Raw genomic sequence first — 121,917 nt, forward strand, 5'->3', positions numbered from 1 at the left:
CATTCCTAGGTTCACGTGCTTGCAACCCCTTCCACGCTCTTCTCATCCCCATTCCAAATTTTTTTTGCCATTCATTTACTAAAACAAAACAAAAACATTCCAATTCAGAGTCCTATATTGTAGATAAAAAAATGTAGTTGCCTACCAAGTGGTGCAGAACCTGTAGAAAGAGGGCAATCCTAAGGGTCAGCCTATTTCTTCTGTGTGCTTCCAGGTCTCATTTTAGAAATTGATTTCAGCCCAGGTCTATCTGTAATGCAAATGCGTATGAAGTGGCTTTAACAGTTAGAAGAAGTCTGGATGTACACATTCCTCTAGACAGCCTGCACTGAAGAAAATCTCTTGGAGAATAATGGCTATTATTATGGAATCATTTTTAGTATTATTAAATGCTACTTGGTGTGTTTAGAGTGCAAGGCATAAGAATAAAACAAAATACACAATAGCAAAACATGCTACAGCACAACAAAATCAGAACCCAGTTCCCAGACTCCCAGCTGGAGTGATGCTCAGAATTTTGCGTGCCATCCCAGCCATTGGCGGGACTCTGCTGCCCTCAGGTGGCTGAAGTTATTCTTGGACAAAGCCACTAGTGCTCTTGTGTTAGGAAGTGCTATGATGATTTTTAGAATGGTGGAATGGCTGGATAGGTAGAGAGAAGGGTAGATTCATTCACTTAGAAAATATTGAATTTCAACTATTTTCCCAGGCACTGTGCCAAAAGCTGTTAGGAAGTGACATTTGAGATCTGAGATCTGAAAATTGCACTGGCATTAAGTAAAGCAAGGACTATGGTCAGAGCTGCCCTGTGCATTGGTTCCAGGAGAACAGTGACAAGGATTGAAGAAATGATCTGTGGTGATGGGGACAGAACTTCACAAATATGCTTCATTCTTCAGGGAGAAAACATAACTCTAGCTAACCTTAGCCTATTAATTCAAATCCATTGGGTTAACAAGAGAAAGAATACAGAACAGGTAAATGTGGGCTTTAGATACACCCAAGGGGTATAAGGAAAGTTCTAGGTGGGGACAGAGAGGGAGAGTAAGAAGAGCTCTTTGCCTCACTGAAAAACAAAGTGAAACAGGTAAGAGGACAAGATACCATATTTAACATGGTTGGTCCTCAAAGATGATGACACCCAGTATTAATAAGTCTTTATAATTATGTAACTTTTTATTTTAGAGAGAGAGAGAGGGAAAGCATGCACGAGCAGGTGGGTCTGAGAGGGGCGGAGGGAGAGGATCTTAAGCAGGCTCCACATCCAGCAAGGAGCCTGATACAAGGCTTGATCTCATGACCCTGAGATCATGGCTTGAACCAAAATGGAACTGGGTGCTCAACCAACTGAGCCATACAGGCGCCCCTTAAGTCATTATATTATTGATGAGTATGGAAATTGATGCATTCCATTTGACAGCAATCTACAATTAGAAATTTATTGTCCAAGATTACTTGTAGGGATATATAGAGAAAAGAGTAGATGAGACCAGTGCCATTCCTTCATCTGGGCTTAAATAATGGCATCAGAGACACTTAAGAGCTGAGTTTCTTGAAATTGAAATTTGTGCTGGGACTTCTCTGCAGCTGAGAGACTTAGCTCCTTTTAGGATTCTGTAAAAGCCTACGTAAAAAATCCCAACCTTTTAATTTCCTTTGAACTCAAACATGCATTTATTGAACAACCTGTGAATGCAATGCTGGGCTGGGGAGGGTGCCCAGAGATAACTTAGATCTGCTTTTCTGACCTCAAAGATTTTGGTCTAGAGAGGACTGACTTGTAAAAATAAAACACAGTAATTAAATGGGAGGAAAGGCTATAATATAGCTTTGTGGAAATATGGGATAGGGAAAATAAAATATATTCTAATTGGAGGGATGAGGAAGGGGTAGGCTTCTAGCAGATGTGGCATTTGGGCCTTGAAACACAAGTGGATTTTAATAGGTCTGGGAGGCTCAGAGGAAGGACGGGTTGGTGTCTCTTCCTTTAGGTTGAAGAGCATGAACTGTTATGTTAGGCTTTATTGAGCACCAATAAGGTGCTGTGTGAAATGGAGAAGCATAAGAACCACCATTAAGGGATGATACAATATATCCCTGAGGAAAAAAATCATATAATATTAAATGATACTGTGTGATCAAGTATCAGAACAGTTACAGAGTCCAGAAGTGAAGCACAGATAAGGGCCAAATACAATTTTTTGGGTAGAAATTACTCGCTTTAAAAATATTTCAGTGGCTTAGTTGGTTAAATATCTGACTCTTGGACTTCAGCTCAGGTCATGATCTCAGAGTTGAGATTGAGCCTGGCATTGAGCTCCACACTGGGCATGGAACCTGCTCAAGATTCTCTCTCTCTTTCCATCTCTCCCTCCTTCACCCTCTCTAAAAAAAATTTTTTTTCAATGAAATCAGCAGGAGAAAGCATGAAGGCATAAGATGCATATTACTTTTACCATTACTTCTCCAAGCTTCTAGATTTTGTAAAAAGTTTTTATTTTTCATTACATGAAAAATGCATAATACATAATACAATTTTGTTTGAAAAAATTCAAGGGATAAGAAAAAAATTAAGAGTAAAAAAGAAAAATTCTTCCTTCAAAATCTCCCCTTTTCCACCCAATCTCATTTCTTTCCTTAAGGTGACCACTGATACCTCAGTGATGGAATGAAAGGTAGTGGGACAAGGAAGCCCAGGGAGGGTAAGACCTCAGGTAATACCTCAAATATAACCCACTACGGTGGAAAGACCTCCACACAAACTGAATATACCTCATGAACACCATTTTAATACTTGCCCAGTATTCTTTTTCTTTTTTAAATTTTTTTTAATTTTACTTTTTTATTTGAGAGAGAGCACAAGCAGGGGGAGCAGCAGAGGGAGAAGCAGACTCCCTGCTGAGCAGGAAGCCTGATCTGGGGCTTGATCCCAGGACTCCAGGATAATGACCTGAGCTGAAGGTAGATGCTTAACCAAGCCACCCAGGCGCCTCTAGTTGCCCAATATTCTGACAATATTTTGGAACATTTATTTAGAAAAAAACTTTATACCATTCTCTTTTTTTTTTTTTTTTTTTTAATTATAGACGATGATCCATTCTGGCTATTTTCGGACATATACCCCACTACATTTATGTTATATCATTTACATCATAGTATGTATATTATGTTAAGGCTTTTGGCATATATTCCAAATTGCTTTTCAAATAGTTGTAAGTATTTATTCTAGACGGCTGCTAGCGCACTGGGAGGGCACACCCAAGACTCCTGCATCAACCTTGAAAAAACTGTCTGTACTAGCTGACACCATATCCTCAGCTCTTAATCATTCCTTGACTCATGTGGTCTGGCTTCTGCCCAAACCAGTCCACTGAAACTGCTTCTGTCAAGGATCCTGTTGCTAATGGAAGTTCTCTTGTTTGACTTCTCAGAGGCATGGGACAGCCTTAAACTCCTCTCCCACAAAGCTTCCATTCTCTCCTGCTTTTCCTCTCCCCACTTTACATCTCCTTTGCAAGTCCATCCTCCTCCTTCTGGCCTGCCATGTTTTCCAGGCATCTGACTAGGCCCAAGGGACTTCACCTCTCAAAGCTCTGCCCGGGCAATCCCACACATTCCCCCCTTCTAGATGCTGATGCCTCCTACATCTTCCTCTTCATCTCAGCTGTCTCTAGAGCCCCACATCTTTGGGCTCACTGGATAGGCTCCCTCAGTAGGAGGCCCCAAGCCCGTCTCAACAGAACTATGTTAAAAATAAACTTCTCCGGCAGCCCAGGCGGCTCAGCGGTTTAGCACCTGCCTTCAGCCCAGGGCCTGATCCTGGAGACCCGGGGTCGAGCCCCACATCAGGCTCCCTGCATGGAGCCTGCTTCTCCCTCTCTCTCTCTCTATGTCTCTCATGAATAAATAAATAAAATCTAAAAAAAACCAAAAAACTAAAAAACTAAACTCTTCCTCCATCACCCACAACTCCTGTATTCCCCGTCTCACACCACATGCAAGGCGCTCAAGCCAGAAAAATGAGCATGATCTCCTTCTCCCTCGGGGCTCACATTCAGACAATTTCCCAGTCTCTCAATCTCTTTTCCGCTGGCCCCATGTGCCCAGTCTCCGTCGTCAATTCCCGCCTGGAATCCTGGAACAATCTTCTCCCCTGGCTCCCCGCCTCTTCCTCCCGCTTCCTTCCCTCCCACCCATCCTCGACCCAGCAAGGAGACCCTTCTGAAATGCAAATCTCATCACACCTTTCCCCCAGCTTTAGACCTTGCAGGATCTCCCCCTTGCCGCAGCATAGAACCTATGCCCTTTTGCCTCCTGAAGCAGAGATACGGGTGCGCACGAACTTTCGGATATTCTCCTCTCGTGAAATTTATTCTCGGTGGTGTCGTTCTGTGCACTTTAACACCTGCGAAGAGTCTGAGGCCACAACTCTCTGCCGCTCCAAACCACACCCTCATCCTATCCTTTTATAGCCACGTTCTCCCCCATCCCTAAGCCCAGACAACCGCAGACCTATTCACCATAGCTTGTCTCCAGACTTTGTCTTTTAAAAAAGGAGGAGGGAGTAGGGAGGGGGGAGAACTTTGGAAAAAGCAAAACAAACCCAAGCCCCTGAACGCGGCTTTAATGCCTACGCAGCTCTCCTCCCTCCCCTCCAACACCTGCACCACCACCACCACCACCACTTCCCCCCGCCTTTGGCTGCAATTAGGCGGGACTATTTCCGGTTGTTGCGGGGAGCGTCCAGCTCTCCCCCGTGCGGGGAGCCTCCTCCCCGCGGTCTTTGGGGCGCGGGCGCCTCCTCCGTGCTCCCCAGCGCATCCCGGACCCCGCAGCTGCAGGACTCGCTCCCGCAGCTGGACGTTCGCAGCCGCGCGCGCCGCCGAGGTCGAGCGCGCATGCGCACCGCGGCGTGGGCGGAGCGTCGTGGCCCCGCCCCCCGCGCGCCGCTCGCGCTCCCCTCCCCCACCCTGGCTGCGCCTGCGCGCTGGGGGCAACCGTTGCAGGGCGCCGACGGCCCCGAGGCGGCGACGGTCGCCGCAGACGCCCCCTCGTTTCGGTGCTGAGGTACCCGGCCCGGCGGCCCAGGACGTTCCCGTCGCATGGCGGAGTGCTGCGGACGATGCCCATGAAGTCCTTGGTCCTCGTAGCAGCGCTGTTGCTCTGGCCTTCGTCCGTGCCGGCCTATCCGAGTGAGTGAGCGCCCGGCGGCGGCGGCGGCGGCGGCACAGGGGACGCCTCTGAGGGAAGCCCCGCCGCCCCCCGGGGCCCTACAAGGGGCGGGGCCCGGGCCTGACACGCGGGGTACCTGGAGCTGTGACCCCCCGTGACCCCTGCGGTTGACCTCTCGCCCCCTTTGGCCAGAGTCTCTGCACGTGGGACAAAACGGGGGGGCGGGGGGCTCTGCACGCTGCGAGCCGAGTGGTGGGTTTTTTTCTTTCTTTCTTTCTTTTTTTTTTTTTTTTTTACATTTTTAAAGGTGCACACAAAAATGTAATGCCTCCAGACACGTGGGAAACTTATGACATTTCCAGTTGACAGATAAAGTTTTATTGGGACACAGCCACGCTCGTTCCCTTCAGGACTTGCCCACGGCTGCTTTCCCGCGTGAACAGCCGCAGAATTAGGTCGCTGGCCCAGAGACAGACGGGGTGGCCTGCAAAGCCTCAAGAACTTGACCCTGTCTGACCTTTTACAGGAAAAAAAAAAAAAAAGAGGAGAAAAGAAAAAAACAAAAACAAAAACGGTCTGTCCTTACCCGCTGTGGTAAAACGTGGAGAGCGTGTGGATCGTGGTGCCTGTCGAGGGCACCCACCGACCCCGTTACCCCATTAGGCGCTCCTGCGGCTCCTCCTCCAGTGCACGCGGCATTCACAGCCTCATTCATTTAAGCGGAAGTGAAACTTTAATAAGAGGACTTGTTCCCGAAAACCAGTAAAGGTCAGAAATCAAAGCCGGCCGCGGCTACTCCGTTAACGTGCGGACGTGAGGCGGTGTTTTACGTGGAGTGTCCCGTACCTGTTGTTTCACGTAGGACTGACCCTGAGCCCAGAGGCTCGTCCGTCTAGTCCATGGTGACAATTTAGTAGCGTTGGGGTTGGTTTAACCGGAAAAAAGGTTTGACAGGTAGGTGTGAAAAAAGTACCAAGGAGCGTGCCGGTTAGGAAGCGCTGCGTTTCAGAATTTGTGAAAAGGTCTTGGTTAAAACTTAGATTTAAAAAATGAAAATAAAAAATAATAATAATAAAATAAAATAAATAAATAAATAAATAAATAAATAAATAAATAATGAAAATATGGGGGACCTGGGATCGAGTCCCACGTCGGGCTCCTTGCATGGATGGAGCCTGCTTCTCCCTCTGCCTGTGCCTCTGCCTCTCTCTCTCTCTCTCTCTGTGTCTCTCATGAATAAATAAATAAAATCTTTTATTAAAAATGAAAATGCAACACAACCTGCATCATTCCTGGTAGTGAGAAAAATTCTGGATAAAGTGTCCTAGAGAACCAAAGTTAGCCCTTTAAACACCAGCACTTAACGACTGTTAGATTGTTTTAGAGATGGCTTTGTAAAATGTTTCTTCTTTACCGTAAAGAAACAGACACCCCGAAGATGACACCTTTCTTGATGTCTGATGGTCGTTATTACTAACCTCAGTTATTGCATTTTTGGTAGCTGTAGATCAGTGAGTCACAACTGACTGACATGTATGGAGACTTTAGTTGAAGTGACATTGATACGGTCACAAGGGGCACCTGGGTGGTTCGGCCGTTGAGCATCTGCCTTTGGCTCAGGTGGTGATCCCGGGGTCCTGGGGTCCTGGGATCGAGTCTCGCATGGTCCCGCATCGGGCCCCCTGCATGGAGCCTGCTTTTCTGTCTGCCTGTTCTCTCTGCCTTTCTTTCTGCATCTCTCATGAATAAATAAATCTTTTTAAAAAAATTACTGTCACATAGTACACTCTGGGATTGCTGGATCCTCACTTGAGTCAGTGCAGTCTCCTGCCTAAGTGCATCATTTCATGGCCAATTCTTTTCTTTGTGCCCTCTTCCTTAAGCTTTCTTAAGGCTTGCAGGAAATTAAAAGATACTTCTCAGAAAAAAGGGCAGTTTTGTGTTAAATATGTAGATGACCCAAGACAGAAGGAAAATATATATACAGTTCATAGAACACATCTTGAAAATGTAATTTACTTCTTTTCCACAGAAGTGTATTAAGAGATATGTAGGGCAATGTTAGTATGGGTACTTTCTCTAATTCTTTTTTCTAAGTAATTTTATTTATTTATTGGAATAAGTACACCAAGAGAAACCAGGCTTATCCTTATGTTTGATTTAAATGAGATTTTTCTTGGGACGCCTGGGTGGCTCAGCAGTTGAGTGTCTGCCTTTAACCCAGGGTGTGATCCTGGAGACCTAAGATCGAGTCCCACGTAGGGCTCCCTGCATGGAGCCTGCTTCTCCCTCTGCCTGTGTCTCTGGCTGTCTCTCTTTGTGTCTCTCATGAATAATAAATAGAATCTTTTTCAAAAAAAGAGATTTTCCTTATGTTACATGGCCACTATTCCAACATTTGTTGGCAAAAGAATCATATAAAAAATGCTCCACATAGCTTTTTATAATGAAAACTGCAGCTTTGACTTTTTTTTCTAGCATGCTAAGCTTTAAGGTTATCTTATACAGAGATCATGGGTATTAAGTAATTATATTTGTTGAAAACCTCGGTACTTCTTTTAATTGTCCATACCTTTCTAATAAGCTCAACCCAAGTTTAGCTAGTACTGGCTTAATCTAAATTCAGTTGGATATGAATAAGGCTTGGGTATACAGCAGTCTACATTCCTGTACATGCATACACAGCCTGATGGTGCTGGATAAACACTCTTTTACTATATACTTAAGTTTATATACATTCAGTTAATTTTCTTATATCTGATTTTTCCATAGTTTTGGTTTTAAATATTTTCCAAATTTAAAAATGATACCTCTTTAATGTATATGCAGTGTATGACTTGCTTTACTTCTTTTTTTTTAAAGATTTTATTTATTTATTTGAGAGAGAGAGCAAATGCAAGTGGGGATAGGGGCAGAAGAAGAGGGAGAAGCAGACTCCCCACTGAGCAGGGAGCCCAATTCAGGCTTGATCCCAGGACTCTGAGATCATGACCCAAGCTGAAGGCAGATGCCACCCAGGTGCCTCTGCTTTACTTCTTAATGAGAATTCTTGTTGCTTTAAAAAAAAAAAAAAAAACCTCCTAAAGTATCATTTACATAATAGTTATATATTTGGATACTATTATGTAATTTGCCTTTTATAATTTTAATTCACCAAATATTCATGAGCCTGAAGCTACAAACACAAGAATGTGAAATATTAGCTTTTGGGCTCTTTTTTAATATTTCATGAATAAATTGTTTTTTCCTGATTATCTCTTTGAATCAGTCAGCAAAAGTAGAGTTAATGATACAGGATTGTTTTAAGCTCATATAAGAAAACCTCTTAACTTGCTTCTCCAGATTGGTGTTTAAAGAAGACTCAATTATGTGTGTTTATTGGCATATATTTGTCCTTAGGAAGGCCTTTGTCCTGATAGACCACAAAAGGCAAGGGAGTAGTAACACAGCAAACAGCAATAATTGTTGAAATGTGTTGGTAAATACATTCAAAAGAAAAGCAGATACCTTTTGTCTCCAGTTCAAAAATAAAATTCACTACTAAGGTTGCAATTTCCCTTTACACTGTTTCAAGGCCCAAGGCTATAGCACTGGGAGGGTCTCTCAGATCTGTAGATGGAAGGCCATAACACACTTCATTAATGTTTTAGATAATGAGGAGCATGTTACCTAATAGGTGAATGTCCAGAGGGTTGCTTTTGGGGGGCATCGTAGTAGTTGCACTAGTCCGTCCTTAAAATGTTTTATCGGAAAAAAGTACTGTCTTTCTGTTCCTTTGATAAGATTTCATTTGTTTTTTTAAAGACTTCTTTTTTTCTGGTATTAGCTGGTTATCCCATTACCACTTTGTATCTTCCCTATTCTGAATGGGTTTGGCCATCCTTCCAAGGAGACAGTAGATAGAACGTAGTATTAGAGACCAAAATACCTGGGATACATACCAGATATTGTTATTTAGGTCATTTTATTGAACAGAACTAAAAGAGCTCTATTTCAAAGTCATGAGTTTGATTCTAATTAAATTTTAACATTACTCCTGGAATAATTTGTTTTTAACTTTTTATTGGAACAAAATTTGTATCCCTTTTTGTAAAGAAAATTTGGAGTGTGTGGCTGGCTTGGTTGGTGGAGCATGTGACTTGATCTGGGGTTGTGAATTCAAGCCCCATATTGGGGGTATAGAGATTACTTAAAAATAAAATCTCAGGGACACCTGGGTGGCTCAGCGGTGGAGTGCCTGCCTTCGGCCCAGGGCATGACCCTGGAGTCCCAGGATTGAGTCCCGCATTGGGCTCCCTGCTTCTCTCTACCTGTGTCTCTGCCTCTGTGTGTGTGTGTGTGTCTTATAAATAAATAAATAAATAAAAATCTTTAAAATAAAATAAAATCTTAAAATAAATAAATAAAAATACAGTTTAATGAAGCTGTTTTGGTTATGTGTTGCAGGGTACAGATCACCTCCCAGATTTATTATTTCACATGATTCTATGGGATGATTGACTCAGTAAGGCATTTCTGCCCCAAATGGTGGATTTGAGGTCACTTATTCAGCTGTATTCAGCTGGAAGCTCAACTAGGATGAGAATATCCAAAATGGCCTCTTATCTTCCAAGGTCTTTCTCTACATGACTTATCTTTCAGTAGTCTCACCCAAATGTCATTCTACCGTGGCAGCTTGCTTCTAAGTGGGAGCTGTATAAACCACCAGTATGTATGCAAGCTCTTATCAGGCCTATGCTGTGTCAGACTTGCTGATGTCTCCATAGGCCAAGACAGTCACATTGGGCAGGACCATATACACTATGGGAATACACTAACCAAGAACATAAATACCAAGAAGTGCAAAGCCATGAACTTAAATTCCTTCCCCCCACCAAGCTTTATTGAGGTTTAATTGACAAAATTCTACTATATTTAAAGTATACAATGTGATAATTTGATATATGTCTACATTGTGAAAGGATTCCCACCACTGAGTTAATTAGTATGTCACCTCACTTAATTATAATTACCTTTGTGTGTATCATCAATCATATTCACAATGTTGTACATTAGATCCTCAGGCCTTATAACTTATCTTATAACTCAAAGTTTGTACCCTTTTACTAGACTATTTCTTCTACCCCCAAACCTAAAGTTGTATTTCTTTAACTGGAACACTTAATTAATATGAACAAAATTACTTGTTTTGTCTGTCAGCAAAAATTTAAATCAACAAATTATAGGAAAACTCCTAGATGAATAATGTAATGTTTCCCTTTGTGACCATTCTTTAATCTCCGTGGTTTCTCCTGAGAATTCAAACTGCTATCAGATATTTTTCCCACTACAGAGAAGGTGTTATTTCTTTCTTCATTCAAGATTTTTTTCTTTGTCTTTAGTATTCAGAAGTTTGACCATATGTCTTGGCATGGATTTCTTTTGGTTTGTTCTGTTTGAGGTTCACTTAGCTTTTTGAATCTGTAAGCTCATGTGGTTTTGTTTTGTTTTGCGAAACTTGGGATTATTTTCAGCTGTTTTATGTCTTTGAGTACTTTTTCAGACTCACCCACTTTCTTCTTTACTTCCAAGATATGGATGACATGAATGTTAGGTCCTTTTGTTATACCCTCACACATCTCTGAGGGTCTGTCCATTTCTTTTTCAGTCCATTTTCTGTTTTTCATGTCAAGTATTTGCCATTGTTCTGTCTTCCAGTTCATAGATTCTTTCCTCTGTCCCCTACATTCTGTTGTTGAGCCTATCAAGTTTTTTTCATTTCAGTCTTTGTGTTTTTCAGTTTATAATTTCAGTTTGGTTCTTCTTTATACTATTTCTTTTGCTGAGATTTTCTAGTTATTTGCTGAGAGTTTCTATTTTTCTTTCTTTTAAAAAATGTATTTATTTTAGAGAGAGAGAGGGTGCAAGCAAGGGGTGGGGGGGGAGAGGGAGAGGGAGAGAAGCATACTCCTCACTTAGCATAGACCCTGATGCAAGGCTTGATCCCAGGACCCTTAGATCATGATCTGGGCTGAAATCAAGAGTTGGATGTCCACTCTACTGAGCCACCCAGGTGCCCCAAGACTTTCTATTTTTCAGTTGTGTCAAGCATGTCTATAATTACTTGTTCAAGCATTTTTATGATGACTGCTTTTAAATGCCTGTCAGATGATTCTAACATTTGTGTCATCTTTGTGTTGGTATCTGTTGACTGCTTTTTCTCATTCAAATAGAGATTTTATTAGTTCTTATTGTGATCATTGGCTTTTGATTAAAACCTGGACAATTTGGGTTTTATATTGTAAGACTCTGGATCTTATTTAAATCTTCTGTTACAGGGCAGCCCGGGTGGCTCAGCGGTTTAGCGCTGCCTTCAGTCCAGGGCGTGATCCTGGAGACCCAGGATCAAGTCCCACATCAGGCTCCCTGCGTGGAGCCTGCTTCTCCCTCTGCCTGTATCATTGCCTCTTTCTCTCTCTCACTATCTCTGTGTCTCAAATGAATGAATGAATGAATGATTTTTTTTAATTAAAATAAAATAAAAATTATATTCCCCCTCCTTTTTTTTTTTAACCAAAGAAGAGGTGGGAGTGGTTTAGTTCTCGTTTTTAATTCAGCTTAGAAACTATTGAATCTTTGCCCAAGATTTAAGGTGACATGTTTTTCCTTTCTTAAAAACTTTAGAGTCAGAGAAACTAGGTATATTATTGTATAAGATTTTTAATATTAGCATTTTATTACTATCATATTTTATTGTAATTTTTGGCATGCTGTCACTTTTTAGGAGCATAGAGTCTTTTATTTTTTTTTTTTTTCATTTTTGAGTAAAGTTTTTCTGGGAAAAAAATTGTTAAAACAGGTAATGCATAATACATTTTAGTTTTACCAATTAGGAAATCCCTCCAGAAACAAATAAGGGTGTAGCCTTTTGGATTTTTACAAAAAAACACATTTATATATATCCATTCTTTTAAATAGACATTGTAGAAGAAATTATTAGCTTTTTTACACCCGTTACCAATTGAAGTTTTAAGTATGCAATTAGATATTTTAATTTATGCTTGATAATATATTTTTTAAGAACATGAGACTTCCAAACATCATTTTTAAAGCTCAATTTGTTTGTAATACATTTGCATAGATAATAGAGCATTAGGTTTTCTTGGGGTGGTTTATGATGTAGTTTCACTAAAAAAGAAAAGCCACATAATTTACATGTGTTAAAAACCAATATTTATTGTTTAAAATGACTGACTAGAGCTAAAAATCATACTTTTTATTTTAAAAATTTGTAATATCTCTAGCCACAGAAATCATAATTCCTCAGCTGAGATGGGGAAATCAAACCACTCCTAACTCTTTGGTAGAAGAAAAAAATCTTATGAGGTCTACTGTCATCCATAATCTTAAATTTAAGATATTTTATATTAATTTTGTCATAGTTCAAAATAATAAAGTTATGGCATAATGAAACTGGGAAATATAGCTCAGTTTATAGAATATCTTCAATTAGTTCTACTAACTGAAATGAAAATAACATCTATTGATAAAAATCAATTTTTTGATAAAATCAAATTTTTATAAACTAGTTATTTAAAAATGATTTTTTTGTTTTATCTTTATGTTAATATCCAGTAACTCTAATTCAAAACAGAGTGATAAGCATGACATATTTTAAATTTTATTTATTTATTCATGAGAGAAGTGAGAGAGAGAGAGAGGCAGAGACACAGGCAGAGGGAGAAGCAGGCTCCATGCAGGGAGCCTGATGTGGGACTTGATCCCAGGTCTCCAGGATCACGCCCTGGGCTGAAGGCAGGTGCTCAACCGCTGAGCCACCGGGCTGCCCATAAGCATGACATTTTAAGTATATATGTACAATAAAGTACGCAAGTCACAGGCTTAATAAATTTTTATGGTTAATGTCCCTGTATAACCAATGCCTGAACCAAGTGACAAAATATTACTAGCCTAGACTAGTTTACAAGTATTGTATTTTAATGCATGCAGCTATTTAAAATCTTGCATAGAGGAGTGTTTGGGTGGCTCAGTTGGTTAAGCTATAGACTCTTGATTTTGGCTCAGGTCATGATCTTGGGGTCGTGAGATCGAGCCCCTTGTCTGGCTGAGCCCAGAGTCTGCTTAAGATTCTCTCTCTTCCTCTACATCTCCCACCACTCACTTGCTCTCACTTGCATGCTTGCTCTCTCTAATAAATAAATTCTTAAAAAATAAAGTAAGTAAATAAATAAAAATAAAATCTTTCATACAAATTTAAGTAACTGAAATTTCCTAAATTTCTTACATTTCCAAAACTAAGTTTCTCCAGAGAGAACTTACATAGAGAGAAAGACTATTCATATAACCACATGAATCATTAGGTTAACCAAATAAGATTCTTGAATATGACAGATCAAATGACTTGTATTTTTCATCTATCTCGAAGTGTACTAAAAAAAGAACAGGCTTCTTTTAAACCCTAGTACTGTAATGCTGCTACCAAAAAAGAATTGTCAATTAAAACATTAACAATCTCAAATGAAAATTAAGCAATTAGAATAGAGAATATATCAGACTGTAGTGTGTTTAACAACAAAACAGTTTTAAAAATTACACACAACCCCAAACAAGATAATTTGACTGTTCACTAGTTGGAGTGGAATGTAGTCAAATTATCCAAAAGCAGTTTCAATGTTCAAGCTTGTTATTCAGTCAGTATTTTTGTAGTAAGTTTTAATATTAATAAATTGTTATTGACAGAACCAATAATTATGTCAGTTTTAATCAAGATTTCCAACTAAAGTAATAGTTGTATGGCTTATTATAAAAGGGAATGCAATTATAATTTAGAGGAGGGTTTAAAACTCAGGTAGATGTGCTTTAAATTAATGTTAAAAGTCAATTGGTAAAGATCAGTTAAAATTAATGTCTGTACATATATATTTTTTACTTCTGTTAACCGAAATGGCCTAATAACAATGTCGCTCTGTAATGTTGTTTTTTTTTTTTTTTTTTTTCATATATTTATGGTAGTCACACAGAGAGAGAGAGAGAGAGAGAGGCAGAGACATAGGCAGAGGGAGAAGCAGGCTCCATGCACCGGGAGCCTGACGTGGGATTCGATCCCGGGTCTCCAGGACCACACCCTGGGCCAAAGGCAGGCGCCAAACCGCTGCGCCACCCAGGGATCCCCTGTAATGTTGTTTTTGATATGTGCTTCCAGCCCTCAGATTTTTGTCTTTAATATTTTCCATAAAAAGAAACTAAGACTCCTTGAATAGATAGCTGATTTCTGTCTTTTGGGAAATAAAGTACAGATTGAAGGGGTAAGGATGAGAGTGGAGCAGGAGATGGCAGGGAGTCAAGCAGCAGTAACTACCGGAGAACAAGCAAGGATCCTTTAAAAATTCAGAGGTTCTCTCAAAAGGATACAGGAGACAGCTTTCAGTGGCTCCAGCTGGCTAAGTTGTGACCATTTGAACATAAAAAAAGAAATTTATGATAACTGTTAAAAAGTATATGAGTCATAATGAAACTCAAAAGTGTAATAACTACTTTTCAAATACTTAATACTTGGGTAAATTTTACTTATATGTTTAAAAATAGTTTACATTTAATTTTATTTATGTGACCCAAATAGGCATGGTATTTCCTTACACAAAAACTAATACAAATCAGTGCTTACAAGAAGATCTTACTTTCTCCCTGTAAAATATTTATGGACATGCCCATGATTCTTTTGTCAACCTCCCCTAACCCAGAGGCTACCCCCCACACACACACAGGATTCACATATTAGAAGATATGCTGCATATTATTTCAGACGTTAATGAAATGTGTCAAGATGGTCTGTTTACACTAAGGTGCTCTCCCAACCGGTCCTGATAGCTATACCACAACAGGATGAAGAGAACTTGATGCCAAAGCCAAGTGACCTCTTAAATGTGCTTGAAACATAGAAAATTATGCTTTTTATTTTCATTTGTTTGCTTGTTGATGTGTTTGTTAGTTGTTGCTGGTGGCTATTTTAACTTTTCTTCTTGCCTTTTGTGGTTCTTAAAAAGAATGGAGTAGATGAATACATCCCTACAATGTTAGAAGCCAGGAACTTACACGCTAGGCCTTCTGCTTTCCTGGTCCAAAATAATCTTGCCCTGAGAATTTCATTTGTACCATTTGGTCCTAGGTGATAAAATGAGAAATAATTTGTGTTGCTTACTCTTCAATGAAAAATACCTAATTTTTTAGATTCTTGACTTTGTGGTTTCAAGGCCAGGAACACTTAATGACTTAAAAATGCCTAAGAGGCATATTTCAATAAAAAGTTTAATTTTTTTTAAAGATTTCATTTATTTATTCATAAGAGACACAGAGAGAGAGGCAGAGACATAGGCAGAGGCAGAAGCAGGCTCCCCGTGGGGGGAGCCCAATGCAGAACTTGATCCCAGGACCCTGGGATTACAACCTGAGCCAAAGGCTCAATCGCTGAGCCACCCAGGTGTCCCTTAGTAAAAAATTTAAATGTTGATCAAATGTAATAGCTGTTAGAGAAATACAAGTCAAAAACTCAATGTGTTACGACTTAACCCCACCAAGGGTGGCTAGTCAAAAGGACAGATAATAAGTATTGAAATGATAGGGAGAAATTGGAACCCTCATGCATTGTTACAGGTGGGAATGCAGCTGCTTTGGCAGTTCCTCAAGGGTTAAACATAGTATTACCATATAATTTAGTAACTCCACTCCCAGACATGTGTTCAAGAGAAGTAAAAACACACATCCACATAAAAACTTGTACATGAACATGACAGCATTACCCATTATCACTAAAAAGTAGAAACAAGCCAAATGTGTAGCAACTGATGAATTCATCAACAAAATGTGGTATGTCCATACAATGGAATATTATTTGACCATAAAAAGGAATGAAATACTGACATCTACTACAATATGGATGAGTTATAAAAATATTATACTAAGTAAAAGAAGCCAGTTACAAAAGAACTCATTGTTTGATTTAATTTCTTTGAAACATCAAGAATAGGCAAATCCATAGACAGAAAGTAGATTAGTGTTTGTCTAAGGCTGAGGGAAATGGGGAATGGGTTTATTTGGGGGATGATGAAACTGTTTTAAACTTAGAGTGTGGTGATGGTTGCACAACTGTGAATATACTAGACACCATTGAATTGTATACTTTACAATATATAAAAGATAAGTTATGAAGATATTTTTTTTATTTTTTTAAGATTTTATTTATTCATAGATACAGAGAGAGAGAGGCAGAGACACAGACAGAGGGAGAAGCAGGCATCATACAGAGAGCCTGACGTGGGACTCGATCCAGGGTCTCCAGGATCACACCCTGGGCTGCAGGCGGCGCTAAACCGCTGCACCACCAGGGCTGCCCAAAGATATTTTAATCATAGTAACCCTTAGAGATTTTTAATCCCCAAGGTTGTAATTTACTTAAAGTTATGTTAATGAAGTGTTACCTTAGAGATTAAAAAAAATCTAATAAAAGAAAATTAACAGAACTTAAATTTAGTTAAATTTATGTAATCTAATTTTGTATTAGGCCATTTAGTAAAGGCCAGTTAGAAGAAGTGTAGGGGGGCAGCCCCGGTGGCTCAGTGGTTTAGCGCTGCCTGCAGCCAAGGGTGTGATCCTGGAGACCCCTGATCGAGTCCCATGTCGGGCTCCCTACATGGAACCTGCTTCCCTCTCTGCCTCTCTCTTTCTCTCTGTGTCTCTGATAAATAAATAAAATCTTAAAAAAAAAAAAGTGTAGGGACTTTCTGAAAATTGGGGCTATTTAACTACAATATTTATAATGTTGATAAACCTCAGACTTAGAAATTTAGAAAAATATAAAAACTGCTACCTTTGCCTAAAATAAGAGAACTTTTTTTTTAAGTCCAGATTTTCTCTCTAATAATTATTGGACAATTAGCTAAGAAACGAAACCAAACAAACAAAACTCCAAACCAAAACAAAAGACCATCTTTAGACCAGCAGATTTATTTTATTTATTTATTTATTTATTTTTTTAAAGATTTTATTTATTTATTCATGAGAGATACAGAGAGAGAGAGAGAGGCAGAGACACAGGCAGAGGGAGAAGCAGGCTCCATGCAGGGAGCCCGATGCGGGACTCGATCCCAGGACTCCGGGATCATGCCCCGGGCCAAAGGCAGATGCTCAACCACTGAGCCACCCAGGCGTCCCCCAGCAGATTTATTTTAAACATAACGTGGCATTTAGTTTTCTTCTACAGCATTCTTATAGAATTTTATGAAATTTTTCTTTTACCTGTGATTATTTCCTTAAGATAAATTAGTGGAGGTACAATTAATTTACATACTTGCCAGCATTTGGTTCATCCATTCAGTCATTCATTTAACCAGTACTTTTTGACTGTCTGCTATGAGTGTAGGCACTGGGTAGATCGGGGGATATAGAGAACAAAGCAGACATGGTCACAGCTTGCAAAGAGCTCACAATATGTAGTAGTTAAAAAACATTAAACACATATAGCTAAGATTATCTTAAATTCTGTAAAGAAAAGATCAATTTGCTAGTGAGAAACTACTGAAGGATCTGGGGATCATAAAAGAAGTAAAGTTACTTTTTTTTTTTTTAAAGTAGGCTCCACACCCAACCCAGAGCTCAGTGTGGGGCTTGAACTCATGACCCTGAGATTGAGACCTAGGCTTGATCAAGAGTCAGATGCTTAATTGACTTCCAGGTGCCCCAGGAAGTTACTTCTTTTACTAAGAAAATAACTATACATATGCCAATTCTAGGTTTTATTGTTTTTAAAATATTTTACCTACTTGACTGACAAAGTTTGTTTTTAACTTGCATTTCTTTTATGAACAATGAACTTTAGCAACTTTTCATGCTAACTGGCTTTTATTTCTTAGACTCTCTTCTGTCTTTAATTGGCCATTCTATGAGAAGGAAGTACTTATTTTGAACAGAAGTTTTGTATTGATTGTTGATTGAAGTTTTATATTGCATTGCTCATTTTAAATCAGATTTTATTACTTTCCTCAAAATAAACTCAAAACTAACTTACTTTTTGCTTCTGTGTGAAGTGAATATATTATATATCATTGACTGTCAGTTTCTGCCCACACTTTGTAGTAACAAAAATGTATCAAATTTGGATCAGTTTTAGATATTTTTCCAAAGAAGACATAAGACGGCCAACAGACACATGAAAAGATGCTCATCATCACTGATCATCAAGAAAATGCAATTCAAAACTACAATGACATACCACTTCACAACTCTCAGAATGACTAAAATCAGCAAAGAAACAGGTGTTTGCAAGAATGTGGGGAAGGCAATCCTCTTGCACTGTTGGTGGGGTTGCAAACTGGTGTAGCCACTGTGGGAAATAGTATGGAGTTTCCTCAAAAAGTTAAAAATAGAACTACCCTACAATCCAGCAATTGCACTACTAGGTATATACCCAAGGGATACAAAAATACAAATTTGAAGAGGTACATGCACCCCGATGTTTATAAAGCAGCATTATCTACAATAGCCAAATTATGTAAACAGCCTAAGTGTCCCATCAACAGATGAATGGGTAAAGGTGGTATTTATATACAATGGAATATAACTCAGCTATAAAAAAAAAAAATGAAATCTTGCCATTTGCAATGATATCGATGGAGCTATAGAGCATTATGCTGAATGAAGTAAACCTGTCAGAAAGACAAATACCATATGATTTCATTTGTATGTGGAATTTAAGGAATAAACAAGCAAAGGGAAGAGAGAGAGATGCAAACCAAGAAACAGACCATAGAGAACAAACTGATGGTTACCAGAGGGGAGGTGGGTGGGGGATTGGTGATATAGGTGTTGGGGATTAAGGAGTGCACTTGTCATGATGAGCACCAGGTACTGTATGGAAGTGTTGAATCACTATATTGTATACTTGAAACTAATATTACACTGGAATTTAAATAAAAATGTTTAAAAAGTGAAAAAAGTTTTTGGATCAGTTTTTTAAAAATTCTAAATACATCTTAAAATATGAAAGGGATTTTCATCCAGTTGACAGAGCAAAATTTCACATTTTATTTACATATTGATTGATTGTATTTTAATATTTACATGTATTTTAAAAGAGGGTTGTATTCCTTCAGGACATTTTTTTTTTTTTTTGGTGGTTCTATTTTGCCAGAATCCTTGTGTCATCTTTTTATGACAATATTGTGTAATTGTTATGTGTACCTGCTTTGAAATAAGCCTCTGTCTGAATGCCATTATTACCACCTACAAATCAAATATAATCTTAGGCAAATTACTTATCCTTTCTAAGTGTCCTCATTTTCCTCTTTATAAAAACCCTCCACATTCAAAGCCCGTAGTGCAATGGCTGGCACATAGTAATTGCTCAGAGCTATTATGGTCTTTTCAATCACTGTCTTCCAATTTTCCCCTTCAGATTTCATGCCACTTTTTTCCCTACATTTGTTTTACCAATTTGTTAACTTTCTTATTAGTCCTGTCATGTGACTAATTATCCCTGTATTGTTTCAAGAAGAGAAGTGCAGACAGTCTCAAACACATCTATGACATCCATATCTGTGATTCTTGTTAAACCTTAAGCCTACTTATGAAGGAGCCATCCTGCTTACTAGAGGCACTGAAAAGCAACATTACAGTTCCTTAAGGCGGAAGGGGTTCTTGTCTTACCCACATTCTGAGACATTGGCTGTGTTTGGTTGGATCAATAGCTGGTAAAGATAGGGATATTATAAAGCACACCAATGTAAACTACACATATCCAAAGTATAGAAACAACTTCTAGCAGAGTAGTCTGGTCTTTGTAAGAATTTGAATTTTGTTCATCTTTCTAGTAACTTCTAAAGAATGGGAAAAAGCAGGTTTTCATACTGGCCAAGGCTATTTGTCAGGACATTTGAGGCTTGACTATCTTTTACAACCTTCCCTGCAAACATTTGTAGAAAGATCAAATTGATTGGCAAGAACAGTCCTGATTAGTGGAACTGAGAAGTCAGTATGAACTATGTAGAGGTACATAAGTAGGAGGTGGGAAGTGTGTGAGGAGAGAATAAATTCAACATTAGAACAATATGGACGGGATCTCTGGGTGGCTCAACGGTTTAGCACCTGCCTTCAGCACCGGGCGTGATCCTAGAGATCGAGGATCGAGTCCTGCATTGGGCTCCCTGCATGGAGCCTGCTTCTCTCTCTGCCTCTCTCTCTCTGTGTGTATGTGTGTCATGAATAAATAATTTTTTTTAAAAAAAAAGAACAATATGGAGACAGAGTCCACGAAGAAGAGAAGAAAAACAAGGTAGAAGATAGGGTGCTGTATTGTTCCACAGCCATGAACAGGCTTTTTAATGTTGCCTAAGTAACAGTATAAAGGGATAATGAGTACTTCAAATTTTTTTAGGAATCAGCCAACAGAAAGGATCTCCTTTTTCTGTCCTTTGACAATCTAATTTACCTAATAGTAACCTGGGTGTCCTCTTTACTGCTCTGAGAGGGATGAAGCTAAATGATTAAAAATGGAATGTTTAGCAGCCTGTAATCTAATGGCAATGCCTTTTTGAAAGCATTTAAGACTTTGTCGACTATAGATTTTAGATGTGCATGTGAAAAGTGACCCGGAATTAAAATTTCTCCAAAACAGACATAAAAAAATTTTATTACGGAAAAACTTAAAATATATACCCAAGTAGGAAGAGTGGTATAATCTGCATGTATCTATAACCAGCTTCAACTACTAACCCATAATTTTGTTTCATTGATATGACCACTCATGGTCCTTTCCCCTTCACATTCCTGGTCCCCCTTCCCAACTTCTCAGACTTGAATTTTTTTAGAAACAAATTCTATACATTGCATAATTTCATCAGTAAATATTTTAATATGAAGCACTGAAATATAAGTAAACACAATAACACCGAGAATTTCTCCTAAAAAGATAATAATTCCTTAGTATTATCAAATATCTGGCCAATGTTCAAACTGCCCTGATTCTCCCTCTTCTAGTTTGTTTGGTTGAAGTGGGACTCAAATAAGATTCATACGTGTAATTCATTGATATATCTTTTAATTCCATTTTAATTATTTTCCTCCTTAATTTCTATTTTTGTCCTTGCAGTATAATTGTTGAAATTGGGCCAGATGTCTTATAGTTTCCCACAGTCTAGATTTTGCTGATTATATCCCTGTGGTCTAGTATATATCTTCCTTTGCTGTCCCAGGCATTTTCAGCATATTGTTTGTTAGATCTAGAGAGACCTGTTAGAATCAGGTTTTGACCATTTTTGCAAGACTGCTTCATAGGTGGTATTGTGTTCTTTTATCAGGAAATACATAATGTCTGATATATATCTTTTTGTGATATAAATAATCATTGATATTGATAATCATTGCAAATGTCACATAATTATAGGTGACTTCTTCATTTCTTAGAATAAGTTTATAAATTGAAACTTCCCTCAGAGCTATTTTTCCATATGCAGTTGGGTCTGTTTCTGTATTTCCTATTTTGTTCTATTCTTCTGTATATTCATGTGCAATGCTATACTATTTTTATAACAGAGGCACTATAATAGATATTTTAATATCTATTGGGGCTAGTCCCTATTTTTTTGGCTATTCTTACTCATTTTTCCTTCCAGATGAACTTTTCTCTAATTCCAGAAAACAATGATATTTTGTTAGAAGCATATTAACTGTACACATTAACAGGGAAAATATGACATCTAAGCATCTTTATGATATTGAATCCTCTTGTCTAAGAACAAGGTATATCTTTCCATTTACTGAAGATTACATTCCTTTATCATTTTTCTGTGGCTGCTATAACAAATTACCATAGACCTGGTGACTCAAAATAACAGAAATTTATTTTCTCATAGTTTTAGAGGCTATAAGTCTAAAATCAGTTTCACTGTAGCCAAAATCAAGGTAAAACAGAGCTGTGTTCCTTCTGCAAACTCTAAGAGACAATATTTTGAGTGACTCGTCTAGCTTCTGGTAGTTGCCAGCATTCCATGTTTTATGACCCCTTCGCTCTGATCTTTGCCTCCTCATCCATATTACCCCCACCTCTTCTGTGTGTCCAACCTCTGTCTGTCTCTCTCTTATAAAAATGTTCATGATTGGATTTACAGTCTAATGAGATAATCTAGGATAATCTCCTGTCAAGATCCTTAATTTAATCACATCTGCAAAAACCCTTTTTTCTTATAAGACAACATTTACAGGTTCCAGGGATTAGAACCTGATTTCTGGATGCCTATATTTAGCCTAATGTAATTACTCCTATAGATTTTGGACATGTATTTTTAAACTTATGATTAGATACTTTCTCTCATTATTTGTTATCAAAATATCATCTTTTAACTGGTTTATGTTTGTATATTGATTTTTGTATGTTGATTTTATAACTTGCTACTTTACTAAATTAAATTCTCTTACTCCTTATAGTAGCTTTTCAAAGGATTCTTTTGTGTTGTCTAGATATCTATTTGTATCATCTATACATAAACATAGTTTAACCTCTTTCTTACCAATTCTCATGCTTCCAGTTATTTTCTATTGTCTAATTACATTGACTAATACCTTCAACACAATGTTAAATAGTAATGGAGATATTAGTATCCTGATCTTATTCTATGTTTTTACATATATATATAAAGATTTTATCTATTTACCCATGAATGACAGAGGGGGGTGGGCAGAGACACAGGCAGAGGGAGAAGCAGGCTCCATGCAGGGAACCCAACGTGGGACTCAATCTCGGGTCTCCAGGATCACACCCTGGACTGAAGGCAGCGCTAAACCACTGAGCCACCCGGGCTGCCCTTATTCTATCTTTATCAGGAAAGCTTCTAGTGTTTTTTATAGAGAGGATCCAAGGCATATTTTTAATATGTATATTTTTTAATTTGAGGGATTTAACTTTATATTTTAAGATGAGGAATTTCAGCAATTATCTTTAAAGAGCTTTTATTTATTTATTTTTCTTTCAAGGGCTTTTAAAGAGTTTTTCAAGATCTAATTTATTTGGTTCTAGGAGATTAAAGGGCAGATGTAGTATCTTAATTTCATAGTTAAGTAAATGTTGAGAGAAATTAAGTAATTCCCAAGGTTATGATGCTAGAAAGTGATACAGGCAGGACCAGGATCAAAAAAATTTTTTCACTGCTACATATTTATTTTACTTAATATTTTCCTCCAGGAAAACCTGGAGGAAGGACAATGCATTAGATAGATTCAAGACAATGTGTTACAGACCTATGAGATAGATTCAGGACAATGCGTTACATACCTATGAAAATACATACATAAGCTATTTTCCTTTCTAAAATGTGAGTTTTAATCGCTTTACTATAGTAAGCGATTGGGTGTGTGTGCTTGTGTATTTTTAGAGTAAAATATATATAAGTAAGTGTCAAGTTCCCTTTAATGATCAACTTTAATCTCATTTCCTCTCCTCAGAGGCAATGTAGTATAAACTCTGAGGGTTGTGGGGTTTTTGGTTTTTGTTTTGTTTGTTTGTTTTGTAATGCTAGTGCCAAACTTAAGCTTTGATCGTAGAGGCATTCATTTAAAAGAGCTGTCCATGTCAAAGACCCTTAGCTTAAACACGTTGCCAGCCACTTGCCTAGATAAAGAGCCGCGCCACCTCTCCCTACTGAGGCTCCTTTGTTTTGGAGACTTATTAATTGATTTTGATAACTGACTTTTTGGGCCAGGTGTTTTTTCCTCTTCCTGAGCTTCAAATTCATGCTCTTATGTTTTAAATTCATCAATAAAGAGTGAACCCTAGGGCCCCCACATTTGACCCTAACAAAAGGAGAACCCTTGGCCCATATGCACCCTCTACCTCCCACCACCCTCTCTCTGTCACTGTCTCTGGCTCCTCTGCTTTCCCGGCGCCTGCGTGGGTGCGCTCTCTCTCTCTCTCTCTCTCTCTCTTCTCCTCTCTGTTTTTCTTCCTCCATCTCCCTCCACCTCCTGCTGTGTGGCCACAGGTGTGCTATGGAATTTCCAGGTCTTATAAGTAATAAACCTTTATTTTTCAAAGTTTCTTGAGAGTTGTTGCTGAAGGGTGTCTTGCAATCATAGTAAGAACCACGTGGGTCAGCCCAGTTGTAACATTGATTTGAAAAGGGGGAATATCTGTGAGTAGCTCACTCCAGGGCCCAGGTGAGTGCCACCAGGCATTTCTAGCCTTAGGCCTTACTAAGGGATAGGCAGAGACTGGCACAAAATAAGCAATAACTTACAAGGGTTACGTATGTTAGCCTTCTAGTCCATGTTTACAATTCCACAATTCATAGACAAAATGCATGATAATGTGAAGGTGATTTTAAGAAAATTATTACAATAATAATAATATATCAAAATCTACCTCCTTTTTTCGCCTATCATCATCGTATGGATCTTGACGTATGCAAGGCTTTTCTAAGCATAACAACATAAAATGCAGAATCTATTTTTTTTTTTCAGAATCTATTTTTAGAATCTAGCTCTCCAAACAAGTCTGGTGTCTTTCCACTATCACTTTGCCTCACAGTTTAGTTCTCATTAAGAAATTTTTTTTTTTTAATTTTTGTTTATTTATGATAGTCACAGAGAGAGAGAGAGAGAGAGAGAGAGAGAGAGAGGCAGAGACACAGGCAGAGGGAGAAGCAGGCTCCATGCACCGGGAGCCCGATGTGGGATTCGATCCCGGGTCTCCAGGATTACGCCCTGGGCCAAAGGCAGGCGCCAAACCGCTGCGCCACCCAGGGATCCCCCATTAAGAAATTTTTAAATTAAAAAAATACTTTCAATTTTGCCTGGAGAGGGAGGATTTAGGTAGGAGTTATGCATTAGAGTTTGGTAAAATGGGACTTATTTTCTTGAATTAAGTCAATTTATATCCTTGATAGTGGCAAAATTATTTCAAAATGACATGTAATACAAAAGAACAGCAATTAAAATTAAAAACTATCTTAGGAGAGGGGAGTTGAGCAGAGTTTCAGAATATATTATTCAAAAATCTTTTTTTGTTTTCCATGTTGGCTTCACCAACCACTCAGATGCAGCAAAATACCAGTATAAGTAGAACTGCCATTTTGTTTTTAAGAGTTAAATGTTGATGATTTAGACCAGGAATTTGGCAAACTTTTTCTGTAAAGGGCCAGATAGTATTTTCAGGTTTGTACACCCTATGGTCTCTGTTGCAACTACTCAATTCTATTGTTACAACCCAAAGCAGTCATAAATAATACATGAACAAATGGGCAAGACTGGCTGGGTTCCAATAAAACTTTATTTACAAAACAACTAGGTGGGAAATAAAGGAAAAAGAAAAAAATTAAATTTCCTTACAACTTACAGCCCATTCACAAGTCCTTGAGACTGGCAGAGTGACTTCCCTCCAGGAACTCAATTCCCTTGATATTGATAGTTTGCTAAGGGCAAAAGGCAATCTTAGCTTAACATTATCCCTGCCTCCTCTAAGTCTCCTTTAACATATAATAATAGTTCCTTTGGAAACTTACTTTTTCTCTCCCCTCCCCCGCCCTCCTCAAGATATATGTTAGCCATCATCCTTCATGTGTATAGCCCACTGATAATACATCTGAAGGGTCTCATGGCTAAGGTTTTACTAGATAGTAATAAATGACCTTTTCCTAACAATAGCTAGCCCCTTCAAAGTCCTGGAAACCTTCCTACCAAATTCCTTAAAGACTTATACTATCCCTAACCCCCTCCCAACTTGAAACTATATAATCAGCCACCCCTCAAAATCCCAGTGCAGCAATTTGTGCCCATGGGTGCTGTCCCTGTGCTTTAATTAAACCACCTTTTTGCACCAAATATGTCTCAAGAATTCTTTCTTGACTGTTTGCTCTGAACCCTAACATTTCCACATCAGATATGACCCACAGGCCATAGTTAGATCTGTTTTGTTTTGTTTTGTTTTAAGATTTTATTTATTTATTCCTGAAAGACACACAGAGGCAGAGACACAGGCAAAGGGAGAAACAAGCTCCTTGCAGGGAGCCTAATGTGGGACTTGATCCCCAGATCTTGTGATCATACCTTGAGCCAAAGGCAGATGCTCAACCACTGAGCCACCCAGGCATCCCCCATAGTTAGATCTTTGCTGGGTTGAAGGCAGTAGTATACTGGTAAATGATCAACAACTGGCTTTTTGGAGGGACTGGTAAGCCCAGATTTATAGCATTTGTCTATTCACATGACGTAAATACTCCCACCATAGTTGATTTCAGGGTATGTATTTGGTGTTACTGAACAGGGACATAGAAAGAGATAAAGAGTGGTACACTATTACATAGCATCTCTACCATACATCTACACTAGATGTAAATAACCTCAAGGCCATAGGTAATAGTAAAATGACAAAAGAATAAGAAGTGATGAATTTTGGATATTTTTGTTACCTTTATTTTGAATACAGTGTATTTTAATTATAAATTAAAATTATTTTAAATAATGTCTATGTTTAACATTTGGCTCACAAAATTCCTTAAAAATTTAATGACTGGTTTTGGTGAGCCAGTATGAACCAATTCTAGCACACCACTGTGGTGAAGGATATAATAAAGAATTTTGTTTTAATAATCTGCCTACTGAATCATATGGAAGAGTAAAAGCAAAAAAATACAGAGAATTGTGTTAACATGCAACTTTTGCACTAATCTTGTTCATCTGTTAATCTGAAAAAAATTTTTTTTTTACTTAAGTGGGAATCAACTGAGTCAAAGGCAAGGTACTTTCTTTTTTTAATCTTAACTTTTAAGTGATAGCATATGAAGTCAATTTGGGTCAGTAATTCTGTCAATATGTTATATATTATATTAAGTGTTATTTACTGTTTGATTTTTTTTTCCTTAAGGCATAACCGTGACACCTGACGAAGAACAAAACTTAAATCATTATGTAGAAGTTTTACAGAACCTAATACTAAGTGTTCCTACGAAGGAGCCAGGTCATGAGAAAAAATTAAAGTCTCCAAATAATGTTTATTCTATAGGACCGAAGGTATCAAAATTAAAGGAGATAATCACACATGGAGACTCTTCAACTGAAAATGATGTTTTAATCAATGCTGCTGGTGAAGAAACCACAGCTTCCCCTACTGGAGGCTTCACACTGGAAGTAAGCAAGAGAAAACCTACTGAAGTTACAGCATTCTGGTCAATTAAACCAAATAATGTTTCTGTTGTTTTACGCACAGACGAACCTTATATTATAAAAGAGCCAGAGCCAGAGCCAGAAACAAAACCAACTGAGGGACCAAAGCCATTGCCTACTATTACCAAAGACTACATAAGTCCAGATGCCACCTCAGCCCATCCATCTGTCACCTCTTTAAATAGGTACACTGACATGGATACCATCACAGAACCAGAAGACGTTCCTCAGCTCTCAGGTGAATACGAAGTGGACAAGCCTGAGTTACAAACATTTGTAAGACAGCCACAGCTTTTGAGTAATGATGACATTTTGAAAAAAATTTCAGATATTAAGTCACAGGTACAACGGGTACCTCTTGCTGAAAGCCTCAAGCCAGAATACAGAGAGGATATTCGAGCCTCTAGAGAGCATCTAAAACGAAGCCTTGCGTTAGCAGAAGCAGCAGAACATAAACTACAAAAAATGTACAGATCCCAGCTATTACCAGTAGGACAAAGCAGTAGTGGAATTGAGGACATTGAAAGTTTTATTAACATGCTGTACAATTCCAGATCTAAATTACCTGAATATTTAGATATTAGATATGTTCCACCAGAGATGAGAGGAAAAGCAACTACAATATACAATGCATTGAGAAAAATATTATGTGTAAGTCGACTAGAAACTCAAAACCTTATTAGGGAGTTATTAAACAATAATATAAAAATGTTAAACCTACTTGATATTCCATGACAAAGTTGATTTAAGGGAACTGTGCATTTGTTTCATTGGAGAAATAAACATATTAGTGATTCACAAGTTGGATGAAAATATTTTCTATCGTTGTTGAATGTGCTAACATCTTTACATGTCATATATTATAAAATTTTCGTATGCCCTAAAGCTGAATAATTTAAAATAAAATTTTGGTTCAGGAGTTTGTAGTTTTTTTTCTCATTAATTAAAAATTGTGAAGATCTAATCTTTAAAATGTTTAAGCTTTGATTTTACTTGATTAGTTAAATTCACCCATTTTATGAGTTAAGAGACTGTGTGCAATCTGTAGACTGTTTTAAATAATTGAATATAAATATAAAATTTTAGTACATATGGTCTTTATTACTCTTCCAGAGAATCTGAGTTTTCTGCTTGAATAGCAAAGTTGGAACTTGAATCAGCACTTTTATTTGTATATCTGTCTGTCTCCTTTGAAAGGTGGATGATATATGAAGGTACATCCCTGTTTCTTTATTAAGTACTTTGGAGTATCAGTGAGTGACTGTAACTTGGATTTGAAATGTAGCCATTCTCACTCATTTCCTGTTGTTTGTTTTGATACCTATACAGTGAAGCACTGCAAATCTTTTATAGGAGTATGACTAACATGATTAAGGTTAACTGGGTAATATTGTGATTATGGCGCATATAATTTCTCTTTCATGATTTGACCAGCATTATATTTAAATTCATTTATCTATTCCTTCATCAAACCAGTCATTTATAGTTCAGTGGAGATTTATTGACTTTATACTATGTGCAGAACAAAATGCTAAGCTTTGGGGATATAGTAAGACCTATTTCCTTCTCTCTTGGAGATTGTATTATAGGAGGAAAGACAAGACATTAAATAAATAACTTCGATAATTTTAAATTCTCAGTTGTGACAAGTTGTTACGAATCTGTGAGAAATTTGACCTCACCTAGACCAAAAAAATGCTACCTAGAAAGTAGCATTTAAGGTGTGATCTGAAAGGTAAGAGTGTGTACACAGGGAAGCAGCATTCCAGGCAGAGGGAGCAGCAAGTGTGATGCTCTGAGTTGGGAATGAGTATGGCAAGTTCAAGAAGTAGCTGGAGTGTAGAAAGGTAAGGCCCTTCCACAGAACACCTCAAGGTGAGCTGGTGAGGTACATGGGATTGGAACAGACTCTGCAGGACTTAAACTGTATACGTATTGACAATGCTGGCTGTTCTCCTACGATCAGTGAGAAGCATTTGTGGATTTTAAGCAAAGGATGGGTATGATTAAATTTGTGTTTTTAAAAAACCACTCTGGCAGTGGTTTTGGAGGTAGATTGAAGTAGAAGTGCACTAGGTAAAGGGCAAATTTAGTTTGGACTTGTTTGAAAGAAGTGTTCATTTAGGGACGCCTGGGTGGCTCAGCGGTTTGGCGCCTGCCCTACCGCCCTGGAGTCCCGGGATTGCGTCCCACATCGAACTCCCTGCATGGAGCCTGCTTCTCCCTCTGCCTGTGTCTCTGCCTCTCTCTCTGTCTTTCATGAATAAAAAAAAAAAAAAGTGTTCATTTAGAAGTAGATTCAGCAGTGTTTGGTGATTGCATGGGCATGGAGACAGAGTAGCAGGGTTCAAAAATAATTCCTCTACAGTTAGCTATATCATTAAAAAGCCCACATAGGTTTTGTTTCACAGTAATACTCTACTGTTTCCTGTTGCTTGTTTTTTGTTTTTTTTTTTAACTGTGTGTATTGCTTGTTTATAAAATTAATTTTACCATGGAAGATTTCAAGCATGTGAAAAAGTAAACAGATTAATGTAATAGACGTATGTACCTAATGTCCAGTACAACAGTGACCTACTAATGACCAGTCTTGTTTCACTGAAACCCTCACCCTTCCCCCTTTCTCCTATTTTATGTTGAATTAAATCCCAGATACTTTTTCATTTCGTTTGTAAATATTACAGTGTGAAGCTCTTTAACTCTTTTTTAAAAAATGACCACAATATCACCACACATACAAATTTAAAAATTCTTTAGTTTATCATCAGATATCCAGTCATTGTTCAAATTTCCAACTGTCTAATAATTTTTTTAAATTTAGAGTTTGTATGAATCAAAGATCCAAATAAAGTTCACACATTGAGATTGGTTGATTTGACTCATAAGTCTTTTAATCTGAAGAGTTTTCTTCCACTTCTCTCCCCACCCCGAAGCTTATTTATCAAAGAAATTGGTCATATGACCTATAGTTTTACACCTATGGATTTTGCTGACTGTATCCTCATAATGTCACTTAGTATGTTTTCCTGCCCTCTGTATTTCCTGTATATTGATAGATGAATCTAGAGAGGCTTTATTAGACTCATGTTTGTCTCTCTTTTTTTGGTCAAGATAGTATAGATCACCTAGTTGTGTTTACTTTTGTATTTATAGAGCAGTCTGTGATGTTCATTACCTAGATAGAATGTTGATCAGGTGTTGCAAAATGAACATAACATGCCTTCCTGATTAGCGGGAATATCTCTATAATGAGACCCTTCCCCCTCTATTATTTGATTCCTAGGGGTCCAGTGTGTATTGGAAAGACATCAAATCTTTCTCTAACAGTTTTCAAAATAATTAGTTCATAAAAATCCTTCAATGGTGACCTGCTTTTTTCAATTAGATCTTTATTCTTTTGGAACAGTTGGAGGCTTACAGAGAAATTGATCAGAAAATAGAGAGTTCTCACATGCCTCTCTCTAGTCTACCATAGTTTCCCCAATTATTTACATCTTATATTAGTGTGGTACATCTCTTACAATTGATGAACCGACACTGATACAGAACTATTAACTGTAGGTCCATAGTTTACATTAAGGTTCACTCTTCCTGTTGTACATTTTATGGGTTTTGACAAATGTATAATAACATATATACACCATTACAATAGTAATTGTAAACCATACACAATAGTTTCACTGCCCTAAAAATACCCTGTGCTTTACCTATTCATCCCGCACTCTTCCTCTTCCATCCCTCCAATCCCTGGCAAAACTGATACCTATTTTTTTTTTTGAAGATTTTATTTATTTGAGACAAAGAGAGCATGAACATGAGCAGGGAGAGGAGCAAGCAGGGGGAGAGGGAGAAGCAGGCTCCCCACTGAGCAGGGAGCTTGACCTGAGGCTCCATCCCAGGACCCTGAGATCATGACCTGAGCTGAAGGCAGACACTTAACTGACTGAGCCACCCAGTCGCCCCAAACTGATAGTTTTACTGTCTCCATACTTTTCCTTTTCTATGACGTCATGTAGTTAGAATCATTTAGCCTTTTAAGTTTGGCTTCACTTAATATGTGTTTAAGATTCCTCCATGTCTTTTTGTGGCTTGACAGCTCATTTCTTTTAGTGTTAAGCGATATTACAGTGTATGGATGTACCATACTTTATATACTCAGCCTTTGAAGGACATCTTGATTACTCCCAAGTTTTGGCAATTGTCAATAAAACTGCTATAGACATCTATGTGCAGGTTTTTGAACACAAATTTCAGTTGTGCCAGTTTTTTTCACACCTTTGAACATATAAAAATTAGCAAACCTTTATATTTTGGCCAATCTGATAGATGAAAAGTGTTATCTAGTTATTGTTTTAATTTTTTTTAAATTTTATTTATTTATGATAGTCACACAGAGAGAGAGAGAGGCAGAGACACACAGGAAGAGGGAAAAGCAGGCTCCATGCACCGGGAGCCCGATGTGGGATTCGATCCCGGGTCTCCAGGATCGCGCCCTGGGCCAAAGGCAGGCGCCAAACCGCTGCGCCACCCAGGGATCCCTAGTTATTGTTTTAATGTATATTTCTTTAATTATGAGTGAGGTTGGACATCTTTTTATATTTATATTTTTATTTCTGAAAATGGCTCATTCGTGTTTATTTCTCTACCATTTGCTTTTCCGTAGCAATACATACAACCTTTTAATGTAACAAGGAAATTGGAATTTTGTGTCATAATTTTGCAAATATTTTGCCTGCGTATTATTTGTATTTTGAACTTTCCATGCAGAAATTGAAAACATTTATAAATCAAATTTATACCTTTTTCTTTGGGTGCCTTCATGTTTTTTGTCTTACCTTTCCCACTCAGATTTTACAAAATTCTTCTTTTTTATTCTCGTGTTTTAATGGTTTTACCTTTTTAAAAATAAACATTTTTAGAGCAGTTTTAGGCAAAATTAAGCAGGAGGTGCAGAGAATTTCCATATATATACACACATGCATGGCCTCCCCCATTATTGCTTTCCCCCACCAAAGTGGCACACTTGTTAAAATTGATAAACTTACATTGATGCATCATTATCACCTTTAAGTCTGCAGTGTACATTAGGGTTCACTCTTGGTAGTATACATCCTGTAGGTTTGGACAAGTGTATAGAGACATGTTTTCATTGATACTATTATAGTATCATAAAGAGTAGTTTCACTGCCCTAAAAATCATCTATGCTTTGCCTACTCATCCCTCTCTCCCCTCAACCTCTAGCAACCACTGATCTTTTTACTGTCTCCATAGTTTTGTCTTTCCTAGAATGTCCTATAGTTGGAATTATATAGTATGTAGCTTTTTTTAGATTGGCTTCTGTCACTTAATAATGCACATTTAAGTTCCTCCATGTCTCTTCATGGCTTCATAGCTCATTTAGTTTTAGCTCTGAATAATGTTCCATTGTCTGAATGTACCACAGTTTATCCATTCGCCAAAAAAGGACATTTTTGGTTTCTTCCAAATTTTGGCAGTTATGAATAAAGCTGCTATAAACATCCATGTACAAGTGTTTGTATGGACATAAGTTTTCAATTCCTTTGGGTAAATACCAAGGAGCACAATCGCTGGGCTGTACAGTAAGTATTTTTAATTTTCTAGAAACCAACTGTCTTCCAAAATGGCTGTACCATTTTGCATTCTCTCCAGCCATGAATGAGAGTTCCTGTTCCTCTACATCCTCACCAGCACTTGGTGTTGTCAATGTTCTGGATTTTTACCATTCTGATAGGTGTGCAGTGGTCTCATTGTCATGACTTATTACCTTCTAATTAATTTTTTAAATTTCTTGATAATTATAAACATGCAGTTTTAAATAATGTGATGAGATCTAGTTAATGTACTCTTTACTCATTTCATGCAATGTTTATATCTTTGAAAACTATAGTACAATATCACAAGCAAGATAAATATGTTGATATAAGATACAGAACAATGAGATCCCTGGGTGGCGCAGCGGTTTGGTGCCCGCCTTTGGCCCAGGGCGCGATCCTGGAGACCCGGGATCGAATCCCACGTCCGGCTCCCGGTGCATGGGGCCTGCTTCTCCTTCTGCCTATGTCTCTGCCTCTCTCTCTCTCTCTCTCTGTGACTATCATAAATAAATAAAAATTAAAAAAAAGATACAGAACATTAACAATACCACAAGGATCCCTCTTATAGCTACATCTACTTTCCTCCTGCTTTCACATCTCCTTAACCTCTACTAACCACCATTCTCTTCTCCATTTCTGTAATTTTATCATTTCAAGAATGCTCTATAAGCAGAATCATATAGTACACAATCTTTGGGGATAGTCTTCTTTCCCTGAAGCTCAATTCTCTGGAGCTTGAGCAAGGTGGTTAACAACCTCTGGGTCATTTCCAGGTTTTGGCTATTACAAAACTCCTATCAACATTCATTTACAAGTTTTTGTGTGAACATAACTTTTCATTTCTCTGGGATAAATGCCCCCAAGTGAAATTGCTGTGATGTATGGTAGTTACATATTCAGTAATATAAGAAGCTGCCCACAATTTTCCAGAGTGGCTAGACCATATCCACTAGCAACATAAGAGTTTCTCTGATAGCTCCCCAGCATTTGGTGTCATCACTATTTAACACTTACTTATTTTAAAGTGTACTATTTGATAGTTTTGGTGTATTTATAAAGTTTTACAATGATAATAACGATCTATTTCCAGAATATTTCAACATCCCCAAAAGAAAACTCCATATTTATTAGCAGTCCTTTCCCCATTCCTCTCTCTCCCACCCTGGCAACTGTGTTCTGTTTCTGTGGATTTGCCTATTCGGGACACTTCATATGATGTAATCATACAATATGTGTTCTTTTGTGACTGGCTTCTTTCACTTAACAGTGTTTTCAAAGTTTAACCATATTCTAGCATGTATTCAAACCTCATTACTTATGGTTGAAGAATATTCCATATATGGATATATTGGATTTTGTTTTTGCATTTCTCAGTAGATAGACTTTGGGTTGTTTCCACTTTTTAGCTATTAGGAATAATGCTGCTACAGATGTACACATTTTTTTGTGTACACATTTTTTTGTGTGCACATAAGTTTTAAACTCTCTTGGTTGTGTACCTAAGAGCAGAATTGTTGGATAACTTTACATATAACTTTGGGAGACTGCCAAACTGTTTTTGAAAGGGACTTAACCATTTTTTACATTCCCCCAGCAACATATGAGGATTTCAGTTTCTTCACATTCTCCCCAATACTTACCAATGTCTTTTTTTTATTACAGCCACCCTTGTGGGAGTGAAGTGGTATCTCATTGTGGTTTTGACCTGTATTTGTCTGATGGCTAATGCTGTTGCACACCTTTTCATGTGTCTATTTGCTATTTGTATATATTCTTTGGAGAAAAGTCTATTCAGACCCTTTGCCATTTTTAACTTGGGTTCTTTTTATTGTTGAGTTGTAATTCCTTATATATTTTGGATACCGGTCCCTCATTAGATATACAATTTGAAAATATTTTCTCCCATTCTGTCAGTTGTCTTTTTACTTTCTTAATGGTATTGCCTTCAGCACAAAAGTTTCTAATTTCAATATAGTCCAATGTATATTTCCTTTTGCTACTTGTGCTTTTGTGTCATGTCTAAGAAACAGTTTCCGAATGCAAAGTCCCTTATCCAGTATGGCTAGCCTCCTCAAAAGAAGATTAAAAAGCCACATAAAGACTGAGACCCACAGAGAGAACACAGTGTGATGACAGAGACGCAGATTGGAAGCGCAAGGATCAACGGCCATCACGAAAAGCAAAGAAGAGGAAAGGCAAGATTCTGCCCAGAGTCTCAGAGGGAGAATGACCTTACTGACATCTTGATTAATGCTAGCCTCCAAAACCACGAGAAAGTAAATTTCTGTTGTTTATTTTATTTTATATTTTTAAAGATTTTATTTATTTATTCATAAGAAACACACAAGAGAGAGGCAGAGACACAGGCAGAGGGAGAAGCAGGCTCCATGCAGGGAGCCCGACGTGGGACTCAATCCTGGGTCTCCAGGATCATGCCCTGGGCCGAAGGTGGCACTAAACCACTGAGCCACCCGTGCTGCCCAATTTCTGTTGTTTAAAGCCATCTAGTTTATGGTACTTTGTTATGACACTCCTAGGAAATTAGAATAGTCTTTGGCATTTAATTCTTTCATATATATGGCTTAATTCCATCTACTAGTATTATTAAGGATTTTTGCACCTATATTAGTGAACAATATTGATCCATAGCTTTCCATTTTTTGTCTAGTTTTGGCATCAGAGCAATATTAGCTTCATCAAATGAATTGGGCAGTGTTCCTCCTTCTTCCATTTTCTGAAAAAGATTATGTAAATTGGTTTTATTTATTTTTTAACCCCCCCCCTTTTTTTTAAAGGTTTTATTTATTTATTAGAGAAACACACAGAGAGACAGACAGACAGGCAGACAGGCAGAGGGAGAAGCAGGCTCCATGCAGGGAGTCCCACTCGATCCCTGGTCTCCAGGATCGTGCCCTGGGCCAAAGGCAGGCGCTAAACCACTGCGCTACCCAGGGATCCCCAAATTTCAGATATTTAACTATATGTCTTGGTGTAGATTATTTTAGATTTATCCTATTTGGTATTTGTTCAGCTTCTTAAGCCTATAGGTTTAGGGTTTTCGCCAAATTTGGAAAATTTTTGTCCATTATTTCTTTGAGCACTTTGCAACCTCACCTTCTTCTTTCTTTCTGGGATTCCAGTCACATGAACACTAAATCTTTCATTATAGTCACGTGGATCCTGGGCATCTGTTCATTTTTTTTCAGTCCACTTTCTTTTTATTGTTCAGATTGGGTAATTTCTATTATTCCGTTTTCAAGTTTACTTATTATTTCCTCTGTTTCCTCCATTGTTCTGTTAAGCCCATCCACTGAGCTTTTTGTTTCATTTTGTTTTATTTTCCAGTTCTAAAACTTCCACTTAGTACTTCTTTATATCTTATAGTTCTTTGCTAAGACACTATTTCTTTGGGAGGAGATTTTATACTTTTTTTCATTTATATCAAGCATGTTTTTAATGTTCATTGAAGCACTTTTATGATGGCTGCTTTAACAACTTTGTCATATAGTTCTAAAATTGCTGTTATCTTGATGTTGACATCTATTGATTATTGTTATCTACTGGGTAGTGGTGAAAGTTCTGACTCTCCACTAGGTCTCCTCTGACACTACTCTAGTGGTGAGGAGGAGGGATGCTTCATTACTGCTGGATAGGGGTGGAATTCATGCTACTCATATACTCTTCACTAATATGAAGTGAGGGGTTAAGTACACCACTGGAGATGAAAGTCCTGGCTTTCTACTGAGCCTTATCTGAAACCACACTGGTGAGAGGACGGTCTTTATTTGGCTTTTGCCTTTGGGAATGGGGATTGAGTTGGAGGTTACAATTTTTCTGTAATGTTTGGCTGTAATAGAGTGGCTACTATCTAAAAGTTTTGTGTGTTGCTAGCCTGCCCCTTTCCAATCCTTTTGTTAGGAAGAATGGCTTTTTTTTTTGGAGTTTTTATCTCAGTGCCTGCTATGTTTCTGGTTTGTCAGCTTTTTTTTGCTCTAAGTCTGGGATATATGAGGGGAAAAAACAAAGTGTGGAGAATGCACCACCATGTCATTTCTTGGATTCAGAGTTCTGTGGCCAGGATGCCTTCTTTTTTCCCACTATTTAGAGTGTTCTTAGGTTTATTTTATATATAGTGTCCAGGGTTTTTAATAGTGTTTAGGAGTACTTTATCCTAAAGACAGTGAAAATATATTGCAATATTTTAAGCATTTTTAACAAGTCATTCTAATTGGTTGCAGTGTAGTTAAAGGATAAGACAGAGCAAGACTGGAAGTAGAAGCCAGTTAAAAGCCTGCTACAGGAATCTTAAAGACAATGATGTCTTGCACTTGGATGGTAACAGAGGAAGTAGAAATCAGTAGTTGAATGTGAGAGATATTTAGGAATTAAGAATCAATAGAACTTGGTGATTGTTTGATATCCAAGATAAATAAAGGAGACAGGAGTAACTTCTATGTTTCTGACTTGCACACTGGGTGGGTAGTAGTTTGTTTTTTTAACAGCATTTATCATAATTATGATTTTATAGTTATTGGTATATTTATTTGTTTAATGTTTGTCTCCCATGGAAGGGCCATGAAAGTTTTGTTCACTGCTATAATCCCAGTCCCTAGTACAATGTTTGGCCTGTAATTATATGCTCAATAAATATTAATACATTACAGTATATTTAGAAGAGTGAACATGATTGGGACTCCTTGGTAGCTCAGTTGGTTAAGTGGCCAGCTTTATTTCACCTCAGGTCATGATGGTTTTGAGATCAAGCCTGGTGGCAGGCTCCATGCTCACTGGGTAGTCTGGTTGAGGATTCTTTCTCTCTCGCATTTTCCCTCTGCCCTTTCCCCTGCTTGTGCATTTTCTCTCTCGCCTTTTCCCTCTGCCCTTTCCCCTGCTTGTGCATTATCTCTCTCTCTCTCTCTCTCTCTCTAAAATAAATAAATAAATCTTTAAAAAAATAAAAGAGAGATCATGATTGTGGGGAAGATTATTTTGGAAATGTTATTTTGAATGTATTAAATTTAAAGTGTCTATGAGACATGTCTCAGTTACACATTGGTCTAGAGCTTAAGAGATAGCAGTAAATAAGGATTTGGTAACTATCTGCTTATAAATGGAAATCTAAGACATTGATATAGAGAGATTGTTCATGGAATATATAGAGGAGCAAAGAAAACCAAGAACTAAGTCTTAAGGAACTCTACATTAAAGTGACAACAATAGGAGCTTTTTAAGCAGCAGGGTAAGAGTAGTCAGAGTAGTAGGGGATATATAGGAAAAGTGTAGTTAAATAGAAGGCAAAGGGAAAGTGTTTAAAGAAAGAGGGAGGAGTTATCTCTGTTGCAACTGAGAAATCAAACAAGATAAAGACTGAAAAGCATCCACAAATTAGTTTAAAAATGGTTTTGGTAGAGACACTGGTGAAGAAGGCATATTGGAAGAATACTTTGAAATAACACGGGGCAGCCAGGGTGGCTCAGCAGTTTAGCGACACCTTCAGCCCAGGGCGTGATCCTGGAGACCTGGGGTCAAGTCCCATGTCGGGCTCCCTGCATGAAGCCTGCTTCTCCCTCTGCCTGTGTCTCTGCCATTCTCTCTCTCTCTCTGTGGGTCTCACATACATACATACATACATACATACATACATAAAATCTTTTAAAAAAATAAGAACATGGAAGCAGAAAATATAGAAAATTATTGAAATGCTTCACTGAATAAGAGAAAAAGATGAGAGCTGGAGGGCAAAGTAAAGCCCAAGGAAAATATTAGTTTCTTTATTATTTTCAGATAGACTAGACTAGACCATGTTTATCAACGGATGAAAAGGAGCCAGTAGAAAAGAGATTCAAGACAGGGTAGGAGGGTGGAATAATCAGTAGAGGAAATTAGATCCAGAACACTGGTAAAGGATTTTTACTTCATTTTTTTAAAGCTTTTATTTAAATTCCAATTAGTTAATGTATGGTATACTATAATTTCAGGTGTATAAATTCAGTGATCCAGCACTGCCATACAACACCCAGTGCTCAACACAACAAGTGTGCTTCTTACTCCCCATCACCTATTTCACCCATTCCCCCCACCCATCTCTCCTCTGTTAACCATCAGTTTGTTCTCTGTAGTTAAGAGCCTGTTTCTTGGTTTGCCTCCCTTGTTTTTCCCTTTGCTTGTTTATTTTGTTTCTTAAATTCCACATGAGTGAAATCATATGGTGTTTGTCTTTCTCTGACTGACTTATTTCTCTTAATGTAATACTCTAGTTCCACCCACATCATTGCAAATGGGAAATTTACATGCATTTTGATGGCTGAGTAATATTCCATTGTGTATATACACCACATCTTCTCTATCCATTCATCGGTTGATGGACACTTGGACTGTTTACATAATTTGGCTATTGTAGATAACACTGCAGTAAACATCAGGGTGTATGTATCCCTTTTCCTTTACAGTCAAGAACAAGACAGGGATGTCCTCTCTCACCACTGTTATTTAGCATAGTATCAGTAGTCCTAGCTACAACAATCAGGCAACAAAAAAATAAAGACATGCAAATCAGCAAGAAAGAAATAAAACTTTCATTATTTGTAGAAGACTTAATGCTCTGTATGGATAACCCTAAAGACTCCACCAGAAAACTACTAGAACTGATTAATCAATTCAGGAAAGTCACAGGATACAAAATCAATGTGGAGAAATCTATTCCAGTTCTATACACTAGTAATGAAGCAGCAAAAGAGAAATTAAGAAAATGATCTCATTTATAATTGCGCAAAAAGTAGTAAGATACCTAGGAATAAAACTAACCAACCTGTGAAAGATCCGTACTCTGAAAACTATAAAATATTGAGGAAAGAAATTGAAGGTGATGAAAGACCTTCCATGCTCAGGGATCAGAAGAACAAATAGTGTTAAAATATCTATACAACCCGAAGCAATCTACACATTTAATGCAACCCCTATCAAAATACCAACAGCATTTTTATTTTAGATGGAAAGATGAACATTTCCTTTATTGCAAAGGGGGCAGAGAAATAAAACAAAGAAGGAGAAAGAATGGATTCAAATAAAGATAGGTTTATAGGTTTGGTAGCAAAAATTGAAGTAATTCTAGATTGTAGGTGCTGATGCTTCTCTTTCTTCTCCTTCTCCTCCTTCTCCTCTCTCTTGCTCTTTGTCCTCCTTCTCTTCATCCTCCTCCTTCTTCCTCTTCTTCTTTTCTTCTTTTTTTAGTGATGTAGAAATTGAAGAGATCTGCTGAGGTTGAGTGAGTTAGAAGGTTTAAAAGGGATAGCATATGTTAAGGGCAGGTGTTAAGGAATGGTAGTTTTGTGTTACTTATAGCTTTAGAAAGTATGATTATATAGAAACTGCAGTATAATGTGATTTGAGAACATTCAAATATCTTCTAACAATGTGCTTGAACTTCTATTTTAAGAAAATGTTTACATTGGATTAAAGCATTGTGAGAGGGGACACCTGGGTGGCTCAGCGGTTGAGCGTCTGCCTTCAGCTAAGGATGTGCCTTCAGCTAAGGATGTGATCCCAGGATCCGGGATCAAGTTCCACATCGGGCTCCCTGCATGGAGCCTGCTTCTCCCTCTGCCTCTGTGTCTCTGCCCCTCTCTCTCTGTGTGTGTCTCTCATGAATAAATAAATAAAAATATTGTTTAAAAAATAAAGCATTGTGAGATACTGCTCTGTTTTATATGTTTAGGTTTTGATAGGAAATATTACTTCTTTTTAAGATTTTATTTATTCATGAGAAGCACAGAAAGATAGAGGGGCAGAGACACAGGCAGAGGGAGAAGCAGGCTCCCTGCAGGGAGCCAGATGTGGGATTCCATCCCAGGACCTAGGATCACGCCCTGAGCCAAAGGCAGACACTCAACCGCTGAGCCACCCAGGCATCCCAGGAAATATTATTTTAAATTGAAGCCAATTTCTACTTGATTTCAAACTTATTAGTTCCTACTACAATCCCTTTTAAATTCTTTTTAAAGTAATCTATATACCCAACATGGGGTTCAAACTCACAACCCTGAGATCAAGAGTCACATGCTCACTGACTGAGCCTACCAGGCACCCCTCTACTAAATCCCCTTTTGATGTTTTCTGCAGATTGAGATTTGACCCTCAGAATGACTGGTTTTGACTTTAAGCAGGAATGATATAACTCAACACTTATGGACTTAGCATCAACTCAACTTGAGTATTAAACTAGCCTTGATCTTGTGCACGGTTCTAAGTTTCCTATTGCTTCCTTATTCCTGAGACTTCATCCCCACCTCACACCCCAGGTTTAGTAATCAGAACCTTGTACCTGAATCCCAAATTTAGTGATCTGTCGTCCCTTTAGTACTGCCTTAGACTAATTCAATCCCTGGTCAGGGTCAGATCCTAGCCCACTGGGTTGGCACTAACTAACAGGCCTAGCTGACGCTTCTTGCCTTCATGAGTATTCTCTTCTTCTACTTACTAGGTTGCTTCTCAAACCAGCAGCATGAGCATTGTCTAGGAACTTGTTAGAAATGCACATTATTGGGCCACACACCCACCGTCTCTAATTCAGTGGTTCTGGGAGTGAAGCTCAGCAATCTGTGTTGCAACAAGCCCTCCAAATGATTCTGATGTGTGCTAACGTTTGAAAACCACTGTATCATAAACCTGCTGCTTTCTAGGGCATCCACCCTCCTGTGTTAATGACCGAGAGCACATCAATATTCTATATTCTCATCTACATGCTCTGTCTGATAGACTATATGCTCAGTGTGGATAACTGATCCTCATTGCCTTCCACATCTTGTGAATTGTTCCTGTCAGCCTGTTCAATCCTATTTGCCTTCGTGTAGAATTAGGAAAGCTGTAATATGTAGTCAGAATTTTGAGAGACAAAAAGTCTACATTATGTATTAATTCTTAAAGCAGAGTCACAAATTAGCATATGTAAGTGTCATTAAATTAGTAATACTAATTGTATTTATTAGTAATAAATACAATATGTATTGTTTTGTAAGGAATAGCATCTAGTGGACAGCTATTGGACAGTACTTTGTATTTTGCTTTGCAATGGACACTGGATAAAGATGATAATTTCTGATTCAAACATGATATAAAAACAATGAAATGGAGACACCTGGGTGGCTCAGCAGTTGAGCGTCTGCGTTTAGCTCAGGGTATGATCCTGGATTCCCGGGATCGAGTCCCACATCGGGCTCCCTGCGTGGAGCCTGCTTCTCCCTCTGCCTGTGTCTCTGCCTCTCTTTCTGTGCCTCTCACAAATAAATAAATAAAATATTTTTTTAAAAAATGTGTTCTGCCGAAAAAATATACTAGTGACTTTGCTAGAATTTCCTACGAGAGTTTATTAGCATTTCCTTTATAAAATGGGAGGTGTTTTCTATAAATTATTTTATACTTATTTTTTGCTGTTGTCATATTTCTTTTTTTTTAAAGATTTTATTTATTTATTTGACAGAGAGAGAGAGAGTAGAAGCCAGGGGGAGAAGCAGGGGGAGAGGGAGAAGCAGTCTCCCCGCTGAATAGGGAGCCCGATGTGGGGCTCGATCCCAGGACCCCAGGATCATGACCTGACCTGAAGGCAGATGTTTAACCGACTAAGCCATCTAGGCACCCTGTTGTCATATTTCTTATTTAAAAATTTTCCAACTTTATTAAGGTATAACTGACAAAACTGTAATGTATTTGAAGTGTACAATTGATAATTTGTTGTATGTCTACATTGAGAAAGGATTTCCACAATCAAGTTAATTAACACATCCACCATCTCACACAGTTACCTTGTTTTGTTTTGTTTTGTTTTGTTTTGGTGAGAACATTTAATTAAAATCTACTTTCTTCACAAATTTCAGTTATACAATACTGTATTATCAATTAGAGTCAGCATGCTATACTTTAGATCCTCAGACTTTATTCATCTTATAATGGAAAGTTGTGTATCTTTTTAACAAACTCTCCCCATCTCCTCCATCCCCTATCCCCTGGCAACCACCATTCTACTCAGTTCCTTTTAGATACTATATATAAGAGATACCAGGTGGTATTTGTCACTGTCTGTCTGGCTTACTTAATTAGCATCATGCCCTCAAGATTCATTCGTATTGTCATAAATGGCAAAGTTTCCTTCTTTTTTAAGGCTGAATAATATTCCATCACCTCTCTCTCTCTCTCTGTCTCTCTCTCTCTCTCTGTCTCTCTGTGTGTGTGTGTCTCTCTCTCACACACAACACACACACACACACACACACACACACACACACCATTTTCTTTATTCATGCATCCAATGACAGACATTTACGTTGTTTCATATTTTGGCTGCAATAAGTATGAAAGTACAGATAACTCTTTGAGATCATGATTTCATTTCCTTTGGAAATATACCCAGGAATGGGATTGTTGAATCATATGGTAGCTCTATTTTTAATCTCTTAGGGAAACTCCATACTTTTTTTTTTTTTTATAAGGGCTGTATCTATTTACATTTACCAATGGAGTATAGGGATTCCTATTTTTCCACATCCTCACCAGTATTTGTTATCTTCTTTCATCTTGTTAATAGACATATAACAGGTGTGAAGTGGATATTTCACTGTGGTTTTGATTTGCATTTCCTTGATGATTAGTGGTGTTGAGCACCTTTTCATATACCTATTAGCCATTTGTATGTCTTCTTTGGAAAAGTATCTATTCAGGCCCATTGCCCGTTCTTAAATTGGGTTATTTGTTTTTGCTATTGAGGTATATGACTTTATCATGTACTTTAGATATTAACCACTTTTCAGGTATATGGTTTGTAATTTTTTTCTCTTATTCCATGGATTGTCTTCAATTTGTTGATTTCTTTTGCTGTGCAGAGGTTTTTAGTTTGATGTAGTCTCCACTGTTTATTTTTATTTTGTGGCCTTTGCTTTCGGTGTCAAATCAAAAATCATTGCCAAGATGTCAAGGAGCTTTTCCTCTGTGTTTTTTTTTTTTTTCTTTTTTCCAGGAGTCTTACATTTTCGGGTCTTACATTCAGATCTTTAATCATTGCGAGTTGATTTTTTATGTATGGTGTAAGATAGGGATCAAATTCCATTCTTTTGTATGTGGATGTTCCCAGTTTTCCCAACACTATACTTTTCCCCATTGTGTATTTTTTGGCACATGTGTTGAAAATTAATTGACCATATATGAATGGGTTTATTTCTGGGCTCTTTATTCTGTTCCATTGACCTATATGTCTGATTTTATGCCAATAACATACTATTTTGATCACTATAGCTTTATTTTTAAAAAATATTTTATTTATTTATTCATGAAATACCCAGAGAGAGAGAGAGAGAGAGGCAGAGACACAGGCAGAGGGAGAAGCAGGCTCCATGCAAGGAGCCCAACGTGGGACTCAATCCCTGGACTCCAGGATCATGCCCTGGGCCAAAGGCAGGCGCTAAACCACGGAGCCACCCAGAGATCCCTGATTAGTATAGCTTTAAAATGTAGTTTGAAATCAGGAAGTGTGACACCTACAGCTTTGCTTTTCTTGGTCAAGATTTTTTTTATTTATAGACTCTTATCATTCCACATGAATTTTAGAATTATTTTTTCTCTTTCTGTGAAAAATATTTTATTTTTTTTAAGATTTTATTTATTTATTCATGAGACACACACACACAGAGGCAGAGACACAGGCAGAGGGAGAAGCAGGCTTCCCTGTGGGGAGCCTGATGTGGGACTCAATCCTGGGACCTCGGGATCATGACCTGAGCCCAAGGCAGATGCTCAACCACTGAGCCACCCAGGTGCCCCAATATCATTTTAATTTTGATAGAGATTGCATTAAATCTGTATATTGCTTTGGGACTATGGATGTTTTAACAATACTAGTTTTTTCCAATCCATCAGCATGAAACATTTTTAAATTTATTTGTATCAGATTATAGATTATAGATCTTTCACCAAGGTTTACATTTATCTTGAATATTTTATTCTTTTTTTTAAGATTTTATTTATTTATTCACGAGAGACACAGAGAAAGGCAGAGACATAGGCAGAGGGAGAAGCAGGCTCCCTACTGGGAGCCTAATGTGGGACTCAATCCCCAGACCTGGATCACACCCTGAGCTAAAAGCAGATGCTCAACCACTGAGCCACCATAGGTGCCTATATAGAAGATCATGTCATCTGCAAAAAGAGATAATTTTCCATTTCCTTTCTGATTTTGATGCCTATTATTTAATTTTTCTTGCCTGATTGCTCTGGCTAAGACTTCCAGCACTGTATTGAATAAAAGTATTGAGCACAGGGCAGCTCTGTCTTGTTCCTGATCTTAAGGATTAAGTTTTTCACTATTTAGTATGACGTTACCTGTGGGTTTGTCATATACCACCTTTATTATGTTCAGGTAACCTTTTCAAAAACCAGCTCTTAATTTTTTTGGCTTTTCTATTGTTTTCTAGTCTCTGTTTCATTTATTTCTACTTTAATCTCTGTTATTTCTTTCCTAATATCTTTAGGATTAGTTTGTTCTTTTTCTAGTTTCTTAAGGTATAAAATTAGGTTATTTATATGGAGTCATTCTTGTTTCTTAATGTAGGCATTTATTATTATAAACTTCCCTCTTAGAACTTCTCATAAAAGTAAGCATTCCAAAATACACATAAGACAAAATAATTTAAATTTTATTAATCAGGACAGCCCGGGTGGCTCAGCGGTTTAATGCTGCCTTCAGCCCAGGACGTGATCCTGGAGACCTGGGATTGAGTCCCATGTCGGGCTCCCTGCATGGAGACTGCTTCTCCCTCTGCCTGTGTCTCTGCCTCTCTCTCTCTCTCTCTGTGTCTCTCATGAATAAATAAATAAAATCTTTAAAAAATTTTTTTATTAATCAGATATTTTAATATGCAGGCAGAAATGTTATTCAAATAATTTTACCTAAGCAAAGCCTTAAAAGAAACTTCTTTATTAACATCTTTTCAATGCAAATTGTGAGGTTTAAAATAACTTTAATTTTGCTTTTTAATTGTATAAGAATACATATTAATTATTGGAAATTGAAACTGTAAATAAGCCAACAAAATAAAAACCAGTAGGATTCTTTTGAACCATTAACATGTACAAGTAATACATATTCTTAGAGGTAATACATTTTTCTTGTATTTCTTATAAGTAATACATGTGTTTTATATTCTTATTTGTATTGAGCAAATAGATTAAGTGAATCAAAAATTAAAATTTGGTAAAAAAAAAAAAATAGGGACACCTGGGTGGCTCGGTGGTTGAGCATCTGCCCTTGGCTCAGGATGTGATCCCCGGGGTCATGGAATTGAGTCCCACATTGGGCTCTCTACAGGGAGCCTGCTTCTCCCTCTCCCTGTGTCTCTGCCTCTTTCTGTGTCTCTCATGAATAAATAAATAAAATCTTTAAAAAAAATTTTATTGAGACTTTTTTGTAGCCTAACATATGGTTTATTTTAGTAATTTTTTATGTGCACTTAAGAAGAATATGTATTTTGCTCTTGTTCGTTGGAATGTCCTTTTTTTTTTCCTAAGATTTTATTTATTTTTTCATGAGAGACGCAGAGAGAGAGAGGCAGAGACATAGGCAGAAGGAGAAGCAGGTTTCATACAGGAAGCCTAACGTGGGACTCAGTCCTGGGACCCCAGGATCACACCTTGAGCCAAAGGCAGATACTCAACCGCTGAACCACCCAGGCATCCCGGGTGGAATGTCCTATATAAATGTCTGCTAGGTCTAGTTTGCTTACGATGTTGTCCAATTATCTAAATATTTAAAATATAAAAATATTTGTAGATCAAGTTTTAAGAAGTCAAATGTGTCCTCCTACCTCAAAAAAATACAACAATATAGAAGGTTGGCATTTAGAATTTTCTAAAAATTCTAAAACTGGAATTCTACTCTGGAGTATGGCGGCCCCTGCTCCATGGGTAAAGGCCTACAAGAACAGGTCTAAGGGCAGTAGTGGCCACTGTTGTGGTCAGGCTTCATTTAGACAATTTAAGAGACTATTATAATACTACTTCTCATACCCCTACCCAGGGCTTAAGCCACAACATTAAGTCCTGAATCTTGAGTAAGTGCATTCAGGTCAATAAACCCAGCTACTTCTGGGGTATAAGGACAGAGGTGGAGGGGGGTTCTCTGGTCACATGCCCATTGTCATATTTCCTTCACCATAAAATGGGTACCTTAGTACCAGTTTCACAATCACTTGATAGGCCATGGTTACAGATTCACTTCAGGACCTCTTTTCCAAACAAAAAGCTGTGTTCTGCTGCAGAGGGCGTGCCTTTGCTCCAACTCTATGTCTGTATTATAGGTTCCTTATCAAGGCTTGCCAGAGACTCCTCATAGTGTATTTATCTACCATGCATATCTCTAGTGCCTTGGAGAGTCTGCGTCTTATGGTCTAAATGTTAGCACTGCTCACAGCCTGGATCTGTAATAGAGCCCTTTCTTATTTTGAGCCTCACTCAAAATTGATAACTTATGAGTTACCCAATAAGTGAATTGAAGCAATGTTTTCAAATAAAGTTTCTGTTGTCTGCAAAATCCAGAGACCCATCAGATGCTGTGTCTCTTTCTTAAAGATAAGGGGTAATAGGTACAAAAAAATTGATCTTATGGAAGGATGAACTGGCATGACCAGACTATTCATTAATATGACAGGCTTCCAACTTTTGGTAGGGTTTACCTCCTACCCTCTGGCACATTACCATAGAACTTTCCACTTTTTGTTCACTGAATCTGATTAACATGATGTTTTATCAATATAGTGGACCAGCACTATATACCATGAAATGTGGACTATCGTGTGACAGAGAACAGAAGCATTAATATAGCATTGGAGCAAGACAATGAATGTGTACTTCTGTCCTTTCCATGTAACTATTATCCTCATTTCCTCTTTTTTGCTGATGGAGATTGAAAATACTGCATTTGCCAAAACACCCATCACATACTAAGTATTAAATATGTTGTAGCAAACCAGTAACACTTGGCACAGTAGCTATAATTAAAACTACCACTTGGTTGAGTTTTTGGTAGTCCACTACTTAATGCTACAATCTGTCTGGTCTCTGCAGGGGCCATAAAAGTGCATTGAATGGGGGATATGATGGGGATTACTACCCAGCATCCTTTAAGTTTTTGAGAGTGACTCACTTAGCCAATGCATAAAAACCCATTATTTCTACTGATTTGCCATCTTGGTTGTTGGGGGAGGGTGCTAATTTAGGAGCTTTTACTTGCCCTTCCCATATAATGATTCAAATACTACAGGTCAGGAAGATAATGCAAGGATTAGGAGCTGCTAAGGAAATCTGTCTCAATGCACTCAAGGATAGTGAAATAACCAGAGGGTATTGTATGGACCCTTTGGAACAACTGCAAAACAACAACAAAAATAGAACAAAGAATCAATCTACCACCTGGCATCCTAAATCCCCACTCTAACCAAGAGCCATGATGAAAGGCCAGGACTAGGATGAGCAAGTGAAACACTTTGGTGCAGATTTTAATGAAACACTCTCGAATGCATTGTATGACCTTCACTTGCATGACCCTAAGAATGTATACCTCCTTGCATGCTGTACCCAGGCATCTTACTTGCTTCACCTTAGTCCTGGCCTTCTGTGATGGCCTCACTCCAAGTATAGAGCTCTTGCATATCCCAGTACTTCCCCTCCCTCTTCTACTCTCCTCCCTCTTATACCTCCTACCAACTCACCACACAGGAGAATCTTAGTAATTATGAAGCTTCAGCATACCAGGGATTACAACCACACTACTTACTACCAGCAATGAGATGCTTGCTGCCATCTGACTCAATGGCCCAGTTTCAGAATCTCATCCCAAGGGGACTCCTTTCTAGGGCCATTCCCGGCACCAGTTATGTTCCTTTGGCGTCTCTGAGAGAGCAGAGTTTATGACAAAGATGTAGATACAGGAAGTTTATTTGTAAGGTGATCCAAGAAAGCAGGTATAAAGAAATTTGGGGGGAAAGACAGGAAATGCAAGAGTATTTCTGAGATGGTAGCTCTGTGAGCAACTGGAATTTAATAATCCTGGGGGCCCTCTGACAAATTGTGAGGTATATGCCTCAGGATTGTCCCTCCAGAAGAAAGGTGGAAGTCTTCTATTATTCCTATCTCCCAAGTGTGGAGGGTAGCTCTCTTATAGATCCAAGCTGTGTGTTCCTTGTAAACTGAGCACATCCTCCTGGTTTAGTTGAAAGCCCTGAGGCCGAAAGGGTGGTGAGGACTAGGCAGGTATGGGAGGCTGAAATCAGAGACAGGCTGAGAGAATGTGGCAGGAGAGCCCTTCTGATCTCTACCATGCCACCTCAGTGATAATATGGGCATTTTTAATACCACTGTGTGCTATGGATTGCCTGCTTCTGCATTTCTCCCAGACAAGGAGTATATCCTTATGTCCCTCAAATATGTGAGCAATCCAACCCTTGAATCCCATTCTGAGGGTCTATTTGAGGGGGGGGGGGCATATTCCATACTATTTAGGGAATCAGATGGTGCTCTCAAGTGAGGTAATTCAAGGACAGTTAATAAACTTTTTCAAAGGTATGGGCAGGCATATCATAATGAAGAATATAGTGTCCCATGGCAAGAAACAGCAGGAACACCATTATTTCCCTCAGTCCACAGGCAGAGGAGAAGGAGAATTATCAGAACCTGGAGACAGAGTGTGCTGTGTGGGGATAGGTACTAATAGGAGCCGGGACCTTGGTTAGTAATACAATCAAGTAAAAGGTGGTCTGTTTTTCATTGTCACCACACAAGAGCAATTGTAAACATCGTGAGTGGTAAAATGCATCAAGCTCCACCATGACAGCCTGGCCATCTTGCCTCTATCCACATAAGCCACGCAGGCAATGGCTTGAGCCCCCAATCTGAGTCTTGAAAGAAAGTAAAGCTCAGTACCTGGACAAGGCCTGGGTTAGGTGGGCATTTGGTCCTCAGTAAGTGAGTGGTGAGTCCACCCACCCACCCACCCTCCCACATGGGGACTTCCTCTCCCACGACTCAGGGCTTTGTCTTCTTTGTGTTCTCTCTTCCTGCTCCTCTGTTCACTCAGCTCAAACCAGCCCGGGCATTCCCCTCTTGTTCCTAAATCCTTTCCAGACCCACCTCCCTTATCCTTGCCCTCTTGCTTACAAATCCTTAACAGAGCTTTTACTTTTTCTACTGGAATCTTTCTGGTGTTTTGCTCTAGCAGTGCCATATCCACTGGTCAGTCTTATTTGGCAGTTCTTGGGCAGAGGGCACCGCCTGAGTGTGTAGCTGTCTGACCAACTTACTACCGTCTGAGGGTCTGTGTCTATCAACCTTTATTAAAAACATGCAGCCTCCCACCTCCTGGAGCATCCTATCACATTTCTTGTCTCCAGCCAAGATCTCACCCTTCAAAAGAACCTCATTCAATTTGACTTCCTATGTGACCTTATTTCATTCTATCACCATGATCCCAATTAATGGGATCTAATCCAAACTGCTGAAGGACTGAACCTACTGCTGGTGCCAAAAGCTGACACTCAGGGAGCTGCGGTGGGGCTTGTGCTGGGGACACCTTGGTAAGGTCCCTAGCTCTGCTCCCTAATGGTCACCCTTAGTAGTCCTGGGAAAGAGCTTGAGGAGTAGGGATCACCAGTGTCCCAGTTGGGAGACAAACTGTTCTGGTCTGCCTGGAATCAGGGGTTTTGTAGGATACATGACTTTTAATGCTAAACTAAGAAAGCCCTGGTCACTCTAGTCTGGGACAGCTCAAGAGACTGGAAGGGAATCCTTTCACTCCCTATTTGGTGCAAAGGCTCCTCCACTGATTTTGCTCAATAGGTGAGGGTGTAAGCAGGGGTTTTTGCCTGAGCTCAAGTGCTCTGTCCCTGTCCAGGTAAGTGGTGACAAGAGATAGGCCCAGGTAAATCCATGCTGGCCCTCGCATCCTGTCTGAGCATGTAGGGAAGGGAGACCCGTACACAGGGAGAACAGAGAAACAGCCATGTTTGTTTTCTCTGAGATGGCAAGGCTCCATCAAGATAAGAGAAACCCTGGAAATAATGATACAGTCCCTTACCAGGTAAGTTTGCTGTTGCCCAGTGATGCCTGTGTACGGGGTCCAGAAGAAGGTATAAAACAGACTTTTTCTTCAGGTGGACACTGTGGGGAAAGAATTTGGAAATGCATCCTAGACAATTTCCCTAGGCGCAGGCTGCTCCACTGCCACCATTCAAGACACAGAGGCACACACACATGGCCCCTCATCTCCTCCCCTCTTGCTGCTCCTGTTTCAGATTACAGCCCCCTCCTAGGCTACCAGATGCACAAAGGGGAGCCAAGACTTTTGGCTGATGGATTTCAGTCCTAACAGCCTCCTCTTGGTCTCACAGATGTCCTGATATCGCCATTTTATGATGGGGGGTGGAGGGATGCTGCATCTCCCCCTGAAGAGATGGGCTGAGGCATAGGTGTGGTACGTGTGTGCAGGCTGGAGGCCGCTTCTAATGTAAGTTAAAGCTTCCTTGAACAGTGAGGACTGACAGGAGGCCAAAGACAAAGCCACTCTTCTGTGCTGACAAGAGAGGACCTGTGCCCGCCCAGGCATGGGGCTTACTCGAAGACCAACATACAACACAGCATGGAGCTCTGGGGTCAGGCAGTTTCCAGTCCCAGCTGTGTCCCTTATGGTTTGTGGCACAGGTAAATGACTTGATCCCTGTGAACCTCAGTTTCTTCATCTGTGAAAAGGGGTGATCCAAGCAACTTCACAGAGCTGTCGTGGAAAGGCATACGATCACAGCTACGGGCATACACACATGGTCTAGTCAGTGCCATAGAAACATATTAGGCGTGCATCCATGCATTACCGCTGTCTCTGTATTTTCTGAATGTAATCTTTGACATCTGGGATCTTGCTGATCCTGTAGGAACCACCCCTCTCAGGGTGGGTGAGCTAATTCCTAGAGGTAGCAAATCACTCCCATGTGAGTGTACCTCTCAGATGAGATCAGACATATTCAGTTGGCATGGCCATAGTGTGACTGTACCTTTCGATGTAAACCAACCACTCTGGAGCCCACAACCCAACCATGTCCTCAACCACCTCAAACCAGTCTCCCAGAGGGCTCTTGAACTCTGGGATACTCTTCACCTCAGGGCCAGGTACCAGAGAACAAGGGATAGTCCCTAACCCCCCAAACCTGCTATAATTATTCAAATTAGCCCATCCTCAGCCTGCTTACCCTGCCTCACCCATCCTTGCCATGGAGATGACAATGAAGTCTCCTGCCCACAGCTTGCTCTCTTCCCTTCACCTCCTGACTGACCCTGGTGCTTACCCCTGTGGCCCTGAGAGCCCTGGCATGGGTCCCATTTCTGGGGATCTACAAGTCTCATTTTATTGCACTTTGCTTTATTATGCTTTGAGAATGTTGCTTTTTTTCTTTTTTTTCTTTTTCTTTCTTTTTTTAAGATTTTAATTTTATTTATTCATGAGAGACACAAAGAGAAAGGCAGAAACAGACAGAGGGAGAAGACTCCTCACAGGGAGCCTAATGTGGGACTCGATCCTGGGACCAGGATCACACCCTGAACTGAGAGCAGACATTCAACCTCTGAGCCACCCAGGAGTCCCTCTTTCTTTTTTCTTTTTTCTTTTTTCTTTTTCTTTTTCTTTTTTCTTTTTTTTTTTTACAGATTGAAGGTTTGTGGCAACCTTGCATGGAGCAAATCTATGTGCACCATTTTCCCAACAGCATTTACTCACTTCATGTCACGTTTTGGTAATTCTTGCAATACTTTATCATTTTTCATTACTATTATTGTATCTGTTATTGTCTGTGATCTGTGATCAGCGATCTTTGATGTTACCACTGAAATTATTTGGGGGACTCCACAAATCACACCCATATAAGATGGTAAACTTCATTGATAAATATTTTGTGTGTTCTGACTGCTTCTCAGACTGGTCATCCCCCCATGTCTCTCCCTGTCCTTGTGCTTCCCTACTCCTTGAGACACAACATTGAAATTAGGTCAATTAAAACTCTGCCATGGCTTCTAAGCGTTCAGGTGAAAGTCAGAGTTATGCGTCTCTTGTTTTATATCAAAGGGTAGAAATGATTAAGCTTGATAAGGAATACATGTTGAAGGCAGAGACAGGCCAAAAGCTAGACCTCTTGTGCCAAACAGCCAAGTGGTGAATGCAAAGGAAAAGTTCTTGAAGGAAATGAACAGTGCTACTCCAGTAAACACGCAAGTGATAAGAAAATGAAACCGACTTATAGCTGATATAGAGAAAGTGTGAGTGCTCTAGACAGAAGATCAAACCAACCACATTTCCTTGAGCCAAAGCCTAATCCAGAGTAAGGCTCTAACTCTCTTCAATTCTATGAAGGCTGAGAGGTGAGGAAGCTGCAGAAGAAAAATCTGAAGCTAGCGAAGGTTGGTTAAGGGAAAGAAATTGATGGATTTGAAGGGCCCTGGGGCAACCCCTGCCTAGAATTCCCCTTCCAGTGACCCATTTTCCAACTGTTCCCTACCCCCCATCTGTCAGTTGAGGTTTTATGTTACGAATAACTTTAGCAACACTTGATTAGACTATTAGGGTGTTCAAGATTGATGGAGAAGTTGAAAAGCCAGGGGCAGAGACTTCACACATCCAAGGGAAGCTGGTAGATAGGAGGACTAAATCTCACTTGGTCGTGGTGAATAATCCTTTTAATGTACTGTTGGATCCTATTGACTAGTATTTTGGTGGGTATTTTTGCTCCATGTTCATCAGGGATATGGGTCTATAATTCTACTTTTTGGTGGGGTCATTGTCTGGTTTTGGGATCAAGGTAATGCTGGCCTCATAGAAAGAGTTTGGAAGCTTTCCTTCTTTTTCTATTTTTGGGAATAGTTTGAGGAGAATAGATATTAACTCTTCTCTAAATGTTTGGTAAAATTCTCCTGGGAAGCCACCTGGCTCTGGACTCTTGATTGTTGGGAGATTTTTGATTACTGCTTCAATTTTCTTGCTGGTTATGGATCTGTTCAGGTTTTCTATTTCTCCCTGTTTCCGTTTTGGTAGTTTATATGTCTCTAGGAATGCATCCATTTCTTCCAGATTGCCTAACTTGTTGGCATATAGTTGCTCATAGGATCTTGTTTTGATTTGTATTTCTTGGTGTTAGTTGTAATCTCTCCTCTTTCTCTCTCTCTCTTTTAAAATATTTTATTTATTTATTCATGAGAGACACAGAGAGAGGCAGAGACAGAAGCAGAGGGAAAAGCAGGTTCCCTGCAGGGAACCCTATGTGGGACTCTATCCCAGGACCCTGGGATCATGTCCTGAGCCAAAGGAAGCCACTCAACCAACCACTGAGCCACCCAGGCGTCCTGATCTCTCTTCTTTCATTCATGATTGAAAGAGAAAAGAATTAGAATGGAAAGACTAAAGAATCATGGGGGAAAAACCCTGCTGGGGTTTTGCAGTTCTCAATGATCAGTAATCATTGGCTGGATGTTCTTGTTGATCTTCTGGGGGAGGGACCTGTTGCACTGATTCTCACACGTCTTTGCCTAGGTGAAATTGCACCACCCTCGCCAAGGGGCCAAGGCTAAGTGCTCTGCTTTGGATTGCTCTAGGTGGCTTTTGTTCCCTGAAAGCTTTTCATGGTACCTTTAGAGTTTGAGAGTGAAAATGGTGGTTCCCCCATCTCTAGCCACCGAGCTGAAAGCCCAGAGCCCCACTTCTCAGTGTACCCTCGGGGGGAAAAGCAGTCAATCACTTCTGTCTCCCTGGTCCTGGTCTGCACTCTGTGCTCACCCAGTCTGTGACTGAGCATTTCTGTTTCAGGCACGCTCAAGTCTCCAAGCCCTGCAGATTCATGTGGTGTGCACCTGCACCACTCCTGGAGGAGGAAAGAGGAGTCTCACTGCAGTTCAGCCACTTGCTGGGCTCCTGCTCAGACAGCGGTCACCCACCCTGCCGAGATTGGAGGTATATGGCAACCCCCCCGCTCCTGGGCTCACTCATTACAGTTGGCTTCCCCCCTCTGATGCCTGGGAGCTCTGCTGCACTCAGGCACCTCCAGTCTTCCTGTGACTCCAAAGATCCTGAACCACACTCTCCCACCTGGGATTTCCCCCACACTTGGCCATCTGAGCACCTTTCAGGCAGAGACATCCCTCATTGGAGCCGACTTCTAAAAGTTCCAATTTTGCCCTCCACTGCTATAACACTTTCTGGTAGCTGGCTGACAGAGGTTCCCTTCCCCTGTGGTTTATCTTCCCATAGAGTGCCTTGGATTCACTTCTCCGCACCTCCTAGCTTGCAGAAAGTGTTCACTTTTCTGTTTGTAGAGTTGCAGCTGTTCTTTTCTTAGATCTCTGGTTGAGTTTGCAGGTGTTCAGAATGATTTGATAGCTATCTAGCTGAATTCCTGGGACCAGACTAAACTAAGATCTAATCCTCCACCATCTTGGATTCACCTCTCCCATTTTATATATATATATATATATATATAGTGAAAGTTTCACCATCTTCATGCTGATTTAAATTATTTAAATATATATATGTGTATAATATATATATACCACTTTTTTATCCATTCATCAGTAGATGGACATTTGGGCTGTTTCCATAGTTTGGCTATTATAGATAATGCTGCTATAAACATCGGGGTGTATGTATCTCTTTGAATAACTATTTTTGTATTCTTCGGGTAAATACCTAGTAGTGTGATTTCTGGATCAGAGGGTAGTTCTGTTTTTAACTTTTTGAGGAACCTGCATACTGTCTCTCACAGTGGCTGCACCAGTTTGCATTCCCACCAACAGAATAAGAGGGTTCCCCTCTCTCCACATCCTTGCCAATACCTGTGTTGTTGATCTGACAGGTGTGATGTGATATTGTAGTTTTGATTTGCATTTCCCTGATGATAAGTGATTTTGAGCATCTTTTCATGTGTCTTCTTTGGAAAAACATCTATTCATGTCTTCTGCCCATGTTTTAATTGGATTATTCATTTGGGGGGGGGTGTTGAGTTTTATAAGTTCTTTATGTATTTTGGATATGTCACTTGCAAATATCTTCTCCCATTCCATAGGTTGCCTTTTAGTTCTGTTGATTGTTTCCTTTGGTTTACGGAAGCTTTTTGTTTTGAAGAAATCCAATACTTTATATTTGCCTTTGTTTCCCATGCCTCAGGAGACATATCAAAAAAAGTTGCTATGGCCAATGTCAGAGAAGTTACAAACTGTACTTTCTTCAAGGAGATTTCTGGTTTCAGGTCTCATATTTAGGTCCTTGATCCATTTTTTAAAGATTTTATTTATTTATTCATGAGAGACACAGAGAGACAAGCAGAGACACAGACAGAGGGAGAAGCAGGTTTCCTACAGAGAGTCCAATGTGGGACTCGATCCTGGAACTCTGGGATCATGTCCTGATGCTCAACCGCTAAGCCACCCAGGCATCCCCTTTAATCTATTTTGTTTTTTGTTTTTGTTTTTTTTAAAGATTTTAATTTATTTATTCATGAGAGAGAGAGAGAGAGAGAGGCAGAGACACAGGCAGAGGGAGAAGCAGGCTCCATGCACCGGGAGCCTGACGTGGGATTCGATCCCGGGTCTCCAGGATCGCGCCCTGGGCCAAAGGCAGGCGCTAAACCGCTGCGCCACCCAGGGATCCCTCTATTTTGAATTTATTTTTGTATATGGTATAAGAAAGTGGTTCAGTTTCATTCTTTTGCATGTAGTTGTTCAGTTTTCTCAGCATCATTTGTTGAAGAAACTGTCTTTATTGCATATTCTTTCCCGCTTTGTCAAAGATTAATTGACCATATAATTATGGGTTCATTTCTGGGCTTTCTATTCTGTTCCAATGATCTATGTGTCTATTATTATGCCAATACCATACTGTCCTGATCACTGCAGCCTTGAAATATAATTGGAAGTCTGGAATTGTGATGCCTCCAGCTTTACTTTTCTTTTTCAAGATTGCTTCAGCTATTTGGGGTCTTTCAAGTTTCCATACAAATTTAGGATTATTTGTTCTAGTTTTGCAAAAAAAATGCTATTGGTATTTTGATAGAATTTGCTTTAAATCTGTAGATTGCTTTGGGTAGTATAGGTATTTTAACAATATTTTTCCTCCAATCCATGAGCATGGAATGTCTTTCCATTTCTTTGTGACCTCTTCCATTTCTTTCATCCGTATTTTATAGTTTTCAGAGTTTGGATTTTTTACCTCTTTGGCTGAGGTTTATTCCTAGATACCTTATTATTTTTGTTGCAGTTGTGAATGGAATTGATTCCTTAATTTCTCTTTCTGCTGTTTCATCATTGGTGTATAGAAATACAACAGATTTCTGTACATAGATTTTGTACCCTGCCACTTTACTGAATTCATGTATCAGTTCTAACAATTTTTTGCTGGAGTATTTGGGTTTTCTACATAGAGTATCATGTCATCTGCAAATTGAAAGTTTCATCATCTTCATGCTGATTTAAATGCCTTTTGTTTCTTTTTGTTGTCTGATTGCTGAGGCTAGGACTTCCAGTACCATGTTAAATAACGATGGTGAGAGTGGACATCCTCGTCTTATTCCTCACCATAGGGGAAAAGCTCTTAGTTTTTCCCCAATGAGGATGGTATTAGATGTAGATTTTTTGTATATGGGCTTTATTATGTTGAGGTATGGTCCCTCTTCTCCTACTTTGCTTAAGGTTTTTTATCATGAGTGGGTGTTGTGCTTTGGCAAATGCTTTTTCTGCATCTACTGAAAGCAATATATGGTTCTTATCCTTTCTTTTATTAATGTAGTGTATCACATTGCTTGATTTGTGAATATTGAAACCAGGAATAAATCCCAGTTGATTAGGAGGAATGACTTTTTTTAATGTGTTGTTGGATTTGGTTTGCTAGTATTTTGTTTAGGATTTCTGCATCAATGTTCATCAGCGATATTGTCCTGTAGTTCTTTTTTTGTGTGTGTGGTGGTATCTGTCTGCTTTTGGTATCAGGGTATGGTGGCCTCATAGAATAAATTTGGAAGTTTCCTTCCTTTTCTATTTTTTGGAATAGTTTGAGGAAAATAGATATTGACTTTTATTTACATATTTGGTAGGATTCCCCGGGGAAGACATGTGGACCTGGACTTTTGTTTGTTGGGAGATTTTTGATTACTCATTCAATTTCTTTGCTTGTTTTCAGTCTGTTCAAGTTTTCTATTTCTTCCTGTTTTTGTTTGGCTAGGTGATATGTTTCTGGAAATTTATCTATTTCTTGTAAATTGTCCAATTTGTTAGCATATAATTTTTCATTATATACTCTTATTGTTTATATTTCTGTGATGTTGGCTGTTATTTCTTCTCTCTCATTTGTGAATTTGTTTATTTGGGTTGTTTCTCTTTTCTTTTTGATAAGTCTGGCTAGCAGATTATCAATTTTATTAGTTTTTTCAAAGAACCAGTAGCTGGTTTCATTGATCTGTTCTATCGGGTTTTTTTAGTTTCTATATTATTTATTTCTGCTCTAATCTTCATTATTTCACTACTTCTGCTGGATTTAGGCTTGATTTGTTGTTCTTTTTCTAACTCCTTTAGATGTAAAATTAAGTTGTTTATTTGAGATTTTCCCTGTTTCTTGAGGAAGGCCTGAATGCTACATGCATGCCTCTTAGAACTGCTTTGGCTGCATTTCACTGGTTTGGGATCATTGTGTTTCCATTTTCATTTGTTACCAGGTACTTTTTAATGTCTTTGATTTCCTGGGTGACTGATTCATTGTTTAGTAACATGTTATCTAACCTCTATGTACTTGTGTTCTTTCTGGATTTTTTCCTTGGTTGACTTCTAGTTTCAGTGTTGTAGTCAGAAACGGTACTTGGTATGATATCAATCTTCTTGACTTTGTTGAAGCCTGTTTGTGGCCTAGTATGTGATCTATTCTGAAGAATGTTCCATGTGCACTTGAAAAGAATGTGTATTCTGCTATTTTAGGATAGAATGTTCTGAATATATCTGTGAAGTTCATCTGGTTCAGTGTCTCATTCAAAGTGCCTGTTTCCCCGTAGACTTTCTCTCAGCAACTTTTCAAATCATCTTCCCTGATGGCCCCCTGGGAGGAGCTCACCGAGCCTCAGTCTGGGAGGGGTGCCCTCCATGATGACACCCAGACTTTAGAAGTGGCACTGAGACAAATAACAGCTGGAAATTGTTTAAGGATACTATTGCTCAAATGTATTCCACAGAAGCAGATGCTGAGATGTGAATTTGTAAGCAAATCATGTATTAAGCTCCCAGGGAATGCTGGTAAGGTGATTGAGAAGCAGAACAGGGAAGAGGGAAAGCCAAGTCAGAGCAGCCTCAGAAAAAGACCTCACCTGTCTCCTGAGAGTGCCACCCAACCCCACAGGGGCAGTCCACAGTTTAAGTGATACCACAGTATTAGTGACACCTGGGGCCAGGAAGCTGGGCCCTCATGATGCCCAGCCCATCACTCTCTGGGACAGTAGAAGGATGTTGGCTCCCAAGCAAGCCCTGCATTCTTGGCTTTAGCAGTTCTCCCAAAAGAGGTGAGTGTTCCACCTGTGGAATGTGGACAGGGGTAGAGAAATGATGAGAAGCAGTCTGCAGGGAGCACCAATGCTATCCACTATAAGCCAGTATCTCCTCAAATCCTAGGAAGCCCAGGGCTTGGTCGATAGAGACAGTGGAAAGGCAGCCTCATTTGGAGGCAAGTTGGGGCTTGGAGCCCAAAGATTCTGTTCTCATTATTCCATGAGTCTCTCTCTTGGCTGTATACTTCCAGTCCACAGAGCAAAGCAGGCCCCCCCTCACGTATCTGACAAATTCTTTTGCTCTTCATATAGAGACTTTCAGAAAAGTTGTTTTTCAAGAAGTGCAACATCTTCCATTTTAACTTGGCTAATGATTTCATCACACTACAACTATATTTTACTGGAAAGTAGGGTGTATCAGCCTAAGGGGCCTGCAGGGGGTGGGGGGAGTCTGCACGGAGATCGGCACTTAGGAGGAGAGTCAGCTACTGGCTCCACAGACAGGAGCCTGCACTGCCTAAACAGAACTGAATGTGGGGACTGGAAACATGTGGGATGTGTGATCGCTGGAGATTATTCAGTCCGTGGCCTTATTTTAGAGATGGGGAAACTGAGGCCCAGAAAGGCAAGCCCCCTGGCTTCTTCTGCTTACATTTTCTGAGCACATCTCTGTGCCAGGACTTGAACTAGAGCTAGGAATAGAGTAAAAGGGTGCAGGAAATTCCAACCTTGTCATGATCATTTTTTTCCTTGAAATAATTCTAGATTCCCAGGAAGTCGCCAAAGGTCCCGTGTATCCTTCACCCAGTTACCCCCAATAGTAACATCATAAGTAAAGCCACAGTGTAACATTAAAACCAAGAAGTTGATATTGGTACAACCCCACAGACCTTGTTCAGATATCACCAGTATTGACATGGACTATTCGTGTGTGTGTGTGTGTGTGTGTGTGTGTGTGTGTGTGTGGTTCTGTGTACCAACATCACATGTATAGTTTGCCTGCCACCACAATCGAGGTGCAGAGCTGTTCCATCACTACGTAGGAGCTCCCTGGGTGTTCCCCTTCATGTTGTATCCTATCTTCTGTTCCTCACCCTTGGCCACTACTAAATTGCTTTCCCTTTCAAACCTTGTCTTTGAGGGGTGGTGGGAGGCTCAGCCCAGGATGGGGCGGTGAGGGGGGGGAGATAAGGATTACAAATCTTGGTGATAAGATTATGTATAAATACATGTAAATATAATTGCCTGTATAAATACAGAAATGAAACTATACCATGAAACTTGGGATGCAGTCCATGTAACACTCCTGAGGGTGTCTAAATCAAAAAAAATCCATTGAACCGGGTCTGGCAATGGGATGCTTTCAGCCATTCAAAGGAATGAGGTGGTGCATGCAGGCAACTCTGTGATCATGTGTAAGTGTAAGTACACGTGTGGTGTGTAAGTATACAAACAAAACACCACAAATGCTCTTACCCCTGGAAAGTGAGACCAGGGGCTGAGGAAGGAGGGGGACTCCTTTTTCCCCTGCCTACTCCCTTGTACTGTTCCATTTTCACTATGGGCATGCCTTGCTTTTATTAAAAGGAACTAAATCCTGTTTGAATGCTCTACAAGCAGTGTGGAACAGAAAATCTGTATCATCCTAGCCTTGCTTTCTTCTCTCCCCTGGGTTTGCAAAAGGTCCCCTCGGGATGTAACAGGCTGAAAAGGGTGTCTGCAGCCTTCAGTTGCCATGGCAGCCACTGCTCCTGGTGATACAGGAGACAGGCCTGGCTTTCTCAGCCCTGTGTGCAAGGGGCTTGAACACCCCCATCCCCACTGGAACAGCAGCATCCTCACACCAGTCTGGATTCCAAGTATTTAAAAGGTGCCTCTAGTAGCACTGTGTGTGTGAGCGAGTCAGCAGTGTTCTTTCAGGAGGACAATGTTCCATGCTCTGTGCTGCCCCATGTACATTCTCTAAAGAAGGAATGTTTGCCACCTAAAAACATCTTTAGCTCCTGCCTTCGAGCACCAAGTCCCCCTCCTTCTCCACTGGGATAATCTGTTTTGCCAGCCTCCACTGCTTTCCAAACACCAAGTCTTGTTCAGAGGCTGTCTTTGGGCAGCCCATTCCTACTCCAGGGCCCATCACCCACTCAACTTCCTCGCTCACACCCAGAAACAGGAAGGATTGTTTATGGCTTCTGAGGAGAACCCTCACTGACTCTGGGAAGAAAATCAGACTGCCCTCCAAGAGAAGGACTCCAGATGGCTTGTGTTCTTTTCCGGTGAAGTCAATAAAAACAGCAAATGACATAAATAAATTTCTCAAGGAATTACACTACATTCTCAACAAATACTTCTACTTTAATTCAGGTATGTCCTGATAGAGTGAAAATGCAGAGGGAACTAGAGAGAGCTAAATCAGCTTTCTTGGGGAGCAGCGGACTGGGGAGGAGGACATTTGCAGTGGCCTTCAAAGGCTGAATAGGAGTTTACCAGGGTAAAGAAATGAGGAAAGCTATTATATGTTTGGAATTTAAACCAAGGACCTGACTCTGTCTAGAGATTTCCTAAACTATCATGTTCTAATCCTTCTGCATCTCCAGGATTTAAGGAGCAGGTTCAGGGGCACTCAGAGTCTGGAAACAGGCAATGGCTCCTTGCCAGGGGCTAGGACAAGTCTGGTCAACATGGGGCCTGTAAAATGCCAATATATGCTGAATCCCAGATGCTCCATTGCTTCTCTAAAGGAACCAGTGTTCTGGGAACTGTTCCCAGCCTAGGGTAAGGTTTTGCCATTCGTGCTGTGGTTCCTATGGATACAAATGAAAGGGTTAAAGGAACACAAGGGCAGGGACAAAAAGAAGGACAAGGCAAGGTACAGAAAGCAGGAGAAGTCAAGCAAGTCTGCTTTGGGGAAGATCTTAGGTCAAGACTCATGGTAGGAACCAGGGACAGACTTTCTCCAGGCGAACATTTGAGCTCACACCCCTTCCTCTGGAATTCCCAGAGCCCCATGGCTCTTAACAAAACGTCTTCAACAACAAAAGGCAAGAATAATATTTTTATTTCTTCCAATTAAAAAATCTGAGTTCAAAAAAAAAAATCTGAGTTTACAGCTCCTAGCCTTATTCCAAGAACCAATTCTTAGGAAACTAGATTAAGATATAAACATGCAGAGTTCCTGGATCAGCCCAAAATTCTTCTTGCACATAAGTAAGCTGCAAGGACTCCACCCTCTCTGCCTCCTTCCTCCTCCCATCTCATGCCAAGCAGGGCCTCACTTTGGCAGGCACCTTCTCAGTGTGGAGGCTACTGGAAAGAATGCTGTGTTAGGGAACCAGGGCTCAAGTCCCAGTCCCCCGCAACTCTCAAGCTGCCTCTGGGAAGCCACATGCACCCTGAGGCCCTAGCCTCAACTTCCCCATCTGGAGAGGAAAGGTTGTACTAGATCTTTCATAGAAAAAAAATCTGTATACATATTTTTAGTGAAGTCAGTTAAAATATTACCCAAGGAACTAAAAATTAATCTTAAGCATTTGGAAGCCACTAAAATAAATAATCTCCAAAGTTCTATGCAGACATAATTTCTGTAAGTCTCCACCCTGCTCCAAGCTCAAAAGTGGAGGGAGAGCAAGGAGGATAGAGGTGGACTTCCTTTCTGCAGTCGAGTCCCCACAATAACCCTTGCCTCCCATCGCCTGCTTTTAGTTAAGGGAGTCACACTTGTCAACTGTCTCCTGAGTTGAATGGTGCTGGCGGCGGCAGCCAGCACCTGCTGTGTGTGTTTTCAAAGGCTGCAGCAGTAAGTGTATCCTGTGCTAAGGATACAGAGGCCCTTGCCCTGCTTTGGAACCCTGCCCTGATCTCTCTGGAGAAAAGATCCCTCCAGGAGGAGAAGTGAAGCGGGGACAGGAGCCAGCATGCATCCAGTGCAACCTGCCTGGAGGTGGACTGGTGGTGTCTTCAGGAAGCCCAACAACCTCATGGGGGGGGGGGGGGCGGGGGAGGTCTGAGCAGCCCCTGTTTACAGGTGAAGAAAACAAGGAACAGGGAAAGGGAGCATGTTGGCCTGAGGCATCAAGAGGTGGACGCAAAGTGTCCATTTTGTGGGTGGTGGAGTGAGCTGGAGCATCAGGACCGTGGCCTGGCATCATTGCCCTGGCCTGGCAATCGAAGTCACGCGCACTCAGCTCATTCTACTTCAAGAAGGCTAACCAGGGTTCCTTTTTAGGAACTTGGTTGAGAATAACCAAAATGACCTCCTGAATGAGTGAAAATGAACTGAGTGTTCTGGGCCAGGTATTTCATCTAATCCTGCCAAGCACATGGAATGATGAACAGAGCAGACAAAGCCCCACGACTGAGAGCACAGGCTTAGAGGCCTCTCTCTTTCCACCTACGTGATCCTGTGCTCCAGAACTGCTCCCACTGCTAGGGGAGCAGGGAATCATACTTCAGTGGGATCCTAGGAGAAGAGCACTGCGCTAGGAGCTCAGTACGGAAGTGACCACGACCCTCTGTGTGCCTCGGTTTCCCCCACCTGTGCCACAAAGTGTTCCCTTGGTGAGTCTTAAGGCCTCTCTTCAGGGCCTAAGGGCTTTGAACTTCTATGGGTGGGCTCCCAAAGTATCCCAAAAGCAGCACCCAGAAGGAATTCCTTCCCAGGGTTGTCACCTAGAAGCTGCCCACGCTCTGTGGTCCTTCCTGCTTTTCTACTTAAAAACAGTCCCTACGTGGCTTTGACCAGATCAAAGGGACACGCACTGCTAAACTCGCTGGCCAGAGGCTATCTCCATGAACTCTTGCCTGCTGTCTATAGGTGGACCATACTGACTTCCGTGAGGATATAAAGAATAAATAAGAATAAAGAATAAATAAAAGCTCTGTAAGGGCAGGAACCATGTCTCCCTCGATCACCGATTTATCTCTTGGAGGAATGCATGAAATAAAGAAAGTGTGGAAATAGTTTCTGCCTATTTAGAGCTGATGGGCTGGTTGGTGAGAGAAGAGGTACACGTGTAAAAGTTAAATAATGACCCAAGGACTGAGTTACCATGCAAAGCAATGATATGAGATATTGCAAGACAGCACATGTTTGTCTGTGGTGCAGCCAGTAAGGGCTGCGGAACACAGTGTAGCTCCGACCTAAGGACAGCAGGCTGGGACTTGAGGGTCAGGCCGGGTTTGCAGTTGGTGGGGTGGAGAGCTCCCAGAGGCTTGTCCCGCAGAAGTGAGGCAGTTCCCGCAGGGGCTCTGTGTTGCAAGGGAGCAAGGCACACTCAGGGTCTCCAGCAGAGGATGCATCTCTGCCACAGAGGGAAGGAAGCCTGCGCAGGGGTGGTGGGGCTCAGAGCATTCTGGTCCAGCCTCTGCCCCCTCAGAACGTCGACTGCACTGGGGGGTCTTACTGGAATTTCCTGGGATATGTTTGCACAAGCACTTTGCAGTCTAAGACCTGTTCTGCTAATGCTAATGCTCCCTGTGATTCTAGGGCTCCCTGCAAAAGCTGCCCTCTAGGCAGGAACAGCATTGGCTCTCCTCACATTTTCCATAAGCCGGGGGACAGCGAGTCAAGGCCCAGCAGATGACAGACCAAATGAGTAACTACTGGGAAAGCAGCTACAGGGGATGAAGGGGAGGAAGACATGTCTCAACCTTGCAGGGTTTAAACAGGTGATAAGGAAAGCTGGCGAAAATGTAATATCCTCTGAAATTTTATACATCAAAGTGATAACAGAATTTGCTGAAATTATGTTAGGTGACCTTAACTGCCCTGTTTCCCATGGATAGTTCATTTCAACTTTAGAGGGGTGGAGTTGGGCAGGATATATCATATTTCATGTTGTGATAGGATGAGCTCTGCTTGCATAACAGGACATGAGCCTCTGTGTATTTTTTGATCTCAGGGGTGCCCAACTGAGGAACAGGCCACCAGGAGGAGAATTAGCCTTAGCAAGTGGCCTGTAAACAACCCCTTGTTATCCTTCCTGCCAGATGTTTGTTGCATAACATGAATGAGGTCAACTTTTTTTCTTGTTCTACTCTTACACAATCTCCATAGGCAGGAGGAAAAATTCTTCCATGGAGCAGATGAGAGACTGAGTCCTGGAGAGGTGACTTTTCCAAGCCGTGTGATGAGTTAGCAGGCTGGGTGGGAGAGCCACTTCTCCTGGTTGATGCCTGGAGCTGGCTGGCCTTCAGATCCTGCTGACCCTCCTTAGAACCAGAGCGGGGCACTGTGAACCTTTGGCTGGAGTGGGGGAGATTGCTCTATGGGATGCTCATCTAGCCAGCCTGATTCAGTCATTCATTAAATATTGACCAAGTGACGATCACAGCCCAGGTACTGTTTGAGTTTTGAGACTCATGTGTAAATAAAACAGACATAAGTCCTCACCCTCCTGGAGCTTATATTCTAGTCGGGGGGAGGCAGACAAAAAAAAAAAAAAAAACATCATAAAGAAGCTCATTATTCAAAAAAAAAAAGAAGCTCATTATATAGTGTGTCAGAAGATGATACATGCTGTGAAAAGAAGAGAATAGAGCAGGGTAACGGGAATTAGTAGTTGGGGTAAGGTGAGATCTAATTTTAAAACAGGTGCTCTGGGTACACTTCCACTGAGAAGGGGTGAGACAAGAAGCTTGAAGGATGTGAAGCAGTTAGCCAGGTAGTTGTCTGGGAGAAGAGTATTCCAGAGGGAATAGTCAGTGCAAATGCCCTGAGGCAGAAGTGTACCTGGCATGATCAAGAAATACTGAGGAGAAAAAAAAAAAAAAAAAAAGAAATACTGAGGAGGCCAGTGTAGCTGGGGCTGAGTGAGTGAGGAGGAGAGCCCGAGGTGAGGGCAGCCAGGTCATGGGGCCATGTCATGGAGGCGCTATGAGGGCCATGTCCCTGGTGGGTTATTCTAAGGATGAGAAACCATCCTGAGATGGCTTTAAGCAAAGGAGTGACTCCATCTCACTTACATTTGGACAGAATCACCAGGGCAGCTGAGCAGAAAACAGACTATAAGGGGGTGAGAATAGGACAGGGAGCTGAGTTGGGCTGTCAGAGTTGTCCAGGTGAGTGGTTATGTTGGCTCTGGCTGCAGAGAGGGAATCAGATTCTGGATCTATTTCCAGTGCAGAAGCAATAAGGTTGTGGGTTGGAGGTCAGGTGTGCAGAAAGAAAGGAATAGATAACTACCTCATGGTTTGTTGTCTGGAAAGCTCGGTAAATGGAGAAGGGATCAATTCACTGAGGCAGGAACACCGGATGGCTCAGACTTAAGGATACCACTAGTCCAACTTGGGACACGTTGAGTTTGAGATGCAGACTGACATCCAAGCGGAGTCGTGAAGCAGGCAGTTGGATCTACGAGCCCACAGTCCCATGTGCACGTCTTGCACTTGCCAATGCGCTTGAGAACCATGGAGCTAGATGAACTTAACCGGAAGTTAATCTGTAGAGAAAAGAAAAGAGATCTGAGGACTGAGCCTAACTTTCAAAAGTCAGATGAAAGACCAGCATGGATGCTGAGAAGGAGACAGTGAGTTAGAAAGGACACCTGGACAGGACAAGATCCTAGAAGTCAAATGAAGACAGAGTTCAAAAAGGGAGGAGGACCCTCTGCTGAATGCTGCTGAGGGCTGAGAATGACCCCTCCACTCAGCCATGAGCCGGTTATTGGTGATCTCATTAGGAAAGGCTTCTTTGGGGCCTAGAAGTCTGATTCAAGTGGGATCCACCCTCCCCCAACCTCCCACAAAAGAGGGAATGAGGAAGTAGACACTGAGTATAGGGAACTCGTTCAGGAAGTTTTGCTATTGAGGAGAAATTGAGAAATAGCCAGAGGCCTCAAGTGGGTAAAGGGGGTAGGGCTCCAGGGCACAGGTGGCGGGCTGGCTGCCCAGAGGAGCGCAGGTGGCTGACTCGGTCTTCCGTGGGGTTTGTCCACATCTCACCTGCCTTCCCTGACTTTTCCTGGCAGAGGAAAGCGGCCATAGCGCAGTCTCCATCCTCCAGCAAGCAGGGGAAAGCCACAGGCTATAGACTCAGGACTTAGAATCACACCCCAGAAGCAACAAACAATCTGCCATAGTGATAGAGTGAAAATATGTCATGCCTTTGATTTTAAAAAATGTGGAAAAAGAGCACTCTATTCCAAAAACCACCAGTTGGGAGCATGACTTTAGAAAAGAAGCTCAGTGTCCCCCGCCCAGAGGAAAACATGCCCCAATTCATCTGAGAAGTGAGGAAAAGAGGATTTCATGATTTTTCTTCCCATGGTGACATTTCACTTCACTAATCCGACAAAGGTGAATAAGAACTGCAAAGTATCGGGTGCCTCAGTGGTTGAGTGTCTGCCTATGGCTCAGGGCGGTGATCCTGGGGTCCTGAGATCGAGTCCAGCATCAGGTTCCCACATGGAGCCTGTTTCTCCCTCTGCCTGTGTCCCTGCCTCTATCTCTGTGTCCCTCATGAATAAATAAAATATTTTTTTAGAAAAGGAACTGCAAAATATCTTTTTTTTTTTTTTTTTTTTTTTGCCTGATGGACCAGTATTTTAAAGAATAACCTCTACTATTCACAAGTGTTTGCTGAAAGAGGCGTTCTCTGAAAACACGGATGGGAAAGAAAACTGGTTTGAGATTTTGGGGAAGCAATTTGGCTTTATCAAAAGGCTTCAGGAAGTGTAGAAGTTTTACCCAGCAGTTCCTCTCTTGAGAATCCAATTGAGAGACACCATCTGGAAGTTCAGGCAAAGAATGAATCACAAGATTTTTCAGAAACTTGTTTACAATAATGGAATAAATATAGGAAAATCAAAAGTCCAGACATAGAGCACTAGTTTACAACATTCCAACACATTTATATTTATATTTAATTTTTATAAATTAATATTTATATTTAATAATATTAGAAATGCTTAGAATATGTTGGTAAGTGGAAAAAAGCTATAGAATTATTTCAAGTGAGTGATTCCATGCTGTCTTAGAGAATGTGCATTCACTCTTCAACTCTTTCTAGTTTAAATTTTATCCTATTGATTGAATTATTTTAAAATTATAATAACCATATTATTCTCCATATTTCTAACTGGGTTTTCTTCACACCAGCTAAAACTGGTTTGCTTTCTGCACATTTTTATTTCTAAATGTCTTTTCTTTTTAATGGGTGGTTTTCTTTCTTTTCTCTCTTTAAAGACTCTACATATGCTTAAAGAATGATTTCTCCCTATTATTGGTTTGAATGGCTGTCTTCTTAGCATTCATTCATTTTTTTTTGCAGTTATAAAATGAAGTGTTTTTTTAATTGTATTTAAATTCAGTTTTCCAACATAAAGTATAACACCCAGTGCTCAACTCATCGTATGTCCTCCTTAATGCCCATCACCCAGTTATCCTATCCCACCACCTACCTTCCCTTTTGCAACCCTTTGTTTGTTTCCCAGAGTTTGGAGTCTCTCATAGTTTGTCTTCCTGTCTAATTTTATTTTTTTCCTAATTTTAAAAATATGAAACACTTCATGAATTTGCATGTGATCCTTGCTCGGGGGCCATCTTCTCTGTATCGTTCCAATTTTAGTATATGTGCTGCCCAAGCAAGCACTGAGCATTCACTCTTTTTGGGTCTTCTGGAATACCAGCTTCTTGGCTCACCTTGAATGGTGTGTGTGTGTGTGTGTGTGTGTGTGTGTGTGTGTGTGTTCATGCTTGATCTTTCTCTAAAAGTTTCATGGTTGCTTCCATCTAGCTTTCTGAGCTCCCCTAATTTAATACTGGTCTTGGTGGCCTAGGGAGGACATTGTGAGTGCAGTCACCAAACAGGTGTTGGCCTGGTCCAGGTCTGGGCAAGGAGGCTATGTCAACTCCTCTTTTTCTCCTAAATACAAAATATAACTCAGTCCTAGGCAATGGTCAGTCACAGCTTTTTTCAGCCCTGTCCCATAATCAGGACTCCCTCCGCTGGAGGCTCACATCCTTTCCCAGGAGCAGAGTTCTTAGAAGCCTCTGCACCCAGAACTGAGCAGGACTGGGGCTTCCACTTTACAGCCCTTGTGTATTTCCGTTTCATCTATGGTCAACAGAGATGTTTATCTTGTTTTTGATGGCAGCTGGTCTTTTAAATTTTTATCTTTATGTCTTTTTTTCAAATTTTTATTTAAGTTAGTCAACATACAGTACAATATTGGTTTCAGGAGTAGAATTCGGTGGTCCATCACTTACGTGTTAACACTCTCATAACAAATGCTCTCCTTGATACCCATCACTTGGGGCACTTGGGTGGCTTAGTGGTTGAGTCTCTGCTTTTGGCTCAGGATGTGATCCTGGGTCCTGGGATTGAGTCCTGCATCAGGATCCTCACAGGGAGCCTGCTTCTCCCTCTGCCTATGTTTCTGCCTCTCTCTGTGTCTCTCATGCATAAATAAATAAAATCTTAAAAAATACCCATCACTCTTCTATCCCAAACCCCTCACCCACCTTCCTCTATCAGTCTTCAGTTTGTTCTCTATTAAGAGTCTCTTATGCTTTGTTTCCTTCTCTCTCTCTCTTCCCCCCCCCACCATATGTTTATGTTTGTTTCTTAAATTCCACATATGAGTGAAATCATATGGTATTTTTAAAAATTTTTTTATTGGAGTTCAATTTGCCAACATATAGCATAACACCCAGTGCTCATCCCGCCAAGTGCCCCCCTCATTGCCCAACACCCAGTCACCCCAACTCCCCGCCCACTTCCCCTTCCACTACCCCTTGAGTTAGGTGTCTCTCATGTTTTGTACCCTCACTGATATTTTCACTCATTTTCTCTCCTTTCCCTTTATTCCCTTTCACTAATTTTTATATTCCCCAAATGAATGAGACCATATAATGTTTGGAGGGTATTAGGCGGAGTGAAATGTCAATCGGAAAATCATATGGTATTTGTCTTTCTCTGTCTGACTTATTTCTCTTAGCATGATATACTCTAGCTCCAACCACATCATTGCAAGTGGCAAAATTTCATTCTTTTTAATGGCTGAGTAATGTGTATATATATATATACATATTGATATAATATATATACACGCCACTTCTTCTTTATTCATTCATCAGTCAATGGACATTTGGGCTCTTTCCATAGTTTGGCTATTGTAGATAATGCTGCTATAACATGAGGTATTTTTTTGGATCCTTTGGGTAAATACAGAGTAGTGCAGTTGCTGAATTGTAGGAGTAGTTCTATTTCTAACTTTCTGAAGAACCGCCATACTGTTTTCCAGAGTGGTTGTACCAGTTTGCATACAACACTGCATGAGGATTCTCCTTTCTCTGCATCCTCACCAATACCTGTTGTTTCCTGTGTTGTTAATTTTAGCCATTCTGAAGGTGTGAGGTGGTATCTGATCGTGGTTTTGATTTGTATTTTCCTGATGATGAATGATGTTGAACTCCTTTTCATCTGTGTTAGCCATCTGGATGTCTTCTTTGGAAAAATGTCTGTCCATGTCTTCTGCTCATTTCTTAACTGGATTACTTGTTTTTTGGGGTATTGACTTGGATGAGTTCTTTATCAATTTTAGATAATAACCCTTTATCAGATATGTCATTTGCAATTATCTTCTCCCATTCCATAGGCCGCCTTTTAGTTTTGATGTTTCCTTCACTTTGCAGAAGCTTTTTATCTTGATGAAGTCCCAGTTCTAGTTCTTTTGTTTCCCCTGCCTCTGGTGACATGTCTAGTAAGAAGTTGCTATGGCCAAGATCAAAGATGCTGCACCTGTGTTTTACTCTAGGATCTTGATGGTTTCCTATCTCACATTTAGGGCTTTTATCCATTTTGAATTTATTTTTTGTGTATGGTGTAAGAAAGTGGTCCAGTTTCATTCTTCTGCCCATGGATGTCCAGTTTCCCAACACCATTTGTTGAAGAAACTATCTTTTTACCCCTGGATATTCTTTTCTGCTTTGTTGAAGGTTGGTAGACCATACAGTTGTGGGTCCATTTCTGGGCTCTCTATTTTGTTCCATTGATCTGTGTGCCTCTTTTTGTGCCAGTACCATACTGTCTTGATCACTATAGCCTTGTAATGTAACTTGAAGTCCAGAATTGTGATACTTCCAGCTTCACTTCTCTTTTCCAAGATTGCTTTGGCTATTTGGAGTCTTTTGTGGTTCCATACAAATTTTAGGATTATTTGTTCTAGCTCTATGAAAAATGTTGTTGGTATTTTGATAGAGATTGCTTTAAATCTGTAGATTGCTTTAGTAATACAGACATTTTAACAATATTAGTTCTTTCAATCCATGAGCATGGAACATCTTTCCATTTCTTTGTGACCTCTTCAGTTTCTTCCATCAGTGTTTTATAGTTTTTGGAGTACAGATCTTTTATCTCTTTGGTTAGTTTTATTCCTAGGTATCATATGAATTTTGGCGTAATTGTAAATGGGATCAATTCCTTGATTTCTCTTTCTGCTGTTTCATTATTGGTATATAGAAATGTGACAGCTTTCTGTACATTGATTTTATATCCTGAGACTTTGCTAAATTCATGTATCAGTCCTAAAAAAATTTTTGGTGGAGGCCTTTGGGTTTTCTACATAGAGTATCATGTCATCTGCAAATAGTGAAAGTTTGACTTCTTCCTTTCTGACTTGGATGCCTTTTATTTTTTTGTTATCTGATTGCTGAGGCTAAGACTTCCAGTACTATATTAAATAGTAATGGTGAGAGTGGACATCCCTGTCTTATTCTTGTCCATAGAGGAAAAGCTCTCAGAGGGGTGATATTAACTGTGGGTCTTTTGTATCTGGCCTTTATGATGTTGATGTATATTCCATCTATACCTATTTTGTTGAGGGTTTTTGTCAAGAATGGATGCTGTATTTTATTCACTGCTTTCTTTTAAGATTTTTACTTATTTATTCATGAGAGACACAGAGAGAAAGAGAGGCAGAGACATAGGCAGAGGGAGAAGCAGGCTCCATGCAGAAAGCCCGACGCGGGACTCGATCCCAGGTCTCCAGGATCAGACCCTGGGCTGAAGGCGGTGCTAAACCACTGAGCCACTCAGGCTGCCCTCCAATGCTTTTTCTGCATCTATTGGGAATATACGGTTCTTATTCTTCCTTTTATTAATGTCGTGTATCATGTTGTGTTGATTAATTTGCAAATAGAACCACCCCTGCAGCCCAGGAATAAATCCCACTTGATCATGGTGAGTAAGACTTTAGATGTTCTGTGGGATTCTATTTGTCAGTATCTGGTTGAGAATTTTTACATCCATGCTCATTAGGGATATTGGCCTATAATTCTCCTTTTTAGTGGGGTCTTTGGTTTTGGAATCAAGGTAATGCTGGCCTTGAAGAAGCAGTTTGGGAGCTTTCCATTTCTATTTTTTTGAATAATTTGAGAAGACTAGGTATTACCTCTTATTTAAGTGTGTAGAATTTCCCTGAGAAGACATCTGGACCCAGACTTTGTGTGTTGGGAGGTTTTTGATTACTGGTTCAACTTCTTTCCTTGTTATGGGTCTATTTAAATTTTCTATTTCTTCCCGTTTCAGCCTTGGTAGTTTGTATATTTCTAGGAATTTGTCCATTTCTTCTAGATTGCCCAATTTGTTAGGTATAATTTTTCATAATAGTTTCTTAAATTGTTTGTATTTCTGTGGTATTGGTTGCAATATCTCCTCTTTCATTTGTGATTTTATTTATTTGGGTCATTTCTCTTTTCTTTTTGATAAGTCTGGCTAGGGGGTTATCAATTTTATTAATTATTTCAAAGAACCAGCTCTTAGGTCCAGTGATCTGTTCTACTATTTTGTTTGTTTGTTTCTATATCATTTATTTCTGCTCTACTCTGTATTATTTCCCTTCTTCTGCTGGCTTTAGACTTCACTCACTGTTCCTTTTCTAGCTCCCTTAGGAGTGAGGTTAGTTTGTGTATTTGAGACTTTTCTTGCTTCTTGAAGTAGGCCTGAATTGCTATATATTTTCCTCTCAGGACTGTCTTTGCTGCAACCCAAAGGTTTTGAACCATCTTGTTTTCATATTCACTTGCTTCCATGTATTATTTTATTTCTTCTTTAATTTCTTGGTTAATCCACTCATTCTTTAGTAGGATGTTCTTTAACTTCCATGGATTTTCAGTACTTCCAATTTTTTTCTTGTGGTTGATTTCAAGTTTCATAGTATTTTGGTTGAAAAATATGCATGGTATTATCTCAGTGTTTTTGTACTTGTTGAGGGCTGATTTGTGACCTAATATGTGATCTATTCTGGAGAATGTTCCGTGTACACTCAAAAAGAATGTGTATTCTGCTGCTTTAGGATGAGATGTTCTGAACAGATCTGTGAAGTCCATCTGGTTCAGTGTATTATTTAAAGCCAAGTTTCCTTGCTCATTTTCTGCTTAGATGATCTATCCATTGCAATAAGTCCCCTACTATTATTGTATTATTATCAATAAGTATCTGTATATTTGTTATTAATTGATTCATTTCAGTGCTCCCAAGTTGTGGACATAAATATTTACAAGTGTTAGATTTTCTTGATGGATAGATCCCTTAATTATGATACAGTGTCCTTCTTCATCTCTTGTTATAGTCTTTGGTTTAAAATCTACTTTGTCTGATATAAGTATGGCTACTCTGGCTGTTTTTAAATAGCCATTAGCATGACAGAGTGTTCTCCATCCCCTCACTTTCAATCTGCAGTTTTCTAAAATGAGTCTCCTGTAAGTAGCATATAGATGAGTCTTGTTGTTTTTTTTTAAATCCATTCTGATACCCTATGTCTTTTGATTGAAGCACTTAGTCCATTTATACTCAGAGTGATTATTGAGAGATATGAATTTAGTGCCATTGTGTTATCTGTAGAGTTGGTGTTTCTGGTGGCATTCTCTGTTCCTTTCTAGTCTTTGTTGCTTTTGGTCTTTTTTCCCCATTCAGAGTCCCCTTTAATATTTCCTGCCGGGCTGGTTTACTGGTCATGAACTCCTTTAATTTTTCTTTGTCTGGGAAACTCTTTATGTCTCCTACTATTCTGAATAACAGCCTTGCTGAAAAAAAGTATTCTTGGCTGTATATTTTCCCCCATTCAGTATGGTGAATATACCATGCCACTCTCTTCCTGCTTGCCAAGTTTCTGTGGACAGATCTGCTGTGGACCTGATCTGTCTTCCCTTATAGGTTAAGGACTTTTTCTCCCTTGCTGCTTTCAGTATTCTTTCCTCATCTATGTATTTTGTAAATTTGACTATATGTCTTGGTGATGGCTGGCTTTTGATTAACTTAATGGGAGTTCTCAGGATGCCTGGGTGGCTCAGCAGGTTGAGCGTATGCATTTGGCTCAGGGCATGATCCCAGGGTCCCAGGATCAAATCCTGCATCAGGTTCCCTGCATGGAGCCTGCTTCTACCTCTGCCTGTGTCTCTACCTCTCTCTGTGTGTCCCTCATGAATAAATACATAAAATCTTTAAAAAAAATAATGGGAGTTCTCTGTGCTTCTTGGATTTTGATGCCTGTTTTTCTTCTCCAGATTAGGGAATTTTTCAGCTATAATTTGCTCAAATAAATTTTCTGCCCCTTTTCTCTTTCTTCGTCTTCTGGGACTCCTGAAGACTCCTGAGATGATATGAACATTAATATGTTTTAAGTAGTTGCTGAGTTCCCTAAGTCAACATTTATGATCCAATACTTTTCTTTCCCTCTTCTTCTCAGCTTCATTATTTTCCATAATTTTATCTTCTAAATCACTAATGTGTTCCTCTGCTTCATCCATCCTCATTGTCATGGCATCCATTTGGATTTGCATCTTGGTTATAGCATTTTAAATTTTACCTTGACTAGATTGGATTCTCTAGTGTCTTCTATGTTTTTTTTTCAAGCCCAGCTAGTATCCTTATAATTGTTGTTTTAAATTCTAGTTGAAACATTTTACTTATATCTGCACTGATTAAATCCTTACCTATTACTTCTTCCTGTTCTTTCTTTTGGGGTAAATTCCTCTGTCTTGTCATTTTGTCCAGGAGGAGAAAGAAAGAAAGAAAGAAAGATCGATCCTAGGTGACGTTTTAGTCTGCTTGTTAAGTAAGCGAGGTCTAAAAATATGAAAAATAATACAAATAATACAAAAACAAATAAAAGAGCAATTAAATTTAAAGTAATAATAATAATAAAAATTAAAAGGAAGCCAGATCCTATTTCCTCTAGAGCTGAAGCTTTGAGGCACTCTGTGATCAGTAGACTTGGTGTGAGCAAGGCGTTGTGCTGGTCTTCTGGGGAAGGAGTCTGTTGCACTGATTCTCTGGTGGACTTGCACTAGTGGAGATGTGCCTGCAGGATGCAAGAGGGTGGGGCTCGGTGTAAGTGGCTCTGGCCTCCACTGGCTGCTGCTATGTTGCTTACTGAAGTCCATTCGTGCTGATGAGTAGGATAAATATGGTGGTGCCCAGCCCTCTTCTCCCAAAGTGAGGAGTCCGTACCTGCCACCCTTCAGGAAGCCCTCATAAAAGAGCACACAATCACCTCTTCTGTGTTCCCAGCCTCCATGAGATCCCTGCCTTCACCCTGCCTGTGTCTGAGCTGTCTGCCTGCCAGGTGGCAGGGCACTCTTGTGTTTTAGCTCAGGCTCAGCTGGGTTCCAAAACTCCAAATTTGAGTGATCCATGCCAGCACCAATCCCTTGGGGAAAGGTCTTACTACCCACCGGTTTGTCCCAGAAATTGGCTACGAGATGTTGCTGCAGCTTGAAGTTTATGGCAAAGTGCAGTAGAATGCCAGTACCAAGGCTCATTGCCCTCAGCCAGTGCCCCCATTCCTATGCTAGTGAATGGGGCAGCTCAATGGCCCCCGCCAGGTCTATCACCCCTGGTAGTCATGCCCACCCCTCCCAAATGCAATCCAATAAGGGGAACTGCCTCTCCCCATGAAGCCCAGAGGACCCTCAGACCAGGCTGTCTACTCCCAGGTCTCCACCTTCCCTCCCCACCAGAGCACTGCCTTAAAATTTTAAAAGTATTTTATCTGCCATCACTTTGTGTGTGGTACAGATGAAGGGTCCTAAAAAAGTGAACTTCAGGCCATCTTACCCAGAAGCCCCAAATTGCAGCTTCTTACTTTTCTGACTCTGGCTTGTGGGTGTGAAGGAAGTAACATAAGTATTTGTGCCCACCCTTTTCTGATTGGGGATCTTGTCCTCCCTACCTCACTTCCACTTTGCCCCAGGAATTTCTCCCAGGGGGCATTCAGTGTCACATGTGCTCACAAGCTAGCCTGCTCAGATCCAGACACTCCAGTGCTCCTGGAAATGTTAACCACCTGGCAGCCACTTAAGGGCATCTCTTCCCATTGCTCAGAGACTAATATCCTCCAAAAATTCAAGACGTCCAAGTCCAAATGGTATTAGAACCACCCGAATTCCCCACAAAAGTGGACAGAACATCTCTCTTTTCAGAGACCTCAGACCAGAGTTCAAGGGTAGGGCTGAAGCACGGACCCATGCTTTCTGCTTCCTCCTTCCCAGTGCCATCCTAAGTATGTCCCACAAGGCTGTGGACCCAGAAAAGAGGCTGAGCTGAAAGAAAAACAAAAGCATTTATTTGTGTTTCTCAGAATTACAATTCAGGGAAAACAGATGCACACAGCAACCCAAATAGGGCCTCCCTGGGAACAAAAGTCAAGTTGTCAAATGCTATCATTATAGCACACACTCTGGGATAGTCACCCTTGAAAGAGAACCAGATGTTCTTCATTGTCTCTGACACTGTCTTAAATCATTGGTACCCAGTGAAATATGCCAAGTTGGAATAGGAGATTTTTCAGAGATCACCAGAAGGGATCACCAGTTTTGCAGATCTTACACTGCCTTGGGACTAGCCCAGTGAGAACTGGCTGAGCCTATGGGCAGAGGAGTATGTGGATGACCACAAAAGGGCTTCAGGTGAGCCCCTAATGACTCTGGAGTCCAGGTGGGACTACGATCCAAGGAGCCCTTTAAAGTATCCCATCAAGGGCCATATATTGGAAGAAATTTCTTTTTTTATAATTTTATTTTTTTAAGATTTATTTATTTATTTATGAGAAACACAGAGAGAGAGAAAGAGAGAGAGAGGGGAGAGAGAGAGAGAGGCAGAGGGAGAAGCAGGTTCCATGCAGGGAGCCCGATGTGGGACTTGAACCACTGACCCACCCAGGCTGCCCTGGAAGAAATTTCTTCTACCAACCTGCCTGCTTTAAGACAAAACAAAGCAATTATTATTTCCTTCATTTTGGAAATTAGTGAGAGACATCTAAAATCGCCCTTTGGGGGTCTGAATCTGCAACAGATGTCCAGGGTTATCAGCTTCGGCTGATGTCTTGCCAGGCAGGATGAAAAGCGAAAAGCACTTCAAATTTTAGTTGCAGTGTGGCCTGATCTAAGCCTTTGTATAATTTCTCATAGATTTTTGGCCAATAGGGCTCACTTTCTTCCCTCCCTCCTGGGTCCCTTGAACTGGGAATCTCTTCATAGGACAAGTCTAATACATTTTACTGGATTAATTGGGACTCAGTTTTGCTCCCCATGTATTTAAATGCACAGTCTCCAGAGTCAGCCCAACATGGCTGTCCAGCCATCTGGACAAGTCACTCACCTTTCAGAGTTCCACTTTCTCCTTTGGTGCAGTGATGATAATAATGCCCACCAAACAGGGCTGTGTTACATAATTAATTGAACACTATGGGTAAAGTCCTTAGCAGAGTGCACACGGCTCAAAGTGAGTGCTTCAACATTTCTGTTGGCAATCAATATTAGTAGGATTAATGAAGTCTCCCTTGGCTCATTAAGGGCTGAGTAGAGCCTGCTCCGAATTATTGGTGATTTTTTTTTTTCCACCGTGCGTTTTTGGATTTCCTACCTGCTGGTGTCCCTGAGGAAGAGGAAATGGAAGACATGCAGTCAGATGGAAGCCGGCCAACATCGTTCCAGTGAAATCCTTGCCCATCCTTGTACCTTCAGATTTCTCTGGACCAAGTCAGCCACTAGCCAGCATATGGATGATTAAGGGGCTGTGGGTGTGAACTCTTTAGGAAAGTCAGGAAGAGGAGGAGCTGGGGAGAGGTGAACTGTGGGCTTCACAACGCAGGCTGCTATTCAGACCACAACCTCTCTGGGACCTGCGGTCTAGAAGACGGGAAAAAGGATGAGCATGCTGGAAGACCCAGCCCAGCCAGACCTTGAAAGCTGCAGAGGGTGAGTGGCCCATTCCTCTAGCTTTCGATGCCAGTGAGAAGAGAAAGGCAAGGGTTCTCTCCCTTTGGAGGGGAAGCTATGAAGGATGACTCTGCCTGGGACAGAAGTCAAGAGACATGAGCTCTGCTCTTGCCTGGTTGCTAGAAAGCTGTGCAACCTTGGGCAAGTCACCAGACCTCTCTGGGCCTGTTTTCACATCTGGAAAATCAGGAATTGGCCTAGTCAGAGTAATGACAATATCTAGCATTTGTACAGTACTTACCAGTTGCGCTTCCCAAATAGCATCTCATTTGATCCTCATAGCAGCCCTTGTTGGAAGGATGCCTGTCACATGTTGCAGATGAGCAAACTATAGCACAGTCAGGCTAGTGATTCAGTTAGGGCAAAGCAAGCCTGGACCTAAACTCCTGGTCCCTGAGGATAATTCTGGCCTCCGGGGAGCACGTTGTTCCCCTAGACCTCTGCAATCTGAAGATTCCTGGCTTCTTGCAAGGACTTCCGTCTCCTTTTCTCCCCCATGCCCTCCCTCCCTCCTTCCAGCCAGCTGTTCCAGCCTCTTCTCCACCAGCTTCCCAGAATTTCTTCTCCTTCTGCAGCCCCAAAACACTAACGTTTCTGAGAAGAGGGAGGTGAACACCAGATACCCTGTCCCCACTCTCCCTGGGTTAGTGTTTACACACAGTCTCATTTTCCAGAGTTCTCTCTGCATTGTGGAATGCCTTCCTGTGGGTCCCAAGAGGTGAAGTAAGTGGGGCTGTTTAACCTTCAAGGGTGAGCCTGGACCAGCCGGCAGGGGTCGCAAACATCCAGGGTGCTGGTTAAATGCTCAGATTCCTGGGTCCCATTGCAAAGTTGGTGAGTCAGAGTGGGCATTTTAGCAAGCTCTCCCTGTTTCTGATCGGCACATATCACAGCTTGGGACTGCTACTCTTCTGGATACTGCACCGTTGGGACAGCAGAGGATGGTTGACAGATTTCTTGATAGTGAACTATCCTTGTATATGTGGAAAAAGTCCTTCCTGATAAAGGTGGATTACTATTTTTTAAAGTAAATTCCAGGATTTAGTTGGTTATATTTTAGTTGGAGTGTTGGATCTCTATAAGTTACACTTGTCTAGAATTTTCCTTTTTTGTACACTATCTTCATTGGGATTGAGTAATGCTAGCTTTGTAAAATAAATTGGGAGTCTTACCATTATTATTATTTTTTTTTAGACAGCATGGGAAATGCAGTCAATGATAGTGTAACGACGTTGCCTGGGAAGAGGTGGCTACACTTGTGAGCACAGCATAACTAGAGTTACATCTGAAACTAATGCAACATTGTGTGTCAACCATAGCCCCTCCCCCAAAAAATGTTTTAAGAATGAAAAAAATAAATAAATAAGGAGAAAAAATCACCAATCAAAAGCCCCAAAATACAAAATTTGCAGCACTCAGTAGATCACGGAAAGGACGCTTGTTTATAGTATGAGAGCTGAAACAGGAAGGCAGAGGGTCACTTTGTTTGATCTCAGCTGCGAACGTGTATGTACATCAGGCAGCTCAAATTTATCACTGCTTTGTTCATGTCCACAATGTCTTGGAAAATGCTGCAAGTTTGGGGGTTACTAATAAGTTTTAACAAATAAGTGAGTTCACGAATATGAGATCAACAAACAATGAGCAATGAGGATCGACTGCAGTTAAGTCATTTAAGGTTATATTGAACTCATGGGATACAAAGCCACTCTCTCAGAGGAACGTTTATAAATCCTCACTCACAGCTTCAAGTTTGGTCTGTTGGGTTCTGATGCCACAGAGAGTGGTATCCTCATTTATCACTATCACCTCTGTTCAGGTCATTGCATAGTTAAGCTTGTTTGTGAGGGTGCTAGTTAGCTGATACCCTGGGGACATCAAAGAATATGCCCTGGACTCAGGGAGTCAAGACTCAAGGTCTGAATCCTGGTGTGGCTTGTACTAGAAGTGTTGAAGCAGAGGGTGGCGTCTCTGGGACACGGTGGAGAACACGCTGGCCTCGGATTTGAATTCTCTCTCTCCCTTTCTCACTGGCTGAATAAATTTCGCTAAAATTGGGATCCCTGGGTGGCGCAGCGGTTTGGCGCCTGCCTTTGGCCCAGGGCGCGATCCTGGAGACCCGGGATCGAATCCCACGTCGGGTTCCCGGTGCAAGGGGCCTGCTTCTCCCTCTGCCTGTGTCTCTGCCTCTCTCTCTCTCTCTGTGACTATCATAAATAAAAAAAAAAAAAAAAAAAAAAAATTTAAATTTCGCTAAAATACTCAGCTGCTCTGAATCTATTTCCTCCCTATAAAACATCATGACTCACCAGGCTATGAGACCAAATGAAGTAGGGGGTGGGAAATATTTGGAAAACAGTAAAGAGCTGTTGGAATGCAAAGTGGGGAAGTAATGTCATCATGTTACTTGCATTCCCAGAGTTTGCCACTCTCTGATCTTATGCCCACAATCTGGGCTCCATCTCATGGGACCCTATGATTCCAGAACCTAAAGACACATGAGGCCAGGCTAGCTGATGCCAGATGGAAGAAAGAGACAGGGACTTAGGGACTTAAAGAAGCAATCTTGCAGAGGCTTGTATCCCACAGGCGAAGCTGATCCAACCCATGGAAGGCCCGAGGCCATAGTGAGAAGAAGGCACAGGTCCTGGAACCACCAGGAGCCCTTGACCACCCCAAACCCATAAACCTGTCTCCTTTTCTCCCAGCACCATGAGTACCGAGGAAGATGCCAAGTGGCTTCAGTGGGTGACACACCAGTTTGAGACCATTGCGGGAAAAGACAGGGAGATCAACCTGCAACAATTCAAAACAGCCCTGAATGTCAAAGAGGCAAGTGTCTACTCTGGAAGTGGGGCCCTGCATTCATAAAGGAAGGGCAATCTGGCTCTCAGGGACACAGCACCTCGCTAGGAGGGAAAGATGGCTCCCTGGGCATCCTCAGGGCTTATGGCCCCACCCTGATCAGGATCAGAGAATGTTTCTGTGTCTGCTGCTCATGCTCTTCCATCCCTCTGGTGGCCACGCCTCCTGGGATCTTCAACACGACATGTGAAGTTAGGTATCAGTAGCTCACCAGATTTTTTTTTTTTAAGATTTTATTTATTTATTCATGAGAGACACAGAGAGGCAGAGACACAGGCAGAGGGAGAAGCAGGCTCCATGAAGGGAGCCTGATGCGGGACTTGATCCCACGACCCCAGGATCATGACCCAATCCAAAGGCAGTTGCTCAACCACTGAGCCTCCCAGGTGCCCCTTGCCAGATCTTAAGAAATATATTTGGCCTCATATTTTCCACCAGCCTCATGGGCAGAGTGGATGCTGTGATGTCCATAAACCTCCTTCCAAGAAATAAGTTTCTTGATGATTTGTATACACGAAACTCCCACACCATTCCCAGCCCATTCCCATTTTATAGGTTCTCTGCCCGTTCCTGTAGCAGCCTGCATGGCCAGCAAACAGGGGAGACATCCACAGAGAGATGGGGGGAGTGAGCCTGCAAATGTCAACTTCTCCCCACACATTTTAGGGCTGGTATCTGGTGGTGACCTGTGCCCCTGATAAGGGTGAGCCAATGAGCATTCATTCCCATGTCCCCTATTTGGATCAGAGCACCCCTCGTTGGCTGGAGGCAGGGATACTGCTAAGAACTCTAAATTGCCAGGCCTCCTTCCATAGTAAACGTGGGGAAGAACCAAAAGCCTTTCTGCCTAACAATACATCACACTCTTAACAGGATGCTGTAAAATACCTTAAGATAAAGATGACTCAGGACGATAGAGGGTGATAAAGGGATTAGCCAGGGATCCAGGGAAGAAAGAGGAGAGCTGAGGCAGGGGTGATGGCCTGTAGCAGACTTCAGCCCCCACTTCCTGCTCATGAACTCCTCATGGTTTCTTTAGGTCAGACATGAAGTCCTGCAGGCCCCTCTCCCTGCCTCAAGGGGAGCATCCAGGGCACGGCATATGTGGCCCCATCTCCTTTAATATCTGTGTTGGGTGCCTAACACCAGGCCTGGCAAGTGGGGGCTGTGCTGGACATGATTGCTGAATGAATGAATGAGTGAATGAATGAATGTGTGAATAGAGTGAGTGAATGGGAGCTTTTAAGAACAAGCTTTAAGGGGTGGCCTGGGTGGTTCAGCTCAGTTAAGCATCTGCCTTAGGCTCAGGTCATGATCCCAGGGTCCTGGGATCGAGCCCCACATTGGGGCTCCCTGCTCAGTGGGGTGTCTGCTTCTCCCTCACCCTCGGCCCCTCCCCCTGCTTGTGCTCTCTTGCTGTCAAATAAATAAATAAAATCTTTTTATTTTTTAAAAAATATTTTATTTATTTATTCATGAGAGACACAGAGAGAGAGAGAGGTAAAGACACAGGCAGAGGGAGAAGCAGGCTCTATGTAGGGAGCCGACGCGGGACTCCATCCCAGGATCCCAGGATCACACCCTGGGCTGAAGGCGGCGCTAAACTGCTCAGCCACCAGGGCTGCCCAATAAAATCTTTTTAAAAAGAGAGAAAGAGAGAGAGGGAAAGAGAGAGAGAAAGAAAAAGAAAGAGCAAGCCTTAAGTGTAGGCCACAGGCAGCCTAAACAATGAGTACAGGGATGATCCCAGTATTCAAGTACCATCTGCCCTCTAAGAGCTACCTTCCTGATTTCCTTGGCCCTTGTGGTCATCCCAAGGGGATAAGACAGGACCTGGAAGGAGCCTGCAGACGCAGCCCTCTGACCCTTTTCACATGCTGAGGGGTCTGGACTGCATGGCTGATGGGGTGATGGCGTGCAGGGGACACAGAGCCTGTATAAATGACCAAGTTGAGAACTAGCAGGGGGCCAGAGGCCCAGACACAAGCCCATCCTTCTCCTGGGATCTGAATAGTTCTTCCACGGGAGTCCAAACTTGCTCTGGGCAAGCAGGATGGGCCGTGGACACCACCTCCTGGTGTGGCCAAGTGGTAAATCACACCATGTGTGCAAGCCCCGGGGTCCTGCCTCGAGCCCACCACCCCAGGGCGCATGCACACACCCCCTGCATGACCTCTAATCCAGGCCCCACAGCCAGCTGGTGCCTGTCTCCTGTCTTCTCCCCGCCACAGTCCTTCTTTGCAGAGAGATTCTTCACCCTGTTTGACTCCGATGGAAGTGGCACCATCACCCTCCAGGAGCTGCTGGAGGCGCTGACCCTGCTCATCCACGGCAACCCCATGGACAAACTCAAATTCCTCTTCCAGGTGTACGACGTTGATGGTAAGGACTCTGGAGGTGTCCTGTTTTTAATCTTTCCAGGAATGCCTTACTCTTCATAGAGGTTGCACTGTTTTACCTTCCCACCAGCCATGCACAAGGTTCCAATTTCTCCACATCCTTGCCACACTTGCTATTTGTTTTTTGTTTGTTTGTTTGTTTTTTAACAGTAGCCACCCTAGTGGGTATGAAGTGGTAACTCAAGTGTATTTAGAGCATCACTTTCTGTGGCTGCGTCCTATTCCACAATATCGACATATGCGACCCTGTGTCCTGTGTCCCACGCAGCACAGCCTCGGACTTAAGATCTCTGACTTGGAGGTCAGGCTGCCAAAGTTCAGATCTCAGCTCCACCACTTTTTAATAATCATGGAGCCTCTGGCAAGTCACTTAACTCCTTTGTGCCTCAGTTTCTTTACCTATTACATGCGAATAATGGTTATAAAAGTGTACACTCATGAGGCTGATAGGATTAAGTTAACTTATGTAGATTCAGAACAGTGCTCAGCACACCTTTATAGGTGTCACCTGTTATTTAGTACTATTTATTCAAGCAAACTGGAGAATTTCATTGTCTCCCTTTCCCAGCACTCTTTCTTTCTTTCTTTCCCTTCTTTCTTTCTTTCTTTTCTTTCTTTCTTTCTTTCTTTCTTTCTTTCTTTCTTTCTTTCTTTCTTTCTTTCTTTCTTTCTTTCTTTCTTCTTTCTTTTCTTTCTTTCTTTCTTTCTTTCTTTCCATTATAAATGACACTGCTATGAATGTCCTGCTTTCAAATCTTTGGCTGCTCTATGGCATCAGGCATCTCTGAGGGCCTGGAATCATCAGAAGAAGAGGTATTGCAGTGAGAAAGAGGCACCCAGTGAGACTGGACAGGTCTCCAAGGTTTGGAGTCTCGGTTTGGAGTCTCAGTTTGGTGTCTCAGCCTCAGCCACAGGGAGCCACTGAAGAGTGTTGAGCAGAGAAGTCACTGGGCTGGATTTGCATCCTGAAAAGCTCTACCTAGCTGCAGGCCTGCTCCCAGGGAAGGGCCCTCTGGCTTATGGGGTTTCTTTACCTCCCGGTCCTACCTGATTCAATCTAGCCAGACCTCATTCCTGGAACCCACTCCTCAAATTGACCTCCTTCCCCTGGTACATAGGCAGTTGGCCATACCTGCTACCTAAACATCTTCCTCCCAGTCTCCATGGGACAGTCCTCACCGACTGCCTTCTGACCACCAAGCTTTGGTCACTCCCGAGAGGTTGGTTTGTGACAGGAGAAGCAGCACACTCACCTTCTCCTTGCAGACAGTGGAGGGGAGGAAGGCAGGGAAGAGCAGGAGATGCATAACTAGAGGGCATTCCCTTCCAGTGGCTTCTGTTTTCTTTGACAGCCAGGCAGGGATTGGATGCGCATAGAGGTGAGAAGTGGTCCTTGCAGACAATACAAGAGTGATCTCACTAGGAATACAGGAGAAGGTTGGTAGGCAAGTTGAAGGCCTTGCTGTGGCTGGGGATCAAAGCTTCCTGCTCTCTTGGGTGCTTTTCTGCAAAAATGTTCTATTAGCTGCCCTGGTGCAGGAAGGGAGAGAACAGGTGGCTAGATTCACTCAGGGATGGGATATGTTTAGGTTGCTGGAATAGGATAGTGGGACAAGGGAGAGGAATGTGTGTATGAGAATAATAGTGAAGAGGAATCCTGGATTTGAAATTAGCCAATGAGTGAATAAAGCTGGACCACTGAGATGATATGAAGGGAGCTGGGGAGGAACTGGAGCTCTGGCTGCAGTTAGAAACCTGTTGCGTGCTGGCTCTTGACCAGGCGAGCTGAAGGACAGGACATGTGATGGGAGAGTGGTACATTCGACTCTTCCCTGTCATGTGATTACGGACTTTGGCTTGGGCCTTCATGGTGATCACGGTACCAATACGACTTTCCATGTATATGCAACTACCTTTTTCCAGATACTGCAATAAGTGCTTTATAATTATCAATTGTCCTTGAGCCAGTTCTTTTTTTTTTTTTTTCTTGAGCCAGTTCTGAAAGGGACGAATTATTATCTCCATTTTATAGATGAGCAAAGTAAGGTTCACTTCCATAGGACTTACAGCCCACCATCAGTTAGTAAGGGGCAGAAACAGGAAGCTACCTCAAGTGTGTCCGCACCAAATCACGCCAAGAACTCATTAATCACAGGCTCTGCTGCTTATGAAGAATGGAAATATATACAAAAACAAAACAAAACAAAACAAAAAAACCCGCCCCCAATCTCATCTCAGTGGGTAGATTTGGCTTCCTTTTCCCATCACACCTTTGGTCCCTCATGTGCATGTAAGGTCACATGGCCAGACGTGGGTACCCAGCTCTGACCTCTCAGGACAACATGGAAGAGCAAATTCTGCTACAAGCTGGAGAACAAAAGGGAAATTCCTTCACCACCAACCCATGTACAATTTGCCTCTGGATAATTGAGGCTCTAGGCACCTAGCTCCTTACAGATTAATCAAGCAAATGTTCTCTTCTGTGCAGATGGTCTTGGAAGCTCAGTACTTAGAAAGGAGGCTGTAGATTCTGGAGAAAGGCATGCACTAAGATTCTCCATGTTTGGGCAGGAGTTTATCTCTGCTGAGCAGGACAGTAGGGAGCCACGCAACGTTTCTGAGCCAAGGATGACATTGTGTACTTTGACTGCCTGGTCTATACCCCAAAAGGGACTTGGTTGGCAGAAAACCGGAGGTGGGCGCATAGGGAAGGTTCACCACCGCACGCAAAGGCTGGGCACGGCAGGGGGGGATCTGCAGGTACAGAGTGGGGCCCAGCACACGTCCTCACTCGGCTGCATCCCCACTTGGGACAGGCAGCGGCTCCATCGACGCGGACGAGCTGCGCACCGTGCTGCGGTCGTGCATGCGCGAGAGCGCCATCTCGCTGCCCGACGAGAAGCTGGACCAGCTGACGCTGGCGCTCTTCGAGTCGGCCGACAAGGACTGCAACGGCGCCATCACCTTCGACGAGCTTGCGGGACGAGCTGCAGCGCTTCCCCGGGGTCATGGAGAACCTGACCATCAGGTGCGGCTCTGCGTCCCGCGTGGGTACCGCCCGCGTGCAGGTGCCGCTCCAGCTGCGCAGGCTGGTCTGAACGCTCGGGGATCCCTCAGCCCAGCCCCGCCCCTCCGCAGCCTGCCTGGCCCCGCCCCGCCCCACCCCGCCCCGCAACAGCCCGCCTAGCCCCGCCCCTCCGCAGCCTGCCCGGCCCCGCCCATCCCGCATGGCCCCGCCCATTCCCACCCCTCCTGTCCTGCTTGGCCCCGCCCAGCCCCGCAGCAGCCTGCCTGGACCCGCCCACCTCCCCGCCTATCCTGATTGGCCCCGCCCAGCCTCGCCCCTCCGCAGCCGGCCCGGCCCCGCCCACCAGCCCCCTCCTGTCCTGCTTGGCCCCGCCCAGCCCCGCCCCGCAGCAGCCTGCCTGGCCCCGCCCCCTCCCCGCCTATCCGGATTGGCCCCGCCCAGCCCAGCCCCTCCGCAGCCTGCCTGGCCCCGCCCACCCAGCCCCTCCGCGTTGCTCAGCCCCGCCAAAGCCCCTGCCTCGCCCTCCCCGCCCAGCCCTGCCCCTCTTCATCCTGCCTGGCTCCGCCCACCAGCCCCTCCTATCCGATTGGCCCCGCCCAGCCCCGCCCCGCTGTAGCCTGCCTGGCCCCGCCCACCCAGCCCCTCCGCGTCCTGCTCAGCCCCGCCCAGCCCCGCCCCGCAGCAGCCTGCCTGGCTCCGCCCACCAGCCCCTCCTATCCTGATTGGCCCCGCCCAGCCCCGCCCCTCCGCAGCCGGCCCGGCCCCGCCCACCAGCCCCCTCCCGTCCTGCTTGGCCCCGCCCAGCCCCGCCCCGCAGCAGCCTGCCTGGCCCCGCCCCCTCCCCGCCTATCCGGATTGGCCCCGCCCAGCCCCGCCCCTCCGCAGCCTGCCTGGCCCCGCCCACCCAGCCCCTCCGCGTTGCTCAGCCCCGCCAAACCCCCTGCCTCGCCCTCCCCGCCCAGCCCTGCCCCTCTTCATCCTGCCTGGCTCCGCCCACCAGCCCCTCCTATCCGATTGGCCCCGCCCAGCCCCGCCCCGCTGTAGCCTGCCTGGCCCCGCCCACCCAGCCCCTCCGCGTCCTGCTCAGCCCCGCCAAAACCCCTGCCTCGCCCTCCCCGCCCAGCCCCGCCCCGCAGCAGCCTGCCTGGACCCGCCCCCCTCCCCGCCTATCTTGATTGGCCCCGCCCATCCCCGCCCCGCTGTAGCCTGCCTGGCCCCGCCCACCCAGCCCCTCCGCGTCCAGCTCAGCCCCGCCCAGCCCCGCCCCGCAGCCGCCTGCCCTGCCCGGCAGCATCCTGCCTGCCCAGGTCCATCCAGCCTGACCCGCTTTCTCAGAGGGGACAAAGGTCTGTAGTGCGGGGCAACTGTTGTCAAGCCTCCGTTTTCAGTGTCTTTTCAGAATCAACTTCACAGTGTTAAGCACCCACTATTGGCTGGGCATTTTTACGAATAGACCCGTGCATTTTATAGCAACGCCCAAAAGGAAATTAGTCACGTCACCTGAAGGAGCTTATCTAGGATCACACAAATAATTAGCAAAGGCACACACTTATTCAACGTGGTCGGGCAGGCACGGCTGATTTATAGGTAATGTCTATAATGCCGATAAGCAGACGCATAAACTAGAGGGGCACTAAACAGGTAAGGGCTGCGGAAAAAATAAAATAGAGGGTAACAACACACCTAAGTTTGACTCCAAGCCCTCGCGGTTGATTCTTTCGGTGTGTTAACTCACTTGTGGGTTATCCACCACAACATATCTCAGATTCTTCCATTCTTTCTTTCTTTTTTTTTTTTTTAGATTTTATTTTTTTTAATTTTTATTTATTTATGATAGTCACACACAGAGAGAGAGAGAGAGAGAGAGAGAGGCAGAGACACAGGCAGAGGGAGAAGCAGGCTCCATGCACCGGGAGCCCGACGTGGGACTCGATCCCGGGTCTCCAGGATCGCGCCCTGGGCCAAAGGCAGGCGCTAAACCGCTGCGCCACCCAGGGATCCCTCTTTGTTTTTTTTTAAGATTTTATTTATTTATTCAAGACAGACACACAGAGAGAGAGAGAGGGGCAGAGACACAGGCAGAGGGAGAAGCAGGCTCCATGCAGGGAGCCCGATGCGGGACTCGATCCCGGGTCTCCGGGGTCACGCCCTGGGTCGAAGGCGGCGCTAAACCGCTGGGCCTTGGGGGCTGCCCTCTTCCATCCTTTCGGATCACTCCCCCCCCTCCTCGGTTGGCAAGTAAAGGAGGTAATAAGAACGGCGGCGGATGCAGCGTCAGACAGGTGGGAGTTCCATCTCGGCCTTGCCGAGCTGTGTGACCCTGGGCCAGTGGCTTGGCCTCTCTGTTCCCGGGTGTACCGGGAAGCCGGCCGGCTTGCCACGAGGCCCCGGAGAGTGGGTGGAAGGCAGCGGGCGTGGGGTGCCTCGGTGCCCCCGGGGCCCGTTCCCCTCCGCAGCTGCCCTGAGCACAGCCGGTCCCTTGCAGCGCTGCCCACTGGCTGACGCCCCCCGCCGCCCCGCGCCGCCCGCGCGCTCTGACCTGGGCCTACTGGCACAACCACCGCAGCCACCTGCTCTGCCTGGCGGCCTTCGCGGGCCTCCACCTGCTGCTCTTCGCGCTGGCGGCCAGCGAGCACCGGGCCCGGGGCGCCAGCGTCATGGTGGCCAAGGGCTGCGGCCAGTGCCTCAACCTCGACGGCAGCTTCATCGCGGTAGGACTCCGCGGGCAGGATGCCCAGAGGTGGCCGGGGTGGGGTGGGGAGAGTGGGGATGCTGATGTAGGTTCCTCAGGGCTGCAGGGACCCACACGTGGACTCCTGGAGCACCAGGGCGGGAGGGCGCCTCGGAAGGTCAACACTCGGTGGACACTGAGGCCCAGAGAGGGGCAGTGACTTGTCCGTGGTCACACAGCCTGTAAAACACAGCAGGCATTTTTGTGCAATTACTATGGACATTCAGGGGGGGTGCTAAGCCCTTCCCATCTGATGTTCACAACATCCTGCGGTGACCCCAGGGGGAGATGGGCAGCTTCTGTGCAGGGCGCCCAGCAGATGGAGTCCGGGATAAGAGCCCTTGAGTGACAGGCTAATCCGAATATGATGCTCTGGGCCAGGGAGCGAGGTCTCCAAGCATCTTTTGATTGTGTGCTCCTATAATTAAAACAGCGAAAAACCCTTCCAATGACACAACATATTTCCTTCGGATGATGTGCATGCCCTATTATCAGTAGCCGTCAGACGCGGGGCACGCGGTAACTATCAGGAAAGAATCATCCTTAATGATCAGGGATGTACATCTCTAGTCCACATACTCTTCTTGATAATGTCAGCCTCTTGTGTGGGTTTTATTTTTATCCTCAGACCTGGCTACATACCAAGGGTTAGAGACCCATGACTCATTTGCTTGGTCACTTGAGTTATTAACACTGCTTTGAATCAGCGCTTCCTCTGCAGGGAAACTCTTTGAGCTACTTGTCCTTTCTGCGAGAGGCAGTTTAGCTTGGCTAAAATCAGACAACGAAAAAAAAAATAAAAAAATAAAATAAAATAAAATCAGACAACGTCATCACCAAGTCCACATATCTGGGCTCACATATGTTAAAGCAAATGAGCAAGGAGGGCCTTGGAAAAACCCGGTGTTCCTCCAGGACACCTCGAGAACTAGACATAACAGGTGCTGGGCTGACGTACAGATATATGAGGGTCCACCCTGTGGACACAATGTGCTTCTCGTGGGTTTAGGTACAAGTAACACCTGCAGTCATCCTGTAACCTGTTCTCATCCTGCCACAGTTCCCGGAGACTGTGCTTTGGACACCCTCAGCTCTGGACTTAGGGGAGCAGGGAAGGCTTGGGGGGGCAGGGGAGCTGGTGAAGGGACCGGTTCAGGAAGCACAGCCAGCTCAGAGGGAGGCAGGGAGACAGCTGCTGGGGAAGGGGGAGTGGGGGGTTTGGGAGAGAGCCAGGGGGTCTCTCTGCTGCTGTGTCCTGCCAGGTGCTGATGCTCAGGCGCTGCCTGACATGGCTGCGGGCCACGTGGCTGGCTCAGGTCCTGCCGCTGGATCAGAACATCCAGTTCCACCAGTTCGTGGGCTATGTGGTGATTGTGCTCTCCCTTGTACACACCGTGGCCCACATCGTGAACTTCGGTGAGTGGCCTGGGGCTGCGGGAGGGGCCCTGGATGAGCCTTTCACAAACCCCCAGCCCTGGACACAGGGCACAGGCCCTGTGTGTCCTGCAGACCCGGTTGGGGGTGGGGGGAGCGGTATCCCGCCTAAGCCGGTGGTCTGGAGGGAAGTCCCTACCTGTGGGGGGAATCTGGTGGGGAGCCCTGGGGCCCTCAGAGGAAAGGCGGACAGGGAAGAGCTTGTCTTGCATTTGTCTCCAGCGCTCCAGGCTCAGGCCGAGGCCAGCCCCTTCCAGTTTTGGGAACTGCTGCTCACGACGAGGCCTGGCATTGGCTGGATCCACGGCTTGGCCTCCCCGACCGGTGTGGCACTACTGCTGCTACTGCTTCTCATGTTTGCCTGCTCCAGCTCCTGCATCAGAAGGAGCGGCCACTTTGAGGTGTCCATCCTTGCCCTTTGCTATCCCAGGCTGGGCTCCCATCATTTCATGCTGCATCCCCTCTCATTTACTGCAGAGCCCAGGAAGTGCCCGGGCTACTCTGCACATCACATGCCTGTGCCTTGGGTTCTGCCCTTGGGTTGTAGTGTATGTCTGCCGAGTGGAAGCTGTGTTGTTCTGGAAGACTCTGCCTTTTTGCTGGCGTGCCCACCCTCACCCCCTCCCCGCCCAGTTGGATTAAAGCTTCCTCATCTATCAAGTGAACCTATAATTCTCTACCTATGAAGTTATTTTAGGCATTAAATGAGATAACATATGCAAAGCCACTGACTATTCCCCTGGCACGCAGATGCTCCAGACACTTCCCCATGTGTAGTGTCCTCAAGATGCAGGAGGTCACAGATTTGGTTTGGAGCCCCCTGGACTGATCTGGTCACATCAGATAGTCGTTTTCAGAGCCCCAGCAGCAGTGCTTTGAGGGGAGAACCCGCATCCTTATTTGACCAACGAGAAGTCTGACACTCAGACCAGTGATTGCCCGGCCCACGCTCCTCCCACTTGCTCAGGCACTCAGACTCCGGCTCTGCCCTTTCTTCTCCATGCCCAGGAAATTACCGTCTTTCTTTTCTTGCTCCCCCCACCCACCCACCCAAAAGGGTCAGTGTGATGGGGACATTGATGCTCTTGAGCCCTTCAGCCAGGATATCCCTAGGCAGATGTTTCAGATGTTTGGTGCAAGCACCAGGAACCCTTCTATTATCCCGGGGCCAAGCCCCCAGAATAAAGAAGCACCAGAGCTTCCCATCCCCAGCCTCCTACCCAGCCCTGTCCCCAGGAGAGGGTGTTTGACCAAGGCTCTGTCTGGGTGCCGCCCTGGCTTTGAGGATGGCCCTGAGCCCTGGCCCTGTTCCACCCTCCCCCGTCTTGAGCTCTGCAAGCTTACTACTACCACTCCCCCCCCCCACCCACAGGTGTTCTACTGGACCCATCTGTCCTACCTTCCCATGTGGATTCTGCTCATTCTGCATGGGCCCAACTTCTGGAAGTGGCTGCTGGTCCCTGGCACCCTGTTCTTCCTAGAGAAGATCATCGGGCTAGCGGTGTCCCGCATGGCAGCCCTGTGCATCGTGGAAGTCAATCTGCTTCCCTCCAAGGTGCAAAGGGGAGCTGCAGGTGGTGGGGCGCAGCAGCTGGGTGCCCTGTTAGACCCCCAAGGAAGTAGGGACTAGTGTAGCCAAGCCCCTGTGCAGTGGAGGAGACAAGCAAAGCCCAGGATCTGGTCTAGCCTTCAGGGGTGATGCTTCAGGCGGAGGAATGACAGGATCCTGCTGCTCACGAAGCATATATGAAGAGCCTGTAAGTTGCCAGCCCTGTGCTAGGTGACGGAAACACAGAGACAGCTCAGGCACCGTCCTGCTTGGCCCTGGCATTATAGGGCAGGGCTGTGTTGTTGAGAGTAGAGCATCAGGTGGTACAAAACTATCCTTGAGAGGTCAGAGAGGGCTCCAGAAGGAGGAAGGAGATGCCCCAGCAGGGTTCTGAGAGACGAGCAGGGGTTCCTTGGCTAGACAAGACAAGGAAGGGTGCTGCTGGGAGAAGGAACAGCACCAGCAAAGGCACCGAGTTGTGGGAGGGTATACCGCATTTGGGGCCTGTGGGTAATTTGGCATAGCTGGAGCCAAGGTGCCAGGGAGAAGGTGTGGGTGGGGCCTGGGGGACCGAGGCTCCTTGCCCTACAGGCAACGGGGAGCCCCTGAGCAGGCTGGGAGAGGGTGCTATTAAGTGGGTTTGTGTTGCAGCTAGATTTCTGCAGTCACTATTTGGGAGGCTGCTGCACATGTGCAAATGAGAACTCGTGAGGGCCTTGACCTTGAAGGGGGCTGTGGAGTGGGGGTGGGGGCATATCACAGAAGGACTCAAGAGGTAACTGGCTACACTTGGGGGTGGGAGGTGTCTGAGTGACTGGGCCTTTTATGGAAAAAGGAAAGGCACTGCCAGGTGGGCTCACCTCTGGGCAGCTGAGCACGAGGACACGGATAGTGAGGTGCTTTATATCGAGCTCTGGCCTCAGCTAGCCGTGATTAGATTCACATCCCATGGTTTCCTAGCTGGCAGCCTTGAGCAAGCTCCTTAGCCATTCTGAGCCTTAGCTTCTCATCTGTAACGTGGAGAGAGAATGGCATCCGTCTCAGAGAATGGCTGTGAGGACCAGAGATCACACTTCCTTTTTTTTTTTTTTTTTTTTTAAGATTTTATTTATTAGACAGGGAGAGAACACAAGAGGGAGAGTGGGAGAGGGGACAGCAGGATCCCCGCTGAGCAGGGAACCAATGTGGGATTCCATCCCAGGACCCTGGGATCATGACCTGAGCTGAAGGCAGATGCTTAACCCATAGAGCCACCCAGGCGCCCGAGATCACACTTTCTGTGCTTCACACAGCTCTGCCAACAGTGAGTGCTCAGCATATTGAAGCCGTTCTCCCAGGGGAGGTGCCATTAGTGGTTGGAATACCATCCAAATACTACAGAAGTTCCAAGCAAGGGGCCAGAGCAGTCAGGGGCTTTACAGAGAAGGACCCACTAACAGCGGTGTTCACACCATAAGAAGTGGGATCAAGCCACGAGCCTCACTTCAGACACATCTCAGCTCTCCCTTCCTCTGCTCATCGCCCACCCCCTGGCTGGCGGATGTGCTACAGGGGGAGCCCCACTCACAGGCAAGAAGGGTCTCACGTCCAACGCTGGCCTGCCTTGTGGTGGAGGAGGATGGCTCGGGCCTCTGCCCTCTTGCCCAGTAGGCCCCTGGCAGCTTTGGACCTGCAGGGATGACACGGATGACCCTGACCTTCTTCTCTCCCCAGGTCACCCATCTCCTCATCAAGAGGCCCCCTCTCTTCCACTACAGGCCGGGCGACTACTTGTACCTGAACATCCCCACCATCGCACGCTACGAGTGGCACCCCTTCACCATCAGCAGCGCTCCAGAGCAGAAAGGTATGCCCTCCCCCCAACTCGCTCTGCAGATGGTAATTTTCTGAGTTCTCCTGGGAGTCAAGCACAGGCTGGAGACCAGGAACACAGAAGCGAGTAAGACCAGAGACCCAAAGCCACCCTCCAAGAACTCCCTCCAAAACCGGGAAGCAGTTGCCCAAACTCTTACTGACTGGGGAGGTCAGGGCTGTCGTGAGGATCCCATGAAGGCCGGGCATGGTTGGGTAGGTTACAAGGCTCCACAGACCCGGTGGTATAGCAGCCGAACTCTGAAGGGTTGGTTGGAGTTTACGAGATAGAGAAGGAGATGGGGGAGGAGACAGAGCGAGATGCATAAGCAGCAGCATGGAAACCTGGGAACCATTTCTCTCTGGCTCCCCAACACCCACAGAACTGCGGACCCCCCTTCGCCCAGCAGACCTCTGGCCCCCCAGCCATGTGTGTGTCTTCCTTCTGGTCCTGGGCTGTTGGTGAGGCCAGCCCCTGGCCCTCTGCCCTCTTCCTAGGCCAGAGATTGGTCTTTCCACTTAGGTGGTCCTTCTGGCAGGGAATGCCCTACGTGGCCTTTGAGAGCAAGACCCTTGCTTGACTTCATGAGGGGGTAAAGGGTCCTGGTTGCCTGTTTTCTCTCACCCATCCTTATGAAAAACTCTAATTCCACTCAGGATGCCTCCCAGCCCCAACGTGTCGAGACCCCTGGGCCAGCTCCCACATTTCAGGGTGAGACCCCAGGCAAGGGTTCCCCATGTGAGGCTGCACAACACCCACCCTGGAGCCACCTGAGTGGTGGCTCGGATGTACAACGGGGCAAAGGTGGGAGTGGTGGCGGGAGAAGGAAGCTTATTTTCTTCCTATCTTTCATCCCTGTTCTGTTTCTCAAGAAGATCTACGCTCGCAGAAAATTCAGATAGTATAGAAATAGGTACAGAAGAAAATGAAAATCCCTCATAATAATTCCATCCAAAGAAAGCCGCTGTCCATCTTTTGGTGAGCGGTCTTCTAGATCCGTCTTTATATTTCTACGTGGCTCGTTGGCGTAGAGATAGTTTTGCATACATGGGGTCACACTGTTCACTCTGTTGTGCAGTCCACTTTTTCTCCATGAATGGTACGTCATGAAGGTCTTCGCAAGTCAGTTCTTTTAAAAAAAAAAAGAACTTTTCCTTATGTAGCTGCATAGTATTCCAGTGTATTGACATGAGTGTGATTACAATGACTGTGTGCACTCCGTGGAGGTGCCCTTGATTGGACCCGTTCTTCAGGGGGTTTCTTCAGGGTCTCAGCTTGGAATCAGCCTGGCTCCCGGGCCCCAAGTCTTGTGCAGTGAACTGAGTGAGTCCCTGTGAGGGCTGGTACGTACCCCAACTCTGTTTACAGAGCTGGTTTCCAGAAACCGAGAGGGGACTCAGGTTGCCAGTGGTGGCTGATTGAATTCCACCAGCGTTTTAGGGAGGCCTCCTACCTGGAGTTGCTGTGTGGGGCACTTCAGAGTGCATTTATGTAAACAAGGCACAGTCCCCCACCCCCACCCCCAGCCCCAGCCCTTGTCCCACCAAGTGGACGAGGCCTCAGAGAACCCACTGAAATTTAGCATCCTCTTCAATTGTGAATGCAGACAGGTTTTCAGTGGCCACGTAGTTCCTGCTGGATCTTGTCGTTCCGTGTGTTGATAGGCACATGTGTTCTTAGATCATGTGTTTGGGTTTTTTTGTTGTTGTTGTTGTTGTTTTGTTTTTGCAAACACACATGGTTTTGCGATTTCTCTGTATGCTACTTGGTGTATTTAAAAATCTTACTCTGGGGGCACCTGGGTGGTTCAGTAATTGAGCATCTGCCTTCAGCTCAGGGCGTGATCCCCGGGTCCTGGGATCGACTCCCTCATCAAGCTCCCCACAGGGAGCCTGCTTCTCCCTCTGCCTGTGTCTCTGCCATTCTCTCTCTGTCGCTCATGAATAAATAAAATAAAATAATAATAATAAATAAAATAAAAATAAAATCTTTAAAATTAAAAAAAAAAAAAAAACCTTACTCTGAGAAGGAATTTCTCTGTTGTAATCATGGAATGGCCAAAAGAGTCTATGGTTTAAAATTTTTAAAAAAGGGCAAGAATGGGCAGCCCCGGTGGCTCAGCAGTTTAGCGCCTGCCTCGGCCCAGGGCGTGATCCTGGAGACCCGAGATCGAGTCCCACATCAGGCTCCCTGCATAGAGTCTGCTTCTCCCTCTGCCTCTCTCTCTCTCTCTCTCTCTAATAAATAAATAAAATCTTTAAAAAATAAAATAAAATAAAAAGGGCAAGAATGCCCAAGCAGGAGATCCCCTTGGGGGGCCTCCTTGCTCTAATGCTGTGGCTTCTCTCCAGTGCCCTTCAGCAGAGGGGTAGCTACACCGCCTCTCTGCCCAGCTTTCCATTCAGCGGAGAACCTGAACAAGCACCTGTTTTGTCCCAGGCACTGGGCACAATGAAAGCCATTGGTCCCACCCCAAACTGAGCACCTCCAGGGTGCAGAGCCATTGACAAGCATCTGGTTGAATGTGGGAGGGAATGGTCTCTGCCTTGGGGAGACCCTGGCCCAGTGATGAAGGAGGCGGGGACACTCTGACCCCGCCTTAGCAGAGGAGACTGAACCCTTACTCTGTAGGTTTAAGTTGGCTTCCTAGAGAAAGACTACAGTGTTTGCACCTGAGAGATGAGATTTCCAGCTCCCGTGGCTGTGACCCCTACTGTGGGCCTAAGCAAGGACATTCAGTCTGGGGCTTGAGCAGTTCATGCCCAGCTCCAACTCCTCAGGTGAGACAGGCTGGCTCCATGCTGGAGGCCAGCACCCAACCCCCAACCCCCTGCCCGTCTCTTGCTCAGACACCATCTGGCTACACATCCGGTCTGAAGGTCAATGGACCAACAGGCTGTATGAGTCCTTCAAGACATCATGCCCCATGGACTGTGACCCCAAACCACTGTCAAGGAGTTTGAAGATGAGGAGGAGCCAGAGGAGGCCAGAGGTAGGTCGCTTTGGGGGAGGAAGGGTCCACCGTGGAGAGAAACCCAACAGGGACTATGTTGCTGTCTTCTCAGCTGGTGAGCATCCATCATTGAGCAACTGCTGTATACGCTGACTGGATGGCCGCACAGGGGGTGAGGCGGCTATGAACTAACTATGTGATCCAAGAGCCTGACCATCCCAGGTCCTCCCGAGTCCCGTGTACTCTATTAGAAGCCAGGGGGACGTTGGAAAGAGATCCGAAAAACCCACCTCCATGTCTTTGCTCCAGCACATTCTGACTGTTAGGCCTGGCACATCCTTTTGCCTCACCGAGCTTTAGCTTATTCATCAATGAACTGGAGGTGGTCCCCCTCCTTGGCCTCCGTTTCTTACACGATTCTTTTAAGGATCGGTGATAGAATAATGCATGTAAAGTACTGAGCTGATCGGACAGCATGGTCCACGTGGACCCTCATCATCACCATTAGCAGCATCAGCGGCGGCATCGTTATCTTTTGAACCCCAACGAAACCCACAAAGCTGCCAAGTTGTCAGTGTTCAAAATGGATACAGGCCCTGGGAGGTTTGGGAAGAATACAGCAAGGTCACAGTAAGGACAGACAGAGGAGGCTGAAGGTACCTGGACACAGAGCTGGTAGACAGTCCTGCTCGCCTGGGAGGCATGTTAATATGGGGAAGCTCTGGCCAAGGTCAAAGAGAAGATGCCCCAGGTCCAGCTCAGCCCTTGTGGAATTTAAAGTCCAGGGGAGACCAGAGGCAGGCATCCCTCTAGAAAGACGCCAAGAGCAAAGCTTTGGGAAAAATTAAAGGGTAGGTGGAAACAAGCAGGGTGTTCTCTGCTTTTAATCTGGGGAAGAAGGAAGCTGGCTTGTCAAACCAGGTGAGACCTACACCTGAATCAGCGGGTAGATATGTTAAAGGCTCTGTTTCTTTGGGACCTTCGGGACCACCACCAAAGAATAAGTTAGCACAGTCTTGCTGGCAGGCAGTCTGGCCACACGAGTCGGCATCTTAAATATGCCTACCCACTGGCCCGGCCATTCCATCCTTAGGGCTTTGTCCTAAAAAGCTAATTGGACAGTTGCACAGGAAGTATGTTAATCACCTTGTTCATTCATTCATCTAACTAACATTTAGTGAGCGTAGCACTTCCAGTTTTCCAAGTACTAGTCTAGATGCCGGAGATACATCAGTAAGCAAAACGAACGCAGTCCCTGGAGACTCTCTACCTTCTGGAGAGAGAGAGAGACAATAAACAAACAATATACATGCATAATGTGCCAAGTGATAATAAATGCTACGAAGCAAAATAAATCAGGGTAAAGGGATAGAGACAGGAGAGGTGCTATTTTATATATGCTGGTTGTTCACAGTAATGAGAAAGTGGGAATGATCAAAATGCCCAACCAACAGGGGTGTAGCTAAATAAATTACTGATCACCCTTATCATGGAATAGTAAGTCCCTAAAAATATTATGTAAATGTATATGCATTAGCATGGAAAGCTAGTCAAGATGTACTAAGTGGAAAAGACAGATTACAAAGAAATATATTTCATTTATGTAAATGTGTGTGTGTGTGTGTGTGTGTGTAAGTATGGAAGGACATAGAAAAATGTTTAGAGAAGCTATTCTACTTTATTCAGGGTACTTTTTGCTTTACTCTTTCAAGTCCTGTAACATGTGAATCTTTAAAAACCACGTGTACTGGGGCACCTGGATGGCTCAGTAGTTGAGCGTCTGCCTTTGGCTCAGGTCGTGATCCTGGGTCCCGGGATCGAGTCCCACATTGGACTCCCTGCAGGGAGCCTGATTCTCCCTCTGCCTGTGTCTCTGCCTCTCTCTGTGTCTCTCATGAATAAATAAGTAAAATCTTTAAAAATAAAAAAAAGAACTAACATGTACTAATTTCATGATTTAAGTAATAAAGCAACTTCCATTTCGAAACCAGAGTTTGGAGCACCAGCACATCCATTCGGGAACCTCGGTACAGGGAGCGGTGGCCTACAGCAAGGATGTCACTGTGGAACTGACATCCTACAGGCCCAAGGGAACCCCACAGCAGGGGGACCAAGGCCTAGTATCCACGGCGGTGACAAAGGAAGGGGCTCAGGCACGGTGGAGAGCCATAGCCGAGCCAGGCCAGGTAAGGCTGCGGAGACGGGGGCTGGAGAGGGGGAGAGCCCATGTTTGTCTTCCCATGGGTGGCAAGTCCTTGGAACCCAGAGGAGAGGTCCTTATGGGCAGGCCACACCAGGAAGCACTGCACATTATTATGTGGTGCCCCTGCACCCGAGCATGGGTGTGCCCCTCCCATAACTATTGCCATAGTCGCACCCTATTGAGATGAGACTATTGCCTGCCTACCTGGCCTCTCTCTTTCCTCCCCAGCATCACTTTAAACTGAATTGTATTAAAAGGATGCTTGAGCTTGCTGTCTTTAATGGGAAGTTAGTAGCATGTGCTGTAATCAAGATAACTTGAAAAGTAAAATCAATAAAAACCAGTGTTACTAAGTTCTTTCCAGATGTTTCTGCCTGCTAGTGCTCTGAGCCTGAAGCTGAACTCCACTGCTTCTCCCTTTTCTCTCTCTCTCTCAGACTCTCGTGCTCTTTTTTCTCTCTCTTGCTTTTGAAAAAGAGAAGAAAAAAAAAAGGGGTGGGGCTGGTAAATGTTACGTGTCAGATTGCTAACCATGACGTGGGCTTTCCCCTTGCAATCAGAAGGCTTAAAGAGAACAGAAAGGAGAATAGCCCTTGTCCGGTGTACCTCCTACACCGCTAGTTCAAGTCTGACACCTCCTCTGCAAGGACGCAGCATGCAGGGGCCCCCAAACAAAGAAGCAACGTGTTGTCATGCGATGAGCACTGGACAGTCAGCAAGAGACCCAGGCTCTACCCTGAGCATTTTGGGAACTTGGGCAAGTCATTCTCAACACTGTCAAGCTGGGTTCCTCTTTGGCGAAGTGGGGGATTACTCTGGATCATTGTGAAGGTCACCCCTAACTCTGCCTCCCAGCACCAGACAGAGAGTTATCCCAGGCCCCTGCAGCCTGTTTGGGAGGATCTGCTTCCTTCAACTTCTGGAAGGAAGTGCACTGACCTCCCAAATGCAGTCTGCCAAGTGCCCAGGCCCGGAAAGGAGGCCTGCTCCCTGCTCTCGGTGGCTCCCGTCAGGAAGCCCAGGACAGAGTGCCAGGGGCAGGGTGAAGCTGTGAGCCAGGCCAGCCACTGGCTTTTCTGCCTGGTGCAGCTGGGCACAGCTATAAGGAGGAACAGATGCTTCAGCTGAGCTGGGTTCTGAAGGATGCACAGGGATCTGTCAGCTGCGGAAGAGGAAAGGGTCTTTAAGCCAAGTGGGGGCGAGGGAGAAAGTTATGGGAGTGGCTGGAGACTGGGGGGAGTGAGCATTCATTCTCCAGTCACCCCTTGAAGCTGACTTGCATTGGACCACAAGAGCCAATTGTTAGATTTTCAGGAGCCTTGAGAGCCAATTATCAGACACAGTCATTACGGTGGAAGCCACGATGGCAGTATTTATACCAGAAATCTCTGGACACTACCAGTCAGGATTTTGGTGTCGTCTTCTTTTTCTGAGGAGTCAGTTTGCCAGCACGCCACTGATCTTCTCCCTCAAAAGGACTCCAAGCTCCCTGGAATGCTTGGGGCAGGAAAAGCAATTCCCTTTTTGTACAGTTGCCCAGAGTGGCAAGGGCTGGATTGCCTCTGAGAATGACCTGATGCGCCCGTTCCCAGAGGCCCACAGGCTCTCTGCTCCCCACAGGTCTCTGAGAAGTCCTCTGAGAACCACCTGTTTTGTAACATCAAGGTAAGAGGCTCCCATAGCTGAGCATGACCAAGGACCCTGCTTCAACCAGAGGAAGAGAAGCCTCTGCTTACAGAGAGGGCTTGCTGTGACCCCAGGGACCCCAATTCCTCAAGTCCCCAGGTGTCCAGAGAAGGGGACCAAACCTGTGCCCTCGCAGGTGCTGGGTCCCACCCTCCCTAGTTCTGCCTTCTGACATTCCAGGGCTCTTCCAGACTTGACCTCTGAGCCCTACAGTGGGAGCCACTTAGGCTTGGGCTGCAGCCCAGGAGGGCTGCTGAAGCCTTGGGGTCCGGCTCTCCCCAGGCACCCAGCCCTCTCTCCTCCAATGCTCTCCCGTCCACAGTGCTACATTGACGGCCCTTACGGAACCCCCACCCGCAGGATCTTTGCCTCTGAGCATGCAGTGCTCATCGGCGCGGGCATTGGCATCACCCCCTTTGCTTCCATCCTGCAGAGCATCATGTACAGGTGGGCGGACAGGCTGCCACCCCTGCCTGCATCCTAGGGAGCCCTCCTTCTCCCCTCACCCTTGTTCCCGTCTTCTCTCCTTTCACCCTTTCTTCTCTTTCTTGCTCTGGCCTTCCTCCCTCTCTCTTTTGGCTCTCAATCCTCCCCTTCCTCATAGGGTGGGCCCTGATACCCTGCCCCTTCCCCCCATCCCCTGCATTGTTCTTTGGGGTCCTGAGAAGACTCACTCATCGCCTCCCCTCAGGCACCAGAAGAGGAAGAACATTTGCCCCAGCTGCCAGCACTCCTGGATGGATAGCGCCCAGGATGAGGACATGAAGCTCCACAAGGTGAGTGCCACCTCCTACAGGCAGGCCTCTAGGACCCTCTCCCCTGGAAGAGTAGGCTCTCCTGTGCAGATGCAGGGGAGGGACGGATGGAACAACTGGTCCCTATGCTTCCCTTAACACCCCATGTTCTCCTCGTGCCTCCCAAGTGTCCAGGCCTCCCCTTGCACCTCTGAGAGGCAGCCTGGGCCCTGAAGATGGAGTCCCAGTAAAGACCTTCGGAGCCTGCAAGTCAGGCAGCTGGGATCCGGTTATAGCCGTGATGTGTACTAGCCATCACCTGCTGGTAGTTTTAAAAATGAAAACGTTTGCCTTTTGAAAATTCATTATTCTGTATAGGCCACTTAAAAGAGCTTCTCAAAAAAAGAATTATTATTCTTCTGGCTTCTTCCTAAGCTTAATAGTTGAGGACACTGCTTACTATGAACATTAGGTTATTGCAGAAAATCCTGACCTGACAGTCAGGAACCTGGGTCCTGATCCCATGCTGCTCTGTGACCTGGGCAAGGTTCCTACCTCTGCAAGTCTGTGTCACCATCTGTTAAATGGGGATGATAATGCGTGTCCTGCCAACACCAGGGCGTCATCCAGGTGCTGAGGATCACAGACGTGAGCATGCTATGAATGAGGCTGGCTCACTCTGAACAGAAGGGCCCCTCTCCCCAGGTGGACTTCATGTGGATCAACCGAGACCAGAGATCTTTCGAGTGGTTTGTGAGCCTGCTGACCAAACTGGAGATGGACCAGGCCGAGATATCACAAGAGGGTAGGAAAGGAACCGGGCCTGAGGAAGATGGCAGCAGGGCGGGGCTCAGGGTCTTTGTAAGAGGGTGTTTAGATTATTCCATTTCTATCAAAAATGGGAGGGAGAGAGGAATGCTTTTTCTTTCCCCACTAAAATGTAACATGTGTCAAACCAAAAAAAGAGGAGAAAAAGGTATTCATAATCTCATCCAGCTATCCAAAGCATTCCAAGTATTTTAAAGGATGTCCTGGTATTTTTTTCTTATTTACATTTTACAAAAACATAATTTTTTTTTCTAATTTCCCTCTTTTGTGGCATTTTTTAATTTTTTTAAGTCACGATGAATACCTGATGAAAATTTAGATTCCCAGGCCTCATCCCAGACTTCCAAATCAGGGTCTCTGAGAGCAGGGCCCAAGAATGCTTTTTTTTTTTTTTTTTAAGTTATTATTCATTTGAGAGAGAGCGAGAGCAGGGGCGAAGGCAGAGGGACAAGCAGACTCCCTGCTGAGCGGGGGGGCTCCATCCCAAGACGCTGAGATCATGACCCGAGCCAAAGGCAGAGGCTGAACCGACTGAGCCACCCAGCCATCCCTCCCCAGGAATGTACATTTTAACGTGCTTTCAAATGACTCCTAGTCACACTTTTTTTTTTTTTTTAGTTTTTTAAGGAATAATTTATATACCATAACATTCGCCAATGCACGTTTACATGAATACAATGACATTATGACAAATGTGTGCAGCGGTGTAACCACTGCCACAGTAAAAATATAGAGCATTTCTATCATCTGCCAAGGTTTGCTCATCCTCCTTTGGCATCATCTCCTCCCCCCCATGTGCAGCTCCCGGCACCCCTGGATCTGCTTTCGATCACTACAGTTTTGCCCCTTCTAGACTCTCCTGTAAGTGGAATCATATAATATGCAATGTTTTCTAACTTCTTTCCCTTAACGTAATACCTTTGAACTTCCCCATGTTGCTGCATGTATTAGTAAGTGGTTCGTTCTTCTGCAGTGTTCTATTTTATAGATATACCAAAATCCCTTTTGCCACTCACTTGTGAGAGGATGTTAGAGTTAGTCCCACTTTTTAGCCATTTGGAAGAAAGCTGCTCTGACCATCTGCCTGTAAGTGTGGATATATTTGCCGGGTAGTATGGTCTGTGTTAAGTTTAACTTTCTAAGGAGCAGCCACACTGGTTTTCCAAAGTGGCTGTCCCATTCTGTGTTTCCATCAGCAATGGACGAGAGTTCCAGTTGCTCTGCAACCTCGCCAACATTTGATATTGGCAGTCTCTTACGTTTCAGCCAATCTAGTGGGAACATAGCAGTATCGCAATGTGCTCTCTCTTTTTTTTTTTTTTTAAAGAATAGTCTTTTCATTTTTTTTTAAAGATTTTATTTATTTATTCATGAGAGACACAGAGAGAGGCAGAGACACAGGCAGAGGGAGAAGCAGGCTCCATACAGGGAGCCCGACGTGGGACTCAATCCCGGGACCCCGGGATCATGCCCCGAGCCAAAGGCAGACCCTCAACCGCTGAGCCACCCAGGCGTCCCTCAATGTGCTCTTAATTTGCATTTCCCTAACAACTAATGATGCTGAACATGTTCTCATGTTATTTGCGGTTTGTGCATTTTTGAAGTGTCTGTTCAAGTATTTTGTCCACTCCTTTGCCTTCTTTTTTATTAAGTGGTAAGAGTTCCTTACATATTCTGGAAGCAGGTTCCCTGTCAGGTGCACATTTGACATATACATTCTATAAGTCTGTGGTTTATCTTTTCATTTTCCTAAATTGCCTTTTGAAGGGCAACATTTTGAATTTCAGTGTTGTCCAGTTTATCAGATTTTTTTTTCTTTTATTCTTCAACCTTTTGTGTCCTAACATCTTTGCCCCACCCACGGTCATGAGTATTTTCTCGTATGTTTTTCTTCTAGAAGTCTTGTAGTTTTAGCTCTTCATTTCAATCAGTCTCATAGTGAACTCCACAAGGCATAGGATATTAGGTCACAAAATCAATTGTATTCCTGTTTACTAGCAACAGATAATTAGTAATGAAAAACTTTAAATAGAGAGTTTAAAAACATGAAATACTTAAAGATAAATTTAGCAAAATAAGAGCAAATGTGTACACTGAAAACTACAAAACAGTTCTGAGAAATGGTTTTCTCTATGTGTTTCTTATATTTGTAATTCATTGAATTTCTGGGATGGGTGGGCTTGTAATTTTCATCAAATTTGAGCAAATTTGGGTCTCTTCTATGTTTTCCATTTCTCTCTCCATTTTATCTGCTTTCTTTTATTTTTACATTCTCTCATCCACACTTTTAGTATCTCTTGTGATAGGTTTGCCTAAATCCATCATCTCTGTTGTTTCTTGGTCTGTTTCTAGTAACTAAATTTTCTTCGAGTACTGGAACATATTCTCTACCTCTTTGCATGCCCAATAACTTTTTTTGGATGTCAGGCATTGCAAACTGCACGTTGTGTGTTCTGGATTTTGTGGTATTGCTTTACATAGCACTGTGCCTTGTTCTGGCACACATTTATATGACTTAGGAGAATTGGGATCCTTTCAAGACTTGCTTTTAACTTTTGTTAGGGTGCGTGTGGAGCAGTGTCAGCATAGGGCGACACCTCTGAGGGCTCTACCCACTCCCCTGAACATTACAAGCTGTCTCCACTCTTGCTGATGGAAACACAAATTAACCCCAGCTCTATTTGAGCTCCTAGTACTGTTAAGCCTAGTGTTTTCTGGTAATTTTCTTTCGTATCTGTATTGATTAACACTCAGCCAAAGACTTAGGGGAAATTTTATGTGGATTTTCAGAGCTAGGGAGCTCCTGCCTCCTTCCTTCTCTCCCTTCTTCCCTTCCTCTTTCTCTCCTGTTCCCCTTGCTCTTTTCTGTGCATTTTCCTTTTCTCAGTTTTATGACTGGCAAATCCCGGCTGCCTTGTGACTTCTCAATGCAGTGAGACCAGCACCAGGCAGTAAGCTGGGGTTCACTCCATCTGTTTCTCTCTCTCAACGACTACAGTTCTATGCTGCTTGATCACATGTGTCTGGAAAACATAGTTTTGTATATTTTGTCTATTTTTCTAGTTGTTTAAGGTGAGAAGGTAAATATGATTCTTTTTTCCTCCAACATAACTTTTCTAAAGATTGATTTATTTGTTTTGAGAGAGAGCAAGCATGCAAGCAAGGGGAGGGACAGAGAGAGACTCTCTAGCAGATTCCCTGCTGAGCACAGAGCCTGATGTGGGGGCTCGATCTCATGGCCCAGAGATCATGACCTGAGCTGAAATTAAGTCGGATGCTCAACTGCCTGAGCCACTCAGAAACCCCTCCTACATAATTTTTAATGTACATCGTCTGCTAGTAGAGATGAACAGGTGAAGAAGCATAGGTGTTGATTGGGAATGAATGCTCAATAATTGTCCTGCTGAGGTGGCAGGGAAAAAGGTGTAGAGAATGCTTTAAGGTAAAGGTTAAACAACTTAACACGTACGAATTCTTTTCCCATTTGGTCCCTTCTTTTACACTTTTATCAAAAGTGAATGTTTGGGGGCACCTGGGTGGCTCAGTGGTTGAGCATCTGCCTTTGGCTCAGGGCATGTTCAGGGGTCCAGGATAGGGTCCCGTATTGGGCTCCCTGCATGGAGCCTGCTTCTCCCTTTGCCTGTGTCTCTGCCTCTCTGTGTGTGTGTGTCTCTCATGAATAAATAAATGAAATCTTTTTTTTTTTAAATGAATATTTTGGGCAGCCTGGGTGGCTCAGCGGTTTAGCGCCTGCCTTCGGCCCAGGGCGCGATCCTGGAGACCCGGAATCGAGTCCCACGTCGGGCTTCCGGTGCATGGAGCCTGCTTCTCCCTCTGCCTGTGTTTCTGCCTCTCTCTTTCTCTGTGTCTCTCATGAATAAATAAATAAAATCTTTCAAAAATAAAAAAAAAATAAAAATGAATGTTTTGAATGTCCTCCTCCAGCCCCACAGTTTCTCCCTCCCACCCCTAAGGGTTGCTGCTTACATCCTATGCTAAGCCAAGGCTGAATCTGTATGATAGCATGGTTCTCTGGGTTCCATCTTGGTCTTCACAGGACATCTTTATGGAACACTGAGGTTTTATTTTATTTTATTTTATTTTATTTTATTTTATTTTAGATTTTATTTTATTTATTCATGAGAAACACAGAGAGGAGAGAGAGAGGCAGAGACATAGGCAGAGGGAGAAGCAGGTTCCATGCAGGGAGCCTGATGCAGAACTCGATCCCGGGTCTCCCCAGGATCATACCCTGGGCCGAAGGCAGGCCCTAAACCCCTGAGCCCCCCGGGATGCCCATGAACACTGAGGTTTTATACTGTGTTTTAAAGTAAATCTGTTAGAATCATTGTTTTGTTTTACTTATGGAATAAGTAATATGAGGAGGAATATCTTTAGATATATTTCTAACTTTAGAGAATTGGTGGTTTTTTTTTAAATACTTGTTGAGTTCAATGGAATCAGATCTTATTTGGCTGTTTAATTATCCTATGGCTGCCATGAGTGAGTTTAAATTCCTATGATAAATAGTTTCTAAGTTCAAGTAATCAAACACAGTTTTGTGTAAGAAACATTCAAACAGGCATAGTTAATTATAACAAACATTCAGAGCCCTAAAGCACGAGTCAACAGTATTTGACACAGAATTGGTAAACTTTAGAATGTTGCAATAAAGCTCCTTGCCCTTTCTTATAAATAACAATTATAGCAAATATTTATAGAACCTCCACTTTGTTCTAAATGCTTTTATGTATATTAATTCACTAGAAACTCAATTTTATGATGACAAGCTTGGGGGGGAAGTTTAGATTTCATTTAAGTTTCCTGGTTACTGGTATATAAATATTTGCAATTTGCTTCTTCCTAATCTGTATAAACAAAGGGTAACAGTGAACCCGGTGCTTTGCATTTTCAAAGCCACTTGAGTCAACAACTTTATTACCTCAAATTTCTTCCAAGGTTTTTCATTAACTGCAACAGAAGCTCATGACTTCTGATTTCAACTTTAATTATTTACCAAAGTTTGAGTTCAAGAATTTGTGGTTTATTGCTTTTAATTTCTACAGTTTAAGCTTCGAACATTCTGTTTGCGCTTGAATCTTTATTCCATCCCATAATAGCTATCGAAACTTGGGGACATTATCTAACTGCTTTGCTTCGATTTCCTCACGTGAAAAATATGTATGTGACTAGTACCCACCTCATAGGGTTGTCATGGGTATTCAATGAGATCATCTGTGCAGCACACAAAACGGTGGCTGGAGCTTAATAGCTGCTCAGTAAATTTAGCAGCATCAGTAGTAATAGTAGTAATAGCAGTAGCAGCATCTGCCTTTGGCTCAGGGTTCATATTCCAGGGGTCCATGATTCCAGTAGTAGCAATAATAGTGGCAATAGTAGTAGCAGCAGCAGTTGTAGTATTTTTTTTCTTTTTTTAAAGGGTTTTATTTATTTATTCACGAGAAACACAGAGAGGAAAGAGTCTAGAGAGGCAGAGGGAGAAGTAGGCACCATGCAGGGAGCCTGACGTGGGACTCGATCCCAGGTCTCCAGGATCAGGCCCTGGGCTGAAGGTGGCACTAAACCACTGAGCCACCCGGGCTGCCCAGCAGTCATAGTATTTAATGACTATATAATGAATGACACAGTTAGTGGTCTGCCGTGCTGCAACTACTGGACATTTTATTTGTTTCTGTTTCTCCACTCTCATATATAAAGCTGCAATTAATCTGTATGTGCACCTAGTTTATTTCCCTCCTTTGGATGATCTACTTCAGAGACTTTTCCAGAAATGGAATGAATGTCTCAAACACTACAGATTTGGAGAGGGTGAAACCCAGCTCATTCTCCAGAGCTCCTCCTCTCCGCCCCACCATGGTGTCACTCTCCCCTCAGCCCCTCTTTGGGGGATGGGGACTCTGAGGAAGGCGAAAGAAGGGGGGTCCCTCTCAGGCATGTGTCTCTATGGTACCTCTTGTTCCCTCCCAGCCACCCAGCCCTGCTCAAGTTAAGTGATATGTGAAATAAAAGGTGTTTTCTTCCTAGACCCATTTGCATTTTAACAGTGACTGAGACTTTAAGCCACAGGAAAAGAGGGCTAATGGCAGCACAGGAGACAGTAGAGAGCCAGCTGGGATGGCCTGAACACTTTAGTCTTGGGAGAGGAGAAGGATGAAGCTTGTGGACCCCACGTCCCAGATCAGGCCCCATCATTTCCAGCTGGGATCGATGCGCAGGTGGAAGGTGGCACTTTGCAAGCCTTTTCCTGTCATGGCACACGTGGAAAATGGTAACATTTGTATGCCAAGTCAGGGAAAACGGGGGAAGCTGCTCGAGCACAGAGGTGCCCAGCAGGGAGCTCCAATCACCCCGAGAGCCAAAGGGACCAATGCCTCAGCAAACCGATCCCGTTGCAGGCACTGGGCTGTGGACGCTCACCAGTATCCAGGCCTGTGTCCAGGCAGATCCAGGCCAATCTCTGCCCTGTCCCTCCTGTCCTCTGGCTCCCCTTCTGGGATGCTGTTCTCATCCTGCCACACCATGCTCCAGTCCCCACTACCTGCCACCACTTGCCAGCTGGGCAGTCAAGGCCTTTCACATTGGGCCTCAATGTGTGTCCGGTTGCATCTCCCATCTCCTGTTGCTCCTGTGCAAGGATCCTGTGTTCCAGGCAGGCAGTCCCATCGCGCCCCACAAACACCACGTCGGTTCCAGCCTCTCCTCCTTGGCTCCTCTGCTCCCCCTTCTCAGCATGCCCTCCTTTCACACACCCCACTCCAGCTTTGAATCCTGCCCCTCTCCCAAGACCGACCCCTGTCCCCACCCTCCCAGGAAGCAGGTCCGTCTGCTCCAGCCCTTCCCTGTAGATCAGTAGCATTGGCCATCTGACCGGCTCATTCAACCTTTGACCCTTTAGTCTCGGTCACCTTTTCAGGCGCGCATGGCCTGTGTGCCCAACCAGACTGAACAGACGCCATAAGATGTGAAAGCGTATGAGCTTCAGAGCCCAAAGACTGCTATGCTGCTAGAAGGGGATGCATTTCCCCTCCTAGTCCTGAGGTGGTTTTGGGGTGCAAGTCAGACAGAGGTCACACAGTCACTGCCTACGCCTTGCACAGAGTAGGCTCTGATCCAGCGGTGGGCCATCCTTCCTTTCTAAAGCATTGGTCACTTGGAGGTTGCAAAGAGCACAGTGGGCTCTGAGCACTCTTAGTCTCTCTCCAAGCTCTGGGGTAGGGGGCTGACATCCTGCCGTGTCCCCATTATAGGCGTGAACCCCTCAATGTCACCTTCTCCCACCACCAGGCCCCTTCCTGGAGCTGCATATGTACATGACCTCTGCACTAGGCAAGAATGACATGAAGGCCATTGGCCTGCAGATGGCCCTCGACCTCCTGGCCAAGAAGGAGAAGAAGGACTCCATCACTGGCCTCCAGACACGCACCCAGCCTGGGCGGCCTGACTGGAACAAGGTAAAGGCCTGCTAGGACCAGCGGGGCTGAGAGCCTAAGGCAGTGGCTGGGGCGGTTAGGACCAAGCAGCTCAGGGCCAAGCATGAGACCAGCATCCCGGGTCCAGCCAGGATCACTGGCGCCATCACTATCTCACCTTGTTCCATCATTGGGCTCAGTTTCCCTCTGTTCAGAGAGAAAGTTAGCCAGTTGGACCTCCTAGGCTTCCCCCCGCCCTGATTCCCTATGAACCAGGGTCAGAAGGCCTGAGTAGACGGGGTCTTGGGGAAAGCATCAAGTCTTATCCTTCCCGGTACAAATGGAAAGATTGAAGCCCAAAGGCACAAAAGTTGGTGGTCTTTCTATTTGATTTCTCAGATTGGCTTTTAAATCATTTCTCCCCCTGAATACTTACCAGTCAGGGTGCAGTTTGCATGAGGAGCCAGAAGGTACTGCTTTTCAATCTGATGGCGATAATCATGCCCAGGTGGTGAGGGGACAGGACACCACTGATGCCTGGGCACCAAAGAGGGATTTTAGCAATGGCCTCCTTAAGCAGAATTTGGGGTGGAAATGGGTCTTCACTGGCAAAAAAGCTGGACTTTAGGAAAGAGGCATTTCAATGGAGGCAGGTGACCGACCGGTGGACGACTAGCACGAGGTCTGGGCAGTCGGGGTTCAGCGTGCCCACGGGGCCCTGTGGCCACCCTCCAACACTCCCCACAGGCGTGCTCTAGGAGTGGAGGGCCTGGGTCTTTCTGGTCCAGCCCCTTCCCGGGGTCTGGGTCAGGTCAGGGGTTGAGCACATGGCTCCTTAATGGATGGCGATGTGTTGGACCCTCCGCTCTGAAGCCAAGCCTTGGAGCTCCTGGTGGGGACAGAGGGCCATCACTGCCACCCCTTACGTTGTCAGCTCCAGGTGGGTGTGTCCCCGAGCAGCTCCGCAGCCTCACTGGCCCCCCTCTGCTCTCTCCTGACCCTGTGTGGGCCCCAGGTGTTCCAGAAAGTGGCTGCTGAAAAGAAGGGCAAGGTGCAGGTCTTCTTCTGTGGCTCCCCAGCTCTGGCCAAGGTGCTCAAGGGCCACTGTGAGCAGTTCGGCTTCAAGTTCTTCCAAGAGAACTTCTAGCCTCATCTCCCCCGGTTCTCCCAAGCCCACGCTGCTGGCCAACTTGATCCCGTCGCCCCAGTGCCCCACAGAGGCCAGCCTCAGGAGCCACCTGGCCCTGCTCCACACACACAGCAGGAGCACCCAGGCCAGGTGCACCTCCTTCAGGACCCTGGGGAAAGGCCGGTGGCCTGGGCCCTGTGCTGCTGTGCACTCTGGGGTTGCTGAGAAACTGAGGGGGGGTGCTTCCCAGGCCACTGCTCCTCCCAAAAGTCCTCCGAGGGAGACTTCCCCTACAACAGTGGTCCCCCACCTGCCAAATCATTCGGGATTTTTATCCCAACATTTTATTTTCTTTTCCATGCATCCACGTATCTTGTCTTTCCGATGCATTTCCAAGCCCGCTTTGCCCATCTGAGGAGCGTCCTTTACGTGCACACTCCTGGGTCCCGCTTGCAGCAATTCTGATTGTGAAGTTCTGGAGGTGAACCCCGGAAAATGTATTTTATTCAAAACCCATCCTCTTAGGAGGAGATGAGCAGCAGATTTCCCACCTCTCTCTCTCTGTCACCGTCTCCCTATCTGTGTCCCTTCCCACCCCGCATCGCTCCCCCTGCCTCTCTCTGCCTCTCCCCTGCCTGCGTGTGTCCCCTGGTGTCCCTTCCCAGCTCCACGTGTTGGTTTCTCCCTTGTCCCCATGCCCTGAGTCATCAGAGGAACAGATAGGAGACAGTCTGTGGCTGCGTCCACCCGAGGGGGACACAGGAGAGCCAGGACACAGGACACAGGAGAGCCGTGCGCCTGGAAACCTCGTTGCTTGAAGCTCAGCTGAGCCACAGGGCTGTGGTGCAGCCCTGGAAACCTCTCCACGACTGACTCTTCATCTGAGAAATGGCACTGGTGACATCACCTGGTCACAGTTGTCATGAGAGCAAAATGGGACGTCGGTGCTCAGGACATACATCTTCCATCCCCGCATGGCTCTCCGTGTCTCTGCACCTTGTCCCTAGGCAGCCTTTGTCCCATCTGTCACTGTGTGCTGGAGTACCTAGCAGGGAGCGCGAAAGCCCAAGTTCTCCTGTGAGACACTGTGTGGAGGGCAGGGGTGGGAGGGGGGCTGGCCTTGCTGCTCAGGATTTGAGCTGGGGGGTCCCGCCTGCCCCACACCGTGAGCCCCTGGGAACCCCCAAGGTCCTGGGTGGCCTCCACTCTGCAGCCTGTCCTGCTAGTTAGTTCTTTCTCTTGTGTGGGAGCCTAAACCACTCCACCCCAAACCCGCTTTGGGGAGGGGGAAAGGGGGCTTCGAATGCTGCACTTTCCCATAGAATCACAGATTGTGCCTTTCTTTTGTGTGGATTGGAAGGCCCAGAAGGGGAACAGGTAAAGGAATTGGGTGAGGAGGACACCCCTTATATAGATCTGGGCATCCAAAGGGGGAGCTGGGACCCAGATGAGGGGGCAGGTGTGCAGAGGGTGAGCGGAGAGGGCCGAGGGAGGCATCCTGTGGGAAAGTTGTCTTCACAGAGCAGCAGCGAGAGGAGGGGATGGTGGCGGAAGGAGTGGAAGGACACCCTGGGGGAGAGGGCACAGTGCTCCTTGAGGACAGAGGCAGTGGGAGAAAGGACATGGGGTACAAGAAGCAGGAGGAGCAGGAGCACGTACGAGAGGAGGAGGGGCCCAGCTGGCAGCCCCACAGGGAAGCACTGGGTGCAGAGGCGGGGAGGAGGGGACCCAGGCCCCCCTGAGCCCCTCCTTGCTGGGAGCCTGCACACCTGGGAGACCTGGTGCCAGGGCACCTTCCACCCGGGCCAGGTGCAGTTTCCAGCAAGCCCGGGGTGGGCGCACAACTCACACGGAGGAGTCGGAGGAGTCGTGTTATCAGGCCTGAGGTCACACGGTCTTGGAACCCATTGCCCTGCTGGGTTGGTTCTTTCCCCTTCATCAGACCTGCGAAGGCTTGGGGGCAAACTGTCACCACCTGTAGCGCAGAAGTCAACAGGGTGTCCTGACTCAGGGCTGGGGCATGTGCTGGGAATGTACCAAAGTCATTTGGAAAGTTGACAGAGCAGAGTCTGTTTAGCATAGGACTTCCCTCTGTGTCTGTCTGTCTGTCTGTCTGTCTGTGTTCATCTGGAATTTTATATCACACAGAGGGTGAGAGGAGGGGGAGGAACTGGGACATAGATCTAAAATCCACCCAGGGGCCACACGTTTGACATCTGGCCACCTTAGTCCTGAGGCTTTCTCTCCAGACATACTGCAGGTACCCACTGGAGGGCGCTGCAGAACCAGAGATCTTGGAGGTTTTGTCTGCGGGGAAAGGAGCCGGGTCCCTGAGTGGCAGTGAATCCAAGGCAGGCCCGAGGACACTGTGCCCCACCCCGCTCGGGCTCCAGGAGCACCTCCGCCCCAGACCTGGGCAGATGTGTGAAGTCAAGAAGGTTCATGTTCCAGATCAGAGTTCCTGGAGCTGCCAGCCCCTAGCACCAGCACACAAATGCGCACACAAACCCTGTCCCTACCACCCCCCCACACACACACACACATACCCCTCCCTCCCTGGGCTTCCCACTTTTCCATCTGTAAGTAAGGACAGGATAGGCCTGCTGGGGGACAGTGTGCAGGTCCAGGCTCCGCCCTGGGGCTCGGCCATCTACCTCTCTTCGTAGGTGGCAGGATCGAATATGTGGTCTGTCCATCTGGATGTTGCCTGGATGTGCAGATGGGGGCCGTCCTGCCATCAACCAGAAAGAAATGCATCCGCATGTCTGGCTGACCTTCCTCCGTAGGCATATGGGCATCTAAGAGGGTTCAGGCAATCACACACACACACAGGGAACAGAGGGAACACAAGCCAACTACAGGTAAGGGGTGGGTTATGTGGCCGTGAGCTCCCCACGGTCAGGCCTGGGCCCCAGCATCTAGCACAGAGGGAGGGGCGGGAGCAAAGGGCTTATTTAACTGGAATTATCCTTGGGAAGGAAGGGTCCTCTGCATAGAACTGTCATTTGGAATCTGGGATGCCAAAGTGCAAACTCTGAGCCCACTGAACCAATGGCCTCGCCGGGCTCCACGAGGCTGCTGTGCCCCGTGGTCAGCTCCCACAGAGCCAGCAGGGGCTGGCGAAGCGATTAGACAGGCCCACCCGGATGAACCAGAGGCACAAGTGCAGTCTATTACACTGAGAGCCAACGGGCATGGACGGGAGGGGAGGTGACACGGGTCATATTGACAGGTGTCAGCAGTCTTGCAGACAGAGTCAAGATGAGGGAGGGATCAGAGATACCAGCCAAGGGCAGCCCTGGTGGCTCAGCGGTTTGGTGCCGCCTTCGACCCAGGGCATGATCCTGGAGTCCCGGGATCGAGTCCCACGTCGAGCTCCCTGCATGGAGCCTGCTTCTCCCTCTGCCTATGTCTCTGCCTCTCTCTGTGTGTCTCTCATGAATAAATAAATAAAATCTTAAAAAAAAAAAAAGAGAGAGAGAGAGAGAGAGACCAGCCAAGACTGGCCCTGGGCAAACATCTTGGAGGTGACCAGGGGGCCTTTGCCCTCCGAAGACAGAGCACTGGGTCCCACATTTGCCTGTGTCCCAGTCAGCTGTGTGACCTTGGGTATGCCCCGTGACCTCTCTGAGCAGTTGCTTCCTCATTTATAAAATGAACAGATTAAGGATGAGTATTTTAAAATGCTAGTATATGCATATTCCTTTCTTAAAAGATATGCAAAAAAATAGATGTTTTTCATCTGTTTGCTTTGGGAGTGGGAATGGAGGGACAAGAAGGAAAGGATTTTGTTTGGGGGTTGTTTTTATTTTTATTTTTTTTTTACGTTTTATCTTCTAATCCTCCATAAAGTCTGAAGTTTTTATGATAGCTGTAGGTTTTATAGTTTTTTTTTTTTTTTTTTAAAGAATGCTGAGTACAAGAAAAAAGAAACAACTTCACGTAACCCAAAAGAAACTGCTTATGTGTATGGAGCAGGGGATAAATCGGTAGAAATGCGTTGGGAGACAGGAGACACACCAAACATCCACAGTGGTCAATGGTGGAGGGGGTAAAGGAGGACCTTCACGCTTTCCTCTTTCCTATTTTATGTATTCACGTATTATACACGTAACGTTTCACATTACAGTATAGAAATTTTACACCACGCTCTTCAGGAATTGCTTGTTTGCTTTTTAAACTATGCCCTTAGGTTCAGGCCTAATATCGTTTCTTTTTCAAGAATAAACAAAATGGAGAGGTTGACTGAAGTGTCATTAAGATCCTGAATGGGGATCCCTGGGTGGCTCAGCGGTTTGGCACCTGCCTTCAGCCCAGGGTGTGCTCCTGGGATCCCGGGAATCGAGTCCCACGTCGGGCTCCCTGCATGGAGCCTGCTTCTCCCTCTGCTGTGTCTCTGCCTCTCTCTGTGTGTGTCTCTCATGAATGAATAAATAAAATCTTTAAAAAAAAAAAAAAGATCCTGAATAATGAGTGGCTCCCAGATGAAAGTGTGTGGGACGGGGCTGGGCAGTGGGATCGGCCCCTCCAGCTGGGGGCGCTCTGGGACTTCTTCTGCAAAGGGATGTTGGGACAAGCCAGGATTCAGTGTGCCAACCTGTGGGCCCCAGGGGGCTACGAGTAAAACACAGGGCCCCTTCCAGGCCTGAGGCTGGTCCGCAAAGGAGACTGCAGAGGCCTCGGGCACTCGGGAGAAGCCGCCTGCTGGGGCAGGGGGGGGGGGGGGGGGGGAGGGGGGGGTTGGGTCCAGCGACAGCACAGCCGCTGGGGGCGCGGGTGGGGGACACTGTTCCTGCTAAACAAGCACTCATAGTAACCAGCCTTCCCGACAGATTGATGCCTCTTTTTATGATCTGTCTTTACAATATGATGACTCTCTCCTTTTAAAAATAAGATTCATTCAGACAAGACATTTATTTTATGGGGAAAGCCATCCCGGGGGGGGGGGACAAATCCTCAAGCTGAATGGCAGAGATGGCTGGAAAGAGACTTCACTCTCCAGGCAGCTTCCAGCCTCCCAACCTTGGCCACGTGGCAGTGGCCCCAAAAGGGCTCCCCTATCCTGCCCACGGACCATCTTGGGCAATGGGGCCACCTTGAATCATCTCCACTGTGTGGAGTGTAGCCTGGTGGAGAAAGCAAAATAAAGAAAAATAGGTAGTGAGTTTCTGTGTGGCAGGGGAGAAAAGGGCACATTTTTTGTGTAAAAAAAAAAAAAAAAGTTCAAGATGTGGTAGGATAGGAGTTTACATATATAGATTAAGCTTGTCTTTAAATGCCCCTGAGAGCCGTCAAGAGAAATGGATTATTTGTCTCTGTGTCCCTGTGATTGGAATAGCGCCACCACCTAGCAGGCGCTCGGCTGTGTGTCGTCAATATTTCTCTCACCGCGGTCCCTGTTTCTGCTGGTGGCACCAGGAGGTAGCATCGACTCTTCTGTCTCCCCCACTCTCGGGCCCCAGCCGGTCACCAGGCCCCGTCACATGACATTCCCCGTGTTTCTCACATCCATTCCCTCTCCCCTTGGCCCTGCCCAGGTTCAGTCTTTCAATCGCCTTTTGCCTGGACCCTGGCAGCAGCCTCCTGGCTGGTCTCCCTGCCTCCAGCCTCTCCCAGCCATCCCCCCACACACACACACTGTTGCGGATCTAATCACACAACTTCCTGTTGTGTAACTGTCCCTTTGCAGTCATCCGAGCCCCGAGACTGGCACACGGGCCTCCCCGATAAGCTAAGGACTCAGTTAAGATCTGCAACCACCACGTTATTACCGGCCCTTCCTGACCTCTTGAGTCTTACCCTTGCCATCTCCCTCTCCAGGTAACAGAGCTCCCCCCAGAGCACCTTCAAAGCCTTGGCCTCTGCAGCGCCTGTCGTGCGGAGCACCCTTTCCCATCTTCAGATCGAGGTTTCAGAACATTTCATCACCTTGATGAAATCCTTGATGACCAACTTGTCACGGAATAAACAGCCTCCTTCGTATGATGGCACAGGACCTGCCTCCACTAGGGATCTTCCACAGGTACTTACCTACTAGCCTGGGAGTCCCTTGAGGATAGGAACAGAGTCTGTCTGTCTTTCTGGCCCCTGGCATGTAACAGGCGGTCAGTGAAGTCGTTGGTAAGCTAACGGGACCCCCATCTCTTCTTCCTTTCCTTATCCTCTTTGCTGCTCCCCCTCGAGGGTGGGAAAACCCTAACATCCCTGCAGGCAGACGGGACCTTTCAGGTGAGTTAAGCAGGCAGCTGCCTTCAAGGCGGGACTTTAGGGCTCCTGGAAAGGCTCCTGCCTCCCTCACCTCCCCTGCCTCCCACACTGGCTTCTCTCCCATGAGCGCAGGTCAGGTGTAATAGAGACATCCCAGTGACAGGGGTGCTTATGGACTCCAGCCCTCTCTGTGAGACGTGGAGGTGGGGCTTGTGGTCCCTTGCACCTGAGACACCTCCTCCTCCTCTTCCTCTTTCTTCCTGTAACTCAAAAGAGATGAATGACTTAGAAAGAGCAAATGAATCAGAAATAGGGAGAGAAAAAAAAGAGTAATTTTGCCAAGTTATTATTCAAAGGAGCTCTCCGGGACTCAGAGCGAGAGCAGCCCCATCCATCACTCCGCAGAGCTGCTCGGCCGGTGGGGGAAGTGGCCGGGCTGTCCGTAGATGGCTCTGCGTGAGGGAGCAGGTGCATGAGTGGGCAGCCAGGCCGGGAGCCCGCGGCCCTTTGCCAGCCATCACAGGGGGAGGGAGGCCAGAGGGACACCGAATGGGGTCAGCCAGCCCGAAGGCCCGGGACAAAGTCCATTGACCTGCTTTTTCTTGGCAGGCCAGAGCCCTGCAGGCTGTGCTCTGGGCTGGGGCCAACTGGGGGGCGGGGAGCACCCCTCGGGCCAGAGAGGAGAGAGAGGTGGTGGGGCAAGCCTCCGGCCTGGAGCCTGCTCCCCTCAGCTGCTCCCTCTAGGCCTTTGCTACCCTGGGGGGTGCCAGGGAGTGGAGGGGCAGCCCCTACCTCCTCCCACCAGAAGGAGAGCCTAAGCCACCCTCAACCCTGCACCCCAAGGCTGAGCCCAGTGAACGCTCCTTGAGCGGGCGAATGAATGAATGAATGAATGAGAAAATTATGACAGCACATTGCTTCCTTCTCTTTGTGATTCTTATTCCTTTGCCATAATCTTTACACAAAAGTTATCCCTTGCTTATTAAATTATAATTATAATCTTGACTTGGGGGCAAAACCTAAATCAGATTTCGCTCTATGTGACAGCGCTGCACCAGGGGGCCTTGAGCGATCCGCGGGGATGAGCAGAGGGCAGGAGGGAGGCGCAGAGCCTCTTGAAGGGCAGGAAGGCCTCGGTCCATTTCCCGGGTCCCACCATACCATCACCTGGGAGGCTGTGGCCCCCCCGGGGTTCCACATTAGGGCGCATTTCCGTGCCCTGAAGGAGACAAGTCTGTGGAATCCCTACCATTCTGGGCACTGGAGTTCTACAGTGGATGGGAGGGTCGAGGTGTCTGCCCTCGGTTCCCTCATCTGTGAAATGGGGACGAAATCATCCCGGTGCCTATTAGATAGGACCACGGTTAGGATTAAATGAGTTAATGTGTGGGAGGTGCTTAAAACAGTGCTGGGCATGTAGTACATTCCAATAAATGGTTATTTCTGTCCTCGTCGGTTTGGACTGCTGAAACAAAATAGCACAGACTGGGTGGCTTATACACAACACAATTTATTTCTCGCACTTCTGGAGGCTGGGGGTTCAGGAACGATCAGGGTGCCGGAGTGGTGGGGTTCTGGCGAGGACCCTCCCAGTTGCCCCACTGCCATCAGGAGACACCTGTTGTCCCTTGTCTTTAGATCCTTGATGACCAACCATATTTGGAAGCCTCCTAAGAACCCCCCTCCCATCCCAGGGAGGACCACCCTGCTCCCGGGGGTCAGCAAACACCACCACGCCGCCCCGCCTGCGGGCCCTCACACCCCGGCAAGCCCTGGCCAGGCCGCGTGGATCCTGCGGCAGCCGACGGCGCCCCTCCCTGTGTCCTGTCCCCAACCCACCAAGCCTGGGCTGCAGGAGGCAGAAGGAGATCAAATCATAGCTCCTCCAGCTCATTAGCGCTGCCTTGTGAATTCCGGGAATAATGTATGTTCTTTTCTCCCCTGATTGCTTCTGAAATCTCCTGCCTGTTTATCAAATCTGAGCCACACTTCCAAGCCTCTGCTCTTGGGCTCTGCACTCCCCTTCTCCAAAGGGGAAAACAGCAAAATTTTCCTGGGGGTTTCGATTCAGGGTTGAGGATAGGAAGGCCAGTTTCAAATAACCTGGCCCCATGGCCCCAAAGGGTGCAGGGAGATGGGGTGGGGCTTTCCGGGGTCGGAGAGTCTCAAAAAGAACCTGGTCCCCCAGGGATGCTGGGTGACTCAGTGGTTGAGCGTCTGCCTTTGGCTCAGAGCTTGAGCCCAGGGTCCTGGGATCGAGTCCCACATCGGGCTCCCCGCATGGAGCCTGCTTCTCCCTCTGCCTGTGTCTCTGCCTCTCTCTCCATGTCTCTCATGAATAAATAAAATCTAAAAAAATAAAAAGAACCTGGTCCCTCACTCAGACTGGACGGAGGCTAATCTCCCAGGGAGTGGAGCTGCTGCTCGTGCCCTACTTCCCCAATAAAACCCTATGGAATCAGCTGAGGCTTACTAGTCCAGTTTTTCAAAATCATTCATTCATCCACTCATTCATTCACTTCACATGCATTTGCTGGATGCCTGCCTTGTGCCAGGAATAGTGCCAGGCGATAAGAACAGGGAGCGTGGTGCATACAAGGAAGCAGATGTCCCAGAGAGCCTCATAAGGTGCTGTGATGGCCGAAGGAGGAGGGAACCAAGGTCGGGGTAGCGTGAGATGCCCCCTGGCCTTGGTCTTGAACATGGAGTAGGAAACAGGGGCGGACATTCGTGGGTACAAGTCGGAGCATGTGTGCAGGCTCAGCGCCATGACTGGCTCTGGGGTGGATAGGGGGAGACAGAAGGGTCAAGGTGGGGCAAGTCTGGGGGCGGGTAGCAGGGGAGGAGTGCAGGGTGGAGCTGAGCCCTGAGAAGCCACTCCAAGATTTAAAGCAAGGGCATGCATGACAGGGTCATGAAAGATCAGTGTCCACGTTTATAAATGAAATGGAGGCTGGAGAGCAAATGCAGGGAGACCCAAGGGGGAAAGAGGACCAGGACCCAGGCAGAGGCGGGGGTTGGATTGGGGAGCAGTGAAGAGGTGATGAAGGGGTGAGGGGTGAGGGCAAAGCCTTCCCCACACCAATACCATCCAAGCCGAGACACACAACCCACTCAAACCAGCCCTAGTGAAAGGAAGGTTGGAAGGTTAGGATGGAACCACCCCAGGAGAGGATGGACCCAAGTCAGGAGTGAGGATGCCCTTCCCTTCTCAAGGCCCTGAGGTGGCCTCAGGTCCCTCTGCTCCCTGCTGGCTTCCTCTGCTTGCAGGACCCAGCATCCAGCCCCAACTGGTATCAAGACCCCTTCGCAGAAGGCCTGGAGGGCTCAGGGATTGAGTCTACCCTCGGGTCACGGGGGTGACCCGGGGATGGGATCAAGTCCTGCATGGGGTTCCCCGCAGGGACCCTGCTTCTCCCTCTGCCTGTGTCTCTGCCTCTTTCTCTGTCTCATGAATAAATAAATAAAATCCTAAAAAAAAAAAAAAATGACCCCTCACTGAGGGGCCATAGTCTCTGTGTCCCTTACTTCAGATTCTCCAGAGATAGTATCTGAGTGCCTGGGCTCGCCTCCGTGCCCCCAGGTGGGGACTGGCTGTCTCAGGTGGGGGCCCTTGTCTGGCCATCAGCCATGGTTGGGGTGGGGAGGGGCCTGGACGTCCCAAGACTCCCCCTACAGCAGCTGTGAGCCAGGACGTGTTCTCCAGGAGAGGTGTGGACAGGAGGCGGTGAGGGTGCCTCGTGCAATGATCGCCTCTACGCGTACCTCGATGCCCTGTGCCCTCAGATCCCACCAAAGCCTCTCATTCTCTGGCAGAGGCTAGTGAGTGCGTGTGTGTGTGTGTGTGTGTGTGCACACGCGTGTGATCTCCAGCTGGTCTCAACGTTCCCTGAGGCTCCTGGAACCTTTCATCCCTCTCATATGTCCCTACAGAGCACTTGGAAAAGAGCTTAGTAAACAGCAGCAAACAAAGAAAGCCTTTTTGCTTGATCTTGGATTGTATCTAAGACCATTTTTAAACTGTTTCTCCCTACTTGAGATCCGCAATAGTACATTTGCCCATCGAGTGTTTCCCTGTGTGGCGTCCGCCAACCCCACCCATCAACA

General features: G+C 44.3%; 2 protein-coding genes and 1 pseudogene across 2 annotated transcripts; 2 read left to right on the plus strand and 1 right to left on the minus strand.

Moving 5' to 3' along the window:
* The first annotated feature begins 4,976 nt into the window (after nucleotides 1-4,976).
* On the plus strand, nucleotides 4,977-30,242 carry SPESP1 (sperm equatorial segment protein 1). The gene is made up of 2 exons (XM_038580824.1): nucleotides 4,977-5,192; nucleotides 27,074-30,242. The coding sequence occupies exons 1-2, from the start codon at nucleotides 5,123-5,125 to the stop codon at nucleotides 28,105-28,107; spliced, it is 1,104 nt and encodes a 367-aa protein (XP_038436752.1). The 5' UTR covers nucleotides 4,977-5,122; the 3' UTR covers nucleotides 28,108-30,242.
* Nucleotides 5,052-115,845, plus strand: NOX5 (NADPH oxidase 5). The gene is given in 20 exon segments (XM_038580823.1): nucleotides 5,052-5,192; nucleotides 54,860-55,003; nucleotides 81,491-81,614; nucleotides 83,879-84,029; nucleotides 86,535-86,741; nucleotides 86,863-87,020; nucleotides 87,022-87,074; nucleotides 89,560-89,785; nucleotides 91,068-91,221; nucleotides 91,462-91,640; nucleotides 92,612-92,794; nucleotides 94,502-94,634; nucleotides 97,490-97,632; nucleotides 99,585-99,779; nucleotides 101,417-101,461; nucleotides 101,805-101,929; nucleotides 102,174-102,258; nucleotides 102,922-103,021; nucleotides 110,350-110,516; nucleotides 111,490-115,845. Coding segments are annotated over 19 exon segments (2,673 nt in total). The 5' UTR covers nucleotides 5,052-5,192; nucleotides 54,860-54,890; the 3' UTR covers nucleotides 111,622-115,845.
* On the minus strand, nucleotides 69,053-69,153 carry LOC119866969 (annotated as a pseudogene).
* Nucleotides 115,846-121,917: the final 6,072 nt, after the last annotated feature.

The sequence above is a fragment of the Canis lupus genome, chromosome 30 (assembly GCF_011100685.1).
Source record: "Canis lupus familiaris isolate Mischka breed German Shepherd chromosome 30, alternate assembly UU_Cfam_GSD_1.0, whole genome shotgun sequence".
NCBI lineage: Eukaryota > Metazoa > Chordata > Mammalia > Carnivora > Canidae > Canis > Canis lupus.

Excerpts from the sequence above, each read along its gene's own strand:
- SPESP1 (XM_038580824.1), top strand. The coding sequence starts at position 5,123 with ATGCCCATGAAGTCCTTGGTCCTCGTAGCAGCGCTGTTGCTCTGGCCT. Across the intron at positions 5,193-27,073 it reads GTCCGTGCCGGCCTATCCGA|GCATAACCGTGACACCTGAC; the intron begins GTGAGTGAGCGC and ends TTTTTCCTTAAG.